The following is a 144,179-nucleotide window of genomic DNA, read 5'->3' on the forward strand; positions in this document are numbered from 1 at the left end:
GCCACAGCCAGTTGTACCGTAGTCCTGTTCTGCAGTCTGGCTGCGACGCTGAATACTGTCCGACAGCTTCAGGTCACACACAAATACACGTGCAAACACACACTGATATCTTATTTTTGCGTACATGTGTGCAAGGCTTACACTGCGGATGAAACCTAGCACAAATTATTTGTCCTCGCAGCCCACATTGTCCAGGGCAAACAGCATGTTATGCTGAGTCTTCTGTCATTTATGCTGGGGGAACTCCTACTGTGTGTGTATATTTTATTATATATATATATATATATATATATATATATATATATATATATATATATATATATATATATATATATATATATATATATTTCTGTGTGTGTCCAATTCCTCTCCTGGTCCAGCTGACTCTGCCACAGCTGAAAGGTCCAGATTCTGTCCTGAGCTACAGATTCTCAGCAATACTTCTGCAAAAACACAAAGCAGACAGAAAGTTACATAATGCAAACCCTCTGAGCAACAACTACACCACAAGCAAGACCTTTAAATTTTCTGTCTGTGACAGAATTAGCCACCTGATCAGGTCCCATTGGCATTCTGCCCATTCCCATAGAGTTCATGCCTATTTGGCCCTGCATCTGTCCTGGCATCTGGGCCATCTGTCCTGTGCCAGCCCCGCTGACCGGCCCAGGTCCCCCCATCGAGTTATTCATCATCATGGGTCCAAACTGGCCCTGGCTGCCCTGCTGGGGGAACTGCTGGGGATAGGACCTGGAAAAACAATCAAACAAACAAACAAAAAAAAACAGAAAAATTAGAAGTAGTAATTTACCTCTGAAACTTTACTTTTAGAAACACCATGCGGCGATGTTTCTGTATGTTGCTAAAAATAATACTTAAATAATCAATAATCAAGCCTGATGCAACATACATGTTACGTGGCATTCCACCCTGCGGCCAGCCTTTCAAGTCTCCGGATGGGTACGAGTGCCCTCCCTGTGGATTTCCCTGCATTCCTGGCATCATTGCATTCTGTGGAGGGCCTCCCATTCTACCTGGCATTATATTTCCTGGTGGGCTGCAACCTGGAGCCATGAAAGCTGGGTCCCCCTGCTGGTTCATCCCTGCAAATAGTGCAACAGTTGTTGAGTGTGAAACTCCAGGAGAATATGACACAGGATACAGATAGCTGACTGTCTCAGTCAACTCACCATAGTTACCTCCATAGTTGAAAGCCTGTTGTCCAGGCTGGTTCATGGGGGGGGTGCCCATGGGACCATCCATGCCAGTTGGTGCTGTGACATTAGGAGGAGGACTGAAGGTTCCTGCTGCCCCCTGACCCTGCTGCTGCTGCTGCATGATCATCATCCGCTGCCTTCTTATCAGCTCCCTGCGCTGAGCCATCATCGCAGCGTTCAGGAAACCAGGCTGCAGAAATATAATGTTTGTGTTAAAAACACAAGTGGTAACTTTGCTGCTGTGTTAAGTGAATGCACACTGCATTATATATTAAAGTGCTGACTGCATACCTGGCCGCCCATGCCGGGTTGCATGCCTGTACGTATGACAGGGTTTCCTCCAGGAGCATTTTCCATCTTGATGCCTTGTCGTGCCTGGTTCATAAACTGCCAGATGAGACAAGATAGAGAAAGCTTGTTATGCCTTTACATTTAGTTTTTAATGTCCATATTTAACCAAAACATCCAAGAAGACACACATTCCTAAGAAACAAGTATATCTGCTGTATTTTCAAAATCACAATATGGAAGAAAATTTTCTGTGTGCCAGAGAAAGATCACCTGCTGCCCTTGTAGTCTCTGCTGTAGTTGCAGTCTCAGAGGCTTAGTGGCAGTCATCATGCAAGGTCTTGTCATTTTTGCGCGGGGGTTGCCCATACCCCCCATGCCTGCCATGCCAGGGAAGCCCCCTGCCTGACCCATCTGGTTCATCATAGGGTTGAAGCTTCCAGGTGACTGGCCTTGCATCGTGTTGCCACCATATCCGGGCTGCATGCCCATCGATGGGGGCCCTGGGTAGCCTTGGCCATACATGGGTTTTTGGTCCATGCCTATGGTGGACTCTGGCCCTGGGAAAGGCCCTGATGGTGGAGGGCATGGGCCCTGGCTTTGATCCTGGCTGTGCGGAAGGCCCTCGGGTCCCTGAGCCTGGTGTACAAAGATGCTGCTTTGTTAATGGACTAAACTTTAATATAACTCCTATGTATGCTAGTGAGTACCTAATCAAGCTGGTACAACTGCAAGAGCTACAAACTTTTGGGACTATATTAACATTTGCAATATGCCAAAAGTGACATTGATATCAGCATGCCTCTTACCTGGCCCACTATTTCAGGGATGCCTAAAGCTCGGTCAATCTCCTGCAGAGTACTGACATCAGCAGCTTTGAGCAGAGAGTCCAACTGGTCTACAAGTTCATCACTTGGCCCTTCACTATTGGTCAGGGGCCCCAGCAGCTCTTCAAGGGGGTGTGCAAACTGGTCCCTAACCCCCCCCAAAAAAACCCATAAGTTGTTAAGGTGGCACCTTCAGATTCTAATGTTAGCTGCTGAATTTAGCTTGACGTCTATTACAATCAGATGTGATGAATGTGGGACCAGTGCAAAAGGTTCACCTGTTTGTGTTATTCTGTGGTCTCTCCATTACCATGGCAGGGTCTGGCCAGGAGGGTGACCGAGGCGGGGGCCCATGTCCAGAAAATGGGCTCATGCCCACATGAACTTCATTGGTACCTGCAGAGGTGACAGAAATACAAGTATAGTCAAAAAAAAAAAATCCATTCACAACATCCACAACCCACTCAACAGAAAGTTATTTTCATTTTATATAGTCATGTTAGTGTATTGCACACAAATGAAGCTAAAACATAATACAGGCACTTGTTTCAGGTTCAGATTCTACAACAGAGACATGCGACGTACCCATATCCATGAGCTGCTGGTGCAGCATCGACCTGGTGTTTCCAGGTGCACTGATGGAGCGGTTGATTAAGGGTCCTCCCACTGGGCCAGAGCGACCCATGCCAGGGTGTCCTGGTCCAGCCACGGGGCTGCCGCTGGACCTTGGCATCCCCCATTCCGCTGGCCCTGCCATGGGAGGGCGCTGATGAATACCCATGCCTCTACCCATGCCTCCTGAATAACACAGAAAAATATACCGTGTTTCATTACTAAGTGTTGTCATTCAGTGGGTACTGAAGCTTAAGCTTCTGTGCTTTAAAGGTAGTGGCTCTAACTAAAAATTTAAACTAACTAGAACTCAAAATGTTCACATGCAGTTTATTCTGTTGGACTCAAGTCTTCAGAAACAACCTGGTGATCTTAAAACATTTTAAGTAGTAAGTGCTTAAGTTACTTGTAGGATTGCCTCTTGGTGGACACACACCCATGCCTGCAGGATAGCCATTAGGCACAAGTCCTCGGATTGGAGCATCCATGTTCTCTTGTTTGACCAGTGAGGGGCAGGGAATATTTCTTCTCAAAACCAGACCACCTCCCACTCCTCCCTCTCCACCCATAGGCTTGGCATCCAAGGACAAGGTTCTCTGATAGGCAACACGCTGACTTGGAAGCATGGGGCCTCTCTCTCCCTCTGAAACAAATATAGGAGGTTTAGGGTTCCTTCACACTCTTCTCATCTGTGTATTTCTTCTCAGCATTAGATTTAAATTACATGATGCACTTGATTATACTGACTGACTTACCATGTAAACTGTCAGGAATATTTCCCTGTTTGTTTCCCGTTTCCTTTCCAGCTCTGGGATCTGAGTCAGGAAAGAAGCCAGAGTTGTTCCTGGGAACACCCAGAATAGTCTCCAGGGTCTCCGTCTGAACCATGAAAAAACAAGAATGATCAGAAACAATGTCTGAAACGGTGTCTTACACTACATCTGAGAGCATGCAAGCATGAGAGATTTTGAGCAAAATCCCTACCTCATCAGCTGGCTCTAGCTTGACCTTGCCATCCATATTATGGTGGTCAGAGCTGGTGACCCCTGTCCCCTGAGCACCTTTCCCATCCAAATCCTTTGGCTTTATATCCCCCCCTTCTTTAGAGTCATCTTTATTGAGGAGGTAGTGAAGGAGGGCATTGTTTTTCTCCTTCTTAGGGCTGTGCTGCTCCTGCTTTGATTCTGAGCCCCTAACCATTCCAGTGGTAGCAGGCCCTGGCTCTGGTGCCCCTGAATCCAAGCTGCTCTTGCCTGTGGCCTCAGCTGTGATGCGAGCCACTTCATCTGGAGTGTTCCCATTCTGCAGGAGCTTATGGAGGATCTTGTGTTTTTCCTGCAATGACTGATTATTTACATTGCCTGTGCCACCAGAGGAGGAAACGGCTGTGTGATTGCCACTTGTAGACGAGGACACGCCTGTTGAGGAGGAGGGACTGGTGACACCGGCGGTTCCATCTTTACCCTCGGGAGTGGAGCTGGGCCCGGAGCTCGCTGTGTGATTAGATGGCACCAGCTCATCGGTAGAAGAGGTGAGGAGCTGCAAAAGCTTCTTGGTGCACTTGGTGTCGGGGGCCCGTCTGTTGGATTCTCCCCCACCCAGACTTGCCTCTCTGCTGGCCTGGCTGTCTGGCTTATCAGGAGGGCCGTCGCTGGTAGGGGTGTGTGGGTGTTGCTGAGACTGCTGCTCTCCACCAGCCCCCAATGAGCTGCCTGGGCTCCTGGTGTCAGAGTAGGCCGGGAGGGAAGGTTTACAGGGTCCCCCTGCTGCCTGATTGGTAGAGTTGATGCTTGGGGAGCTGTCAGGCTTCTGAAGAGGAGACGTGAGCGGGGAAGGCATTGGATTGCCCACTCCCTCACTAATGGCTTGAAGGGCATTCAATGAGTTGCTGGAGAAGGTGGTAGCTCCCCCTCCACCTCCTGAGTTACCAGCATGAGTGGAGCTCATGGGAGAGTTCATACCTGCAAAGGACACAACCAGAGGCAATCCATTAAAAAACACGCAGATTATTTGATTATCTACAACTACAGTGCTGTGAAAACATAATTGCCCCCTAAAACTAATAACTGGTTGTATCATATCTGACAGTACAAACAGCAATCAAATGTTTGCATTAACTGGTAAGGACTTTTCACATCGCCGTGGGGGAATTCCGGCCCACTCTATTTTGCAGAATTGTTTTAATTTCAGCCATTTTCCAGGGTTTTCCAGCAGGAATGTTTAAGGTCATAACAAAGCATCTCAATTAGATTTCAGGCCGGACTTCGACGAGGCCACTCCAAAACCTTCAGGCCACAAACTGATGGCCGGACATTCTCCTTCAGGATCTTCTGGTAGAGAGCAGAATTCATGGTCCATCAATTTGACAAGTCGTCCAGGTCCTGAAGCAGCAAAGCAACCCCAGACCATCACACTACCACCACCATGTTTGACTGTTGCTATGACGTGTTCTTTTATGAAATGCTGTGTTAGTTTTATGCCAAAGGTAACGGGACTCAAACCTTCCAAAAAAAAAAGTTCAACTTTTGTCTCGTCAGTCCACAGAAAGTTTTCCCAAAAGTCTTGAAGATCATCGAGATGTTTTTGGCAAATGTGAGATGAGCCTTTGCGCTCTTTTTCGGTCAGCAGTGGTTTTCTCCTTGGAGCTCTCCTGTGGATGCCATTTTTGCCCAGTCTTATTGTCAAACCATGAACACAGAGGCCTGAGTTCTCTAGGTGGCATTCTGGGTTCTTTTGTGACCTCCTGGAAGGGGTCGCTGATGAGCTCTTGGAAGTAATTTTGGTAGGCCGGCCACTCCTTGGAAGGTTCACCAGTTTCAAGTTTTCTGTATTTGCGGATAATGGCTCTGACCGTGGTTCGCTCGAGTTCCAAACCCTTAGAAATGGCTTTGGAACTCTTTTCAGACTGAGATGTCCATGAATTTGTTTCTCAGCCTTTCTGGAGTGTCTTTAGATTGTGGTATAATGCGTTGCTTTTTGAGATCTTTTAGCCTGCTTCACTTTGTCAGACAGGTTCGATTTAAGTGATTTCTTGATTCAACTTGTCTGGCAGTAATCAGGCCTGGGTGTGGCTAATGAAACTGAACTCAGTTTTCAAAAAAAAAAAAAAAAAAAAAAGAAGAGTGGTTGATCGCAGTTAATTCATGATTTATGGGGAGGATTACTTTTTCCACATAGAGCCAGGCAGGTTTGGATAACTCTCTAACTTTCCCCTTAATAAATGCAATCATAAAACTGCATTTAGCATTTACTCTGGTTGTCTTTGTCCAATATTAAAATTAGTTTGATCATTTGAAACGTGACAAATATGTAAAAAAATAAATAAAATAAACTTAAAAAACAAAAATCAGGAAGGGGGCAAATACATTTTCACACAACTGTAATTCAACAGCTTATTACATTTTGCAGTATGGCTCATACCTCCAGGAGAGAAGGGGCTTCCTCGGACTCTGGGAGAACCCATGACATTGTGCGGAGGACCGTTAATCCCTGGACTGGCTTGGGGAGGGCTAGTCATTCCCATCCCGTACCCTGCACCTGCAGGTCCACCTCCAGCTCCATGGAACTGACCCATCTGCTGATGCTGGTGCTGGTGCTGCTGATGCATACCGTGATGGCCCATCTGATTCATGGACCCCATTTGGTTCATTGAGTTCATTGGGGAGTTCATTGGATGCATGGAATTCATCTGATTCATGTGACCCATGTTGTTCATCTGATGCACGGAATTCATTTGATGCATAGAATTCATCTGATGCATGGGATTCATTTGATTCATCTGGTTCATGGGATTCATACGGTTGCCCCCAGCATACGGAGGGACTCCTCTTTGTGGCATGTTGCCCTGTTCAGCCATACCATAGCCCCTGTTCATGGCCATCCCACCTCCTGGGCCCACGCTCATCTGTTGGTTGGAGTTGTTCATACCCATGTTTTGAGGCCTCATGCCACCACCCTGGTTCCCACGATAACCACTGTGCTCTCTATAAAAATACAAAAATACAGGTGAAAACAGAACAACGATTAACTTTTTAAAATTAGTGAGACAGATTATAAAATCATTGTTATTTAGACAATTTGCACCTTTGCAGAAGGTGTGTGGACAGGAAGGAGTGCGCTTCATTTGTGTTGGGATTCCTACAGAGGTCACTCCTTGTCTGAGCTGTGACTGGGGTTCCATCAGAGAGTGAGAAGCGGTAAAGCGGCGTCTCCGCATGGCCATTATGTAAAGCTGGAACAGAAAAAAAAAAAAAAGTATTAAAGCCAATGCTTCAAAACAGCTGACAAAAAAATTGAACATACTACAAATATTAAAAATGCATAGGTAATAAACCAACCACCATAGGGTGTGGCACTAAGACCAAACAGATCCAAACAGAACATGCTACTGTATACACACACTGTAATGCAAAATAAGATGTGCCTACACAAGGCCTGTTTAAAGGTACTGACTGGGTGATGGAGAGAAGGCTGAATGGCAAGACAGTGCAGAAATACATACCATCTTGGTAGTGGCGTTTGAAGGACCACGGCTGTCCATCACTTCGATGGAGAAACATCTGCAAGCAGCGTCTAACCAGGTCTTCCCAGCCTGGACGCATGGTTGTGTGAAGAGAGTTCTGCTGTTCAATTTCAATCAATTTACCTACAATAAGAAATCCCCAATTAGATAGTGGTGATGAAGAGAAAGTATATGCTTTAGGTGAAGTCTATATTTGTAATACACTCAGCACAGACAGCTCTAAGTAACATTGCTGAACAGGTCCTATTGTCATATCAATGAAGTGGGTGGACACAGTCTGTAGCATCACCTACATAATTTATAACTTAAGCTTGACTCACTAAGGTCTTTGGAAGCAGCTGTGCATGACAAAACAAAATAAAACCCCGGCCACTTCATTAGGTACAACTGTTCTTCAACTGTTCAGCCACTTAACATGTATATCTAAACAGCCAATCACATGGCAACAACTCAGTTCTTTTAAGCATGTAGACATGGTAAAGACAACATGCTGAAGTTCAAACTGAATTTGAGTGACTCTGAACGTGGTTGTTGGTGCCAGACGGGCTGGTCTGAATATTTCAGAAACTGCTGATCTACTGGGATTTTCCCACACAACCCTCTCCAGGGTTTCCAGAGAATGGCCTGAAATGGTCCATCCCTTTATGACCACAGTGTACCAGTCTTCTGATGGCTGCTTCCAGCAGGATCCCATGTCACAAAGCTCAAATTGTATCAAACTGGTTTCTTGAACATGACAATGAACTTATTGCACTCAAATGGCCTACACAGTCACAAGAGCTCAGTGCAACAGAGCACGTTTGGGATACGGTGTAATGGGAGATTCACATTATAGATGTGACAAAGCTTTAGCAAATATGTGATGTCATCATGTCTATATGAGCCAAAATCTGAGAAATGTTTCCAGCTTGAGGAATGTTTTAATATATGCCACAAAGCATTAAGACAGATCTGAAAGCAAAAGGAGGTCCAACCTGGTATTAGTAAAGTACTGCTAATGAAGTGGCTGGTGAGTATATACATAGTGACATTTGGGCAAATTGCATATTCTGTTTCATTTTAAAGATGTAAAGACCCTGGAGTATGACTTCCTTTTGATGGCTCTTCTTATGTAGACCCCATGTGTGTATCAACACTGAACACCAGAACAGTGCACAGGTGGTCTTTTGCTAGCTACACCCTCATGCTGATGCATACCGCGATGGCCGTCAGGCCTTTGCAAATGTAGAGAAATTTGCTGAGTTTATGTTCATATCAAGTGTTTGCCCAAAGTTTGAAGATTTATTTAGTGAACACTTCAAAGAACTGATCAGCTCAAAATTGATCATGAGATGACCAAGTATTCACCTGCCTTATAATGCAAAAAAAAAAAAAAAATCATGAAACAACACTAAAACAACAAACTCCATAAAATCTCATCAGATCACTTTGATCTCAGCTAACTGAAGCAGCAAAGTGTTGTGCGTGTTACACGGCTGTGACAGCCTCCTGCTGACTAAATCTGTCTACAGACAGACATATACTCAAAATTGCCATTGTGGTAATTCCCGCTACAGTATGGGTCTCCCTGGGCACATTTTGTCAAAATTACACTCGCACAGAGACAGACTCACTATGTGAAAACAACAAGTTTGCTTTGTTTTTAGCTGCACTCAAGCTTTGTGACTATAATGTGCATGTTTGCAATGCCATTGCACAAACGAGATCTGCCAAAGTGTTCAAACTGCCTTTGTGCTAGGTCTTGCTACAGTGAGTGCTCAATGATCACACAGACACAGACACTTACCAGACAGCTCGTGACGAGTGCTAAACCTCTCTGTCCTCTCTACTGCAGTGATGCGTCGTGCCACACATATCATACATGACTGCAAATCTGAGTAAAGAGACACCATGTTAAATCCTCATGTAACTTCAGTAGAGGCAGAACTGGACAGTCAATACTGTCTCTGTGTATATATCGCTGTTTGAAATATTTAAGCCCAACAAACTGCAATAAGCAGAAGACATATCTGCAGACTAAGAGGACAGCAAATAAGGCAACAGTTTAAACAGTTTAAAACCACAAATGCTAAACATAAATGTAAACAGTAGTTTGTGTGTTGTACTTTCACCTCAGTTTTTCTTTTTATTATTCAAGCACCATTCAAGCATGTCATTTTTTTTTGACAAAAAAAAAACCAAACAAACAAAAAAAACATTACATGCTTACAAATGACTTACCATCTCCCTCCTCCATCATGGCCCGGGGCTGAGTGAGAGCAAAACATTGCATGGTCTCATACCGTGGGCCCCCCGGTCTATTTTCTGACAGTCCATGAGCCTGACCATGAACATAGTTCACCAGCATGCGACAGTTGAATGTGTGGCTCTTCTGACGAGGTGCCTCTCCACCCCATGGTGCTCCATTTGGTGCTGTGATGCAAAGAAGGATGCAGGTAAACTTTAGCCATGTGTGCAAATGATCCATCATTTATATGTGTGTTAGTATGTGGTATGCATGATCCCAAATATGTTTGCACAAACATAATAAAACACTCGTGTCTCACCATTAGACTTGGGTAGATTCTTGTGAAACTCCTCTCGGTCCTCATCATGGATGATGTTGTACACACTGGTGTTGATCAGCTCCTCCTGCTTGTACTGCAGGTACTGTGTCACATTGTCTGACACAAATACAATGCTGCCTTCCCGGTTCACTACAAACAGAAAGCCATCCAAGGCCTAAAACAGCAGGGGCAGAAGAAAGGAGAGCTTGTCAATGCAAATAACATTAGTTTTTTGATTACTGCTTGGCCCCTTCTAAAAAGAAACCAGCTGAGACATTTTTTTTTTATCAACTACATGTGAGGAATGTCACCAAAGCACAGGTCCACCATATGGAGGAGGAGCTAATTGGGGTTACTCTTTTGCCCCCAAGTGATCGTCCTCAAGCTGACCTGTAGGAGCAGTGGCCCCAGATGGTCTTTGTCAATGACCCCTTGACCAGTGGAGGAAACGTCCGCCTTCTGAACATCGTCATCACTGCAAGAGCTCTTTCCTGAAAACAAATGAGAAGCATTGCACTGCTGATAAAGATAATTTTACAGTTTTATTGAAAATCATTTCCACTTTGTGATTCAACAAGATTAGTTTTCATTACTGGGACAACTTGGTGCATGAGCTGTGTATTTTCCACACACACAGTAAAATAGCCCCCCCCCCCCCCCCCCCCCCCCCCCCCCCCCCCCAAATCACACTGTGTCATAATTAAAAAATAAAAATAGAAAAATCAGCAACTGTGTAATTGCCCACTTCTACAATACAATAACATGTTTTCTGGCCACCAGATGTCAGCAGAGGTCATGACTGCATGGTTGACATGCCTTTCTATTTTTAAAACCAGCATGTGTCTGAGGCTTTGTTAGATACCACTCTATATAGCTGGGTCATTTCTGCCACTAGCAAGATGTGAAACTGTCTGACACTGGATTTAGTGCCATTTCAAACATCAGGAGCTGTACAGGAAGAGATGAAAAACACTGACCTGAATTGAAAACAAAACAGTTCTAAGAAACTGACAATAAAGATGGGGTGGGAAAAGGTGTGTTAGACAGAAAAGAGCAGAAAACACAGAGGCCCTCCATCACTCTAATCCTGTAACTATGGTAACCTGGCTGTACAATGCTAGGACCTGCAGTAGCCAGCTGTGACCCTCTGGGTACCTTCCAATATGATTGCTCGCTTTCTTCTTTACATCTCTTACAATAAGTGGGTAATCTCAACCAAGCTAAAAACAGGTGGAGGAAAATATCCACCTCTGTGTATTTAATCATGTCAAATCTACAAAATGATCGGAAAATAGCCTAGAGATAGGAGCGCCTCACTCACTCTGAATCTGAGTCTCCAGTGTCATTAGTCTCCCAGAGAGAAACAGCGTTTGGCACTAACAGATACACACTGTCACTTACAGCCTTGAGCCATGACCACCAAGGATTGGTCTCAATTACTGGTGTTCATTTACCCCCAGTGATACAAAACAGCCAAACTGGCTGTCAGTCTGAAGTGGCCTGGCCATGAACCAAACACACTACTTTATCACTGGCATCATCTGTCCTGCAGCAGGGTACTTGACAAGGCTCACTTTATCCAGTGCTTACTTTCCATATACAAATTTAAAAATAAAATAACACTTTAAAAAAATAAATGTGTGTGTATGCTCATGACTAAGGGGTACATGGATGTAATCTGAACATGGAGATGGTACCTTGCTCCTTGATTTGTCTGATCTGCCTCACGGTCTCCTTGAGGATGGCACATTTGTCGGGCTTGACGTTGAAGCTGTCAATGTTGGAGAGGTTGGCAGAGATGAGCTCAGCCAGTTCCTCGATGTACTTGCTCTCCTGTTCCCTCCGACGCTTGTCACACCTGCTGAGGCACCAAAGGGATTAGATATGTTGCCATGACAACCTCACCTCCCCATGCCCCATCCGTATGCAGGCCAGACGGCCATACAGGGCTCAGATGCTTCAGATATTCAGTTAGCAGCAGACATACGTTTGAACCAGACATGTGGCCAACATCACGCACACTCATGCATCATGCTGGCATTTACAATAGAAACAGCAATGGACAAAGTGGACTGATGCATAAACTACACTTAACCCAAGTTAGAGCACTCACCCTAAGCCTGGAGTGTCACAGGTGGACAGTTTACGTTTGCGGTCGGAGCACAGCGGCTCCAACGAGTTGTCTCCGATGCCACTCATATTCAGCACACATCAGCACCTGAAAGCACACATCAGTGCATTGCATATATACTCATAAAGGTAGAGTGGCATGGTGAGACAGAATAAACAGAGTGGTGTGTGTGCGTGTGTTACAATCTAATTAAAAGACAATAGTGGAGTGAGAAGATTTTTTTCTCTAGTTAGCTCAGAAATAAATGGGTACAGATGAAGAGACTTCCAGGGGAACAGAAGAATTTAGATTCCCATAGATTTATAAGGGCAGACTATCCAGTTATCTGAGCAGCCTTGGTTTCTGTGCTGTGTTTGATGGGAGTGAAATCTCATCTGTTCCACTGCAAGGAGCAACTGATGATGATGTAGTGATTTGGAGCCTCAGGGGAGATGGGTCATCCTGCGTTCAGCCAGCCTGCCCGCTAGAATAATACCCTTCTGCTAGCAGCGCCAACACACGTATACTATACAAACCATTTCCAGTACATTTGCATGCTCAGGCATGTCGAGGCACAGTGTTTAAGAATGCTAGAAGCTACTGTCCCAGAAAGGCGCATATTCACCAGCCTATTTGTTTAATTACCTGGGGCTGCACAAGCAAAAACAGAAAAAAGAAATGCACACACTGCCCAGGCTTGTGGAGCCATGAAATAATCTGAAACAGGCTCTACAGTGTATTTAAATAACAAAAAAGATATCTCTTTTGTGCATTTTCCTTACTCTGCAGGGTCCATACTAAGCTATGTCTTCTTTCTTCCAATAGATTTTAAGTTCAGTTTCCTCCGGATCATCCTCAGACAACCCCTCCCTTGTATTCCTCCCTCCCTTCTGTAGCAGTACTGAGCTGGGGACCGTGCCCTTGTTTTCTTGCTCTGGCACTGGCCTCTGTCTGACCCTTCAGAGTTCACGAGAGGAAACCCCTGTAGCCAGCATCTAAGGTCACTGCTCCTTCCTAGTCCCACCCAAAAATCTCTGGGCTGTGCAACCAGACTGTTTGACTACAATCCTATCCTGAACTTTGTGTACTTCTGTGCATGTGCCACATACACACACCACACGCGCACACACGCACTCAAAGTGAGCTCATTCCAAAGACGAAAAGTGTAAAATTGGATGGGAGTCATTATGCAACTCCTGTTCTGCAACTGCTTGTTAGGACATGCAGCCCAGTCACCCACCACCACGATTACTACTAGAAGAGTACCAGGTCTCAGACATGCACTTTGTGCAGTAAATCTGCATCGCATGCTTCTTGTCCATCTACCTTTCAGCACCCCTCTCTAAATCTGCCTGTTGTGCTCTGGCTGTGACTCCTGCTGCCCTCCCTTTTCTCTTTCTTCCTTCCTTTGTGATTTCTGTCCTAAGGCTCACCTCTGCAGCAGCGAAGAAAGATGACATCAGCCCTCAGTCAGCCTAACATCCTGAAACGGACAAACAGCAGAGCTGCAGGCTGCTGGAAATCTTTTTGAGGATTTGAGGGCATGCATAGCACGGCTGTACTACAGGGAAGCCTTACTGAAAACCAGAGTAAAAGTAAACACATTCAAACACAGTAACGCAATTTAAACAAAACAAAACAAAACAAAACAAAACACTATGCAGTCTTAAACAACTACGCTCTCATTCGATTTTGACAACTCAAAATTTACTGCAAGTTTTTAAGTTTGTGTGTTTTCGACATTTAAACCCGCTCAACGTTTGACGTGACTGAAATGGGAAAACAGATGCCTCGAGTAGACAGCAGCAGAACACACAGAGAAAGAGCCCACCACAACCACAGATGTGTCTCAACAGGCCTGGCAGTATGCCACTGACCTGAATCAGCTCAGCTTCATCTGACTATGTGAAACTTGCTCAGGAACAAGATGAGAGTTTACACCTACCATCAAGTACATGGGCACAGTGAATAAAACACCACCTCATAGATCAAATGAAAATGGTCCTAACTGTTATTCAATGGGGTGAATGTACAAATCAGTGTATTTATGAGTTTTGATTTTTTTGTGCAATTACTGCATGCTCACCTTAGCCAGTACAAACCCCAGTCAAACTCCATTCAGGGTCTAGTGTCACTTCAGTGTCTCAAACATGTCCTGGAAACAGAAAGAGAAAGGTCATGAACTGCAGTTCTCTATAAATGTCTGGATGTCTCAACATGACTTGCACTCTTCTGCACTCTAAAGCTTGTGCTCTATACATGTTTTTCTTTCACAGAATTTCATGGGAAAGAATCAATTCTAAAATTGCACAGGAAGTCACAGCAGTTTGCATCCTGTTTGCCCCCTCCCCCTCAGCCTGTTCCACTGCGTCATCACTTCCCTTTCCAGGAAACGTGGCCACTTATCCACCATATTTACATATTCTGTTTGCCGGTCTAGTTCCCTGCCGTCCTGGTTTTTACTCACACCTTGCATGATTGCTGTCTGCCATCAGAGGGTTTCCAAAACTGATCTAATTCAGCATTAAGAGAAAACACACACCATGGAAATTCCAGCAGCATTTACTAAAATGCTTAAAGACCTTTACTATTCATGGCAGCTGTGATGCTACAGTAAAGTCGCCTCTATCTGGTGTTTTTAGTTTTCTCATCAGGGAAACTGTTTACAGAAATTAATCTCTCTTCCTGTCTCATCACTAACTTGTGCATACAGGTTTTCCCATACTGGTTCCATTATTAGAGTCAGGCATGCTAAATTTTTTTTTTCTGGCCAAGGAGCCTTCTGGGCACAAATTTCTATCAAGGGATCTGTCAGACTCCCATCCAAATACTTGCAGTGTACAGTGTAAAGCTGGTCAGATGTTTTGTTTTTTGTTTTCTCAGCCACTTCATTAGTTACACCTGTTCAACTACTTGTTTATGTAAATTTATAATCAGCCAATAACATGGTAGTAACAGCACATTTAGGCATTTAAACCTGGGCATGGTGGTGTGCTGAACTTCAAACTGAGCATCATGGAGAAGAAAGGTGATTTACGTGACTTTGAACGTGGCATGGTTGTTGGTGCCAGATGGGCTGGTGTGAATATTTTAGAAACTGCTGATCTACTGGGATTTTCCCCACACAACCATCTCTAGGGCTTATGGAGAATGGTCTGAAAATGAAAAAAAATAAATAAATAAATACCCAGTGAGTGGCAGTCTGACCTCGGGAATCATCAAGGCATTTACTCCCAGAGGGGAATGGCCAGACTGCTTCAAACTGATACGAAGGCAACAGTAACTCAAATAACCACTTCTAACAACCAAGTTATGCAGAAGAGCAGCTCTGAATGACAATACATTGACCCTTGAAGCAGATGGGCTACAGCAGCAGAAGATCATACTGGGTGCCCCTGTGCTATCAGCTACAAACAGGAAACTGGTTCAATGGTTCAGGCTGATGGTGTTGTAATGATGTGGGGGATTGTTTTTGGCACACTTTGAACTCCTGATGAGCATTGTTTAAATCCTGCAGCCTACTTGAATATTGTTGGGGACCACGTCCATCATTTATAATCAGTGTACCCATCTTCTGATGGCTGCTTCCTGTAGGATGAGTTCAATTAAATGGTAGGGTGTCCCAAAGCTCAGATCATCTTAAACTGGTTTCTTGGACAGGACAGTAAGTTCACTGCACTTAAATGACCTCCACAGTCACTAGATCTCAGTCCAACATTGCACTTCTGGGATATGTTGGACATCACAGATGTGCAGCCAACAAATCTGCAGCAACTGTGTAACGATATATCAATATGGACCAAACTTTTTGAGGAATATTTCCAGCAACTTGTTGTAGCTCTGCCATGAAAATTAAGACAGTTCTGAAGGGAAAAGAGGCCCAACCCAGTACTTGCAAGGTGTACCTAATCAAGTGGCAGGTGAGTGTATATTAATATAATAGATTAAAAGGTACAGTCAGCAATTTTTTTGAAACCATTCAATAGAATGATGTTGTACTCATAAATATAAATTGATTAGTGTGTAATTACATCTTCCAACCAATTGATGTGTTCTCATAAACTTATAATTAATCCATAACCTGTTAACCCTTTCACTTAGGAAAAAAAAAACCTTGACTGAGGTTCTCATAATTCTTGCATGAAAGGATTAAAAATACATAGGAGCGGGTGCTGGTTTGTGGAAGATGCAATGCTCCCCAAACACATTTGAGTATAGTGCCCAAGAAGGACATCTCCCTTATGACTAATCACATTTTATCTATGTGGTTAGAGACTGTGCCAAAGGCGGTGGAGAAGAGAATTTATAGGCATTCACATTTGACCCTCCTCTCTCCAATCAGCTGACAACGAGCTGGCTAAAAAACGGCCTCAGAGTCCAATAATGTTACATCTATTTCAAAGACAGTTTCACTAATGCCAGCTAACAGTGGCAAAAACAGCAGTGCTCACCGGCAGAAAAGTTCGGGATATCCTCAACAATTCACCTCACTGCCACTGTCATCGGACAGAAGTGAGCTTCACTGACTCATTTTGGACAACTTTAAAAGAGTTTTACAGCCTCCTCCAGAGTATAGACAGACAATAGACATGGACGCTTCTCACCCGACATATCAACGGCTGAGATAAACAATAGGCTGACCGCCTAACCAGACGGGGAAAGACTCCGCGGTGGATCCGGTCGCTTGTCTTTGCTATCTGAGAATACTCAGTACAGACAAACAGTGACCTGAGTTTTTGATGTAACTCAGGAGTAAAAATGTAAAAAAAAACAGCAAAAATATTTATTTGGCATATGTCAGTTTTTTTTATTCCTGATTTATTGCAAAGTGTTGATATTATTCAAATATGTTTAAATATAGTGTGTACATTTTTTTTCTTCAAACACAAACAGTAGTAGAAACATGCCACAGCCATTACAGAGGCCAAAGTGATGTTACAGTAAAGTCCGTGAACAAGTGTGTGCAGTTTGATAGGTCCAGTTTGAACAGCATGTATCTATGGTGTGAACCTGAACATCCTAGGCCACATTGTTCAGGTTATCGCGTTCACAAGATTTTTCAGAAAACTTGACCTCTGACCTTTACATTCAGGTCAAGGTTGCCTAGATTCAAACTCGTACGAGATTTTTAGTAGATGGTTTGAATTTGAACATTCGAGGTTACATCGTTCCTGTTACGGCCAATGTTAAAGTTTTTGTGGAGCTGACGCCTCCACCGCCGCCAAGGCAATAGCTTGACTTATTCTTCGAAACAGCTGAGCTGAAAATGTATCATGACACATCTTTCTAATTGATAATCATCACTGCCACATGCAGGCAGTATGTGCCTGTGCAATTCTCCACCACAGGCCACTGATTACATCAGTCCTTAGTTGTAACAGAGCTACAACTAAGCTAATGCTGCAGTTGAATAATTTAAATTCAGAGAGAAAATCATTCCTCTTTTCCCTGTCTTTCAAAACTCCAGATACAGTTTAATAATTATGTGAAAGCTGTTAATAACACTCCACCAACAGATGAACAATTTAGAGAAATAACAAGCTTGTCTAACCCTAAACACTACAACATGGAGATTTTCAGGTCTTGGATAAACTTGGTTAATGCCCGTGTTTTCTCTCCTGGTTTACTGAAAGTACAAACTATTATAGACCTCAGGGACAGGCAGGCTGGGTAAAACATGAAAGGTAACAATGAAGTGAGATAAATGGCGTTGAATACAGAAAGAATTTGCCACCGTTATTGATGCTGATAATGTGCCGCAATTTTATTTCATTGCAAAAAGTCTTAAGTTATTATCAAAGTTTCACTAAAGAGGTGCAAAACAGCAAGTCTAATGTTGGCTGCTACAGTAATGCAGCAGTAGGAACCACAATTATAGATTGCTGTCAGGTTGCCAGGTTGGTTATGAAGAAGCACACAGAGCGAATTGCAAGATGGTTGGTGCCAGACTGAAAAAAATAAAACAAAAAGGGATGCACCAGTTTTCTCCAACAAATTTTAGAAGACCCATCACTGACGGAGATATCCTACCAGGATTAATGAAAATATAAAGTAAATATAGAAGTCAGGATGACATTACAGCCCTACTTCATAATATAAAGCAGAACCATTTTGCCTTAATTTGGAGGCCTTGCCCTAAACTTTTATGCAAATTTAGTCACCCCTGGGTTAGTAAATATATGATACATATCACAGCAAAATTATGTTTTCAATATTAACAATATTCATTAAATCAAAACAATTTTAAGCATGCTGTAAGAGACATTCTGTGATTATCTTTAACACTTCTACAAATATTTTTTGGTAACCACATCCCAGAAAAGACCAAAAAAAAAAAAACTTTCCATGGTAAACAAATTAGAGAAACTACATACTGCACTCTTGTACAAGGGTGTATAATGCCTTTCTATTCATATGCCAGATATAATGCATACTTACTAGTTATTCACATCATAGTATACTCATGTGTGTACAGGACTAATACTACATAATTCACCAATACTACATAATCAGTATCAATACATTATGTTTATATCACTATAATCATAAGGCAATCATGTACAAAATACAATGCAACCATGTGTTCACATTTGAGCAATATTGCTGAGCAGTAGGTATGGCTTTATTATTGCTCAATGATGAGTCACAGTCTGTACCATGAGTCATCCCTGACCAACATGTTAGACAATGTTCAGCCAATCAGAAGTTGGCATCACAGGCTAATCAATAAGGCTGCAGCCTAGAACTGATGTTACTATAAAAGAGGCTATCTAGCTACTAGTAGCTGCTGGATGGATGGGCAGATGGACATATAAATATTGCACTTCGAAGAGTAAAGAACACATATGCCAAATTTTATGCCTAAACTCCTTGTGGTTTTGGCATCTATAAACCAGCAAGGTAAGACCTAACGCACAGACGCTCAGACCAATGGACAGTATGACAACAATATTCTCCTGCTTTATTTTGCGCGAAAGGATAAACAGTGTCCTTTTAATTATTTTAAGCAGTATAGATTAGGCAAGCATATAATAAAGATAACAGCTGTATCCAGACCAGTAAGAACACAATTTTGTTTCCTCATATCTCCTAAACTACACAGCACCATTGCAACCACTACCATACCATTTATTATAATTTAAAGTGTCAGGTGTCGTAACTGTTGTCGCACTGACAAAAATACATATGATGAGAAGCTCCAAAATGCTCCTGACTTGTGTGAGCTGGTTTTTACACACACAATCACACGCACCTCAATTCCATAATTTTAGCAGCCTAAGAAATTGATGGAAATATTACATAAATGTACAGTTAGTGAGCAAAGTTGTGAGTCTATCAGGCACTTCAGTGTTCTGTTTGGAGAATAATGGCTTTGCTCACCTAGCTGTCTTTTCTAAAAGCTGAAATGAAACTGTGGTCCTAAAATGCTGACATTTCATCAATTTTAATATTTGAATGAACTTTATATGCAAATACTGGTGGGTGTGCAATAGAAAGCCAATAAAACCCTCTAGATTTCTAAAAGAACACGTTTATTTTACAGACTTATGCCGATGACAATGTTTAGGTACACTTAGTGAATAACCTTACATTTTCAGAATTCTTCACATCACTTTAGTTACGTGCATGATTTTGATTTACTGATATTTGGCTCAAGGCCAGAGCTGCAGCAGTGTCAGTCAGTCAGGACCCAGAATAGTGAGGACGACATTCCTGCTCAGCCTAAAATAAAGCCTGAAATCCGAGCTCCCCGAGACAAAGAGCGGCAGGCCCAACAATAACCACAGGCCGACCCTAAACAAAGATCAGACATACTGGGGTACACACACACACAAATTAGAGACACCCCCCAAAAGAAGAAGAAAAAAAAAAAAACATCCAAAGTGTAAGTATAGGAGGAAGTATTTGTCCCAATCAGCACATTTTAAAGCATGATAGATCTAGGCTACTAGAACCATTTAGCCTCATTGCGTCATTGCCCTCAAATTATATACACACAGACTCCACAGTGGCAAGGTAATAAAGTAACAAAAGGGGTCCACTTGAGTCTGGGACATCAAGTGCTAAAAGGAAACAAAAAGACACACCGATTTCCTGTTTTTCTTTCAAGGAATTTCTCCACCTCGTGATGGCCCAAAAAATTACCTATATACTGGGTTAAGTGCAACTGAAGATACCACCAACACAAGCCCCCACATTTTCTCTGTAATTCTGTAAGCCTTATTTTATTACAAGTGAGGAAAAAACACAAAAACAAACAAATAAACAAACAAACAAAAACACACAAACACCAATGTGCACCATGTGTCCCATATGCCAGCGGTGCTGACATAATTTCTTTGGTTCTTCTTGCCATTCAGAAGGACAACACCACAGGCTTCATCCATAAGAAATACACTTTGGCACCCACCAGAGAGGTTTTGGCTTTCCACCAAAGAAAAATTACCAGGACTTTAAAAAATATTTTTAACTTAAAACTATAATCTGTTTGAATGAATAAAAAATGAATATGAATAAAATGCTGTTGAAACGTCTTAGTGTTGTCAGTGATGTCAGTACACTTTTTTTTTTTTTTTAAATAAGTGGCCAGTCAGTCTTAGCAACTTTTAAACTCCAGGTTTTGACATTAGGACCAGACATTATAAAAGATGGACAGAGCCACTGAAGTCCTCAATGTTAGCATTTGAGACACGGCAATGTTGATTTTTTGATTTATTTTTGGACCAGAAGGCACCTTATATGAATGAAAGAGTGGAGTGCAGATTAATCAGCAAAGGCTAGCAAGTTGCCTTTAGTGTAACAAATTCATTTGCATTTCGGCCAAGTCACGGCCTAATAAACACTAGAAATTCAAATCACCAAAACTAAAGCACAGATTTCAACAGTCTGTAACACACAGGAAGCCATAATAGTCATTTTAATAACTCAAAATATTAGATGAGACCTAGTAGACTCCAATTGGCTACAACTGCCATTATTGGGACACCTATCAACTTGGCCACACCCCTAGCTCAATTATGCACACAGAGCCTGTCCCGAACTCTAGGATAGTCTGTGGATAGTTTCTCTGGAGGGAGAAACTATCCACAGAGGCGAAAGCTTTTTTTTTTTTTTGCATTGGGCTGTAAATATTCTTTTTAATACTGTAAATTTTGGCATTTTAACAATGGATTTGGATTTACTATCTTTTGGATCCACAGACAGTCTAAAACATGGACATCTTTCCTGAGTGAGAAAAATGAAGCCAACATGAAAGTGGCTTAATCCTGCATTTGATCTGAAGGCCTCCAGATGCTCAGTTATTATTGGGGCCGTACTGAATAAAAAGAAAGTCCATTTTGTAAATCTTGTTCATACTGTGTTTCAAAAAGGATTATCCAGGATGTGGTAGTGGTTTCAGTCAGACCCACATCAGCCATGGTAAAAATGCCAATTTCATGGCTTCAAAATGTGACTTCACAAACTAATGGATGACACCCCAGTAGCTACGTCCATCTTTTGTACTGCCCATGTATGGAGTCAGCCTCAAGGAACTGCAGTTTTTTGCTGGTTCCACATTGGTTTCACTTTTTTAGCTCTGAAGGTTGTCGCTTGATTATATAATTAAAAAAAAAAAAAGTTGTTTTTTTTTTTTCTTACTATAGCAGATGTGTGGACTTATCTTGCTGTGTTGGCTGTGGCACTTTTTACCACATTAAATAGCAGGAAATGTGAGTGAACCACAGCCAACGTTGCAGTTCTTGCTTTATTAAATTAATAACTGAACTTCACTTTGATTAGTAGCTATCATGTTGACATTTTAGCGATTTCCTCCTCAATTCTAGGAAAGCTCACATTCAGAAATATTTTTCAGAGTTGAACGCACTTGTGAACATTCCTTATTAGCCATTTCCTTACGAACATTTTCATTCCAGCATTACACATGATTTCAATGAAACCTGAGCTAATGGGGCTTAACTGGAGCCAAAGGTTTTCATGGCAAGAAGGAGAGTGCTGCCATGCAATGACATTTGGGAAAGGGGATGAGGAGGACATATGTGAAGCATGTGTGCACAAGTGTGGATTGTTTTTATTTTTCTTAAGAAAAGATGTAAATTGCTAAGAGAAAGCCTCCACGTAGATGAAGAGGTAGTGGTGAAGGCATAAAACAAAAACAAAACAGAAAAAAAAATTTTTTAAAAATGAGTAAAAAAACAAGCTGTGTCCTTTACCACCAGTCTCACAACAGATAAAGTAAGACGCTTGTATTCCTTTGTACACCCTTTAATGGGAGAGTGTCCACAGTTGTAATTCAAGACTGCCAATAAATTAACAAAATACATTTCTGCTTCAATAAATTCATTCTGATAGATCTTTGTGAAGCAAAAAGAAGCCTTTGGCTTTAAGGCATCAAACATCAAGTTCAATTTCACTGACCAATGAAGTCAAATGTGTGAAAATAAAGCTATGTTCTATACATCTGAAAAGTCAATCAAATATATATTTTGTACATGTATGGTCATCATAAACCATGTTTAATCATCTGCATTTTCCGCATTATAAATCTTTCAATAAAGAAATTCAGACGTACATGATGTCCACAGATGAACGTGGCGAGTAAGAGTGGGCAGCTCAAAGCAGAGGGAAAACTGCTTTTATAGGTTTGCTTGTTTCTCTAGGAAAGAAAAAAAAAAAAAAACCAAAAAAAAAAACCAAAACCCCCACCCTCGCCCAATGCACACAACGCACACAAGAGTTCGGGACAGGCTCTGTGTGCATCTCCCCATTTTTTCCCACACAAACTGCAACGTGGAGAAAAACCAGGGGAAATAAATGAAGGTAAAAACAAAGAGATGGCAGATTCCACTGTGTGTGTGTGTGTGTGAGACACTTGCATCTCCTACAACTATCCATCATCAACAGGGACAAAGAATAGAAAGGAAGAGGATAGGACCCACACAGGCATAGATTGAAGCAGCTAACTGGCCACATAGCACAACTGTTAATCCTATGTCTCCAGTCCAGTCCCCCCCACCTCCGTTTTCTATAAGCTTGATGTGTTTGTGCAAAAAGTGAGATGATAAGCGCAGCGTCGTCCAGAAGGGACCACAGTGACCAAACAGAATGCAGTCAGCTGTGATCACACAAGGCTAATATTATGGAAATTAGTTCATTAATCAATGGCTAAACAGCCTTTTATCTGGGGAGCCAGAACACCAGGGCATGATGAGCCTCCATGCTGTCCAGCCTGATAACACGCATTCACCAGCAACTGATGCAGTGAGCAGACAAATCTCTTGCAGCAGTTTAAATCAGTGTGAAGATATCTTAACCATTGTAATTACTGTTTGTGATATCTGTAAATGACCCGATGTCGATACAAAACTGCATTTCATTTTTAACTTTGCTGCTGAGAAGCAGAGGGCGTCCTTTTGTGTAAACGTTTCAACTGTGCCGCTCTCACAGTTTTCCCCTTTTCCCTTCCTCTCTTGCTCGCTCGCTCTTGCTCTCATGTCTTTTCTCTCCTCCCTGCCCCCTCCTCTTTCCTCCTCTTCTCCCCACTATCCCTGTTGGATTGGTGGAGTAAACACAGGAAGAGAGCGGGCTCTGTTCCACCACGCCAGAGCTGAGCCTGGGCGTTCCTGCAGCGCTCCTGTGCCGGGGTCAAAAGTTTACTGTGGTTTTCATTTCACCTTTCCGCAGCCAATCACAGCACCACACTGCAGTGCCTGAACTCTGACCCCTGCAAAGAATTCCACTCAAAACATGGTCTGACGCCAGTTTCACAACTTCGACCCCTCCTATCTCCCAGTATCCCTCTTACTACTTTTTCCTTTCTGTCAACTGGTCATCTTCAGGTGCTGACAGAGCCTAGGTAAAAAGGATTTTACAAACAGGAACAGAAGGAACTATCAATACGCATCATATTTGATCTTCCAGGGTGATGCTAACCATGGCTAAGAATCACGAGGATTTTATAGCCTATCAGTAAAGTTTCTTTTTGCCCCCCCCAAAAATGGACCTTATCCTTACATGCTTTTTAAGATGCTCTTTTTTTTTTAATTACATGTTTCTTCATGCTTTACATATGTGTTAAAATAACTGATGAAAACAGTAAGCACCAATTGTTTAAAGGGAGATAGACATGGAAAGTTGGGGAAAAGAAAAAAGGAACTCTGGTGGGTTTGTAGCACACCTGGGAATCAAGTCAAAGCTGCTCAGTCCAAGTGGACACACACACACACACACACACACACATACACACACACACACACACACACACATACACAATCCAACTGTGGGTTTGTTTTTGTCTTGGTGACACTGCACTCTGTCCCATCTGCTGAGTGATTAAGCCTGCACTGCTAATCAAGTCCTTTGCTCTTCAAGGGGGCAAGCAAAGGACAACACAGGCTGACTGAGTGGACATACACCAGTCTGTGCATTTTAGATTGACTGTCTGCTTTGAGTTTATTTCAAGTATAAAGCAACATAATTTGAATTTACTGTTTCTGCTGGTAGAAAAATAAACCAATACCTCACTTATTTTTATAGACAAAAATTGCTTGTGAAGCAGGAGCACCAAAAGTTTTGAGCTTCACATGACATTAGTTTTACCTGAAGCAAAGTGTGAGAATAAAGCTGACTCTCAAAGAAAGCTCTTTTTCCAGTACACATAAGACTGGGGAAAATCCCACAAATTCAATTCTTAGAATTTGAGATTTTTGTTCATAACAAGTCACAAGTTAAAAAGTCCTCAAATAGCCCAAAAAATCCATACTGTGCCGATACTAGGCCTGTACCTCATATTCAGCCATTCAACCTTTAGGTTAGATATGTAGAAATGTATGCCATCTCATCTTGTGTGTCTTATATCCATCTCACTCACAAGTGTGATGACCACGCTCCAGATTCTCTCTGTGTTGCCAAACTGGTGACTCTGTAAATAGACTTTAGTGACTTTTCAATCCAAAACACAAATTTAATTAAAACCTACAGACAGTACTGCTTCACAAACAATGGTCTTCATTTCCTACTGCAAGCACACTTCTATCTCTCCCCTCTTGCTGGGTTAAGCAAGTGAGACAGCAACACGTCTTCACTGAGTGACCAAACAGCAGCACAACATGTGAAAGGAGGAAAAGTATTGATTCGAATTTGCTCCAAGTGGATATTTGTACAGCTAGTTAAAATCACAGCACAGTGCTTTGCAGGGGGATTTTGTTAGGCCTTAGTGACACACACCTAGAGACCAGTCAGCAACCCCTGGCGACCTTTGGCCCCTAGGGAAATACATGTATTCCCCAATTGAGTGGAGACTGGTAGCTGGTTGTTGTTGGGTGACATCACTTGCAAAGAAGGTGCTGCACCAAAAACCTCCTTGTGATTGCTTTGGTCACTATTAGATTTCTGTGGTTGCTTGTAGTTTACAAGGAAGACGTCGACTTGTCTGTAAACTAGTCTCGCTAACTAACCATCAAGTGGTAGTGAAACTTGAAAAAGTGTGACAAACTGGAAACAGAGACTGTTTGCCTTACAAGTAAAAGTTGTCCCTTACCGCTGAAACCGATAGGTTTCAAAATGTACAACTTTTACTTTGAAGGCGCATTCTTCACAGTTTCATAATCACTTAGTCAGTAGTTGGCCATTGTTTGCAGACAAGTTGTCATCTTCCAAAGGCAATTGGGACAATTTGCTAGCAACTGGAACAATCGCAAGATTTTAGTCCAACACTGTATAACCAATTTCACCTAGCAACAGCGATCAACCTCGTGCAACCAGTCAGGGGATACTCATTTATCCCTAGCAACCAGCAGCTGCCTGATGGTCACCAACTTGTCTTTATGCCTATGTGACTGGGGCCTTAGATGATGTCGTCATTAAATTCTAAACCCGCGCCTGTCTGAATATTCAAATTTTCACTGTTGATTATGAATGAAGCTTCTGGCCTGCCACACTGGGTTTGTTTTTGGCCCTCACATCTTCTTAAAACCAAAGTCATAAACTGCTTTAAATACTATTAGAATGCTACTTCAAGCATGGCCACCATGAACGCAGGATTTGACTAGGACAGACTGGTGGTGCTAACTGAACGGGGCCCTTTACTTCTCCTATTTTTAATCATACCACAGTCATACAGAAACATTTGTCCCAGTATGGCAAGAACAGTCAGATAAGTATCTCTGAAGAAAAAATATAAGTTAAGGAGGCCAAATGGAAACATGGTGATTGCTTGCTAAAGTAAAGCCACTTCTATATGAAATAAAGAATCAGATTTAAGCTCAACTTTTTTAGAATGTTGCTTGGTATTTAAACCAAGGCTTCACTGCACAGCTTGATGTGATGTGGCAACATCAGGAGGCAAGTGTTAGTGCTGCTATTCTAGGGACAACAGTAAGCTTCAGAGCAACCTTTTGATTAGAGTGTTGCCTTAACGACAAGCCACGTAAACAGGGCTGACGTCAGTAGGCAGAGAAGAACAGTAATGGTGAAAAGAACACTTTTCTCTTCCAGTGAGGAGCTAAAAAAAAAAAAAGAAAAAGAAAAAATGAGCCCATATAAGAAATAAGTGTAGTAAATTATCTGACACATGCCTTGCCAGTGTTGACATGCTGCAATAAGTCTGGAGCCTTTAACGATGGCGTGGAAGTAAGTCATTCATGACTTTTCTTTGAACTCTGGGTTATAATAAAATAACATTTGCAGTGGAAAAATGAAAAAAAAAAAAAACAAGTGTTGAGCTCAGTGCTGTGTGCAAACATTTTCACAACGATTGCAATCTGTGCTAATTTACTAAATGAAAGAAGACTTTACATTGCAGATGAACTAGGAGATGGTGGCCATACAGTCCCTGCTTGCATGGTTGGATATCCTCTTACAGCTTGGGACTGCAGTGCCATGCATGCCAACAGCTGCTTTCCAATCCAGACAGACCCAGAAACTAGGGCTGGGCATCAAACATCAACCAAAAATCATATCTCAGTGGCAATAGAAAAATCTCTCTCTCTCACTTTTTTTGTTAAAATATAACCAAAGTGAGCTGAATGTTAAATTGGTAGTAAGTCAAAGCAACACGTGAGCCTCACATGTTTTTATTAAAACCCACTGAACAAAGTAAAGTGCAAATGGAGCCATGGCCAAGGAAACTTGGTATATTTGATTTTGTTGTTTAAAATAACATTTTGGGGTGGCTGTAGCTCAGTAGGTAGAGCAGGTCACCTACTGATCGGAAGGTCAGCGGTTCGAATCCTGGCTACTCCGGGCTACATGCCAATGTATCCTTGGGCAAGATACTTAACCCCAAGTTGCTCTCCGACCGTTCTGTCGGAGTATGAATGTGAGTGAATGTTAGTTAATTAAAAGCACTTAGCTTCATAAAAATGGAAGTGCTTGTATGAATGGGAGTGCATGGGTGAATGCAAACAGGTTGTATAAGCGCTTTGAGTGCTCATACTGAGTAGAAAAGCGCTATATAAGAACTAGTCCATTTACCATTTTCACTGGGTAAACAGATTTTACCCAGTTAGGGATCATTTGGTTTTTTTGAAGTGTTTTTTCTTTTTGAGGTACTTGTACATTGTCAGTGTGTTTTAAGTCAATGTAGACAGGAGTACTGACACAGAAAGTTAAGCAATGTACATGTATTGATGGGATAAGAAGTAAAATTATCTTAGCAACCAAAAGAGTGTCAACCCTAAAAGAAAAAAAAAAAAAAAAACATGGGGAAAAAAAAAGACACACACAAACACACAACCACACACAACCACACACACACACACACACACACACACACACACACACACACCACACACACACACACACACACACACACACACACACACACCAAGAATATCAATTTAACTAGTCAGGATATTGTGGAGCCACAAGTCTCAGTTATTTTATGTTGCAGCAAACAGGAGTTACTGGTCTACCACTACCCTGATTAGTACATTAGCACTATTGTGTGACTCTGGTGTTTTAACACATTATGTTTGAACCCAAACTAGCCCTTTAAAACACCAAAGTGCTTGAGAAGCAATTTCCATGTAAAATTACTTTTTTGTTCATTGACATCAAAGGACAATTACATTCTTAAGCTGTTTTCACATGTGCAGATAGATGACGCCCACTGCTGTGTGCTCCTTGCACACACTGTATGTGCTCTAATGTTGTGCTGACCTGTTGTGAGTCTTTTGTAAGTACAACACAGCCAGCCTGGTGGCATGATTGCGTCTCTACACGCAATTTTATGATACATGTATGCAGGAGACTAGGCACACCCAAATGCACTATTGAAGACTAGTGCAACAATCTGAAAAGATGTTTCACAAAACACAATGGGAAAAACCTCAGGGATCACTCCGTTTCCTGTTTGAACTTTTTGTATTCCCTGTTCCAGCAGTGAGCTGGGACACATGTCATTCAGGAAAAGACTACAGATATTGAAGCATGCCTCGAGTATAAATTGTTATGGGGCAGCGTTGACATTACAGTTCTGGTGAGTGATGACTAATGCATCATAACAACCAAGGAAATCAACTCCTGAAAATGTCAAGAAAAAATGTCAAAACAACCAGGGACACAGCATTGCTGTATATTGATCGCGTGACAGTTTGGTCCCGGAAATGGAATTCTACGTCATCACTTAACACAAAAGATGTAAGACGTCTCACTCCGTTAAAAAAAAAAAAAACAATTTTCGACAATTAAATTCATCATCAACTATTTTTGTCGATTATTGTCGACAATGTCGACTAATCATTGCAGCCCTACTTGCTAGCTGCCACACATGCCACTGTAATATGAAAATACAAGAACAAACGGCCCAGTGCTAGCTAGATAGCAGCGACTGAACCCTTTAAAGAGCAAGGGTATTGTCCAGTCACAGATGTCATCATTCTTTCAGAGAGAAAAAAATAAACTCTAAAAAGAGCCTCCAAATATACCTGGGCAGCCCACCTAAACAAAGTCTGTGTGTGGGGAAATACTAAGACATAATGGAAACTGCACCCACTGCCACATAAATTCAACATCAAACGGTTTCATTTTGAATATGTACATAGAGAGGAAGAAAGACAATGTTAAAAAAAATAAAATCTACCCTATTGACTGACACCTCTGGTTTAGGAGGACTGGAAGGCAAGCTTTGTGAAAATTTGGGACAGACAATCTTGCACACGTTGCAGTGGACAAAGGCCCCTGTTGTCTTTATAGCAAACCAATTCCACATTCAGACATCAAACATATGACACAAGCCCATTTAATGCACGTTTGGGTCAAACTGGACCCATTAATGAGACTCACTCCCATCTGCTGCATAGTTACATACACTTATAAACCTATCATAACTACACTGAATAATTCCCAGAAAAAAGTTACAATAGAGTCTCTATGGGTCTGATGGTGACTGTAAAGAGTGTATAACACTTTTTAAAATTCTCTTCTATTTGATTTTTTCTCTTTTTTTTGGGTGTGTGTGTGTGGGGGGGGGGGGGGGGGGGGGGGACTGATGGGAAAATAAAACTGGATTAACTATTACTGAATTAAGATGGAGAGTATCCATGCAGCAGTTGAAAAGTTCATTCAGAAATGACAGTATCTCTTATTCTCTTCTCCAGCCTTTCTTTCCAATCCTCTTTAGCCTGAATAACAGACAGAGAGAGCATCTGGTAGCAGTTATCTCACAAACCAAACTTTTTTCACCCTTGCTGTGTCTCCCAGAGCAGTTTTATAAAAGGGGGCCCTAAACAAAACACAAACAAGGTCTTGCTAACTTTTTACAATAGTAACAAAACTAGAGCGGGGTCCTACCCTCCCACTGGCTTGTTCAGGTGAACCCTTTTTACGAGCATTCTTGAGCTGGGGGAACGAAAGTTAAAGGGGGAGTTGAAGTTAAAGAGGAAGGGCAAGGAGAGGAGGGGGACAAAGCTCTTGGCACACCCTTCCCTAATAAACTCTTTCCTTCATCCAATCAATGAGGACTAGAGAGAGAGCTGTTCCAAATCCACACTGGTTATAAACTACAATTGGGTGCAATGATTGCTTCAGGCTGCCTGTTTGGCTTTTAGAAGTGTGCATGGCTCACATATGGTTCAGCTAGCCTAACACTTGGGTTTTACCTCAGAGTTGAACAAGAGGGGACTGAAGGGGATGAATGAGATGTGACTTCAAACAGACAGAGTGCAAACTGCACCACCTGACTTGGGTCTCAGTGAGGTGGCGATCTGACCTTCCCTGGTTTATCTGGTTTCGGCAGCTCTCATTTCATACTCTCGCTCTCACTTGTTTGAGCAAACTAACTAAATATTTCAGCAGTGGAAACATGACTGTCTTGTAGAGCAGAGATTTCTAAATTTAGCTCTACAGAGGAAGGCAGAAAAAGCAAACCTACCTGTTGAGTTTTGCCAGTTTGAGTGTGTGTGTGTGTGTGTGGTATGTACCCTTTTAACAAACAAATCCAGATCACTGTCATTGCAGGAGTGACCCTGAGATGTGGCGACTAAACAGGATGTTTTGCACAGCTCGAGCTGACCGCAGGAAACTTCTGAATTCGGCCTTGGATGACGAATCAAAGTGAGGTCCAGCTAGTGTGGGGTTACGTTTCAGGGAAACAAATACTATAAACACGACTTGAAAACAGACCTGGGTAAAGCTAGATACCATCAAAGACAAAAACAATTACTAAAAATGGAAAGTTGCTCCTTTTTCTAGATGATTAAAAACTGGTTGCAAGTTACATAAAAAGGGAGCAACTGCTTTCCTTGACTATCCCTGCACTCCCCGTACTGCTGTACTATGACCAAGGAGTCATATTTCAATTAGGGGAAACAATTAGGCTGTTCTCTCAGCTCCATGTCATCAAGAGTACTCTCAAAGCTACTGCTCATCCACATAGCTATTTATCATAAAATAAACACATACCACAGGAACGACTGTCAGTTTCTTGAAACTAAGCGTATTATCTCCGTCTCTCTGTCTCTCTTAAGGCACACACACTGACGAAACACTCAAAGAATGTCATCTATTCAGACATTAATGACACAAAAATGCTGCTTGACAAAGACAGATTAGGCAGTCATCAGAGAGTAGCAAGCTCACCACTGGCAGTAGGTCTGCATTTAGAAGTCTTAGATAACTTAAATATGGTATCCCATAACATCCCATAACAAGGTTAAAGCTTTAAAAATATTTTTAAATTGTTGCACTGACTTTTTTTTTTTTATTATCTAAACATTGTGTTTTGAACTGTTTAATTAAGGAACAAGTTTGTTGTCAATATAGTGTGCTGACTGAGAACTGCAGTTTGAACCTCAATCTATTGTAGGCTACATGCAGGAAGCGGCCGCTCACGTGTGCCCCAAATTTACTCACCTCACTCAATAAGTTTGAGAACTTCTAATGTAATTTATACAGCCATGCCCCCCTCCTCTGATTTCTTGCCAAAGTCTGTTTGGAAACTAAAAATTTTAGATTTTTATTATTTCAGGGACTGGATACAGCACTGAATATCACAAATAACCTCAATAAGAATGACCAAAATATCAGTAATGCTTCTAATTTATGCTCATTTTAACATCAGTCAAGTGTTGTATCCACAAAACATGTGACCAGAGAGCCTTCTCCCATGCCCATGAGAAAAAGTGATAAGTTAATGAATTATTGAGAGCCCACGCGGGGGCCAGCAGACAAAGAGCGAAAGCCGTGCATTGCAGTCACTTCTGCACCCCATCTGCAGTCAAAGAATGCCCCCAAAGATTGATTCATTGTTAACGCAGCCTGACACCCTGTGTGAAGGAGAAAGAAAGTGGTAGATAAAGGGACAGAATGGGGACAGGGGGCTCCATTTGCCAAGAATATGAGCAGAAGCAGCTCACAGGACAGGTTCCCACAGTGGTCATTCTACCACATACGTGGGCTTGAGTAATGGCAGTCTATCAGACTCAAAATAAAGACAAGTTAGCCCATCTGACAGCTTAAGACTGCTAGCAGAACCATCCTTACTCATCCATTCCCAGCTACCCACCATCTAATGCCCACAGAGCTGAGATATCAGTCTATTTTAATGCCATGCATGAAATCACTGTAAGCGGGGAAAACTCAACACCAACCTAAGAGGCATGACAAAAAAAATACCTGAACGGCTCCAGAGACATTGAGATGTAAATGCCTGCAAGTATCGGCAGGGATGGCCCCAGGCAAAGAGAGCGACATCGCACCTAGTCCTCAACCGTGTCAGAGAAATGACTAACCTACCCCCTCACTGTTTGCCTACACATGAGCACGTTCTCCAAGAATGCCCTCTTACAACCTCCAAAACAAAAAACAAAAAAAAACTGAGTGCTCAGCATAACACATGCACAGAGAAGGCGAACCAAGACCGGAACCCTCCGAGCGTTCACCATCCTCTGCACCGAAACACATCCATCTGCCTCCACCAGTCTGTCCGTCTCTCTCACGCTCACATATGCACCTACATGTGATTTATCAGCAGTCAACGCCAACATTTAATCATGAAGTGATAGTCCCAGTTATACCAGCCACTACAATCACGCGAACGCTATTTCGCTATAGTCATGCAAATAAATACCACATGCTGGGAATTCTTCAGAGCAGCCACGCTGAGCTGCTCGGTTCAAGTTGGGTTGCGAGCAGCAAGGGAGCATAATGTAGGCTACTGGAAAATACAATGTGGTTGCCCGCGACATGCAGCTGGCAAACTTTACTAATCTAACAACCACTCAGAAAGAAAAAGAAGACGTCCCATCTTAAAATGAAAAACCATTTTGTCATTTTTCATCCACTATTTTTTTTTTAAATGGGTGTTCGTTACATATTTGAAGTCTGTGTAAAGTGTAAGGAGAGAGAGCCCTGATTAACAAAACCAAAGCAGACACCTGTAATTAGGTGTGCTAATCTCTACTACACTCCGATGGAGGCTAGTCATCCGACCAGAGGATCATTCAATATTGTTATTATTGTTGTTATTTAGATTTCCTCACTAATAACAAAAAACTTCCGCGGGTGTATCAGTACACATTAGCCGTGAACACAGACGACTCCAGCAGCATAATGAAGCGAAACTGTAGAGCAAGGCGGGCTGTCAGGTAGAAAAATATAGTGCCAAAGCTATTCAGCTGTGCGTGTGTTGACAATGAACACAACCTAAGGGCGCCACAAACTTCACGTTAACGTTTTTCAAGCACAAAAGAGTTCACTCATAAGCAGTGCTGAGTGTTAACAGCTAAGGGTATTGCACCCCAGCGAATCAGAGCCCGGTCTCGTAAACTTTGTAGCTAGTGGACAATGGAAACGCAAAACCAAGAGGAATGGCAATCATCAAGTCAAGCTCGACGTTGGTTATCATATCACTTACAGCTAAGAGGCTAATAATATAACAGCAAATATCCCAACACTGGTAAGGTGAGTCGTTGTATCAGGGTAGCGTAAAAAAAAAAAGAAAAAAAAAAAAAAAGCACAGCCTGCTAGAAAGCGAAGCAACACCAACTGCCTCTGTAACAACCGTCCGCCTTCAAAAACACACTAGAGTCAGTGTTTAAAACTTGGTTATAACTGAATAACAAACACAACTGCAGGAAACTCACCGGCTTCGACGCTTTCATTGAGTACACCAGTTTGTTTTACGCCTCTAGAAACTCTCCGCCATCTTCGGCAAGACCGTTGTTTGTTTAAATGGGAAGCACTCCCAAAGCGGAGGGAGCCCAGCTTGTAGCAGGTCGACTGGACTTCTGGGTAATGTAGTTATTCCTCTTTACGAGTCTCATCGAAGTGTTCGGCACGTCCTGAAAATGAACTACACGTTCCTTTAATACCCTTAGGTAATATGAGCAGCAGTCACTGATATTATTAGGGAAGAGATCTAAATTTCATTTATAGCCTGCGTGCAGGCATAAAGCAGTTAATACAAATTACTTAGCCCACCATATCTATAGAGTGCCCCCATTTTATTTTTGTTCATTTCTTATTCCTCTTGTTTCTCTGCAATAACAAAATGTCAATAGCATTCAGCATAATTGTAAAATATGCATTTGAATTAAAGATGTTTGTATTCTGTACTGTGAAATCTATATATTACACCATTCATTGCTGCACACATTTATTACCTTATAGTAATCAGTTGCAAAGTGACTGTCAATCATATGTGCACAGCATGTACAGCCTGGTACTATACAGACTGCTGGCGCATTGTCATATTTGTTGAATTCAGTGTGGAATTTCTATGGCCATTAAGCAGTAACACAGATAATGGAAAAATAATCTCCACAGTGTTATCCCAGCCATACCAGTTTTGAATTTTTACAAGTTAAGAAGAGGCGCAGGCCAAAGATGGAGGGAGCGCAGCAGAATGGGGGTGCCTGGAGGGAACAAATTCAAAACAAAAACTTTCAGGTGTAAAAAAAAAAAGGGAAGTGTGTTTACACACAGCTAATTGCTTAGATGGACAGACTGTTGCAGTGCTTTGCTACCAGTACACAAGCTTCCCTCAGACTCTTCCTGTGAAGACAGTAAGTATGTCTGAGTGTCACACAGCTGATAAATGTGTCATTTGATAAGGTAGAGACATACTGTGATGCGATCATACCCTGCTGCCTGTGATCTGACGACATTTTAAACCATGATGCACCTCAGACTGACAAAGGAAATCATTCCTACTGTATCTGTGGCCATCAAACTTTACAACTCCCCTATATTCCCTGGGTACTATTGTCACTTGTTATATTTTTGTTTATGTTGTCCATAGTATTGTGTAACCTTGGAATATTTCATTATGAAAATTAAAATTTTAATATAGAGTATTTACACCCCCCCCCCCCCCCCCCCCCATTAATAAAGTATAAGTATAGATACTGATCTGATGAGAACTATTCAAACATGATCACATAAGGACCACACCCAAAACAGTTTTTCATGCAGGAAAAAAGTGCACTTTAGTTGTGTGTTTCTTTTGGTTTGTTTGTAGGCCTATAAAAGAGCCTTGGTTGCATTCCATGGAGACCCAAAGAGGGGCCCAGTGGCCCTCTGTTTGTCCCCCTTCCCCCACTAAACATGGAAAACTGACCTCCCCCCTCAGAACAAGACACATTGTCCCATCCCCCTCCCCTCTCCACTTTAAAAGGACAGGAGATAGCAGTTTGAAAGGGCAGGAGATAGCCCCACAATCATTAATGTATTCAGACCGGTTTACCTGCAAACAGTGAACCACATGCCTTTCTTTGCCCTGCACCCATTCCCATCCCCCCATTCTCAACACTGCCTAGCTCAAGATCACTGCACATTCCACGACTCAGTGTGTCAAAGAAAGGTTTTAAGTTAAAAAGCTTATTAATGCTATAGTGTCATTTTTAAAGTGCAAGAATGCAAGACAAACTAAAGTCTTTACGTCTAGTTTGCTGTATTTCAACATTAAGACAAATCAAAATAGTAAAACACATACATTTAAACACATAAATATGATATAAATAAAATTAATTATATTTTAATCAGCAAGAAGGTCCTAGTTTGAATTCACCTTGGCCGGGCCTTTCTGTGTGGAGTTTGCATGTTCTCCCCGTGTTTGCGTGGGGTTTTCTCCGGGTACTCCGGTTTCCTCCCACAGTCCAAAGACACGCACTTAGTGGGGTTAGGTTAATAGGTGATTCTAAATTGCCTATAGGTGTGAACGTGAGTGTGAATAGTTGTCTGTCTCTCTGTGTTAGCCCCGCGACAGACTGACAGCTGGTATAGGCTCAGCGCAGTTCAGATAGATGTCTTCCTGAAAAACAAGAAACGGTACTAAGAAAACAGGAAGATGTAATTTACCTGTAACAGTGACGTGCTTGGAGAGAGGAAAATAAAGTTGGGACGCGCCATCAAAGTCTAACAAGGGCGCCATCTTGGGGACTGCGGGGCCAGTTACCAGCTGTCCAGCTGTGAAGCTCCACCATAAAATATTAAGGTTACAGGTCACCGTCTGCAGGGTGGACAACAAACGATAGAGTGTGAATAGACAAGTATGGCGCAAGTATTACAAAGTTTTCATATGTGGGACTCCTTTTTTGTCTTTAAAACGTCAACGAAACGAAGTCGTTTTCTGACTTCGTCCTGTTTGGTTAACAAATTAGTTACCCTGACGATAACTATAGCTAACTAGCAGGCTAACTACTGACCTGTTATTACACTTGCAGTTTGCGTTTCTCGTGGGAAAAAAATCTTTATTATTTGATATTAGGACTAAAAACTTATGGCAGGTGGCAACCAAGAGACGTCACACACCAAACAAGTATGAACTTAATTTTTTAACTTCTTATTGTGCCGAGAACCTATATTGTATCTCGCAGAGGGGCCCTTAGATAAAAATCTAGTTTAGCACAGTTTTTTTGTTGTTTTTGTTTTTTTTTTTAATGTTTAGACATAGTGTTTACACAGGTATCTTTGTCAGTAAATTTATGTTTCATATATGGATCATAGATTACACACTCTTGGTACCATTCTAGCCAACGGTTACTGGTTTCAGGAGCATTTAGTGCTTTGAGAGGTTTTTAATTTTTGCATCAGGGCCTTTAGCAGGTTCTTCATCTAATCTGCATGTACTGCATTTGGCAGCACACGTGTTTGACTCATTAGATATAAGCCATCATTTGTCCTCCCTGGATAACTCATATTAATTTGTTAGTTTTTGACATCCTGTAAATCTCTGGGTTACTGAGCGGTATGCTATGATAAAGTTTCACCATTAGAGGTCAGTGTTGTCTGTCTTCCTGTGGATGAGGCCACAAACGAAGAAAGCAGCCAGGTGCTGCTCACAAAACAAATCTTATACGTTTTTTTTTTTTTTAAATAATCCTTTCCCGACAGAGGAACAATAATCTGGTTTCCCCTTATTTAGCACATTGCTCTATGCCAAGATGCATGCCCTAAATTTAGAACATGAAACAAGATCAGTGGGTAGTTTATTAACTGCAGTTTATTGTTCTGTTGATGGCTTTGTGTCACCAGTGCCAATTTTATTTTGGCAGTGAGCACTGAGCCTATAAGTGTATATATCTTCACTAAACAAGCCAGATCTGTGGGGAGTTTGTCTGCATTATTTAAGCCATAGGTCTTTATTCACCACTTCTCAGAGAAATAAAAGTTAAGTGCAATTTGGCTTGCTACATTTATATTCACTCAGTTATAAGCAGAACATTTTTTCCTGAATGAGAAAGTTATGGATATAAATTTCAGATGATACCTCTGTGATTGGTCCTCCACACTACATTTCATTCCTTTTTAAATATACAAAAACCGAAGTGTTCAAAGTGTTTCCACGGCAGTAACAACCATTAGTAAAATAAATAAATAAAAAGTGACACTCAGGCTGAAATAGCGTGAGTGCTGAATATCATTTCCTCTGAGACACTCACTGTGGCTCAAGTAAAAAAAAAAAAGTTGATATGAAAATACCAACAGACTACAAGAAAAAGAAGAAAACAGGTGGAGGACAGTGATCAGACACGTAAAATAAAAAGTCAAAACATGACTTTAGGCAATTATGCTATGAGGCTAACAATATGATATGTATTTTTTTTAAATTTAATTGTGATTCTGAGCATTTGTGGCTTACACAAACAAACTTTACATAATGATCAAACGGCACTAATAAGAAAAAATATTATTATTGTTATTATCAGTATCAGCAGTAGTAGTATTCATTTTAAGGACTTGTGTTTAAATTTCCCAAGGAATCCAGGCTGTCATTTGTTTGTACACATGGTCAAAGTACAAACAAATTCAGCAACAAAAATACTGATCACAGATTCGTGCGTGAAACGTTTGTACACACAATTTACGCACAGATTTGTGCGTAAGTACTGTTAGTAAATGAGGCCCAATGAGCCCAAACACAGCAGCAAATCCTGTGGCAGGGCCTTTAGAGAGCTGTACATAAACAAATGCCCATGGGCCAAAATTCCTCCACAGTGATGTAAAAGACTGAAAAAATCATAATACAGTTACTTCAAGTTATTGCTATTGAATTATGGGGCATACTTAGTTTTTTTTCACAGGACTGCAGTGAAAACTTTCTTTTTCATTTTTTTGCACATCGCTGATGCCTGAAAAGTCCCAAGATATCAGTTAAAAGTTGGTAAAAATTAGGCAATCATTTATTTATTTATTTTTGATAGGTTATAAGGTGATACGTTTAATGAAATGCTAGAAGTTAAAATCAAGCTGAGGTTAGTGTAAATGAATGCATGTGAAGCCTTCACAATGAAATAAGCAGTAAAATATAGATTCTTGTAATAATTGAGAATCTCACTGAATTATCTGCACATTTGAAAGTGATAATGGAAACTGAAACAGTGGAACCACATTGTTAACAACAAACAACAGCAGTTCAAAGGCCCAGATTTGACTGAAACACATGATAGTGTTCGGGTTGAACCTTTATAGGTCAAACACAGTGCATTTCATTTAGTGTCTGCCTACCCACTATTATTTACATAGGACTTTCTTTATGATGTGAGTTTACTTTCAGGGTGGAAACTTGTGAGACAAATTCCTTCCTAAGACCACACAGGCCTATTCGTTATGCATGTGACTGCTGACTGCTGTTCACAGCTGCACTAAAGAGCTCCTTCATAGCACGTTGTCTGCAGGCTTCTTGTTATGTGTGGGTTGTCAGTGGCTGATTATTTTTGATCTTGGCCTGGAAGTGCTTGCTTGCTCTGAGTACTGTGTTTCAGCTTGCCTGTGCTAAACAAAAGACAAGCAGCCAGGAAATGCACCAGCCAATCAGCAGCTGCCTTATATTCAGTCAGCACATGGAGCCAGTCCTAGCGTGGCTTTTAACCGAACAGTTGAGTCGGACAGCTTGGAGAGCCGTGGCTGTGCTCTGAGCAGGGTGAGGGCTGACAGGGCTGTCCTCCATGTTTTAATAAGCATTGACATATCACACAGAGTATTTAGCCATGCATCCACAGAGGTAAGCCGTATTTTCATCTTTTTCCACATGTACTACTTTGTCTATGAGGCACCAGCCACTGTACGTGATCTGTGCCTGAGTAATAATACAGGTTTATCTGACAGAATGGGGGAGGGGAAGAATATTTATCACCCACAGCATAGGAGTGGAGCCTGGTAGGAGAGCAAGAGACAGCCTCTGCTAGCTGGGTGGCTCTGTGGATATGCATAGTAGAGGGCCATAGGTCACATGCAAGGTCATTGTATGGTCTGACTGAGAAAATCTGCTTCCTTTTGTAAAGTTCAAAAGAGAGCTGCCTTTCTGTGACTGTCCCTGGCCTTTGACAGGCCCAGTGAGGGAGCCAGGCTGGATGGGAGAGCAGTTCAGAGAGGAGATCCCAGAGGAATTAACAGATGGTAAACTGATAGCACAGCAAGTTTAATTTAGGCCTCAAACAAGAATGAGAGCAAGGCACCGGGCTGCTGTTGTTTAATTGTTTGCCCGACTAACATGGCAATGAAGAACAGACTATAAATGACCAAACTGTATTTTATTTTATTTTTTTTAATCTGAAAGCCAGTTTACTCCAGAATGGGGAATTTAAAAACAAAACAAAACATGCCATTAAACGGCCTGCAAGCTGTTCGACATTATTCTAAAATACCAGCTCTTCACAGACTAAATATGTTGTAGCTGCATATTTATCACAAGCTTGGAAGAAGTGCCTGAGCTCAATGGTGTGCACTGCCTCCCAGTGTTGTTCTCTGCTGCCGAGTGTCAGCCATTTTAGAGAGCTTCCCCTTTCTGTCCCTCTGCTCCAAGCACACTGTGTATTTGTATGTAAGAGAGAAGGCAAGAAGAAGGGAAGGACTTCCTCTCAAAAGGCTCTGCACACAAACCTCATCCAGAGAGGCTTTCACAACCTTTTTGAAGTCGACCAGGTTAGATTGAATTCTGTTTAATCATAATGGTGTTAGTGTTTTGTGTGCATGGATCAGATGAGGATCTTAAATCTAGTGTTATTTTTTTTTTTTTTTGTCAGTTCAGCAACATTATTTATTCCTCTGATGTATTTCAGGTGGGATGTGTGACATTACTGATATTGATTATATTGGACAGAGTGTGTCAAATGTAACCAGTGGAGCTACGGCCTGGATATAATGAGGTGTGCATAATTTTGCTTGACCAGGGTTCAGGAGGGGTCTTTATGGACTGAAACAGCAAACCCAACACTCAGTATTTTGTGAATGGAGTCTGGTAATGTGTTTAATCCCTCACCCCCCCCCCCCCTCCCCCCACCCCCATTCCACTAAATTTTTTGAGGATTTGTGCAGATGCACTTACACCTTATTCCTCATGCGCTCCCTTTTCACAAGGAGTATCCGAGAACAGTTTCCTAGTGTCAAACTCTTGAATGTGTGTCTGTTTTAGGACCGTTTGTATTTATATTTGATGGGAACTCTATTTAAATTGTGTACTTTATTGATATTCATGCCTTTAAGGTATATATATTTGCCCTTAAAAAAATGTATACCTTTGCTTTAACAGTCAGCTTACGTCATACTGTGTATGCTCAGATTTCCAGGCACACAGTAGATGGAGAAAGGAGGCTGTGCAGTCCGTACCGTCTTGCAGGCCTGTGACATTTTTCAGCCCCATCTTTGTGTCCACTTTGAGGGCCCTTGCTATCTAACAACATGCTGGGGCACATCATAAGCTGCATGTGGTCCTGTGCAGCAGATTTGACTGGTGCCGTGTGTACGTGCTATGTGTGCAGTGTGCACAGTGGCCAGACAGAGAGAGGGAGAGGGAGAAAGAGAGAGAGTGTCTTCAAAATGGATGCCATACACACATACTGGCTGAGAGCACAGAGAGAGAAGGAATCTTATCCTCTCCCTGTCAAGCCCGTAGGGCTGCATCTTACATGTCTGATGAGAGGAGCACAGCCAGTGTATGTCCGGATGGAGTTTTAAGGCAGTGAGGGACTTGGTTTTCACGAGTGTTTTTGTGACATCGAGGATCAGTCCTCTCTGCATTGCAGCATTGTGGTTGAGGAGAGCGGGGAGAAGAGAGCCTGTGTGGCACACCGAGCTGAGCACCCAATCAGGGACCTCCGTGTGGTGCTTGAGCCAATCGGCAGCTTGCAGCCGAGGTTAAAGATTGTCAATTGCAGGAGAGACCAGCAGGGAGAGAAGGCCTTCTGGGAAACCTGGACCCATCTTTTCCCTCATCCCCCCAACGTCCTCAATTGATAAAGATAAAGATTAAAGAATAGGCTGAAGAATCTGTGTGTGAGTAAGGAAAAAGGTATGCTGTTAATTTCCTACATTGAGGCATGATTGTTATGACAGTGGTGGGTGTGGAAAGGGATGTGTCAGTAGGTTACAGGGTTACAGTATGCTGAACTGAATGTGCTGTGCTCTCTCATTTATAAAGTGGTTTTGTCAGGAGGGACAGCATTGATTTCCCTCTTGTTCCTGTGTCTCTCTTTCCATTTGTGTGCTGTTGTTGTTGTATTTCCTGGCCTGGACAGGACAGGATGTTGCAGGGGTATGCTGTCTGAGGCTGTCCAGAAAGGCTGGATGAGGAGGCCAGTAAAGCAGTTTCACTGCACTCTTGTTTGGGTTTGTGTATGTGCTGTATTTCTGTGTACCATTTCATCTCACTGTAGTGATTGAGGAGATTGAAGGGTGTGGGGGTTGGGGAACAGGATAATCGAAATGGAAGCAGTATTCTAGTTGGATGAAAACAATGCATTTAAAAGGTGCTTTTACTCAAGTGTAAGAGAAATGAATATGGTAGAAACTGAGTTCATCTGAGCACAGAGGCCACTGCATCTGCTGTGGCGTCAGAGAAGATGGCAATAACAATAGAATCGACAACAGGGCACCTGTAAACCAAGGTGACTCGTGAGAAAAACCTGTTGGGCAGATTTTTTTGAAAAAGGCGGTTGACAGCTCATTTTGGACTGCGTTTGAAGATTTTTTATTTATTTTTTCCCTCCAACAGAACTGTGGCTGTGATTATGCTTTCCATTATGATATGCTGTCTGGCAGTAGGTAACTTGATCAATGAATATTACTTTTTGTTTAGCCTATTTACAGAACATGCTGCTAACTTGTTGGATCTCAGAAGGTGCAGAAATTTCTGTCCTGTGTTTTCATGTTTACTATATGTTAGGTCAGTGGTGAAAGGTGTCTGCTGTGCTGCGGTTGTCACAGTACTGGATAATTTTAGCTTTACATTTTGTCTTTAAGCTGTTGATATATGGTTTCTCAGATATACCTTGCCATATTGGTCCGTATTGATATGAATCATTGTTTTCAGGTTTTGCTGTGTTGTGTTGTACTGTTGAAGTTTTGTTGACTGTACTTTCTAAAGCCATTCTTATTTTTTTACCTTCCAAGATAAACGGAACGTGACGTGAAAAGCACGACCATTGTTGGACTTCCTGTTGGGAATCCTTCACATTGAGGCTTTAAAACCTTTGGTTCTTTTGCTCAGCCCTTTTCTTGAAATACTGATTCAAATATGTGTTTTTCATTTTACACTTCTTCCCAACTCTCATCACAATTCTGTACCAGTTTGTTCTCTAGAATAACCTTTTGTCACAGGGTAGGAGGCGCTCCAGACTGCTATATAACAAACTGAAGAAAAACTGACCACTTGCATACTGACTAATGTACCGCACAACTGGAAGTCATTAATGAGAGAAGTTACTTTGTCTCAACCAGTCAGTTTTATTCATTCTGGTCCTGTTTCTTGCCTTTTTAAATGTATTTTTCTTTTACTTTGAGTAAAATATTGGGAAAATCACTGCATCATTTCTATCAAGCTTATTGGGCTAATAGAGTAATTATGATCTTAAATACACTAAGAATGTAATGTTCCTCATACACCATACTGTATCTTTTTTCCTAAACTTTTTTAAACTTAGTGATGTGACACATGTTCAGTTATATGTTACATTTGACTGACACACCTGTGGCACTGCTCTTTCATGCATCAGTTTGGAAGAAGAAGAGGGAAAAACAGAAGAGCAGACTGTTTCTGAAGAAATGGAGATCTCAACACGGTCCAAAGGTAACGACATAGCTCGTGAGACATTTAAATGGCAAAGCGCACTTTCTCTACTTGCAGTATTTCTATACTTTTGCTCTGATTTTTGTCTGCAGTTTCAGAGGCTGGTTCAACAGAGAGGATGGCGCCAAAAAGAAAGATGCCCAGTCCTTCTCAGTCATCCAATGGCCACTCCTCTGCTGAAACCTCACCCTGCCCAGTGAAAAGGAAGAAAAAACCAGGTGCTGTTAGCAGCAGCAAAGATCAGGTACCAGTCAGTTCACAGCCGAGGATACTTATAAAAAACTATTTTTGTGCTCCCCATCATAAGACAAAAAAAAAAAAAAAATAGCATAGAACATAGCACAACTTAAAAATATAGATACTGCATCATTATATGATTTTAAATAATTTGATAGTCAGTGATTTTACCCAGAGGTATACTCAAGATATCAGATTTGATTACAAAGTGCAGTGAACACTGGCTTATCTCAGTTTGAAAGGCACAAACCTACAAAATCCAGGTCAAAATCAGTTGATATCAACATGCTTTGTATTAAAATTCAGTGATACATTCATTCATTCATTAATATAGCTGCAATATTCATTAATACATTTTTAAATAGCACAAGATAATTTGATTGTGTAGCATTGCATCAGTGGAGATTCTTGTATCGTTAGCCTAATAGCATAATTGCCCAAGTCATATTTTGGCATATTTTGAGATACCTACCTAATTCTAGTCTGCTAACAGTGTAGATTCATTTAGATAGATATCTCAATTTTGGCCAAAATGTGACTTAGGCCATTATGCTATTAGGCTAACGATATGGCTTATAAACGTACATTACCAGTAAGATTTAGAAACTGTGCCCAATACTTATGAAGACATAAAGCTAATAAGAAGTGCTTGATTGTTCTCAACAGTTATTTTTCTGTCAGTATGTATTAGGCCTGTATTTCTTTTATGATAGTATACTTACTTTAATATGCTCCACTGAAAACAATTAAGGTTTTGAGACATGGTATTTCTTAGCATGCTGTGCTGCTGTTTTTACTGTTCAGGATTGCCTGTCTGATGACTATACATCTTCGTATACACTTTTTATAAGTTGTTCAGTCATATTTTGTACCAAATAATAACCACAGTCTAATCAGCATTGTTTGTCTCCAAGTTTTGACCTTTTGCTGATTAATATTCTTAATGCCTGAGTACTGAGTTTTGGAAAAATGAGCTCTGTGCGCTTGTTATTTTAACAAATGATTTTATAGTTCAGTAAAAGTCTGTCTTATAATTATTACATGATTACTTGTGGCTTATGATTTAGCTTGCATTTCCATGTGCATGTTTTGCTTGCTTTCTGCTTAAAGCAGATCACAAATGCACATTAGGTAAATGATTGCTAGAAATTCACTTGGCACATTATGTTGTTCTTTGTAAATAATTAGCAGTCCTTAAAACCTTGATTACCATTTAATCAAGGCTGTACACATTGTTTGCCCTTTTACACATTGTTCATGGTTTATGTTATAAAACAGGCTAAAATCAGAGAATGAAGCAAGTTACATTACCTAGAAAAAGCTGACTAGTTGTTCTTTTATGGCACACTCCTCAAGCAGTTAGTTAGCGTGTAACAGGCTGCGCTCAGACTCAGTCTGTGTTTCAGATGGTAACTTTTGTGTGCTTTTTGTCGATGCGTTGCATGTCTGCTTGGCTTCTCTAATCTCTGGCCTGATTTTGATCTCCCCCAACTTTGTGTTTCTTTTGCCCGCATTCCAGTCAGAACTAAGACATGGTCCCTTTTACTATGTGAAGCAGCCAGCACTCACCACAGACCCTGTTGATGTTGTACCGCAGGACGGCAGGAATGACTTCTACTGCTGGTTGTGCCACCGCGAGGGCCAGGTGCTCTGCTGTGAGCTCTGCCCCAGGGTGTACCACGCCAAGTGTCTCAAACTACCAGCCGAGCCCGAGGGCGACTGGTTCTGTCCGGAGTGTGAGGTACTCGCTCAGGAATGTGAATAGTATATTAGTGCTGTAAGCCATAGTTTAATCTTGTAGTTATATTGGTTTAATAATATGAGACCAAACAGTAAGTATGGAATGTAAATGACAAAGATAGGCTGTCAAGCTTTCGTAAGTTCAGTGCAGATATAACAGTGTTCATTTCCTCTTGATGTCTTTTAGAAAATAACAGTTGCAGAGTGTATAGAGACTCAGAGCAAAGCCATGATGATGCTTACTATAGACCAGCTGTCTTACCTACTAAAGTTTGCCCTGCAGAAGATGAAACAACCAGGTGTAAGTATTCTGTTACCTCAGTCTTTCCACGGATTTCATGCTGCCAAACTGCTAACAGTGTGGCAGCATGCATTTCTTTTTCCTTTGTACACTCACATGCAGTATATCACTGGGATTTAGGCATGAGCTCTTTGCTGGACAGTGGTGATTTTTAGACTCCTTATGCAACCAAAAGATACTGAATTACCATCTGCATCCTGAGGTACAACCTGTTCACAAACTGTACCGGTCCAGCATGGTATAATATTAATTTGCATGTGTTAATAATTTCTAATAACATAACTAACATAACAGCCATTTGATAATGATGGGCCTGTCATGGCTGGAAACCATGAAAGTAAATATTGTAGCTGGTGGTGAGGATACAGCTGCCCCTCTCACTCTCTTTCAGGATCATCCCCGCTTGTCATCTCGCTCCCCCCATGCAGCTTCCACGCAGAGAAAGACTTTTAATTGGGTAATCAATTACACCACTAACAAGACCCCGTCATGATTTCTTCCTCCACTAGTTTTCCTCCTTCTGTTTGAAGCGGCTTGTAGAGCTTTTAGTAGTAGCATGGTGGTAGCATGTTGATTTGTGGCAGAGGGGACAGGTGTGTAAAAAAAAAAGCTCAGGTTTAGTTTAGTTTATTCACCTTGACTCTCTTCTGTTTACATGACTCTAGACCGAACCCTTCCAGAAACCCGTGTCTCTCGAACAGCACCCTGATTATGCGGAGTACATTTTTCATCCTATGGATCTTTGCACACTTGAGAAGGTAAAAGGCTGAGCAGCCGCAGTCATTTGACAGTCTAAGTGTGGAAAAGTTGAACGATTTGACAGTTGAGCATCATTTTGTTTGTCATAGAATATCAAAAAGAAAATGTATGGCTGCACAGAGGCCTTTTTGGCAGACGCAAAATGGATCTTGCACAATTGTATTATATACAATGGAGGTACGCTGCTTGTTGTGTGAACTGTAATAAAGTTATGTACAGTTATGGCATATTCAAAAATTAGTCGTAAGATAATTTAAACAGAAGTTAAAAGCAATTACATGATGCATGATTATGTTAGTAGCAGATAATTACACTTTGCTCAGATTAGTTGAGTTGGGTCACACGATGTGTTATTACAGTGCACGTCCACATTAAAAAAAAAAGACATGTAACAGTAATTCTGAATTATATTGAAAAAATTATATAACTGAAAGATCAAGTTGTGGCTGAATTTAAACACTTTAATGTTAAATTATGTCCTTATTTCAGGCAACCACAAACTCACAGCTACGGCTAAAGTGATTGTAAAAATCTGTGAACATGAGGTAAGTGTGTCATTTGAACTGAAACGATTTACTTTACTTTTCATTATGGGTAAGACAATGACAGTTGAAACTTTAATTATCTTTTTATGATCATTTATTTGCTTTTTTTTTGTGTGTGTTTTCAGATGAATGAGATTGAAGTTTGCCCTGAGTGTTATTTATCTGCGTGTCAAAAGAGAGACAACTGGTTCTGTGAACCTTGTGTAAGTTAACTGAGTTACTGCTGAAGTTCCTGCTGATCATGCTATCAGAACCTATTCAAAAGTACCAATCTCTGTAGTTCCAGTGTTTTACTGTATGTCTGCAGAGTAACCCGCACCCTCTAGTGTGGGCCAAACTGAAAGGGTTTCCATTCTGGCCTGCTAAAGCTCTGCGGGACAAAGATGGGCAGGTGGACGCTCGCTTTTTTGGGCAGCATGACAGGTATCGGCCCTTTGCTCTTTAGTTACTTGGATTTGGTGGTGTATTATAGTCTTTGTGTTAACACCAGAGACATTATGCTGTTATCTTCTTCTTTCAGGGCCTGGGTTCCTTTAAACAATTGTTACCTCATGTCCAAGGAAATTCCTTTTTCTGTGAAGAAAACCAAAAGCATTTTCAACAGTGCCATGCAAGAGATGGAGGTCTATGTAGAGAATATGAGAAAGAAGTTTGGAGTGTTTAATTATGCCCCCTTCAGGACGCCGTACACTCCGGAAAATAATTTTCAGATGCTACTGGATCCCTCCAACCCCTCGTCAGCTCCCATCAAACCTGAGAAACAGGAGAAGATCAAGCTGAGCTTTGATATGACTGCGTCACCTAAAATTGCGTTGACCAGGACCTTGTTGCCTGGTGCTGGGGTGGGCGGGAGCGCAGCAGGACGGCGGCTCCCCCTCACTGACATGCCTCGCTCCCCCATGAGCACCAACTCCTCTGCCCATACAGGCTCAGATGGGGAACAGGAAACAGCAGACAAGTCCCAGACAAAAGCATCAAACAGCCAGTTCAGTACAGGAGAAGAGTCCATGGACTGCACAGGTATTCAGCCAGGTGCATTTAAGTGTGTGAGTGCCACTTTAAGTCCTCCCCTGTGTCCTCTATGAGCAGATGTATTTATATATATATTTATCAACTGCCCCCTATTGTCACCTTTAAAGTGGAACTGGTGTATCTACAGATATTAGGTGACAATGTAAACAGCTGTGATAATATAATTTCAATAATAGTAATAATAATAAAGACTTCAAAGGTCCTTATGTCTGCTTATATCGGCATTGTGTATAATCACAGCAGAGCTTATTTACTTACAAGCAAATATTCATCTACAGTCTCACCAACTCATCCTCGACCTGGTGGTGCAGGTGGCTCCTTGGATAGCCCCAAATCCTTACACTCTCAGGGTCCTGGGGTCCCCAAACAGGAGAAGACCCCACAGACAGGAAGCATTCTGAACCTTAATCTAGGTGAATCTTTTATGTACTTTGTAATACAAACTCCAACACACATTAATGTGTTTAAAAATGCCTCCTTTCTGTTAGTAAATACAAGTCATTACTACTACACACACTACGATTGTGAAGTAAGACGGTTCCCTGTTGCTGATGTGTGTTTTCTCTAGATCGAAGTAAAGCAGATATGGACCTGAAAGAGCTAAGTGAAACAGTTCAGCAGAAACAAGGAGCCACACCAGTCCTCACCTCCCCAAAAAGACAGATCAAGAGCCGCTTCCAGCTGAACTTGGACAAAACTATTGAGAGCTGCAAGGCACAGCTGGGTTAGTGGCGATACTATTATAGCCATTTTAAGTATTCCTGTGTGTTAATAATCTGTGTTGCCAGTGCCATCATTGAAATTTTGTGGTTTTGCCTTTTAATATTATGCATTTTCTACTCTGTTATTTTGGGCTTACTTTATAGATAATGTCCCATGATGCATTTTGTGGCATGACAGCCTCTTTCGTTACTTCGTAGGTATTGACGAGATCTCTGTGGATGTGTACAAAGGCGTTGAACACAGTGACTCAGAAGACACCGATAAATCTGACTCCAGTGACAGTGAGTATGCCAGCGATGAGGAGCAGAAGACCAAGAATGGACAAGACACAGCACCCAGTGAGGAGACCCATAAGGACCCTACCAAAACTAAAGTCAAAGACCAACCTTCCCCCGGCAATGAAGAGGAGGGCAGAGCTGATTTACTTGTAGCGACTGAATCGGCAGCGGGTGATGCCAGTGCAACAGTGTCTGATGCTCAAACTAAAGAGAAGATGAGCAGCGAATTAGAAAAAGAGAGCCCAGAGAAGAGCAAAGCACCTCCAGAATCTCCTGTTCCCAGAGAAAAGTCTCAGTCTCAGAAACTAGAGACAAAGCAGACTGTGCCAGTGGAGGACTCTGACTCAGAGAGGGAGCTGGTAATTGATCTTGGAGAGGAACAGGGTGGCAAGGAAAGGAAGAGGAGCAAAAAAGACAGCACTACTGTTAAGGATTCAAATACTGGTAAAGTTGAAAGTGACATTAATACTTTCTCTCTGTGTTTGACTAGAAATTATCTAACACTTAATGTTAGATTTTTTGTTTTGCTAAAATTTTAGCAACTATATACAGGCAAAATTGGTAAATAAGACATTATGTTTCCCTGTAGGTAAAGCTCCGATAACGTCAGCACCCCCATCTCAAAACAGCACAGCGCCTTCCACACCCTCTAGTGTTTCCATGCAGTCCCCTGTGGCCATTCCTGTCACTGTGGTCTCCTTCACTGCCCCCTCTCCTGCAACCATTAGCCTTGCATCTGTGTCCAGTGCCACTGCAGCACCCCCTCCTTCCACTTCTGTCTCCACCACACCGACTTTGAAGAAGCAGCGCCCTCTGCTGCCTAGAGAGACAGTGCCAGTGGTACAGAGGGCTGTAGTGTGGAATCCCACCGCTAAATTTCAGACCTCCTCTCAGAAATGGCACTTGCAGAAGGTGCAACGACAGCAGCAAAACCAGCAGCCTGCGGCAACCGCGCAGATGCAGGCGTCATCTCCCAGGCAAGGCCAGGCGCAAGTGCTAACCCAGACCCCGGCAGCTACAAATGGCTCTACAGCAGTCTCCTCCTCTTCAGCACAGCAGTCCTCACAAAACACACGCTATCAGACCAGACAGGCAGTTAAAGGTAAAAAAAAAACAAGCTTCACAATATCCAAGCATGACCCAAGACTGTGTGACTCAGTACATGCCAAGATTCCTTCATGTAAGAGTGATTAGACAATGTATAATGCTGAATAGCAAATTAGTTATGATTAACATCTACAGTAAAAATGGTCTAGCTGCATGTTTCCACCCTCTGAATAATAGTGTTTCTTATTCTAGCTGTTCAACAAAAAGGACACTCTACTCAGCACATCCACATCGGCAGTCACGCTGGTATCCAGTAGTCCAGCTTCTGTTGCCATGATGGCAGCATCAAGTTTAGGCACAGCTGCCTGCACCTTCACCAGTGGCAACAGACCTGTATATCCCCACCTGCCTCAGCAGATGTGGCTGCAGACATCGCCAAATACACAAATAAGTTAGTGCATATTTCTTAGACGACTCCTGTCAATAATTTGTTTTATGTTTTCACTGGAAACACTGCTGGGGTAGTATTAATATACAAGATACATGAATACTTGCCGGCTTTTTTGATGACACATCTTAATCAAATTGCCTTTTTTCTTTCAGATATGGATGCAATTAAAGGCACAATGACTGAAATCTATAATGACCTTTCAAAAAATACTTCAGGGAGTACAGTAGCAGAGGTAGGTGGTCACTCTTGGTTGTGTATAGACTTAAATGATTCAGCTCACAACACTGGCTTGCTTATAGACATTTTTTTTTTTTTTTATCTTTTTGTTACAGATAAGGAGACTGAGGATTGAAATAGAGAAATTGCAGTGGCTGCACCAACAAGAGTTGTCGGAAATGAAGCACAATCTTGGTGTGAACTTTATCAATCAGCTACTAACCGTGCACTCTTCTTTCCCTCAAGCTGTACAATTAGTTCTAGTTGCGTTTGGTCACGCTTGTGTTCTTCAAACCAGAGCTGACGATGGCAGAGATGCGGCAAAGTCTGGGCAGGAGAGGAGAGGTTGGTGAGTGAGGTGAAGAAGCAGACGGAGCTGGAGAAACAGCAGGCGGTGGATGAGACAAAGAAGAAGAAACAGTGGTGTGCTAACTGCAGGAAAGAGGCCATCTTCTACTGCTGCTGGAACACCAGCTACTGTGATTACCCTGTCAGCAAGCCCACTGGCCAGAAACACATGAAGTCTTGCACTCAGTCAGGTAACAGTGTGTGTCAACACTAACATGCTGATGATCACATTGACAAAAGCAAAGACTGTTTTTCTTACGGCCTCCATTTGCATGCCTGTATAACCGCCCATCATTCATAGTTTCAATTTTAATTTTTGTTTTATTTGTAGCCACAGCTCCACAGCAAGAAGCGAGGCTGAGCCTACAGCAACGACCTCCCAAAACAAAGGTTTAGGGCGAATACGGTGGCCCAAACGCTCTCAGAGACACGCAGTCTCTGCTTCATCAGACAAAGACTGTGACATGGAAGAAGAGCGCAGACAGTGTTGCTGTCACTTTGTCATAACCACGCTTACCGTACTTGAAATGTAAATGTATACAGTTTTTTTTTTCTCACTACAATAATATGTCCGTGTAATTTGTTCTGTTCAACTGCCTTTTCCAGATTGATAATGAAAAAAAAAATACAAGTTATTTTTTATTTATATTATTTGTTTGCCTTTTAGGCCTCACATGCTTCTCTCACTGCAGAATGGTGTTAAACAAGACTGGTGGCAGAGAGTGTGGCATTTAAAAAAAAAAAGCTTATTGTGTGTTCTTTGCACTCTCTTGCTGGTCTTTATAGAGAGTTGTCCGTAAAAAGATCCTAAGAGCATGCTTGAGTGTCATAAAACATATCAGTCGTGTAATGGACAACACTTAAATAGTTTATGACTACAGAAATGTAACCCATTTTAATGGACCACCTCAGTTGTAGATTAGAAGACTGCTGACAGAAGTGTCTGTAAATGACTTATTTTGTATTTTCTGTTAATTTATTTGTTATTCTATTGTTGCCTGTTGTATACTGCAAAGAAAGTAACAAATACACACATTTTAAACGAGCTGTTTTCTATGATTACAAAGACGGTGCTCACATTTTATCATTTAGCTTTTTTGGGTTTTTTTAAGTGAGAGGAACTTTAGGGTTTGGGGTGAATGTAACTGTTATAAGACTGTAGTAATATTGTAACAGCTGGCGGCACCATTTTGATATTTGAGAAATTCATAACCTGCAACAAATGTCCTGAAGTAGAAGTCTATAGGCCTATCAAAAACAGACTTGTGAGTGGTCAAAATTGTGTAGTCCTGTCTCAAACCACAAGCTCTTTCAGCAAACAGGCATATCCTGGGACAAATATTAAGTGTACTGCATGCAAAATCCCCTAAGTTTAGGTCAGATCACACTTCGGTTTCCAGTAAAATAAAAATGCATACTTTTTGCTGCCTTTCAAGACAGTTGTGTATTGACTGAGCGTTGTTGAGCATGGACTTTTCAGCATGTGGCTGTGCAGGTTCACAGTCAAGGTAATCAATGGAGCTTGAAAAAAAAGTGACTGGATTTATTTAAGTTTCTTGAAAACGTTTTACCTAGTGGGGGTGGAACACCTTGAGTGAAAAAAGACCCACACTTTTTTTCACACCTTGGCGCATGTGATTATGCACATGAACAATAGTGGGTCAACAGCCACTTCCAGGGAATTAACCCCCACTAGGGTTTTAAATACCTGGGACTCTGCACCATTTGGTTTAAACTGAGGAAGCCTTTCGGTTGAAAGATGAAATGTTTTCAAGAAAACTTCCAGAACTCCAGTCGCCTTTTTTCCAAGCTTCAGAGACGACTTACTAGCACTGTTTTCTGCTTAGTTCCCTCCTGGCCAGTGATGGGGCGCTGTAAGTACGAAGCGTTTAGTGTAAACCGTCAGCCATCTGCTGCAGTCAGTTAGCTCCAAAGGGAATGGAAAATGGAGGACTGACCCAAGAAAGAGCGAGCGCGCATCGTCGGTATTTATAACTTATGGGTGGGTAGAATACAGCCATTTTATTTATTTTTAGTTGCGTTATATTGATTTTTTGAGGTATACATTCGTATTTTTGTGTTTTAATGCTGCTAAGGATGTGTAGCTGCAGGTATCGGAGACGAGGAGATTGAACACAATTCTCTTGACATTAGCTTGCTACAACTACGCTTTTAAATTAGACTTCAGTTTTTTTTTACATGCTTTTAAACGTTGCCTTTGCTACAAAATACACGTCTCAAATGGTTTGTTTGTGCTGTATGTTGATTTGTATTTTTAAGGGTTGCCCAAATGCTAATGGTTTCAGGTTGAGTTTGCCGTTAGCTTGCCCATGCTCGTTGCGGCCAGCAGCGCTAGCTAACCTTGCTGGCTAAAAGTGCACGTTTTGCAACACGCAGTTTTCGCGATGGGAAACGAAACAGAAATGACTGGAAGAGCCTAATGATATTAAGGTGGGTTCTGAGTTATATATAGAAAGGGTTTGCGTACCGTTCCCCAGCGAATATTTCAGCGCCAGTTGTTCCGCTGTGTTTGGAGTTTACGTTAGCTAAGTGGCTTAGTGGTTTGGCGGAGTGTTGCATGTTTTGCGGCCATCGTTGGGAGTGAAGGAGGGATCTGCTATAATAGCATGCTGACTTCCCAATATCGTCTCGCTAGCATGCATGTATGTGTAGCATTTTTTCTATAGTATGCATGTGACTGTGTGGTACGCTTTATTGTAACGGGGAAATTAGATTATATCATGCGCCCTTACGGCCGTGTGAAGCCTCCCTTAAGTGTAGCGCAGCAAGTACTGGACACCAGCGTGTCTGTTTTGAGACTGTTATCAGATTATACCTTAATGCAAACCTTCCGCAAATGTCAGAAAAAAACGTTTTTTCTGCAGAAGTGTATGAAATATTAGGTATAATGTTAAATTTGATATTCGTCATGGCCCCTCCCACCTCCCTTGGTAACAGTAGTCCTGCCATTCACGTGGCGAGGGTTCGTGACCACAGGCACGCCATTGGACAAAATTCCGTTCAATCACTCGCAGTCTTTGGGTGGATTTTTTTCCACCCCGTTGATGGCGGTTCAGTGTGTAAGGTTTCATACCAGGCTAATTTCTGTGAATTCAGGATTCCGTTTCATAAGAATATTACTGACAAAAGCGTAATTCTTTAAGGTTTCTGGCTTGGGGTGAGTTGTCGGAAAATTATAGACAGATGACTTGTGTGTTTGCAAAGTGGCCCACTTATGCGTTCAGATTAGGTTCTTCCATCCATTTGCCCTTGAAAAACACATCACTTTTTTTTTTTGGAAAAAAATAAAGCCAAAAACAACATTTTATTATCATCATCTCGCTGTAGTACAGCTGTTTTTCTGGCAAGTCTGAAGTTCTTTTATCCTAACTTGTGCTTTCCTCTGTCTTTCAGGTTCTCTAACCTCATATCAAGTCTGATGATTACTGATGCGAAAGCCTTTGTTTTATTTGAAGAAGTGCTTTGTTAGACATCTACTGAACTGCAGGTACAGATGTTGGCTCTTTTTCATTATTTCTCCTTTATTTAGAATAGCAGTGCCAGCTTTGGAGAATTTATATAGTTAAAAAAAATCATCTTAATTCTTGTGAGCAGAACTGCTCAAACTACCATGAACACAGAAGAAAAAAGAGAGGAAAAAAAATATATGGGGACAATTTTGTTTTAGGCTTGTAAATATCTGAAGCTGACAATTAAACAGGATTTGGTTTCTTATCCTGCTCTTAAGGTCTTTACACACCGGACGTGTTGTGAAGAAACGTCATGAAATTTAGAATCTTTTGGATGCAAACTTGTTGTGTGACCTATACACACCTGATGCATGCGTTTTTACGAATGATTTGTCCTCATAAACGCACTGTGATTAAACATGCAAGCGATGATGTGATGAGGTCCTGATGTTTCTAACAAGAGAAGGAAGAAACAGAGATTCTGGGTTCATCCAACTGTCACGAGAAAGCAGCAGCAGGGAGCATTTTATGGTCTGATCCTGGAGTTGAAGCTGCATCAAGGGTGCTTTCGCACATATTTCAGGATGTCAGTGTGTGTCTGAGGAAAAACAGTGTTATTTAACTGTTCCCGTACCATGTATTCAGTGTATCGGTGAGTGTTTTGAGCTATGACCTCACATGTTGCTAAACGCAGTGCTCCGATTGGTCTAGATCAATTCATTCGCTTGCGAAAGTCGAAAAAATCTAACTTGATCCGAAAAACTAAATGCCACAAATTTGTCCTGTGAAACGATGCGTTCCGTGTGAACGGCTGCATTAAGAACAGGAGAGTCCGAAATATAAAGCTTAAATTATTTCTGTAGAAGAATTTGGGTTTTTTCTTTTCTTTTTTTTTTTTAAGTATGGCGTAGCAGAACTAGAAGGATCACAGAGCAATAACTGTTTATCCTGATGGCTCTTATAATATTAAGATGTCTGTGTTATTGCACCTGTCTCCATGTGTAGCATCTGTAGGGAGTTGTTGGGCTACCAATGATGGCATTAGTTCACATGAAAAAGTTCATTACATACCTTCTGAAGAGCTGTACACATACACAAAAAAACAAAAAACCCTTGAATTATACTAGATGGTTTCAAGTAAACTATCATATTTTTGTGATATTATTTGGGAGTGTAAATGAAACAGAATATAACACACGTCTAAGAATGTGTAAGTCATTAAACAGTCCTAGCTACCTATCTTAACCCTGGCAGCCCCCAGTAATTTTCATATTGTATACTGAAAAGAGTGATTCATAGTCGGTCTCTTGTGCTTTTCTCTTAACTGTAGACATTCATTTTGAAAATAGTGACTCCATCATCTATGGATGGGAATGTGAGCCCTGAGCTCTCTCTAGCTCCTGAGCCAGAGCAGAGCCAGGAGTGCATGGATAGCTGCTCTCAAGGTATCTTGAATGAGCCTTTGTTTCTCTCACAATGCCTTGCTTTAAAAGTAAAAGTGGGCACAGTTGTTGGGTTCTTTAATTTTAAAAGTGTGTAAGCACAGGGTAAGTATGGGCCATATCAAAATGGAACAGTATTTTTGTTTGTTTTGCTTTACGTATGCATGCTTGCAGAACAGTCAGTTTTCTCGCAGTGTTGTGCTGCACTCGGGTGATTTGATGCCATTATTGTTTATTCACAGGCGTTGCAGAAGGGGATAGCGAGAAGAAAGAACAGCTTCACCCTGAAAGTGAGAATGTGGTTAAAGAGTTGGTAGAGGAGCCAGATAAATCTTCAAAGGCCAAGAGCGAGCTAAAGAAAACTTGGCGTTTTCCGTCGGTCCACCGTTGCAAAGAGAGAGATGCCAGTGGAGGCAGCAACCGACAGCCCTGAGACCCGCTGTCCTGTGCGCCGTAGTGGCAGACAGCCTAAAGTACTGACAAACTAGAGGACTTCCTCTTGAATGCCAAGAGAGGGTCAAGAAAGAGCGCCCCTCCCAGTTTAGAAAGTGGAGATCCTCCTTCACAAACCCCAACTGATGCAGAGACCCGCCTCAGAGGCCGCTTTGATGGTAATGCTGAGTCCAGGACTGTTGAGGACAAAGCAGAGACTTCTGAGAGGAGGACAAGGAGTGGCGCCAGGAAGCAGACTCAAAAGAAAACTACGAGGTGGTGGCAGACAGATCCGAGGAGGTGGTGAGCGACAGCCAAAGATGAGGGAAGTTTGAGAATGAAGAAGATAGTAAAGATGCTGTCTCAAACGAACAAGATAACAGTGAGGAGCAAAAGAAGCAAAGAGTGATTCCACTTCTGAAGCTGTAGGGATTGTCAGTGCAACACAGACTCAGCCCGAGCATGAGTCTGAGAAGAACGAGTTGGCTGAGGAGAACGACGATGATAAAAATGACGAACTGAGAAGACCAGTGATGACAGTGCTGACAAGGCTGCAGCAGTGCCTGTAAAACGTGGACCAATAAGAACTTATGTCAATAAAAAGAAGGCAGCTAATAGAAACACTACACCAGTTAAAGCCCCCACCTCTGCGCCCGACAACAAGAACACTGCTCCCGTAAAGAAGGAAACAAAGCCTAAAGTTACCCAAAGTGTTGGCAAAACACGGAAGACCCAGACACAAGAGGAGGAGGAGGAAGAAGAGGAAGAAGAAGAAGAGGGGGGAGGATGAGAATGACTTATCCACGTCGTCATCATCAGTTGAGTCTGATGATGGAGGCTATGACCCCAATGCACTTTATTGCATTTGTCGTCAGAAACACAACAAAAGGTTTGTTTTATTCGGTATTAAACCTGTTGTGTAAAAGCTTTCTTGTTGTTCCCCTTTACTGTCACTTTGTTGCCACTGATGGAGTCAGTTCATACACAAGTACGAAAAGCCAGCATTTTTAATCACTATAATTTGAATGTTTGATGCTCACCAGGTTTATGATCTGCTGTGACCGCTGTGAGGAGTGGTTCCACGGGGACTGTGTAGGAATCACCGAGGCCCGTGGACGGCTGATGGAAAGAAATGGGGAAGACTACATCTGCCCAAACTGCACCGCTAAGAAAACCAGGTGGTCAGGCCTGCCACATCTATCCTCTCTGCAAATACAGAGATTGGGAAGTCCAAAGCTGATTTTGCTTCTCTGATCAATGCTGCCGCTCCTCCTGTTGTTACCTCATCTGCAACTGCTGTTAAAGCCATTAACACTGGAGCAGACTTCAGTTTCTCGGCTGTTCGGGCTGTGGCAGCATCGCCATCTGCATCAACTACTGGAACCGATGAGAAGGCAGCAGAGGACCTTGGTATCAAAGGCAGGATAGAGAAAGCTACTAATCCAACTGGAAAAAAGAAGATAAAAATCTTTCAGCCGGTAGGTCTTTGCAACTGATATAAACTTTTTTTTTTTTTTTTTTAAACCAGTAAATTATTTTCTGCACATATTATTCAGTAATTAACAGTTCATTTCAAGTGCTATTCTTAAATTAATTTGATGCCATGCTTAATGATTTAATTTCCAATTTGATGCCATAGACCAACTACACCAACTGTTAGTGGTTTTTTCTTTTTGTTTTTTTTTTAGTGCTTAAATGTTGGTTATTTATAAAGGAAACCTATTGGGCTTTTCATTTTTGTCACATGTCCTGTTACCATGGTGCATGCTCTTTTTAAGTATGGTGACATTTTAAAATAATGAGCTCAGCATATGTACATTCAATCCCTATGTCAAAGAGGGAGGAGCCAAAATGACTTGTTTCATATAGTGGAAGAAACTGGGAGGGGGCGGGCATTAAGGCTCACTTTAAGATAAATAAGCATGGTTTTGAATTATAAATCATGCAAAGCTGCAAAAAAGTCCAAGAATCAAATTATTGTGTCAAAATGACCATAATTGTCATCCTTTGAAGAAAGTTTATTAGGATGAAATAATTGGATTTGCAGGTTTTTCACATGTAACTCTCTACGGACCAGTTATTAAAGCATGGCAAAAAGAAGCCTACCTACAGCAGCTTGAAGCTCAAAATGCTGTACACATTTTTACAAATCCCTATCAATAAAATGAATAGTAAATTGTTTGAAATTCTGACAGTATTACAGTGACATGCAGAATATCAGTAGCTGTTAATTTTATTTTGTACTGGCTTGGAGCAGGCAGTACAGCAACCAGCTGAACCTAAGGCAGAGGAGAAGGCCGCAATACCTGTTGAAAAGAAGGCAACAGAAGGCGCACCAGAAGTGAGAGCCCCACCAGATACAGAACAGAAAGTTGCGTCACATGTCGAGGTGAAAACAACACCAACAGTGGAGGTGCCCGAGGGCAAGATTGAGCAGAAGGGTGAGGAGTCTTCCCTCTCAAAATGTATTGGACCTGGCTGTGAAAATGATGCCCAACCAGACTCTGTGTATTGTGGAAATGACTGTATCCTGAGACATGCTGCTGCTGCGATGAAGTCCATCACTGATGTCAAAGAGCCCAAGCAGAAGGACAAGGCCAAGGCTCAGAAAACAAGTCCTCTCTCAAGGTAACTTGGTTGGTCTGAAATTATGACATTTGCCTTTCCTTAAAGCAGAAATGTTAATTCAGCAGGAATGTTAATTCCCTTCATATAATTAAAAAAAGTTGTAGAGGATAGTCCTCAAAATGTCCAACTAAATGATTTTATAGGGAAAAAAACTTAATCACTCTTAGAAGTGTATGACTCCTGATGTGTGTCATAGTCATTCATTGAGTTTTCATCATGTCTCGACTAAGGCTGCAACGATCCGTCGACATAATCGATGACGTCGACTACAAAAATTAGTCGACGTGGAATTTTAATGTCGACATGTCATTTTCTAAAACCACGTACATGATTTTGTAACTGCTATACACTACAGGAAGATATGGGGGCAGTATTGCTTCCATTGTCTGCCAATAACTACTAACAAAGAAGAAAGTAACAGAACAGCATAACGATGGTGGAACAGAGAGGAGGGTGGAGAAAATGAAAGAAAATGGAGACAGACTGTAGGTGTGGGAGCATTTGACAGAAACAAAAATAAAGCTGAATGCAGACTGTACAAAGCAGAGCTTTCCTTCCACGGCAGCATCGCTGCAGTGCTGAGCGTTTAAAACGCCGGCACCCTGGAGGTGTGACGTCAGCTCTGGATGAGTAGGTTTTAGAGTTAGTGTGTCGCGTTGATGCCACGTTAATGTTTGTACAGTAATGCTTCTGTTAGTTTACCTGTCGGAAAAAGGCTCTCATGGATGATGTTTGCTAAGTGGCACCATTTCAGTTATGTTAGCTAACGAGTGAAGGATAATAGGAGCAGCTATGTGGTCTCCTTTTTTTTTTTTTTTTTTTTTTTTTTTTTTTTTTTTTTTCTCGCATTAATATTAGCGTTCATTCTAAACCTCTTCATGAACTGAATCGTCTGTAAACTTTTCCGTTGTTTTGGATGGTAAAAATCTTCTTGCTTTAATTTGAAGCCTTATTTGAACTTATTTGAGGCCATTTTTATTTACTTAATTGCACTTATATTTTAATTTAAAAATAAAAATTGCATTCACTTTAATATGCATTGTTTATTCAACATTTGTTGTGGTGGTCATATTAATGTTAAAAATAGATTTGCAGGGTTTCCGCGGGGTAGTAAAAGGTAGTAAATTAAATGAGGTCAAATTAAGGCTAGCAAAAGGTAGTAAACAGAATTTGACTTGGTAGTAAAGCCGATTTTAGATGACGTAGCATCGGGACGCTGCTGCCATGAATCGAAAATGCAGACTTCAAACTATGTACCAGTTTTTAAATTACGTTGATAGGCTAAGTAAAACCAGAGTTATGCCCAATAATTTACGCCATGCTTTTTCCTGTATATTGTCCTCACCTTCGATGCGCGTTTTGTGCAGAAATAAACGGCGAAAATGTGAGTTTCACTAACAGGAAGTGCTTGCTAATAAAAACAACAAAACAAAATAATTCCTGACAACCCCTTTCCTATTGGTGGAAAAATCAACCAATCAGAAAATTATGTGATAACACGATGCATTTGGGTGCATTTGACTGCTGCGGAGCAGGTGAAAAAGTGGTAACAGAGACAACATTACTGGCAAGATTTGCGTGTGATGGGCCCCTCAGTCTTGTGGAGGACAAACTATTTTTGAGGTGGCATAAATAATTTGTCTAGCATCTTAATGTGAGTACTGATTGCTCTGCCAATAGTTGTACACAAAAACACCTGAGACCTTTCCTGCATTTTAATGTGAATAGTTGTATTTAACTTTATTTACTATATTTTTACACAAGTTTTGCAAATTTACAACTTATATTTGCATTTTAATTGTAAAAATAATTTAAGCATGTTTGTGATTTTTAACTTTTTTCTACTCTGATTTTATGTTTTTATGTGATTGTAAGTCCAATGTCTTAATACAGTATGTGAAAATGAAAGAATAACTATACAGTCTCACACATGAGGTCGTACTGAAAAAAAAAATTATACCAAACAAGGCAGGGTAAACAGTTTCTATGGTCAACTATGAAGCTAAAAACAAAAATAGTCAAAAATGGCCAAATATACCCCAGACCCCAGAGGTTAAGCCGGTCATGGGGAATGATCGAGAGGTGTTTTCTAAAGTGTGCAGAAAAAATATAAATTTGACCTGAAACGGTGTGACGGCGATCAAATCACACAGAGCATCCATCATTCACCAGCAGCAGATTCATGCGCGTGTTGAGCAGATCCCTATTTGGTTTTTTGGTGCTTCACAAAGCGCTGCGACTGCAACCTCAAGGTCAGCTATGAGCACAAGTATTGCCGTCACACCTCAGCAGTAAACCAGTATTCCAATATTTTATTGGAAAATAAATAATCAGCTTGTGATACTTGAATTTCGTTGCATTTTGTTTATATTCTTAAAAAAACAAATTTAGATAGATTCAACTTATTGTCATTGTGCGCACAAGGCACACAACGAAATGATTGTTCCAGATCACTCATCCAGAGACGAGCATCTGCGGTCATGCAGCCAGAGACCGGCACTACTGTTAGGCAATGTGGTTTAAGTGTCTTGCCCAAGGACACAACGCAGCACAGGGACAGGGACTCAAACCGGCAACCCACCGGCTACAAGACAGGCGCCTACCTACTGCGCCACTTTTTGAAATGTGTTTGGAATATTAATGTGTATGAGGTCTTAGTCAAGACAAAGTCACAGTTACACCTTCAAGTAAGTGGGATAAAGTTTTATCTTTGGTGAGAGATGGGCGATCATCTTACATGGCTTAGTGCTGTGAATCCACCGCTACCCCAAAAAAGGCTGCTGCTCGATTTCGTCCTGGTAGTAAAAATATTTCAGAGGTAGTAAAAATAGGTAGTAAAAGGTAGTAAATTTAACTCTAGGATTCCTGTATAAACCCTGATTTGATTAGTTTCAAAGTCATATTTTTATGGGTTATTTGTAATTTTGAGAAGTGACAACAAGTTGATATTCACAGGTGGGCAGGCATGAACAGGTCAGGTAAGATTGAAATCATGGTTGACTAATCAAAAAAATAATTGACGGATTGGTCGACTACCAAACGAATCTTTAGTTGCAGCCCTAGTCTTTACATGTTTGAGATATTACTTAAATGCTTTTTATTGTTTGCTGAAATCCCTGAAATTAACCAAACCAAATGTTATTACTGTCATATTTGGGAGTTTGGGAAGAAAAATAGAAGAATCCCATTTTATTATTTGTCTTGACAATTTCAAGTTTCTTTTTTTTTTTTTTTTTGCTTTGTTGCACCCTATGCATTTGAATCTCACAAGAAGGCAAAGTAGAATATCTTCAGGTGGAAACTGCTAAATTCTGATTTCAGAATATTTTGTTGTTTAAGCAGTGGCCTAAATAAGCAGTTGTAGTGGGTTGGCACACACATTTGGTCTTAACTGAGGCTTTTTTTGCAGTACAAAACAGGCAGTTAGTTGTTCATATAAGAAGTGGCACAGACATCCATACAGCAGGCCATTCAGGGCATAAAATTGGTGCAATTTGCAGAAAATGGTCAACACAGGCATTCATTCTGTCCACTGTCAGAAAGGTGATGCTAGCTGACCTTTGAACAGCTTCTGCATGCAGATTAGGTTTTTAAGACACCCACAATTTATTAGCCTTAAGAAATTAATATAAATGTTCATTATAATTTTCAATCCATAAGGGCTGCTAATGTTCCCTCGCCCTGTTGAATATGTGGTGATTTTATTCAGGAAAAATTGTAGAGCACTGAAAATCATGTTTGGAATATATGAATGCTGTACATGACAGACATGCAGACATCTGACCTACACGTTATCAGTTTACACAATTTACATTTGTCATATTTAGTATAATTTATTTTTGTTATTAGTAATATATTGGGCAAAATCTCCTAAAAGCTAAAATGGTGCAGAATTGGCTGTGTGGTAAGTGGTCTGTATTCCTGCTATTGCTTTTTTCTGTAGATTAAACTATGTGGTTGCATTCTGTGTGTGCTTTAGCTCAGTGTTAATACACTTTAGTCTCTTTAATAAGCAAAAGCAGTCAGTAATCCTATATATTGCTTTTTGAAGTGACTATTACAAAGTCTTTAAAAAACAAAAACAAAGGCCTTTATTTCTTCAGGAACTCCAGTGGACTTTGGCGGTCTTAAACATTCAGCGGCTTGGGGAGCAAGTGATGTGCACTAAAGTGGCTTAACTCCATGTCTGAATGTGTTTTGTTTTCTTCATAATTTCAAGTGATCTATGTTCAGGATTTAAACTGGAGAGTGTCCACATGATGACAACCTGACAATTTTGCACTTACGTTGGTGTGCTAGGCCCAAAGGCTAAAATGAACTTTTAGGCTTTAGATTAGTAAAGCATTTCAGGAGAGAGAGGTTCAATACATTAATCATAGAAATGCGTCCAGGTTCAGACAACTTAGATGCTTCATGCAGAGCAATGTTAGAGGCTTCCAGTCCCAACCATGGAGTATACAGAAATGCCATTAATGTGTTTTTAAATTATTAACTGCAAGCTAAGAGTAGGATGCTGAAAGAGGAGAGTAGATCGAAGACTTAAAGAGGTATTGATCTAGTTTATCAATGACAGCTTTTGCTGTCATCTTGGGCAAGTTTTTCTATAAAAATCTATTTTTAAAATAACACAATTCAACATTTTTTTAATACATTTTCATGTGTTAAAGGGACTGTTCACCACCACAAAAATCAAAATTGTGTGCGTTTCCGCTGGTGTGTAGAGCTGTTTTTCTATCTGGATTGTTTTGGTGTGAGTTGCCCAGTTATTGAGATTTTGGCTGGAGAAATATCAGAATGCCCTTTATTACAATGGAGCAAGATGGCACTTGCCTTATGTTGCCTCAGAATGCCCATAAATATATATATATTTTTAACTCAGCTATAGCATGTTTCCAGCAAGCCAAGATCTGGGTACTCCAAAACTAAATTACTCCACAAACCTTGTTCTGAGCACTTTCATGTAGGAACTGTTTTCTTTCTGCTGCTTAAACTCGACCAATAAAAAGATTGCAGTTAGAAAACATTGCAGTTTAGCCGAGGAGCGCTGCCATAGCTGTTTAAAAGCTGCACAGATCTCCTTGGGTAGATCACGAGTGTATTTTTTTTTTAAGTGTAAAAAGCACTGCAGGCCAGGATAAAAATATGTAGAATTAGCATTTGGGGTGAACTGTCACTTTAAATCACTCTGTGAGTGGCTAAAACATCTGAATGTGTTTCTTCTCGTCCACCCAGAGGAGTGGTGCTGGTGGGAAGAAGGTGCAGAAGAAGAGCCGGGAGGAGTCCGATAGCGAAGACCACAGTCCTGATCCAGATGAGGATGACGAAGATGAACATGCTGAGGAACACCCGCCTCCGCCAGCCACTGCATCCTGGTCCAGCGACCATAATTACATTGCAGTAACACCAGAAAAGACTACACCCATTTCACCAACAGTGTTAAACAAAAAGTGTATGTATCTCTTTGAAGGTTTTGAGCTGTTGTTGAAACCACACTGTTGCTCTTCAGTTATAAATGTGGCTGCTGTCATGCTAACATCCTTTAAAACTGGTCTGAATATTTGGCAAAGAACATGAACTCATCTGTATACCAGACTACTTAATCATTTATAAGGTTTTGTGATTTATTTATTTTTTTAATAATGTAAAGATTTTGTTGCCTAATGAAAAGTTGGCAGCTCTGAAACAGGTAAGTGTCCTGTGTGACTTTTGGTAAGTATTTCTCATTTGGCAAATATTTAATTGGAAAAGGGGTACTTCACTCCATACATTGCACACTTTTAAGATGACTTCATGAAGCTGCGTAATGGTGGCTCTAGAGCAGCTTTGTAAAGCACAAAACAACTGACATCAGTGTTACCCTGGCTTCAAATTGGAGACTTAAAATTCCTAACAGAAAGCCTGTGCTATAAATCAGAGTCAGCACTTTTTAAGTTGCCAGACATTACAGACTCTGATGCTGATGTATTATGGGAAAAGCAGTTTTTTGGGACTTGGACTGTGTACTAATGCCTCTGCTGCATTGATTTTTAATCCCTTCATTTCTGAGACATCTCCTGGGAGTACCTCATTCTTTGGAAATGCAGTACTGGTTTGCTGGAGTACCCCTTTAAAATACCTTAGATTGCAGGTATTTTTATAAAAAATCAAACAAACCTATAAAGGCCAGTGTGGTAGACACAAAAAAGGAGGGCATTGTCTGAGATTGATATGATGAAGAGTGTGTGTGTGTGTGTGTGTGTGTGTGTGTGTGTGTGTGTATTTTCAAATTACCTGCTTGATTTGATTATACAAGTCTCTTCACTTCCTGGGTTCATCTCCTCAGATGTTGGTCTCATAAAAAGTCCTTCCCTCCCATTCTCCAGCAGGTAGGTGTCTCATCTGTCCCCTGTGCTCATGTGAACCCATGAAGTCTGGTCTCATTGAGCTGATTAAAAACCCAACCTTGTTGTTTCTGGCCCTTAATTTTCTGAGTAATGGGCTATTTTCTTCAAAGTTTTTGATGCATGTTGAATATGATTCATCACTGCTCGTGGGAAACTGGTTTTAAAATAAAAGGTGATAAACTGATTTTTGGATGCCTCGATTGATTATGTGAGGGTTGTTGGCTTGCTGTAGGATATCCTGACCAGTTCAGCTTAAACAGACACATACAACTGTTAAGTCTACACACACTGAAGATGTGATGCTTGAGAGCCTCTCAGATGGTGAACGGCTGGATAAGGCAGAACCTCTACCATAAAGACCGGCACACCGGGGGAGATGCAGTGAAGTTCAGGAAGGCCACAGCTGAAGATGAAGTCTGAAGACCTGGGCCGAGCACAAAGACCTGAAAGAAGTGCCATCTTGAATTTTTTTTAAAACACATTTTTGCACCTGATATGTAATGAGGGAACATCTGTGAAATGTGGACATTTTCTATAAAAAAAAAAAAAAAGGCTGCAGAAAGTTTGAGGGTATTACCTGATAAGATAGCAAGTGTTAATTAGAGACAAATGCATTCTTAAAGTTTAGGAAGTCCATATGGCAACTGCTGGTTGTTTAACAGGAGGAAATTATAGCTCAGTGATTTGATTATATCCCTTTTGCTGAATGATGATTTTTGACTTGTGTGACTCTTCTGTAGAGAAGAGCTGATTTTTGGTTGCTCTGGTTCTCAATATTGTATCATTGCACAAAATTATTGTGGTTTATACATTTAGTGGCTGTACAGTGTGTAAAGCTAGGTGAGCGCTAATGCACTTTTAACAACTTACATGATGCAAGCATCTGCACAACAGTCTGAAAGAGGTTTGACAGGTGGCAGGTCTATTGGCTCAGTAGTATTTTCATCAATTGAGCGATATTTGATATTTTAGTGTGAATGTTGAAGATTTTGATCAAATGGACTATTGTGTTCCTATAGACTTAATTTGAAGAATTGGCTTTGATGGTTTTATGGGTCAGAGTTCAACTGTCCACTCTTGATGGTGCTTACAGTTGACCTTGTGATACTAATAAACATTTACATTTATTAGTAGTGCATTTATTATTAGTAGATTATCGTAATTGCAAATGACATTTAGATTTCCGTTCAGGATATTTTCATGCAGTGTGAGACTGGTAGCACACTAATATATCCAGCAGATACCTGGTTGAGGTTGCTTGCATCTTAAATTAATTTGAGAGAAGCTAGTAGTTGTAGTTCTTTTCAGGCATGATGCTATTTAGTTCATTCTGGGTGCTGGCACATAGTTTCTATTATTACTTGAAACTGTCCATCTTCTATATGGGTATATGAAAATGAAGGGAGAATCAGCCCATCATATGGGGAGGTACTCATTTTCTCTTTTCTTGAGAATCATTTCCTCCACATAGTTGGAAGAAGATCTACCCACCCCCAAAAGGACCTGTCCCAACAGCTCAGTGTATCTGCTGTCACTGCTACAAATAAAAAAAAAAGGGGGGGACTTAATCTGCTCTGTTAACTTTTTTATTTCAATGTTTTTTGCTGTGTCTGAAACCAATTTGTGAATGTCATGACTTTTTTTTAATGTCCTGATATGATTCATATTTTGTGATGAATTTATTGTTAATTTGATTGGCATATTTAAAATGTGTAATTGCCACTCAGCATTGTGGTCCAGTTTGTGATGTTGACTGCCTATAGTTAAGCAAAAATATTGCCACACTGCATATTACATCATCTTATGCTGAACAAGATGGCATATTTTAAAATACTGGATCTTGTTCTTGGTTTCCAGCCCCTACGAAAGAAGAGAAGGACCATAAGGAAAAGGAACCGACTGCAACTCCTGAGAAAGTCTCTTCAGCCTCTGCAACAGCTGGAAAAGGAAACAAGAAGTCCACAACAACAAAACCAACCAAGATTTCCCCGAAGGGAAAGAAACCTTCAGTTCAAGCTTCCAGCTCCAAGGGATCCAAGAAGCCTGTAACACCCCCACCTAAAAGTGCAGTGAAGTCCAAAAAAGCAGGCCAGCCACCTGTCCAGTCCCCATCTCCCTTTCCTCCAGGCCCTATCCATGTCACAGGAGCGCTCAGGGTCACCAAGTCCAACTTCACCATTCCTAAGAAGCAGCCTCAGCAAAAAGACCCTAGTCCCCACAGGCAGTCGCCCTCGTCCTCTAGAGTCCCATCATCTCCAGTTTCCTCCTCTCCCTCCAGCCACTCTTCATCCTCCAGATCTTCACATTCAGCTGCTTCGACACCTGTTTCCATGCCGCCTCCACCCAACAACCAGATGAGACAGAACATCCGGCGCTCTTTGACAGACATCATCTATAAAAGGTGAGTGACACCCCCCCCCCAAAAAAAGCCCAGTGTGGGGTATTTTTATTTCTAAAATACAACCTGGCTCCAATGATTTAATTCTTTTGTTCATTTCTGCCAGGGTGAGCGACAGTGATGATCTGAAAATGACAGAGAGCGAGGTGGGACGACTGGCATTTGCCATTGAAAAGGAGATGTTTAACCTCTGTCTTAGCACTGACAGCAAATACAAAAACAAATACAGGTCCCTCATGTTCAATCTCAAGGATCCTAAAAACAAAGTGAGTCAAACCGAGTTAACTTGTATGCAGTTTTCAGTCAAGTACGTGTTTATATAGCTGTGAATGGAAAGACCCAAATACAGCTTGAAAAGCATACCCTCATGTTGCACTGTATGCTGTGTTTGTCTCAGGGCTTGTTCTACAGAGTGGTGGGAGGTGAGGTCAGTCCCTTTAGACTGGTCAGACTAAGTGCTGAAGAGCTGGTTTCAAAAGAGATATCTGAATGGAGGAAGCCCGAGCCTACTGAGGTAAAGGACACTTCCTTTTAATTAAAAACCAGGCGTAGATCAGCTTGAGAGTCATAAATCTTGTTGGGATTTGCATTTTTGAAAAACCTATCTCCATAAAGTTACAGCTGTTTTTTTTTCTTCTTCTTCTGCATCCTCAGTCTCCTGGTGCAAGGACCCATTCAGGGCAGTCCAAACTAGGCAGCAGGCATGATGGTGGCTCCCATAGCGTCGATGTGGAGGATGTGCCACCAACATCTGATGCAGATGTATGTATCTCTACCACCGCTTCATCTTCTCGCATGGCTTCTTCTACAGTAAGTGGTGGCAAGCTGCTGCTTTCGCCCTTTCTTCTTGCATGAGACTCCTGGTAAAAAAAAAACTAGCAGAATACATACACTAGCCAAAGTATTGGCTGGTACCTCCTGTCCTGTCACAATTTCTTTCTAGCTTAAGCTTTATCTGCCATTCACAAAATGCATGGGTGCACAAAACTGTATTTGAGCCTTTTGGAAGTTACAAGAATGATTAACATCTGTGCCAGAGATTCCAGTTGGTCTGAAGTTTGACTGAGATCTTCTTTTGTGTATCCTCAGGATCAAGAGGAGTCTGGCTCCATGGCTTCAGCTTCAGCTCAGGCATCTGCTGCTGAGGGGAGCAGTGGTAGCAGTGTGCCAGACATTTTTAGTAGCATGCTCAAAGATACTACTTCTGAACACAGGGCTCATCTGTTTGACCTCAACTGCAAAATATGTACAGGTAAATAAGAGGCTGAGAAGAAATGCCATCATTTTTCAGTAGAATCGATTACTCTATGCATGATTTTTTTTTTTTTTTAATCTGCTAGGACAAAAGACAGAAGATGAGCCTGCTGCTAAAAAAGCCAGACTCAGCAAGAAGCCTGAAACAAAGCCACCCAGACAAGAGTCAGTCTCATCCAGGTCAGGGGACGTCTCACCTGTCAGCCAGTCACAGACCACCACCGCCTACCAAGACCCTTCATTGTACCAACACCCGGTCTCTTCGTCCTACCAGTCCACCATAGAGCCAGCTGTTCCAGAACCACAGCCACAGCCCTATCAGGAGGATGTCACCATGATGGCACCTTCAGCCCAGGCCCCTGTACCTGTCACCCCCACTGTCTCCTCTGTCAGTATCACCCGCAGAGACCCTCGCATGGCCAGGCACAGCTCCGGGGTGACTGTCACCTACACGGCCCAAGAAAAGCCCACCAGCAATGCAGCAGAGCCACTCCCAGCACCTGTTACTGCTTCAGTGGAGGTTTTACCTAAGGCACCGCTACCAATGCCCCCTGCACCACCGGCTTCAGTGGCTGCACCCAAGTCGTCAAAAACAAGGTGCTCCATCTCACCAAAGCTCTTAAAACTAACTGATACCAGAGGGCTCCTTTTTCAATTAGCTTTAGTGTTTTGCACATATATTTGATGTTTTTAGCTAAAAGTATACCAGAATGAAGTACTGTCTTGTAATCGCAACTGTAGTACTGGTGATACTGAGGCGCTTTTTTGTTGAAGAGAAGCTTTGAGATAAACTGTGTACTTTTTAAGGGTTTTGTGTAGTATGTTATAACAGATAGCATGCAGTCTGCCTAAAAGATAGATGGTTTTGATTTTACAGTGCATCTGAGCCGCCTCCTGAGGGGGAAACTGCAATATTTCTCCATGGTCAAGAGAAGATTTGGAAAGGATTTATCAACATGCAGTCAGTAGCAAAGTTTGTAACCAAGGCTTACCTGGTCTCGGGATCATTTGAACACCTGAAAGAGGTACAGTTCCAAAGCATGACTATTTTGGTTATGTCATAGAAATTACATTTACAGTATCAGGTTGATTTGTAAAGGTAACCTGTTAAGCTTTTCCTTATTTATTTTAAACACTGTTAGTGCTCATATTAAACATAGCCAGCGTCTCAAATAATGAGGTAAGCAAATATATATAAAAACTCAAAAGTTAGGCTTTAGGCTGCACTTTTGTACTCTTGTCAACACAGAAGGCCCACCCACAACCAACTTGTTTGAGGCAGTGGATGAACTGAGGGGCCACATAAATGCCCCAGGATGAACAAAGACATATAGTTGTAAAGGAGCACAATAGGTCCACTTTAAAATCAGATCCTTTTGAATCCTTTTAAATCCTTTTAAATGTAAAACCGTTTGACGTACATACAGGCCAACACCTTTGGTTTTGTTCATGTGCAGGATTTGCCAGACACCATTCATGTTGGAGGCCGGATTTCTCCAAACACGGTTTGGGACTATGTTGGAAAGCTAAAAACCTCCCTGTCCAAGGTTTGTTGGCACAAAAACTAACTTGTTTATAAAACTGTTTTAATTTTAAAGCCTTATATTCATCTATTTTCCTTTTTTTTTTTTTAAACTCACAGGAGCTGTGCCTGATCCGTTTCCATCCAGCCACAGAGGAGGAAGAGGTGGCATATGTCTCTCTGTTCTCTTATTTTAGCAGCAGAAAACGATTTGGTGTGGTGGCGAACAACAACCGCCGCATCAAAGACCTCTATCTCATCCCACTGGGCTCAAAGGACCCATTACCCTCCAAACTATTACCATTTGATGGGCCAGGTAAGCATTTAGAGAGGTACATGAATAATCTTTGTGGTTCCTTGAGTGTAAATTTATAAATGTTAATGTTTTCGTGGTAAATTTCTCTGTTGTTTTCTTTGTCTCTATGTATGTTGTATGTTTAATCCATTTGTTTTTTACTGAGGTTGGACTGAGAGGTGGTTTAATTTATTGGTTTGTACTGTAGATGGTGCTAACGTTCCTTGATGATATCCTGGAAAATATCTGTGCATGTAACAGTTACTGTGTCTCTTCTGTGTATTTGACTTAATAAAGGAAGTTTGCATCGCAGGTTGGTGCCATTTTAGTCTCAGCCTGTTGTTTCTTAAGACACGGATCAGTATAAGCATAACTGAATACATGTTACCAAGTACCCTGTTACCAGTTCTATTAGCTGTGTGGTCAGTCACATTACAATGTGTTGTTCATTCAGTAACATGCCGCACCGCTGGAATAAAGCCACCATTTTTTTTTTTTTTAAACAGCTGATGAATCGTCACTCGACATAAAGTTTGCAACCAGTCAGTTACAGCAACATAAATTCAGCTATGGCAAGTAAAAGGCTGTCCATCTGAGTCTCTCATATTAGCAAAACTTCTTTTCAAATTTTGCAGCACAAACTATTAGTTGTTGGTATTTTCTTTTGTGTTAAATTTTCCAGAAAATAAAATTACACATATCACGTGTATATTTTTCTTAAAGCATATTGCCAAAGAGCACAAATCAAATTTCAGTGAGAAACTCAATGTACGTGACTGTGGGAATGACATAGTTATTAGATCCACTGTCAGAGTTGTGGTTGCTGTTTTTGTTTGCCAATCACAGTAAATTATCGAGAAATTCATCCTCGGCACATTCCACAGCTGACAGATGTCAGCAAGTTTAACAACTAGTCCGGGAAAATTGCGGCATCTTTATATATAAAGTTTATATAAAGCCACATGTGGAACATTTTCTTTCTGTTTGAACCTTGGAAACCTTTCATCAGCTTTTTATGGCTTTATCTCTTTTGCACAAGTGTTGGTTGCTGATAGCTTGATACAACCTTTTTGTTTTTTCAGTTTTAATGAAAGAATGACATAAGATTTTTGTTTTTCTTTTTTAATTTCACAGGTCTTGAACCAGCTCGTCCCAACCTCCTGCTGGGCCTGCTGATCTGCCAGAAGGACAGAAAGCGTCCTGGTGGTCCGTTAGAAACTGAGGAGAAACGGTCCAAGACTCAAACCAAAGATGCAGAAGAAATCGTGCTTCCAAAACCACCTCCCACAGTCAAAGCAGAAAAAACCACACGACAGAGTCTTGAACTCCCCTTCAGTACAACTCCTCCAGGATCGCCTCCATCTAGCTTCTCCGACACCGCCAGCAGCACTGTGGCCACCACCTCTGTTCTGTCCTTATTGTCCTCTGTCAAAGCTCCAGCTACATCTGCTACCACTGACAAAGATTCCCTTTCTTCATCCAACTCTGTTTCTGCATCTGCTGCAGCTGCCAGTCCTCTTGAGACCATTTTCAAGGCTCTCTTTGGGAAGAAAAAGCATGACTCTGAAGCTTCCAACTCACCATCTGATCAGGGTGGAGAATTCTCTGCCCCAACAGGAACAATTTTAGACCCCATAGTGCAGAAATATGCACAGATTCCTAAAGAAAAACCAGTAGAGGAGGATGAAGATGACCGACCTTATGACCCAGAAGAAGAATATGACCCCAGTAGGGGCTACAATGTGCCTAAGAAGCCTATGGAGGTTGTAAGCAAACCTGAACTCTCCAAGCAGCCTAAGACGGAAACAAGTGAAGCTGATGACGTGGCATATGACCCAGAGGATGACTCTATTTTGAAGAGGTTAAAACTTTAGTTCCAGGTCAAGCTAAGCCTGCAACTGAGTGTACGACCGATCCCCAAAAGATCCTGGAGAGCCTTAAACAGATTGGTGATCAAGCATTGCAGAAACAAGGAGCGCAGCAAATCTCCTCTACGAGCGCTCCTGCCACCTCGGTGACAGTTCCAAACTCGCTCTTAACTCAACCTACAAAATCTCTTTTGGCCAGTACTCAGTTGCTACAGCTTGGCAAAAAGGTCGAAGAAACTTGTGAAATCTTCATCGGTTGCTCCTTTGATCAATCAGAAGAGAGATCCCAGACAGAGCAGGGATCCTCGCCAGGCTACAGGCAGCAGAAAACTGTCTGATGAGCCTGAAGACACAGAGGAGACGCCTGCGTCAGTGACCGAGCCTGCTCCTCCAGCCTCGCAGCCTGAGGTGCAAGAGCCACAGTCGCCTAAAACAGCCGAACTTGCAGACACCTCACAAGATTCAGACCCCTCATTGCATCAAGAGGAAGTGAAAAATGAGGTGCTAGTCTTCATGGAGTCGGACAAGACAGAGGTGTCAATTCCTTTATTAGGCGAAAAGGTGGAACCTGATATGGAAATCAACTACATGGATGAGAAAGAAGAGACAAGTGAGGAAACTGAGCCCGTAAAGGCTGAAACGGAGATGGACAAGTTCAGTATTTGGCCAAATGCTGCCAGTATCTTAAAAGCTGACGAGGACTCAGAGTATGAGGAGAATAGCCAAGAAGCATCGAGCTATTATAGTGAGCCTGCAAACACATCTGCGATAACTTCCACAATCCCAGTACTTACACAGAGCACAACATTAGCTGACACTCAGTCACATCACATGCTTCATCGCATACCAGGGTCAGGCTTTGACAGCGACTACAAATCTCCAGCTGACATTCCTCCACAGTCCAACTTCCCTCCTCCCCATTCCATGCATGGACAAACTCTACTAATGAGGCCTCCCCCAGTGTCTGTTGCTACCACCCATACAGGGTCCTCCTCCAATGTCAGGCACCCTTCCTATACAGGGACCCCCTCCTCCAATCCACGTTCCTCCCCTGTGCACGGTCCCTCTCCCCATGCAAGGTGATAGCAATCAGCAATATGGCCCGCCACCATCTTCGTACTCGCCCATATCAAAACCAGTGGTCAGGCACGCAGCCGCCACCACTGCAACAACCACTACCTGGTCCACCACCTCAGAATATCATGCCACCCAGAGGACCACTACCATTCCCTCCAGTAGCCCAGAGGGGTCCACCTCCTCAGATATTTGATCCCTCCATCCCCCTCAGCACATTGGACAACAAGGTCCACTCCAGGACTTCCCCCTCCCCCCCACTTTGATGGACAGAACAGCTTAGCTCCACCCAGATTCACTGGTCCACCACCACCTTTTAATTTCCCTGGAAACAGAGGTCCTCCTCTGCCTTTCGCCACACCACCACCTGTTCACTTGATAACAGGCTTCCTCTTCCAAACCTCTTTCCAGGGCACAGGGGTCCCCCACCACCTCAGTATGGCGACCACGGAGCTCAGCCTCCAATAGTAGACCAGTCTCGAGTACCTGCAGAACAGTATAACAAAGACACTGCTAATAATCCAGTCAAGGGCCCTCCACCAGGACCAGGCTATCGGGGACCTCCACATAACCAATATGAGGATAGAAGAGGTCCACCTCCCAGTGGGGAGCTCTTCAATCCACAAAACCAGTATGGTGGCTCCAGACCACCATCCTCACCACCACACCGAGGATTTTTTGATGAGCACAGAGGTCCTCCACTTCAGGAGAACAGACCTCAGCCTTTTGCAGGCTCTGACCGGTACCCCGCTTTGACAGGTACACTGATGAGGCTAGACCTGTTCGCCACAGCGGGCCATTACTGCCAACTCCTCCGGACGCTCCCTTAGGTCCACCAGACCTACACCGGGATGACCACTGGCGCCGCCATTCTCCTGAAATGAGGAGGAGGAGCATTGCCTGCGAGGACTCAGAGCCTCGCAGTGGAAGATCGCTTCAGCCGCTTTGAAGGACATAGAGAGCTTGCTCATGGTTCCTCACAGGCCTCTGAAGAGAGACCGAGGGACCTGTCTGAGGACCGCCGGAGGGAGAAGAGAGGGAAGTCCCTCATGCTGGCAGGTCCTCGTGGGACAAGGGGCAGGGAAAGCGGTGGAGGCCGAGAAAGAGAGTGGGACAGAGGCAGAGAAAGGGACCCGGGATCGCGAGCGTAGCCGAGAAAGAGACCGCAGCAGAGGGAGGGAGGGTGAGAGGCACAGGGATCAAGATTCAGACAAGGATGAGATAGGGAAAAGGAAAAGAGACAGAGAGAGGGACAGGGACAGGGACAGGGAAAGAGACAGAGGACAGAGGTAGGGATTCTGACAGGAAGGACTATGACCGTGACAGGGGGAGAAACCGTGACAGAGAACGAGAGCGTGAGAGAGACAGGAAGCAGCGGGACCGATCCAGAAGCAGAGAGAGAGACCGTGATAGGGATCGTGGGGAAAGACCGGGGTAGAGAGAGGAAAGAGACAGAGACAGGGAGAGAGACAGGGAGAGGGAGCGAGAGAAGGAGAGAGAGAAAGGAGAGAGATCGCGATAGAGGCAGAGATCGACGGGAAAGAAGCCGAGAAAAAAAAGAAGAGAAAAAGGACAGTAAGCACGATACGTCCAAGGAGAGTGATAAAACCACAGAAAATGGCAAGAACGTTCCTAGTCTCTGTTCTATGGACATTATGGTTCTAAGACACTTGTCTTTCACCCAGTTTAAAAAAATCACTGTAAATGTAGATGAGCAGTATTTCATCAGATTTCCACAGTTGTGTTTCCCACCAGACAAAAATATTTGAAATGTTTGTATTCTCTTTGTCCACTTAAGGTTTCTAAGTTTCTTTATTACATTTGAAAACAAAAAACCCTGAATCCAGTCTAAACTGCTTGTGTTACAAGACGTGTTCATTTAGACCTCTCGGTCCTATTACGTGTAACTTTTTCTTGTCAAACCATTTTTTTTTTTTTTTTTTAGAAAAAACAGTAATGTAACTGGTTCACACCCATTTGCAATATGTAAATATGAATGTATTTGTGTATATACGGATGTTTTAATCATACTTTCTAAGTAGAGACGATAAAAGCCATATATCTGAGATGGATAATGTGAAGGCTAAAGATACACTGAGACATAAGTGTGTGTTTATATGTTCAGCCAGCTTTGAATAAATGACTTCACATCTACAGTATACACCACGTAAATGGTTGTTAATGAACTGTCACTTTTTTTTGTTTCAGCTCAGCCAATTAAACCTGTTTGATGACATTTGTTTGAGATGTAACAGTTATTCTTTCAAATATGAATGAAACAGCTATCTTAAAAGTGGTGTGGAGTTTTTTTTTTTTTTTTGTGTTCACATTGTTGTTTTGCTATTCTTTTTTCAGCTATATTAATATACATAACTATAAAAGTTCAAGCTCCCAGCTATGCTTGTAGTAGGAAATAAGCAAACAAAACAATCGTACACACCCCACACCCCGTAACCTAGACAGATCCAACTGCGGTGTGGTGGTTAATTTTGCCCCATCCAGTGTCCCACAAGTGAATCCACTTAAAAAGACACCAACTAAAATGAAAGAATTACTCAAAATAAAAGGATTTTATTTAAATAGAACGTTTATATGCTGCAAGAAAGAACAATAAAAAACAAAACACGAGGAGCTGAAAGGATAACGTAAATACCTGAATGGAGAAAAAACGGTTTTAGTGTGTGAACAACCCCCTTTCAAGTGTGGATCCTGCATAAACTGCTACTACACCAAACACATAACGTCTTTTAATGACCCCAATACATGGAAACCTGGTTTATACTGAGGGGTTTTATCACCTGTAACACAAAGTGTGACTTTTATGATACAATATCCACATAGTAGGATATATATATATACACTACTCCCTACTAGTATTCTGGTCCAGTGGCATTAGTGGAGGGTGGGACATGCTGCTGATGTAGGTGTTTTTTTTTGTGTTGTTTTGTTTTTAAATAAGAAATTTAAATACTTTCATTCTGGGCTTTGTGGAGCCTGAAATGGAGTGATCTCACAGTCTGATGAAACAGAGGCTATGTGAACAGTCATGACCACAGCCCTTCTTAAAATCCAGCTGAATTACACACGAATAATTCCACTACACTGTCAAAAGTATTCACTCGTCTGCCTTCACACACATATGAACTTGAGTGACATCCCATTCTTAATCCACAGGGTTTAATATGATGTTGGCCCACCCTTTGCAGCTATAACAGCTTCAACTCTTCTGGGATGGCTTTCCACAAGGTTTAGTAGTGTTTATGGGAATTTTTGATCATTCTTCCAGAAGTGCATTTATGAGGTCAGACACTGATGTTGGATGAGAAGGTCTGGCTCACAGTCTCCGCTCTAATTCATCCCAAGGTGTTCTATTGGGTTGAGGTCAGGACTCTGTGCAGGCCAGTCAAGTTCTTCCACTCCAAACTCACTCATCCATGTCTTTATGGACCTGCTTTGTGCACTGGTGTGCAGTCATGTTGGAACAGGAAGGGGCCATCCCCAAACTGTTCCCACAGAGTTGAAGCATGAAATTGTCCAAAATGTCTTGATATGCTGAAGCATTAAGAGTTCCTTTCACTGGAACTAGGGGCCGAGTCCAACTCCTGAAAAACAGCCATGAAAACACATTCCATGTAAGCTCTCTGTGCACTGTTCTTGAGCTAATCTGAAGGCCACATGAAGTTTGGAGTTCTGTAGCGATTGACCTCTGCAGAAAGTTGGTGACCTCTGTGCACTATGTGCCTCAGCATCTGCTGACCCCCTGTTGGGTTTTAGTTTTTACTCAATGAATAAATAGTGGCTGAAGCAAATAATAGATAATTAAATAAATGCATTAGATAGAAAGCAGACAGATAGTGGACCAGTAGTGGCCAGACTAACTTCACTGCCTTTTGGAGATATGTGTATCTTATTTATGGCCTTCCTGGTCTCAGAGAAAAATATGTTTATCCTATCCTTGAAGGTTTTCTGAAAACATGTACATTTGTGTCAAAGGAGGGTGTGTATAGGTCACGGCACCCTGTTGCTAGGTAGAATAAAACTGCCATATCGTGATTAGGGACATGTGAGGGCAGGAAGGCATGTGTTTCCTTTACAGAGCTTTTATTGCTGATTGGAAGAAGCTGTGCCATGAGGCCGGAACCAGCCACTGGATGAACCAGTCTGAGAAGGCCAAGTCTAAACCACAGCTCTCTCCATCTGTTTTGAACTGATAGTGTTCGTAGATATTGGTAGTATAAAGTGTTATGTTTAGCCTAGAATCGGCACCTTCTCAGGAAGGGAGTCACAGCTGCTTGGATGGCCTGTGATTTCCTGAACCAAGTGTGCCTGTGTACATGTGATATCTTCTGATTCTTTAATATATTAAATGTTTTAATTTGAAACTAAAAACTAAACACAAATAAAAAACACAACTCAACACCCTGCTCTGTCGTTTTATGTGGCCTACCACTTTGTGGCTGAGTTGCTGCCGTTCCCAATCACTTCCACTTTGTTGTATCCCACTAACAGTTGACTGTGGAATATTTAGTAGTGGGAGAAATTTCCTGACTGGACTGTTGCACATAAAATTTTCTTCAGTTGTAAACATTCTTTTTTGTTTTGTTTTTATTTTGTGAAAACCTTTCTCCTGTCAGTCCGTATGGAGCCATTATCTAATATTATTTTGGCCATAACGTGCACTAAGTGCTATGTGAATATGTGGTGAATATGGGGTGGCTGTAGCTTAGGAGGTAGAGCAGGTCACCTACTTGTCGGCAGGGCGGCGGTTCGATTCCTGACTGCTCCAGGCTGCATGCCAGAGTATCGTTGGCAAGATGCGAAACCCCAAGTTGCTCTCCGACGCAAGCGTTGGAGTGTGAATGTGTGATGTTAGTTAATCGTGGAAGTGCTGGTGTGAATGGGGTGAATGTAAACATGTTGTATAAGCACTTTGAGTGCTCCAGAGTAGAAAAGTGCTATATAAGAACTAGTCTGTTTACCTTTATCATACGCATAACTTCTAAGGAAAGCAGATATCAAATAAGTTGTGAACATGCTAAATGAGAATACATTTATTTTAGACATGAGATCTGGAAAACAGTTGAAAACACATTCATCTCTGAACAATTACAGTACTTCATATGACCCACATATCCACACAACAACATTAGCACTTACAGTTTGTGGAAAACATCCACCCAGATCTGAATGCTTCAGAGTTAATTATGAATAAAACCTCACACTATGAATACTGAAATAAACAACATTTCCATAAAGATGATGCCATTTAGCTCAGTGTGTTATCAGTGTGTAAAGCACAATAATCTACTAGTAATGTAAAAACTAAATCATTGGATACTTTCCATACAAGGTGCAGCATTATCAGCATTATTTGCAGACTTGGAGAAGTTCTTCATTGTCATCAGTCTCCATTATCGCTGCCACTTGAAGTCTGCATATCTTCATTCATATTAAACTCACAATTTTGTGTTGTTACACAAATCCTCTTCTTGTGCTACACTGTCAGGAGTGAGACTCTCCTTCTGTGACTCTGAAGAGTCACGAGCCTCCTCCTTTCTCAGTTTGGACAGCCCTGACCACAACATCTGGATTTTCTTTGGGCACCACACAAACTCATTTTTAGGTTCATAGTTCATATAAGCGTACTTGATGAGATTTCTGCGCTGACTCTTATGAAGTACAGCAAACATGAAGTAGCTGAGGACGCTGTCCCTGATGCTCGGAAGGTGTCCATTGACCAGAGTCTCCTCCAGGAAGAAGTGGACCAGCGGGGCTTGGTAGTGAGGGTAGCCCAGGTTTCCCAGGCACTTCAGGATGCGAGTGATGCGGCAGGCTGTTGTGTGTGTGGCTGTCAAACAGTGATAAGTCCCAAAGTTAGATCGCTTACAGCTTCATGACACTTGTAGTGCTCACTGTTTTATCTTTTTAATTCAGAGGTAGTTTACCTGTTAAGGTTGTTGAATCTGTCTTGCCAGTGCTGTGCTCTCCTGACTTCTCCTGTTTCTCCATCGCACAACTCGATGCCATAAAAGTCCAACATGAGCTTGTATGATTCTAGCAGGTGTTTCTTTGCAGTGCTGTTATTAACGAAAATCCTGAAGGAATCACAGAACCTCTATCAGAGTGTATGAAACACTTTCTTTTCAAACTTTAAGTTGGTAACATTTCAAAGTTTTACCTCAATTTCTTCCTTTGTCAGCGTGCTGGCCTCATAGTTCCACCCCTGGTTCTTGCAGTGGGAACAACCTTTGAGAGAAAATGTTTTACAAACTGGAAATGAACTTCTGGCATTATATGTATGAACAGAGAGTAACTTACCACGGAATAAAGGTGTGCACATGCTCAAGTCTGTCATAGTCGCCACGCCAGACATTGTGGAAATCAGTTATGTAGACAACCTGGTAACAAATACAAGTCACTGCAAATCAGCCTGTTTCTAAAATGAAGCTGCACAGATTAGGATTCATCCAGTGAGCATAATGGTGGGCTCAGACTGATTTTTCTATAACACAAATGATATTTTTCCTGACTTCTTTGTGATCATAGCTGTCACCTTGTGAAACACTGCTACTCCTTTACTAAACTTATTAAACTTATTTTGAATGAAAACATATATATTATGTTCACTTTATGGATATATTGTACAGTGTGCTGTAAAAGGCCTACCATCTGGCACTGATGCTGTGCTTCCAAGGTAGAAATTCAGGTTAGGCCTTGTCATCCTACAAGAGAAAAGAATGTGACTCAGACTGATTTTTAAAAAATAAAGCAGTAAAAGTAACAACAAATGTGTGTGCTTACATTTTGTGCGCTGTTTCCGGTGTTGCGTCTTGATTGGTTCTGTGGGGACACACACACAAAAAAAAAAAACGAGCATGTGCATGGCTTTGCCCTTAAACATGTGTGTGCACGTGTGTGTGTGTGTATGTGTGTGTGTGTGTGTGTGTTCTGCATGTCTCGCACAGTGAGCTCAAATCTATTGAATTTGCACTGGAATACAGAAAATTCTGGGGTAAATGCTGCGCCGTCAAAGCAGAGATTCAGTACCCCAAAAAAAACACCCTTGCAGTTGTGGATGGATTATGAACCAAAAGCCTCCTGGGGACAGACTTGTAAAAATGTGCCCGCCAATCATGCACGTACATAAGAGTCGCAAAACAATAAATAACATGCATGTGCTTTGCTGTTTCTTTGCAGTTGCATCTATATGTGGTCAGTGTGCAACTTTGTCCTTCTGTTCTCCTGTGCTGTCACAGTCATTTTGCATTTCTTGTGGGATTACACCCTGACTACTGATTTTTGTCTTTTTTTTTTGGGACATTTTAAATCTCTTTGTAAATGTCTCTGTGTAACTCTGGTATATATTTGAGTCTCTTTGTCACCTTCTTGTGATTATTCATACAAATGCCCTTCTACCAAGAAATTCTAACTATTTACTTCAAAGAACAAAGTTGCTGATCCTGTGGCCACCTGACACTTGGGCCCATTGGTGTGCGTGTGCATGTGTGTGTGACTTACAGGGTAGTTTTTCCTGTAATTCTGCATGTCTTGCGCAGCAATGTTCAAATCTGCTGAACTTGTACTGGAACACAGAAAATAAGACATTAATGGGTAACACTGCACAATTAATAGAGACAATGAGCAATGCAAAAAGAACACCTGCAGCCGTGGATGGATGATGAGCCCACAGGCCTCTGGAGACACACTTTTTATTTTTTCAACTAATCTTTTGGCTCTTTGTTGACTTTTTGAGTCTCTTTGTGATTATTTCTGTGAATAAATTTACAACAATAAATGTTAACAGAACTATTACATCAATAAGGGGCCCTGGGCCCTGGGCCTGTGCATATGCCCCGAGCTGTAAATGGTTTTTGGTGTGCTCACATATTTGGATCTTTTTAGCCCTCTGGTCCTCCTGGATGGGCGCTTCTCTTTCGGGTCGGTCTCCCAGGTTGAGTCATACTCGCAGTACAATTCATCCGTGGTCTCCACTCGATACTCTTTACTGTCAAAATCTTCGCCTTTGACGGCCTCATGCCGACCCTCCCTGGCGTACCCCTCTGCAGCTTTAGGTGAACTTTTGACTGGATGTGTGTTTTCCGTTGCTCGTTTCACGCTCGTTTCCCGTGTATCCTGTTCACAACGAAGTAATTAACTTCTCTCCAACCCACGGCATTATGTTGATAATGCCAATTATCCAGTCACGAGTTAGTCGCTTTCACTTTCACTTTTTCCATTCACAGACAGCCAAACGTTGCAGGCAAAATACGGCCATCTCACGTCCCCAGCTAATTATCTGAAAGCAGCACAAACACGAACAGCTACCTTTATTATCACGGTGCTTATATCATTTCTATTATTTACACAAGTGCATACAGTGGTTCACCAACTGCTGCATATACTTTACACACAAAAACAAACAGCGCCTGAAAGAGAAAGAAAAAAAGAAAGAAAGAAAAAAGCCACAGATACACAAACAAGCTTGTTGTGTTGTGTTGTAGTGTGTGTGCTTGTCTTTGTCATGATATCTACTTATTAATGAGGGTGAGAAGCTGCAACACCGTCCCCCAGGAGCCAGAGAGCCCTAGGGCACTTCGGCTGTCCGCAGCCCGCGTGGAGCACTGCGGTCAAGTGAGCCCTCATTTTCGAAGTCACGGTCGAGCTAGCCGCACGCAGAATTCTGATGCACTATTATACCACATTATACGGTACGGGTGCCGTTTCACTTGACCGCAGTCCAGGAGCTCAGAAGGCCCGAGGTGACACATCCCGATGGCAACCGCGCATGCCCACCCCAGACGAGGATGAAGGGAGGCCCTGAGACGGAGCCCTCAAGATCAAAGGGCAAGAGCCCCAGAGAGCCAGAGGCCACTAGCAGCCCACCCTGCCAAGGCCAGACACCCCAGCGAGACCCCATGCGCCCGAGAACCGCTTGACTCCCAGCAGAGGGAGCCGACCACCAACCACGCCAAAATATCCGGGCCGTGCACCCAGAACCAACAGGTACCAGACAGCAACAACCAGTGGGGAGACTTTGAATAGAATTCTGTGTGGGATAACTGTTTAGTAAAATAAATAATAATAAAGTATTTAGACTTTTGAGTCAAGTAAAACGTATAATCCTACTTAAGTAGCTTAATAGTGCAGAGGTTTATCTCAAAAATATATTTAGAGTACCTAAAATAAGCATCCTCATTATGTAGATGTCACTTTTCATAATCATATACATAGTGGATCATAATTGTTGATCTGCTTAGAGATATTTATTTAGCTGTTCATGATTTTAGTTTCTCATAATGCAATTTATCTGCAAAATAGTAATAATAAGAAACTAAAGCTTTAAAATAAATCATATGGAGAACAAATAGAATATTTGCATTTAAAACATAGAGAAGTAAAGCAGAAAGTAGCACAACATATACATTCTTAAATAAAGTAGAAAAATATTAAAGCTTTACTTCAGCAATTTAATCAGTTACACTCCTACTGGTCACATCCATGTGGTAATCCAGCAGTCCTGGGGATTGACAGTATTCTGGTCCAGTGGCATTAGTGGAGGGGTGGGACATGCTGCTGATTTAGGAGTTTTTTTTTTTGTTTGTTGTTTTTTTAAATAAGAAATTTAAATACTTTCATTCTGGCTTTGTGGAGCCTGAAATGGAGTGATCCCTCACAGTCTGATGGAAACAGAGGCTATGTGAACAGTCATGACCACAGCCATATGAACTCCTCTTAATCCACAGGGTTAATATGATGTTGGCCACCCTTGCAGCTTTAACAGCTTCAACTCTTCTGGGGAAGGCTTTTGATAAGATTTAGGAGTGTTTATGGGAATTTTTGACCATTCTTCCAGAAGTGCATTTATGAAGTCAGACACTGATGTTGCCTGAGAAGGCCTGGCTCACAGTTCCACTCTAATTCAATGCCAAAGCAGTGGCGTGCGGTCAGGGGAGGCAGGTGAAGCAGTGCGTCTCCTGTCATTTTGACAAGTAAAATACTAACAATGATAAGAGAAAATACATTTGTTCTATAAAACTGTTTTATAAAACTGTTTTCGGAATTATTTCAACACTTTAATGGTCCAAATCGCGGAATTTATGCGTGTGTTCAAACGCATGGAAGAATGCGGGGTGAGGCAGTGCAGTGCTGTGGCTCACCTCTGGTGGCGCTGTGTCACATACAATAATGAAGCAGGCGGTTAGCGCATTGCTGTCTCTCTTTATATCGCCACTATAACTGTTTGATTACACATGCTGCTCTTCCACAGTCTGTCTAATATACTGAATGAATGTGTGTGACATGTTTATTCTTTGTGATCGGTCATAAATGCACGGTGAAAATACACAGGGTGAGGCCGAAAGTACCGTGCCGCACCGATAGGGGGCAGTGCTGCAATAGTGCTGCCCCGTAGGGAGAAGGATAGGCGCATGGACTTAAAGGTCAGATAATACATGTTTTATGCTATTATTTAAAAAGAGAGACCCCCCCCCCCCCCCCCCCCAAAAAAAAAAAAAAGTTTGACCTTAGATTACTTAGTTTTGTTTTTCTTGCCATCATTGTTGAACAGTATGGAGTTGATTAAAGCATAATTAATCATTAGCATAATTAAAATTGAAATTTAAGCTTCTATTTATGGTTCTTATATGTGAACAACCGGACTCCAGATGAGTCAGTGCCTCACCTGTCACAAACCTCAACCGCACATCACTGTGCCAAGGTGTTCTATTGGGTTGAGAAAGTCATGTTCTTCTACACCAAACTTCCTCATCCATGTCTTTATGGACCTGCTTTGTGCACTGGTGTGCAAGCCATGTTGGAACAGGAAGGGGCCATCCCAAACTGTTCCCACAAAGCTGGGAACATGAAATTGTCCAAAATGTCTTGGTATGCTGAAGCATTAAGAGTTCCTTTCACTGGAACTAAGGGGAGCCGAGTCCAACTCCTGAAAAAACAATCCCACAGCATAAATCTTCCCTCCACCAAACTTTACACTTGCACAATGCAGACAGACAAGTACCGTTTCTGTGGTAACCACCAAAAAACCAGACTCATCGATCAGATTGCCAGACAGAAGTGCGATTCATCATGCAAGAGAAGCACGTCTCCACTGCCCTAGAGTTCAGTGGAGGCGTGTTTTACACCTTTTTTGCATTGTGCCTGGTGATGTAAGGCTTGGATGGCAGCTGCTCTGCCATGGAAACCCATTCCATGAAGCTCTCTTCCGCTGTTTCTTGAGCTGATCTGAAGTCTGGAGGTCTGTAGTGACTGACTCTGCAGAAAGTTATTGACCTCTGCGCACTATGCAACCTCAGCATCCACTGACCCCCCTCTGTGATTTTACGTGGTCTACCAACTTCATTGCTGAGCTGCTGTCATTCCAATTGCTTCCACTTTGTTACAATAACCACTTGTTGCACAGGTAGCATCCTATCACAGGTCCTACACTGGAATTCACTGAGCTTCCTGAGAGCGACCCATTCTTTGTTTGTAGAAGCAGTCTGCATGCCTAGGTGCTTGGTTTATTCAACCTGTGGCCATGGAAGTGATTGGAACACCTGAATTCAATGATTTTGATGGTCAGTGAATACTATTGGCAACATAGAGTATGTTTTAGTGTTAAGGTAGGTTAATGAGACTTAACTGTATAACCAATGACTAAACCCATATTTAGATTTATTTTATTAATTATCCAAATGGTTTAAGAGCATGACCAACTTAATCTATACATTCAGCAGCTTTGAACTAAAATGACTTCAGCAGTCTACAGTACACACCACATAAACAATAATGAACTGTCACTTTTTGTTTTCAGCTCACTGATTAAAACCTGTTTAATAAATTTTCCTCAGTTGTAAACATTTTTTAAAATTTTTATTTTGTGAAAACCTTTCTCCTCTCAGTCCATGTTGAGCCACCATCTAATATTATTTTGGCCATAACCTGCACTAAAGAGCTATGTGAATATGCATAATTCTAAAGGAAAGCAGATATCAAATAAGTTGTGAACATGCTAAATGAGAATACATTTATTTTAGACATGAGATCTGGAAAACAGTTGAAAACACATTCATCTCTGAACAATTACAGTACTTCATATGACCCACAATATCCACACAACAACATTAGCACTTACAGTTTGTGGAAAACATCCACACAGATCTGAATGCTTCAGAGTAATTATGAATAAAACCTCACACTATGAATACTGAAATAACATTTCCATAAAGAATGATGCCATTTAGCTCAGTGTGTTATCAGTGTGTAAAGCACAATAATCTACTAGTAATGTAAAAACTAAATCATTGGATACTTTCCATACAAGGTGCAGCATTATCAGCATTATTTGGCAGACTTGCAGAAGTTCTTCATTGTCATCAGTCTCCATTATCGCTGCCACTTGAAGTCTGCATATCTTCATTCATATTAAACTTACATTCTGCATCGTGATACAAATCCTCTTCTTGTGCTACACTGTCAGGAGTGAGACTCTCCTTCTTTGACTCTGAAGAGTCACGAGCCTCCTCCTTTCTCAGTTTGGACAGCCCTGGACCACAACATCTGGATTTTCTTTGGGCACCACACAAACTCATCTTTAGGTTCATAGTTCATATAAGCGTACTTGATGAGATTTCTGCGCTGACTCTTGTCAAGTACAGCAAATATGAAGTAGCTGAGGACGCTGTCCCTGATGCTCGGAAGGTGTCCATTGACCAGAGTCTCCTCCAGGAAGAAGTGGACCAGCGGGGCTTGGTAGTGAGGGTAGCCCAGGTTTCCCAGGCACTTCAGGATGCGAGTGATGCGCAGGCTGTTGTGTGTGTGGCTGTCAAACAGTGATAAGTCCCCAAAGTTAGATCGCTTACAGTTCTTGATGCTTTTAGTGCTCACTGTTTTAATCTTTTTAATCAGAGGTAGTTTACCTGTTAAGGTTGTTGAATCTGTCTTGCCAGTGCTGTGCTCTCCTGACTTCTCCTGTTTCTCCATCGCACAACTCGATGCCATAAAAGTCCAACATGAGCTTGTATGATTCTAGCAGGTGTTTCTTTGCAGTGCTGTTATTACGAAAATCCTGAAGGAATCACAGAACCTCTGTCAGAGTGTATGAACACTTCTTTTCAAACTTTAAGTTGGTAACATTCAAAGTTTTACCTCAATTTTCTTCCTTTGTCAGCGTGCTGGCCTCATGGTTCACCCCTGGTTCTTGCAGTGGAACAACCTTTGAGAGAAAATGTTGTTACAAACTGGAAATGAACTTCTGGCATTATATGTATGAACAGAGAGTAACTTACCACTGAATAAAGGTGTGCACATACTCAAGTCTGTCCATAGTCGCCCACGCCAGACATTGTGGAAATCAGTTATGTAGACACCTGGTAACAAATACAAGTCACTGCAAATCAGCCTGTTTCTAAATGAAGCTGCACAGATTAGGATTTATCCAGTGAGCATAATGGTGGCTCAGACTGATTTTTCTATAACACAAATGATATTTTTCTGACTTCTTTATCATCATAGCTGTTATCTTATGAAATAACTACTGTTTAAGGCCGATGAGATAAAAATATTTTAAAAGCTTAGATAAATTTTAAAAAAAGATTTACAAAACTCATATTCTAGAAATCAAAAAAAAATTATTTCATGTTCACTTTAATGGCTATACTAGACTCTAGTGTTCTGGCAAAAAGGCCTACCATCTGGCTCTGATGGTATGTTTCCAAGGTAGAAGTTCAGGTTAGGCTTGTCATCCTGCTCAAGACAAAAGAATATGACTCAGATTGATTTTTTTTTCTCTATGAAATAAGTTGAACAACAAACGTGTGTACTTACATCTTCTTGCTGTTTCCATTGTCGTGTGTTGATTTGGTTCTGTGGGAACACAAGAAAAGAATAATATGGGCTTGGGTTATGGTTAACAAAAGAGGGTCTGTGTTGTAGTGTGTGTGTGTGTGTGTGTGTGTGTGTGGTGTGTGTGTGTGTGTGTGTGTGTGTGTGTGTGGTGAGAGAGACACTTACAGGGTAGTCTTTCCTGTAGTTTTGCATATCTCGTGCAGCATGTTCGAATCTGCTGAACTTGTACTGGAACACAGAAAATAAATGAAGAACTTCAGGGTTATGCTGCACAGTTAAAGCACACCTGCAGAATAAAGAGCCAAAAGGCACATTGGCAGAGACAAAAAAAGTTCCCAGTGCTTGAAATAAGACTCACAAAAAAGCATGTAACATGTTCATGTGTGACACACAGCAAGACACACAAACAATGATTTCTGAGCAGTAAAGTTTGTATGACAGGAGCTGTAAATGGTCCTTAGTGTACTTACATATTTGGGGCTTTTAAGCTCTCTGTTACTCCAGGTTGATCTCTCCTCATTCGGGTCGGTCTCCAGGTTGAATCGTAGTCGCAGTACAACTCATCTGTGGTCTCCACTCGATACTCTTCGCTGGTCAAAATCTTCTTCTTCATGCCGACCCTTTCTGGTGTCCTCTGCATCTTCAGATGAACTTCTCGTTTCGTGTTCGTTTTTGTACACCTTTCAGTCCCAAAAGGAATAAAAACCTTGCTTACAAACCACAAATTCACTGCCTTTTTTTAATGGTAAATGGACTGGTTCTTATGTACCGTAATGCTTTTCTTCTCTAATTTGAGCTCTCAGAACACTTTATACAACATGCCTCATTCACCCATTCATACAAGCACTTCTTTCTACACCTAAGTGCTTTCTATCTACCACTCATGCATGTTCATACTCCACATCGCAGAGCAACCTGGGTTCAGTATCTTGCCCAAGCATAGGCGTAGGAACGGGGGGGGGGGGGGGGGGGGGGGGGGGGGGGGGGGGGGGGGGGGGGGGGGGGGGGGGGGGGGGGGGGGGGGGGGGGGGGGGGGGGGGGGGGGGGGGGGGGGGGGGGGGGGGGGGGGGGGGGGGGGGGGGGGGGGGGGGGGGGGGGGGGGGGGGGGGGGGGGGGGGGGGGGGGGGTGGGGGGGGGGGGGGGGGGGGGGGGGGGGGGGGGGGGGGGGTGGTGGGGGGGGGGGGTGTTGGGGGGGTGTGGTGGGGGGGGGGGGGGGTGGGTGGGTGTGGGGGGGGGGGGGGGGGGGGGGGGGGGGGGGGGGGGGGGGGGTGGGGGGTGGGGGGGGGTGGGGGCGCGTGCCCCCCCCCAATATTGGAGACAGGGGCATTTGTCCCACCCAAAAAGTACACCATGGAGGAGAAAAATACTTGATTTTTGAAATCGCCTGCTTTTATTTTGAAGGCGCAACATAGCGTCATGTCACTAGGCTGCGCAGGGCTGTAAAGTGCAACAGTACACTTGTTGTCAGTAAGGCATACAGCTTGTTGATTAAATTTGAGAGGTATCACTTTTATTTAGTTTCTTTGGTTATTATTTTTATGGATATTTATTTTTTTCTATTACATTTGATTTATTTTTTGGCCAAACAACGGAGTTTCAGACTGAATAGCACATTTTAATAGCTGTTTTTTTTTCTTTTTCTTTTTTTTTTTTTACTTAAGGTTGATATTAAAAAGTGAATAATTTGTTCGTTGTCTATGAGGGTTCTTTCATGTCAGAGCATTGTTTAATGAAAGAACCGATTCTATTGACAGTCAACCTACATAAATGCATTTTTGACCAGTATTAAATATTTTCGACCAATAAAACATGTCAAACTTTGCACTTGTGTGCGCTACTAAATTATTTTTGTGCTACTGAAATATTTAGCTTGCTAGTACCAGTGCGGCCACCTGATAAAGTAAGCGTGCAGCCCTGGAATGACAAGGTCATTATGCTTGATAAAAGACTCAAGCCATTTTGTTTGGTGGATAAACTACGTCTTATGATTATAAAACATATAAATGCAATAATATAGGTGTACACAACACTATTTTCCAAAAAGCATTTGAGAAAGAAGAAAGTAACAGATCAAATAGCATTTTTTATGCTTTGCTCGGATCTGTCAGGTTCCGATATGTGTCTCCCCCAATAGTAAACTCATTCCTACGCCTTTGTGCCCAAGGATACTTTGGCATATTATCCACCAACTTTCCGATTAGTAGATGACCTGTTCTACCTCCCGAGTCAAGCCAATCATTTATGAAGTAATCTGCGTGAAAGCCTAACTTGAACTTGTGACAGGTACCGTAAACGGCCCTTTGCTTACTTACATATTCGGAGTTTGTTGGAGATCCGGTCCTCCTGGGTGAGCTCTCCTTCGGGGACTCACAGGTTGAATTATCATCTTCGATGAAAAACTGATCTTGTTTAGTTTTTACCCGCTTGCTCCCGGACTCCCCGCTTTCTTCCGAGGGCCTCTTTCAGTCCGGCACTAACACCCCTCTCTGCGGCGTCAAGTGAATCATCTTCAGGCTCATTTCCGTCTTTCTTTCGCCAGAGTAGTCTTAACGCAAACACCGGAATTAAAGCAAGACTACAAAAACTCCCTTGCGCACATATCGCTCCCAAAACGAGTAAAGTCCATTGTTTCTAGCCCAGAACATTGTATTTCTGCAGAAGTGATACAACACCGACACAACCCTCATGTGGAGATTATTGTGCTGTGTATCTCGTCCAAAGTTTGTTTCACTTTCAGTTCTCTTTACGGAAAACCGAAACTTTAATGTGAAACACACAACGCCCACATATCATAACATGTTAATTATCTCTAATGTATTTGTTCGCAGATCAAACGTAGGCTGGCTTTTTATTTAGGCAATATTTGTTGAAGTGTAAATGTTAACGCGGATACAGCTGTTTAAATGGTGTTTACAATACCGTCTATGTGTGAAGGCTGATATTACTGTGGAGTGACAATAACTGCAGTCTCATGCAGTCATTACAAAAACAAGACGATAGGATCTAGACTAATGAAGTCAGCTTTCACTTCAGCTCAGTTTAATTCAGTTTTATTTATGTAGCGCCAAATCACAACAACAGTCACCTTTATATTTTAAGGTAGCGACCCCACAGTACAGAGAAAACTCCAACAATCAAAACAACCCTATGAGCAGCACTGAGAGACAGTGGGGAGGAAAAACTCCCTTTTAACAGGAAGAAACCTCCAACAGAGCCAGACTCAGGGAGGGGCAGCCGGTTGGGGCTGTGGAAGAGAGCCAGAGATTAATAATAACTAATGATTAAATGCAGAGTGGTGTATAAACACATGGAGAGTGAAAAGAGGTGAATGAAAAAGAAACACTCAGTGCATCATGGGAACCCCCCCAGCAGCCTAGGCCTATTGCAAGCATAACTAAGGCATGGCTCAGGTCACCTGATCCAGCCCTAACTATAAGCTTTATCAAAAAGGAAAGTTTTAAGCCTAATCTTAAAAATAGCGAGGGTGTCTGTCTCTCGAATCCAGACTGGGAGCTGGTTCCACCTGAAAGCTGAATGCTCTGCCTCCTGTTCTACTTTAAATACCCTAGGAACCACACATAAGCCAGCAGTCTGAGAGCGACGTGCTCTGTTGGGGTGATACGGTACTATGAGGTCTTTAAGATAAGATGGGGCCTGATTATTCAATGCCTTAAATGTGAGGAGAAGGATTTCAAATTCAGTTCTGGATTTAAAAGTAAGCCAGTGAAAAGAAGCCAATATGGGAGAAATATGCTCTTGATTTCTAGTCCCTGTCAGTGCTCTCGCTGCAGCATTTTGGATCCTACAGTCAGCTAATAAAAACCGTGACTGCAGCCTCTTCTGTTTAATCTCGCTGATTTACACATGGGTGACTGAGTCATTTCAGTATTAACATATTGTAATGAGGCTTAGCTGTATAACAATTAATAAACCTATATTTATTCATTTTATTAATTATCAAGGTTTAAGTGTAATGCCAATATACCTTTAATACCTATAATTGCATAGATAGTCAAATCATCCTCTTTACACATATAACCGATAAATGTAGTCACAGGCTCACCCAAATAAGGAAGTACACCCAGTAAATATCATTCCTGCCTGGGGCAGACCAACGCCCCAGTAAAACCCACCTTGATATTATATGAAGTTGTGAAAGTTTTTCTGTTACATTAAACTCATCACTTCAACATGATTAATGGCGTCACAATATTAAATTTCAGGTGTCTCTCTTTATTTTGTAAATTAATTGTAAATTAGAACAGAACTTTCTTCAGTCGCATTCATCCTCACTCCGGGCGTCTCAATCAGGAGTCCTTTCTGAATGTGACCCACATGACTTACAGACCATGTCTGTGCCCTTTTGGCTAATAAGGCTCAAAGGACTGTTCAGATTAGCTGCAAAGTTCAAGCCTGTTTCCGTCTGTGACACTGATGCCTTGCCACCGGAGACATATTTGTCTGCAAGTGTGTGTAAAGCTTTTAGCTATTTTTAAAAAGAGGTGGCATTTTTATATTGTACTATATGATCATCACAAAGGCTGTCCTTATCTCTGCTGCGGCTGTTATCAGTGCAAAGATAGCATCATGTTTGCAGTAGATTTCCATGGCTCATTTTCTACAGGAATGGCACTTGGACAGATGAGTGTCTGGACCTGAGCCGGTGGACATCCTGCTCTTAATGTCTTCCTGTGAGAGATAAAGGGATGCATGGATTGTCCTGCTGAGCAGAGAGATATGGGACAAGTACATCAGATAATGGAGCGTCATTATTTCATGAATAGAGTTGTTAAACCAGCACAGGTACCCTTAGAATAAACTCAGTTGCTCTTTGGGGTGATTACGTGCTACACTAATCTGTGTATTTATGACTGAATAACATTGTTTTGTAAACATTTGCTTCCTATGATGTGAAATTTACAGAAGGAATTGATCTATGCTTGTTTAAGCACTGCGTGCATTCATTTAGTGGTCTGTGATGAGGCTGTTATCTTACATACTCATTTCAAAAGAACTGTTCTTACTGCCATTGGAGGAAATAAAGACTTGTCAGAATGCTATACTGTTAATCTATGGCAGTAGATTCCTTTGTGCTTACTAGAGCAGGTTGAAGTCCTCTACTGGCTGCAGAAGATAAAAACACAGCAACGAGATAGCCATATGTTCTGTGGGGAATGGAGGCAGCAACTGTGGATTTTAATGACAGATCTTAGGCTCTTTATGGTCTGCTTCAGTGCATGAATGGTTTCCACAAATTGGATTGCCCTCCTGAAATAGATGGGAACTTCATGCAAGAGTATGAAAGTGAAATAAGTTGCACCACGAAGCCAAGGCAGTCAGCCTGTTTTCTGATTGCACTGCCGTGAACCCAATTAGCACGGGCGAAAATCCAGCAGATGCCACAGGAAAGCTCAGTGAGGCCCCTCGAATGATGGCCCTGTGCAGTTGCGCTGATACATACACACAAACCACCTCTAGAGTGTACCTCTCTCGGCCAGCGTGCTGAACTTAGTTAATGACGACAGCTCGGTGGTAGATGGCTCACTGGCTAAGTGTGCTTGATAAAGGTCAGCACTGCCACCAGCTAATGCGGCAGTACTCAGAGTAATACTTTGGCTGAGTGTAGTGTGATTACTCTGCAAAATATATAATAGATTAGAGTCCAGAAAGGCTAGCTGTTTCTGCTGTGCTTCTCTGAGGCAGCCACAGACACAACACAGGGAGAAAACCTCATGCTTGTGCATCCCAAACCTCTCCAAACACTATTAACAGCAGGATGAGTTGACCTGAGAAAGGCTGCGGTGTAAGTACTTTACAAAATTGGATGAAGTTTCAAAAACTGTACGACAAAGATGCAAGAAAAAAAAGAGGATCTGCCTAATGGAGACCCATATAAGTCCCCTTGCACTGCACTCATTGTTCCTTAAGCGCTAATTTCAGGTCTTCTTTAAGACAGCATGATGATTATTTTCATAAATTAGGATTCAGTTTGAGTGAAATGGAGGTTAAAGCAGGATGTGCTTTAAGATATGATTCATATGGAGCTTGTGCATGAACGTGTCAGATCCCCTCCTCATTATGATCTGTTTAAAAAAAAAAAAAGTGCTCAAGTTCACTGTAAAATGTAAAAAGTCCACAGACCAGTGGATGATGTCATGGTGGCTACAGCCATCTTTTATATACAGTGATGCATCACATTTAAAATACTATATATAAAGTGTTTAATCTAATCACCACAGCAGTGTGTGACCAAGCTGGTGATCAGCATGCGGAGGAGCTGCCGGGCTGTTGTGGCTGTAAATGGCTCTTCCACATGCTACCGAGCCCCCCCCCGTAAATGAATAAATTGTTACATTGCTAATATGTCTTGTTTATTCAGACTTCAATCATCCACTCCAATAAAAGACATCAAACAAGAGTCAACAGCAGAATGAGCTGTTTGGCACTGGCAGAGAGGAAGCCAACTCAACTCTGGTGCTCAACCCACCTGGCGCCATTTGGTCCTTGTGCACTTGTTAGAAGTCCTCACACTCTTAAAGTTCAGTAAATAAGGCTGTGGGAGCATATTTGCGCAGTCTAGACAAACGTTACGCTGCTGATGTCAGATAACTTGTAGACGCGTTTGGGGCCACCTCACCTGACCACACGCTTAGACTTCAGACTAGAATTTCAACCCATTTAGACTTCTGCTGTAATATTAACAGGCCAAAGAGGCTCTTTACTCTGAATCCTCTGCACCTGTCCCGCAGCAGCAGCAGCAGCAACACCCTCCCTGCCTCCCGCGCGCACTCTGGATTTGAGGATGAGGACGCAGAACATCAGGACCCTCTCTCTCGTCCTCTCAATTATTTTTACCTGCTCATAGGAGCCGCAGTCTTTGACTCATTAGAGTCAGAAAGCGAGAGTTCAAGAAAAAAGGCGCTGGAGCAGAAGCTGAGCGAACTGAAGAAAAAGTACGGCTTCATCGAGGACGATTTCAGCGAGCTTCAAAGAGTGGTCCTTCAGTCGGAGCCACATCGCGCTGGGAGGCAGTGGAAGTTCGCCGGCTCTTTTTATTTTGCCATCACCGTTATCACCACAATTGGCAAGTATATAATAGTAGTGATAATAGTGTCATGCAAATGTGTCCGTGCGCGGAAGCTCCTTCTCGCTTAAACGGGCAACTCTGAAGATAAACGGGAGAAACTGTAACGGGGTCATTGTGTGTAAAGGAGAGGCAAGACGAGGTGTTGTGACTGCACTGTATTGGGTGATTTTGCAGTAGGAGAAAGTTTTTTTTTTGTTTTTTTTTTTTTCATTTAACCCTGAACAGCAACTCAAGTAAAAGTAACTACCTGCATGGTGACATATAAAGCAGGCCTACCTAAATGTATATTCCACTAGAATTATTTTTGATTGTGAAACATTAGGCCCTGGTTAGAAAGGAGCTTAATAAAGTTTTTAATTGGCTTATTCACAGAAAACAAATCCTGCTGTCAGGATACACTGTTACTATTCTATAACCATATTCATGAATTAAGAGAGATATAGTTTGGCGTTTTCAGCAATATTTTGGTAAAATGATTATGTAGGTAACTGCAAATGTAGCAAACAAGTGTGCGATTTTTCTTTAGAAGCTTTTTAGAACTTTTTTACATGATAAAAAAAAAAACAACTCTTCAATACTTAAACCCCTTTTATGTGACAAAGTAAGATCAGAGGACATGCCTTAATCTTTTATGGCCGTTTTGGAGCCTATCCCAGTTGGCACTGGCTGAGAGGCGGGTACACTGGATAGGTTGCCAGTCCTAAGCAATTATCAGACCTAAAACAATTAAATAATGAAGCCTTTCAGTTACAACTTGTCATGTGCTGTTTTATCAGTCTGATATAGCTCCAGCATTCTTGCTCAGCCTGAAGAGCAAAAGTCTATGTGAAACCACCCTTGTGGGAGTGCACGTCCTGTAATGCTGAGAAGCTGAAGTGTCACTGTGTTTTCTTACAGCTTGGTAGTGTCTTATATATTATGTAGGAAGTATGTACGTCTGTGGGTAACCATCTATACCCAATGTACCATTTTCCACAAAGTCGGACTAATTGCATAAAGATTAGCAGGTTAAAAAGCTGTTATGGCTGCAGGGTTAGAGGACAATGACCTAATTTAATGTGTAAACACCTTTTGTGTTAAACACTCTGACATGAATGTTGTTCACTACTCGCCATGATTTCAGCCTGTTCTGCCAACCTTCTCTTTAGCTGCCCCTCCCAGCTTTGTTAGTTTGCCATTAAGTGCTGGGGAGGTGGCATAAACTGGCATTAACAGAACCTTTACACTGGAAACAACTTTCAGCTGCTCCTGGAAATGAGGTTAATGAGAGCAGCATGAGTGGCCCAAACCAGTTAAGCTGCAGTTGTAAAGATAGATAACTAAAAGATTCCTGGCACAGCAGGAGCAAGCAGCTTTCATGAGACATATGTTACTCACATTTAAAGACTTGACTTTAACCTGCACTGAGTTATGTTTGGATATTGCTGCCTTGCGTTGTGTAAAGCAGCAATACTTTGAGTGTGGAACTTTATGATTATAAAACAGTAGTACTCAATCTTTGACCTGCAATATCCTGTGAGTTTGTAGGTTACGGCCACGCTGTTCCACGCACTGATGCTGGCAAGGCCTTCTGCATGTTTTACGCACTCTTGGGCATCCCGCTGACACTGGTCATGTTCCAGAGCCTGGGCGAGAGGATCAACACTTTTGTCAGACACCTCCTGAGCAGAGCCAAGCAGGGCCTGGGCTTACAGAAGACGGAGGTGTCCATGGGAAACATGGTCCTGGTGGGTTTGCTGTCTTGCGTGAGCACCCTGTTTTTAGGAGCTGCAGCCTTCTCCCATTTTGAGGGCTGGAGCTTTTTTAATGCCTCTTACTACTGCTTCATCACACTTACCACCATTGGTTTTGGAGATTTTGTAGCCTTGCAAAGAAAAGATGCCCTCCAAAAGCAACCCACCTATGTGGTATTCAGCTTCATGTACATTCTAGTTGGGCTGACAGTCATTGGCGCTTTTCTCAACCTGGTGGTGTTGAGGTTTCTCACTGTAAGCTCAGATGAGCCTCGTGGGAGCTCCACAGCAGGGGAAAAAGAGCAGGGATCACACGACCCACAGGAGGATGGGGAGGCAGTGGGCGCTGGAAAAGAAATTGAAGAGGACAGATATAAGGATGATGAAGATGGACACAGCAGGCTCGCCCTTCCCATGGAGGGGTGCAGCAGCTGTGTCAGCCTCCTCTCTTCTACAGCAGAGGAACACAGCCCCATTATACCTGAGCGCTCAAACCTGCCTGAACCCAGCAGACTCCAGGCTGTGTTCTCGTGCATGTGCTGTGGCATGGATGTTTATGGCAGTGCCTCTCAGTCTCACCATGACCAGTCAAGTGGCCATAGCAACCCTGTCTTTTACAGTACCATCTCCTACAGGGTGGACCAGACCCCTTGCAGTTACTATACTGTGTCATCACAGGCCTCCCCCGGCAGCGTGGCACTCTATCTGGGCAAGAATAATTCTCACAGTAGGCGGAAATCACTCTGACTGAGAACTTTGAAGACTTGAAGTTAAAGCGGCCTTTGTTTTGGACCTTTGCCCACACAACAGAGAGCCGATAAAACCATCTGACTTTCTGTTTGGTGGAACAAGCTGCCTCATGCTTTTTGTTGTCCGATAAAATGTAGCCTATTAAAACGGTGCAGTTTATATTGTATTTTTCTACACTGAAGATTACAAATAATCTAAAAACTTTAAAAGTATATCAGTAAAGTAGAGTTTATCCAACTGTATGGTTTTACTACACTGCATCATCATCATCATCAACTGAAAAAAAAAAAAAAAAAACCCCACACAGTCACATGTGACCTTCACTTATTTCCACTCACTAACCATTGCTGTTTCCTGTTAGTAGTGTTCACTCCATTGCTCTGGCTCATTCCCAAGGCACATTTTTTTCATCTTAATCGCTCAGTTTTGGGTGACCTGGAGACAGACTCATCCATTATACAGTACATGGTGATTGTATGAAGGCATGCTATCTGTCAGAAAATGAGTAGTGGCACAGATGTGGCCTCCAAACATTTCATTGTCTTTTTAGATGAGTGGTTAAATGACACATTACTGTCTTAATGGAAGAAGTTAAGGCCTTTACTAAGATTAACTCCCCTGATTATTTACACACGAAGTCCATTTTATTCACACTAATAATCAACCTGGGAAACAGTTGGATAATGTCTCCAGTGGATCTGAAGGAGCTTTCCACCCCAATTAAACCCCAGTGATGTCAGGTTGTGACAGGGGTTGAAAAAGGTGGACATTTACCTTAAAGGAAGAGTAAAGCAAAACAGTGCTATTAGTTACATTAGAGGTAGTGGTAGAATAAATAAGTACATTTACTTAAATACTGTGCAAACACACATTATGATATTTGTATTGTAATCATTTCCATTCATGCAAGTGTGGCAGGGGCCAGTTACAAAAAAAAAAAGTAAGGAAGAAGGATGGAAAGAAGAAGACCAGCACCGCCAGCTGGGGAACTGTACCCCAGGAAAAATTAATCATTACTGGCAAGTCAGAGGTGTGACAGATAAATTCCAATTGTTTACCAGTATCAGACTATAACAGAGAAAGAGTCACTAAATCTGCAGTGTTAGTCTAAACACATTACATCCATTTTCCAGAGACCTGCGACCAGAAAGTCAAGAGAGACTGAGCAAAGGACTGCAGCTGCCCCTTATAAACAATATAATCAAGCTCTGATTGGAGAGCTAGAGGAGGAGTCAGGGTTAATGTTGCGTTCAAAAGCACTACTTAGGTGAGGAACATTTTTTCACTGGGAATTCCCCACTACACAAATGTTGTTCTTTTGTACTTCACCCCATTTATTAACAGCTATAATTACTTGCTGGTCTTCTCAGTGTTTCTTCCTTTAGTTCTGCTTTGGATCTTCTGAGTCCCCCAGCTACATGGTGCAACGCTAAATGACTAAGCAACTTCTGATTTCACTGATACATTTATTCAATAAAGAGATGCAATGAAAAAAGAAAATGTTGGCCATAGTTTGCTGTCAGATCTGTGAAACATGCTGTCCAGCCATCCCCTCCTGCAGCTTCATACAGACCAACTCAGCATTGTTTAAACACCACAGCCTTCCTGAGTATTGTTGCTGACCTTGTCCATGATCGCTCAAGTGTATCCATCTTCTGATGGCTGCTTCCAGCAGGATGATGCGCCATGTCGCAAAGCTCAGATCATCTCAAACTGGTTTCTCGCACATGACAGTGAGTTCTCTGTACTCAGTTGGACTCAAAAGTCACAAGATCTCAATTCAGCAGAGCACCTTTGGAATCTGCAGGAAGGTTTCCAGCACAATCTATGCCATGAAAAGTTAAGGCAGTTCTGAAGGCAAAACGTGGTCCAACCCGGTATTAGCACGGTGCACCTAATTTAGTGGCTGGTGAGTGTAGTAATCATGGCAAATGTCCGCCCTGTTAAATACTCCTGAAAAAAAGACACCAAAGCCCCACATTAGTGTGGTGCCATTTTAATTTACAAACATACATCTGCTCCTATTAATTCACTAAACTGTAACTGGCCTGTGCTCTGACCTCCATGTTGAGGGTCAGCTTGATGATCACTCAAGTCTAACACTGCAGTATTTCAGGAGATGGAAATGGACTGGCAGTTATATTGCAGTTTTGTAGTCTTAATGACCTCTCTAATCGCCTCAGACTACAAGGCACATTTTAACCACACATCCATATCATTTAGAATCAAAAATAACCTGAAATGCATGTCTTAGGCCTGCGGCAGCTACTTAGGCTCAGTGAAAACACCCAAACTCCTTACAGACTGTTAGGCTGCCTGGCAGGAGCCCATTAACAAGGGCCCACCAGCAGTGACTTGCATTTAATCCATAGACAACATATTTCCTCCTTGTTGCCATTACCTACACTAGGGAGCAGCATTGGTCTACATATAACACAGGCTGATTTCTCACAGATCCGCAGCACTGATACTTCTGTTTACTGAAATGTTTACATATAAATATTTTATTTTCTAATTTGCGAAGCCAAAAATGGCACTAATGTAAATACTGCTATTATACCCATCTTGTCTGCGTTACGCCTTCCAGGGAGAAAACGCCACAGAAAGAAAACATTACTTCTGTGTGCTATCACCATTTTATAGGGAATTAAAGCATGACAGCAGAGATTTGTTTTCATCTGCCAGCATGAGCTATGACACAGATTGCTGTTGTGGGAATAGATGTTTGGGCTCTTGATAAGTGAGCGCAGGCTTTTCGGTCAAGCGCGCAGCCATGTATCAGCAGCAGGCTGTATCAGCTCTGATTTAGAAAGATATTTGTGAACCAGCAGAAAGTAGCGGTGTGAACAATGGGCTTTGTGACATAAAGCTCACTGTTTTGCGAGTGATGAAAGCTGGTATCTAATTTGCATCATTGCTCCATTAATGTTGCAAATGGTGTTTCCCTTTATTCTCGTTATGATGCCTCAGATGCACTCTCACATCTATGACTGTCCCTGCTTCACTTCCCGGAACCTAAAAGGGTTCAAAAGCATCCAAGTAGATGAGAGAAGAGGCAAATGATGGTGCACAATGACTGGGACATACAGGGGAAGAAGAAGCTTCTTTCAAAACAGCAGTGTTTGTATGAAGATTTTCAGCTTTTATGCTACCTCATGCATGACTGTGAAGAAAAGCGATAACACGATTGCCCCCCCCCCCCCCCCCCCCCCAACCTTCTTTTATGGATCAGTTGAGGTGTTTTTAAATGGCAGTGCTAAGAAATATGATGTAGTTCTTCATGTGCACATAATGGGTTTTACAGATAGTGAGCTGAAGGTGGTGGTAGTGATCCTTTTAAAATACCCTTTTTTTTCCACCTAACTGCAGAATACTACAGGTGAGTCTAGTTTCAATGCGCATTCAAGCATGCTCGCCCCTAGTCTGCTCACATTTATGAAAATGCAGTTCTATAGGAAGTCCATTCATTTTGGTTTCATGCTCTGTGTGATGACACATCCCTATAAGCTCTGCCTAGAGCTGAAATGTTTGCACAGCAATACTAAAGTTGATAAAAGAAAAAAAAAAACTAATTCAAAACAGTAATAACTTTCTATTAACATCACCATCGATTGACTACAGTATTGAATTCCACCATCAAAGCTGTGCTTTGCTGTAATGTTGTGGTTCAAGGCCGGATGGAGTGGGTGAATTATTCATTAGATTGTTAGATATTTAAGTCATTTCTGTATCATGTTGTAAGGTCTTTCATGTGTAGTTGCATGGTAGGAGATACAAGATTAAATCAGAAATGAGCCACTGGTTCAAGCAGAGTGCAACCCGACCTTTTCGAAAGGGTAAATATGGCTTTAATATGGCAGAAATATTGGCTGTAGGTTCATAATAGAAGCAGTATGCAAATAAAGTATTTATGAATATACAAATAGGCTGAGCCAACAGTGGCTGCTGTGCGCTGTATTCAGTCTTTCAGGAGGAGCTGAGAGATTATGAGTTATTTTCTTGGATGCGCATCTGAATGCAAAATGCATTCTCTCTGACTCACAGTGAGCACAATGAAAGATTAAGGAAGTAAAGACATGTGTCATATTTATTCAGATTAATTAAATAAGTAGAAATTGGGATTCAGTTGGAGAGCACTGAGAAAACAGACATAATAGAAGTTCATTGGTAGGGTAATTGCTCATTAGTTTTAATTTCCAGCCAATTTGCTGCTTGTGTTGAACAGGGTGAAAAGGCTGTTTTTACTCAGTGGTTGTCTCCTCCAATCAGACACTATGTTTGACACACTGTGTCTCTTTGACATTCTGTGTCAAAGAGACCACACTGCTTGATTAATTGCAGTTTAATTTAGGCCTTAAAGGAGAGCGTTTGAGTCACCCCTTAATTATCAGGGATGCATATCTGCAATAATGACATCCAAATTCATGACAAACATCACAACCAAGTAAGGAAGTTGAACTGAATAACACCACGCTGGGTTCAGCATGTAAAAGCTAAACGGCCTATACAGGTAGCCTCACTGGTGCACTGTGTTTCACTTTTATTGGTCAGACAACAAGCTGTCAAACATTCACTCTTCTTCCTGTTTTGACGTAAAATGATCCTTGTTGCTCATGTCCTCATTTCCTGCTGCAACACAAACCGAGACATTTTCACAGATATGTGTGTCAAACTTTTGTGAGTCAGGTGCACCGATTTAACCACACTAACTCCCAGCTTTAACAAAGCTGGAGTGGCCAGTTAATACCCAGGTTGATGATCTCCAGAGGATGATCCCCTGACTTTTGCTCTCACGGCACTCTGAAGCTGTTTAAGGTCACAAGAAGATAAATTTTAATGACTTTGATGGTTTAACTATCTGTCTTTTTGCTCTTTTTAACAGCAGATATCGGTTAGATCAGCATCCTTCCCATCAGCATCATTGCTTGGTGTTTCATATAAGCTAGTAAATATTGCTAATGCATACTTAGACATGGTAAAATTAAAGAAAGACCTGCTTATAAGCATTGCCACTGTACAGATATTGTTCAGGCTTACCTTAGCGTTCAGCACAAAGCACCATCAGGGCTTCAGAGCATGACTTTCAGGTTTGTTTATGACCAAAAACTTGTGTAATGCTTATTCTGTAAGAGGCCTGGCAACATAAAATGAAAGCATCTTTTGAAAGCAAAAAAATTCCCAGTGATTCACTCTTTTGTTTGAAGAACAGGATGTAAAATTATCAAGGTTGGCAGTTATCCATTTCCTCCTCACTCCTACCATTAAACAAGACAACAGCGTCTCCGAGCACAGGGCTTCCTGCCTGAACAGTGGCTTGGAGATGGAGCGAGAGATGGGAGATAGAGGGAGAGTAATAGATGGCAAAGAGGTGCTCAATACGTCTGCAGCCATGAAGCAAGGCTCTGCCCTGTGTTAGATTAATGCCTATGTATAAATGTCTTCAATGGTTTGGAGTGCTCTAGATGTGAACATGTGAAGGAAGTGAGAGAATCTCGGCAATTTATATCAACATAGCTGCAGTGAGACGAGGACGTTTGTTTGTTCTAAAAAAATCTATGGCTGGTGGACTCTCAGTGTTGTACAGGTCACACTTATCTCCTGTCCAGCAGTGCTGCATTATTCTCATTATGTGCAGCTCTACATAAAACTTGCACAAATGTGCTCCTGTAACTAAGACCGATTCAGAAGTTGCAGTCGGAGCAGAATTTGAATGTGGGAGATAAGGCAACAGAGGAAAATGCAACACAATGGCCCTCAGTGCCGCTAGATAACAAATGTATCCCTTTAAAAAAAAAAATTTTTTTTTAGTCACACTGTGGAGGGAAGAAAGGAAAAGAGGTCCCTCATAAAGAATAGTTCCCAGTGGAGATATGAAAGCCAATTTATTTGCAGTTCTTTAGTTCAGCAGATTGACAACAGAGTGATTTGCCACATCTGTTAATCTTCCTAAATGAGCAAGTTGTCAGATCTTTGCTATGGCCATTGCACTAAATAATTTACAACACTGCACTTCAGCTTTATTCCATTTTCGTCTATTTTTCCCTCCTGTCAGCTGTGAGGAGCCCAAATCACTGTTACTGCATCATGAGGCACTTCTGTATTTTCCTTCATATAGAGAAATGCTCATTAAAAAGTGGCCTTTTGGGGGAACAAACAGCAGAACAAATAGAAACAATAATAAGAAAAGGTTTTGTTTTGCCATTTAGGCCATTGTCCAAATGGTGCATTAAAAGTGATGCATTTAGCTGTACTGTAATAGCTCTACCAGTATATGCATTCATTCCTCTTTTAAGACCTTTTTGAGCCTCCCAGCCAATTAAAGCCATCATCTAACTCTGTGGAGCATTTCATTGTCCACCATACACAGACATTTTACCTGCACTGGGAATGCGACTGATGACGGCAGCAGCAGCCGTCTGGTGAAATGGTTTCTTTTGAATTATCACGGCTGTTTATCGCAACACCATTTCCTGCTTCCAACGCTCACATTTTTTTTTTCCATTCCCAGATATAATGATTTTAATATTCCATTGACTGTGTCTTTGCTGGTCTGCTGAGCAGGAAGCAGACGTTTCCATCAGCAGAGCTGCGCCTGGCATTCATCATCAAAGGTCTGCCCAGGAAAAAGACAGCTCTATACTCATCTGCATCTGCTTGGTATGCCAACTGGGTGAACATCCACATCATCCTACCCACACTGTTATTTCTGATTAGCATATAATGCATCAATTACTTCACTTTCACTAAACCGAAAAGCTACGACAAGTTTTGTTTCCAAGGCAACTATGAAAAGTGCTGGCGGCAGGAGTAAATTAGTTTGGCAGGGGAAGTTGTATTGTGATGGCACGCGCCAACTACGGGCCAACAACTGTTGTCCGTCACAGCTGATCCTAACATATGGAATGTGATAAGGGTATGTGCTCAGGACAGAACAGTTTAGCTTAACAAAATGAGGGAGATAAGCACGCATAAAGGCAAACACAGAGGGACTTCACTGCTTATGACAATCCAATGACTTCAATAAACGTCTGGGAAAAGACACACAATCACACTTAAGATCGATTACATGACATTACAGCATCCCAGTGTAACGACTTAACAGTGGAAGTGTAACACTATACGGCTGTTTGCTGCAGTTGTCTCGTCACATATGGACATGCTGTGCACACAGTGTAAAATGAAGCTTCTGGATCAGAGAAATTAAGCCAGTGTGGAAGTGCCTTAAACCTGCATTCTATCTGAAGGCCACTAGATGGCGATAGCTGTGGTTCCAAGAAGACTTCCGGTCCTGTAGAAGTCTTTGGAAAAATGGCTCTCTGTCTGGATCTCTGTAAACACCTTCCTGCTGAGTTTATGCTGAATAAAAAGTCTATTTTGAAAATCCTGGGTATATGCACGCTCACTGGCTGACGACTTGCGCCAATGAACGTGCTGTTTCGTCATCAGACCTGCCCCTCCTGGTCACGTCTGTGATTTTTTTTGTTTTATTATTTTTAATTTGCTTTTTGTTTGCAACCAAAATGACAACAGCTGAACCTCTCACGAGTCTTCAAAAAGGAATTTCAGAAAACAGTGGGCGAGGACATGGTAGCTACGTCGATCTTCTATACTGTCTATAATTGTGTACAATTACTTTGTGTATTTGTTTCTCATATGGCACACCATGTGTGGTATTTGAATCCATTAACTGTGAGACATTCATGTAATTAATGCTGATGGCTTACATATTAATTATCCTTATGTTGTCCTTATAAATATGCATTTATTTGAACAAATATTTCTAGTTCATTTTAAATGCAATTTTATTTGATTTTTAAGTACGTCGGGCTTTTGTCTCTGACTCAATAGCAGCAGGCAAATTGGTTTTGCAGAATAAAAATCGAAGAATAGGGGAGTGTTGATATGGTGACTGAACAAAGAAAAGAGCACTAAAAAAAAAAAGAAAATTAAACTAATCAAAAGGCCTTTGCAATATCTGTGATAACCAAACTGAGGGAAAAAGAAATGCAAAAAAAAAAAAGAGCAGTCATACAGCAATTAAAGCAGGTAGGTTGGTGCTTTTAAAATTCCTAAAATCAATTTTTTGCCTACAATTAATTTGCCTGTAAAATGTTTGCTTCTCAGTGTGAGTGTGTTTTCAAATCCGATGCAAGCAGAAATACAACAGGCAAACATTTCAGTACTAAATGCTCTTCCTTTGCCTTTGATTCTCACAGGTACGCCGTCTCTGGGGTAGCACCGCTGCTGTGCATTCAATTAATTCAAGCACCTGTAGTCTCATTCTTTTCATAACCCCCCCCCCCCTACCCTTACACACACACACACACACACACATACACGCATACACATACTCCATCCTCCCTGGGATGCAGTCATTCTGACTGTTTATTTAGGAGGATACCTGATGACAGCCACACTTGGTTGCAACTTCCCACAAACTGTCCTTGAGCAAGACATTGAATTTCTATGAGCTCCCGAGGTGCCACTCATGGCATGAAAAATGCAAGAAAACAAAGCTTGTGTTACAGCCGTGCACTGCTGTTTCTGAACGACTGTAAGATTTTCATAAATGTAAGGTTTTCTTAAGGGCCTGGACACATTCAGTTGGGGGATATTGCTGTGTTAGCAGCTAAGACATTTCTAATGGCTGTTCAAAGTGCTCAGGAGATGATTTTTTTTTTTGTTTTGTTTTGTTTTGTTTTTTGGGTAAATTACCCTTTTTCCCAGAACTAGTAATTCACTACCATTCTTGTATGAATACCTGCAGCACAACGACAAACCTGTTTATCCCTGACCTTTACACTGAGGCCGGCAGGTAGAGGGAAGTTTTAATAATATGTGCACCATTCAGTAAGTTGTTATTGCACTCTAAAAGCTCTCCTGAGACCTCTGCTTGCTTTGTTTTATGGAGATGTTAAGAGAAGGGTAAGAACTTGGTGTCGGGTGCCTAAAAATTCCTTCATTTTTATACCACTAACTTATACCCTTCATTACACACATCTTTAACCATGGATGCTATTTTTATATTAGTGTCAGAATTTGTTTCAGCAGCTTTGTAAGGCTTTGGCTGACTGATATTATTTGCACATTTTCAACTAAGTAGACTGTTGTAGAGCAAAATCAAGGTGGGCTTTTATCAGACTGTGGGTGCTCTACTTAAAAGAGACACGTTTTGTCAAACTGACAGAAAACAAGTGCAGAAAAATTTCCATCAAAGAAGTACTGGTTGGCTCATCTGTAGGTCTAATATGATGTATTAACTATATATATATATATATATATATATATATATATATATATATATATATATATATATATATATATATATATATATGTGTGTGTTTGTGTGTGTGTGTGTATATATATATGTATATATGTATATATATATATATATATATATATATATATATATATATATATATATATATATATATATATATATATATATATATATATATATATATATATATATATGTATCAAGTCTTTAAAGGTGATGAAGTGCACTGAAAAAGAGTGCTAGCTAGGGATCACAGTTCATTATCACCCTTGGCCCCCAAGTGGAGCTTTCTGTTTAATCAGTCTTGAATGTGTTCTTCACACTGTTTTTTCTATTTAACCCTGATTTCAGATGCAATTGCTGTAAATATCTCAGCAGTAATTCAGTACATCAACATCCAGGAAATAACAGCAGCAGATAGGATTAATGTATAAAATCGAACTGCCTAATAAATAGATATGTCATGACATATGAACTGCAAATCTACCGCGTGTTTTGTTGCATCATGTCTTATCCGTGTGACTCACACCGGTTGTGCACTCCTCCCAGTCGAGCATCAATCTCGACTCTGAAGTCTCTTGTTTTCTCTCCATCAGAGAAGAATGAGGCACCTGAATTAAAGATGGGCTTAAGACACACCATCGCTCATCGCCCTTAAGTAGCTTTGCCACCTGCAGAGACTCTCTAACTCATTCACTCTCCCTGACAAAAATATGGACGAACAGACAAGAAGCACAAGACAGGAGTTCTGGCAACTGCGGCACAGGAATGCTGACTTTGTGTATTTTTTTTTTTTTTAATTTGTGGTGATGTGACTTGAATTTAATACTTAAACATGCGGTCTAGTGTAGAAGGCCAGCGTAATAATAAAAACGTGATCTTTGTCCAATGGTGAGTGTGAATATGTCAGGGGAGCACAATAAACAAACCTTGACAGCAATGGGAAAATCCCTATTATAAAATTGCTCCCTTGACATAACAACTGCTCACCAGGTGCAGCTTATTAGTGATGTCCCATTTTGTGTGTATTGTGTTTCATAAGACGGACTCCTTTCACATTTTACTAACACACTGCAATATTTATCTAATTAATATTTCTTATATTTATGTTATATGAGGAAAAGATGCCTATGAGCCATGTAAGTCTTATACATTCACTTACTTTATTAGGTACACCAATCTCATTGTACATCCTGTATAATGACAATAAAGGCATTCTATTCTATTCTTAGTATCGGGTCCCCTTTTGCCTTCAGCACTGCCTTAATTCGTGGCACAGATTCAGCAAGGTGCTGGAAGCATTCCTCAAAGATTTTGGTCCATATTGACATGATAGTATCATAGAGGAGATTTGTTGGCTGCACAGCCAGGATGTCCAGTACATCCCAAAGCTGCTCTGCTGGACTGAGATTTGGTGACTGTGGAGGCCATACAAGGACAGTGAACTCACTGTCATCTTCAAGAAACCACTTTAAGATGATTTGAGCTTTCTGGGATGGTATATTATCCTGCTGGAAGCAATCATCAGCAGATGGGTACACTGTGGTCATAAAGGGCTGGACATGGTCAGCAGCAATATTCAGGTAGGCTGTGATGTGTTGTGTTATCAAAAAGGAAGGCTTAAGCCTAATCTTAAAAATAGAGAGGGTGTCTGTCTCCCAAATCCAAACTGGGAGCTGAAGATGAAGGCTCTGCCTCCCATTCTAGTCTTTAGTATCTTAGGAACCACAAGTAAGCCAGCAGTCTGAGTGTGAAGTGCTCTGTTGGGGTGATATGGGACTATGAGGTCTTTAAGAAAAGATGGGGCCTGATTATTCAAGACCTTGTATATGAGAAGAAGAATTTTAAATTCTATTCTGGATTTAACAGGGAGCCAATGAAGAGAAGCCAATATGGGAGAAATATGCTCTCTCTTTCCTGTCAGTACTCTAGCTACAACATTTTGGATCAGCTGAAGGCTTTTCAGGGAGCTTTTTGGACAGCCTGATAGTAATGAATTACAGCTAGATCCAGCCTAGGAGTAATAAATGCATGAATTAGTTTTTCAGCATCACTCTGAGACAGGATGCTTCTAATTTTAGAAATATTGCACAAATGCAAGAAAGCAGTCCTACATATTTGTTTAATATGTGCATTGATGCTGTTTGAACTTCAGCAGGCCATCTTGGCCATGTTTACATGCCTAAAATGATTGAGTTGCTTCGTTGTGATTTGATAATTGAACATTTGCATTAACGAGCAGCTGAACTGGTGTTCTTAATAGTGTCATGGCGTGTGTGTGTGGCAGGCAGAATTGGACCCCAGGATGCAGACTCAAAAAAACAGGATTTATTGGAAAAATACAAAACAAACCTATACTGGGAAGGGACTAAACCAAAACCTGAGGAGGAGCAGGGAGACACACAGCGAGGGAACACTGAAGACGACGCGACAGAGAACAAAACAAAACTGAGGGCTTAAGTACACACTGGGTAATCAGGGCAAGAGGAAACAGCAGGGAACAACAGGTGAAGCAAATGAAACTAACAACATGGGAAGCAAAACTAAACACAAAGCACAGGGAACATACGACTGTCAAAATAATACAGGAAGTGACTAACCAAGGCGCACGCAGACTACATACGGGGGACTGGCACACAGACACGGGGCAGAGACACAGACTAGTCACAACACTAGGAATAACTCAACATGAAAACACAGGAGGTCAGGGACAAGACATCATGACAAGAACATGGAGCAGGGGAGACAGGGACGAGGGGAACAAACGTATCAAAACAACTGAAAAACAACAAAACTCAGGGAAGACAGAACTAAACACAAAATGCTGGGCAGACGGCCCAGGACCATGACAAATAGTGTCCGATGAGTGTATATGAAACAAACATTTATTACTGGAGTGATTATTGGAGAGTATTCTTCAGTTGCTTTTCCATATATTTGATTTTACTCTCTGAAACAACAAAAAAGTTACATTTATGAGTGTAACAGCACAGTGAAGCTGACTGCCTGCATAACTTGCAGGCTTTCATCTATTTATGTGAATCACTGTTTCATTTGTTTCACACATTCCTGTCTACATATTTAGATGACTTCACCCTGGGGCTGGTGTACAATATTCACTATTTACTTTAGAAGCATATCAAGTGCTAAAGCTTCTGTGAATCACAGCCATATGGAAATGTTGAATGCCATAAGGAACATTACAGGTATTGGCAATGTGACTTTTATTTGCCTCCCACAGTAATGTGACATCAGTAGAGGCCTGGCATGCATTTTACAGTAAACATAAAGGGACAGAGAGATAGATCACGATGCTCAATATTTACAGTGAGTAATCAGTCTCCTATGTTCAACCTGTGGCCAAAATATGCTGTGATGCTGAAAAGCTAATTAATGCATTTAATACTTCTAGGCTGGATCTAGCTGTAATTCATTATTATCAAGTTGTTCTAAAAGCTCCCTGAAAAGCCATCAGCTGATCCAAAATGCTGCAGCTAGAGTACTGACAGGGACTAGAAAGAGAGAGCAGATTTCTCCCATACTGGCTTCTCTTCAGTGGCTCCCTGTTAAAGTCAGAATTGGATTTAAAATCCTTCTCCTCACATACAAGGTCTTGAATAATCAGGCCCCATCTTATCTTAAAGACCTCATAGTCCCATATCACCCCAACAGAGCACTTCGTTCTCAGACTGCTGGCTTACTTGTGGTTCCTAGGATACTTAAGGGTAGAATGGGAGGCAGAGCCTTCAGCTTTCAGGTCCCTCTTCTGTGGAACCAGCTCCCAGCTTGGATTCAGGAGACAGACACCCTGTCTATTTTTAAGATTAGGCTTAAAACTTTCCTTTACGATAAAGCTTATTGTTAGGGCTGGATCAGGTGACCCTGAACCTTCCCTTAGTTATGCTGTAATAGGCCTAGTCTGCTGGGGGGTTTATATTTGATTTATTATACAGGACTCTTGCAAGACTTTCACTTTCATTTGTACTATTACAAATAAAACATTCCACTATTACAGAAAAGCATATGTATATGGAACAAATAACACAGATGGACCAAATCTGTAAAAGTCAATGAACAAATCAAAGTCAAATTGAGTTTGTTTCTGATGTTGATTTGTTTGCATGTGTGTGTCTGTGTGCGTGCATATGTGTGTGATGCCAGCAGCTAACCTGACTCAGAGCTGTGGATCCCTTGGAGAGGTGATTAAACAAAGAGCTGAGAGCCAGAGGTCTGCCTCTGTTAGAATCCAGCACAATACGTACGTCACTGTTGTGATTAATACCAGCTACATGTCCTACATGCTGGCTCAATTTGGGTGCTAAAATACCATGTTCATTAGCAGCAGCACAGCCAAATATAATTGGTTTCATTTTGGTCATTATTCCTTCAACTGAGAAGAAGACGACTCATACTAATATTCCGTTCTGCTTAGGCTATTAGTTTCACTTCACCCAGCTGTAAATCTCATGATAGTTCACAGGTAATGGGCTGCCTGAAGCCTTCAAATAGGATTTACAAAAGTAAGCAGTGCTTATAATAAAGAAAAAAGTTGGGACACTGTGTAAAAATGACCCCCCCCCCCCCCCCCCCCCCCCCCAAGGAAAAAAAACAAAACTGAATGTAAATATCTGCAAATCTCATAAACTCATTTTATTCACAATAGAATGTAGAAAATATCAAATATTCAAATTGAGACACCCCCCCCCCCTCCGCCCCCATTTGAATTCGATGGCAGCAACATGTCTCAAAAAATTTGAGATGGGGTCAACAATAGGCTGGAAAAATAAGTGGGATTAAGAAAAACAGCTGGAGGAACATTTAGCAACTAATTAAGTTAATGGGCAACAGGTCAGTAACATGATGGAGTTTAAAGAGCATTTTGGAGAGAGGCAGAGCAAAGATGGGCAGAGGTTCACCAATCTGCAAAAAAACATGTCTTAAAATTGTGGAACAATTTTAATAAAATGTTCCACAATAGAAAATATCACAGACATCATCATCTACAGTATGTCATGCCATCAACAGATTCAGAGAATCTGGGGAGATCTGTTAAAATATCATCACAGTGCTCCTTTTTTGTACTTTACCTCATACAGTTATTGTTCATTCTTTTCTCTTGTAAGATACTATGAAAATATTTTCTCACTTACTAGGGTCCAAAGTTGGGGAAAAAAAAAAAAACTCCTTCTCACTAAAACGCAACTAGTTTTTGTTTATTTCAGTGGTGTTGTGAGGCTGTCCTGTGTAATTTAAGGGGATGTAGAGTGTCTGTAATTTTTCCTATTTTTTGGACAGCTGTCAGATGCTGGCCCTGTAAGTACTTGAACTTCTGAGTAGATGTAATCAAATCTGAAGCTGCAGTAAAATGAAATGCCATATGAAATGAAATTGTAAATGAAAATGTGCCATAAAAGTTTTATCTGCAGCTCTGCAGTATAGTTTGTCATTGAACTTGAATGCTAAGACAAACAGCCACTGATTACTTCTACTTATATGCATGTATTTGTATTTTCCAGAGTGTGGAAGAAAAGAACATTAATTTCAAGTAAATTATGGATATGTAAAATTGCAACCAAATGACAGGCTACTGAATGGCCATAAATGACCTTTGTGACCTTAAGTCCACAAGACTCCTGTAGTGTCATCTCAGATTTCCCATCACATTTATAGCAAACAACAATGAACTGCACATTTTTATTTTTGGGTTAAAGCAAACTTTAAAAGAACCAGTGACATTCTTAAAATTAGACAGGTCACATTCATTTAGGTTTAGCTGTAAAAAAGTTATTTACAGGCAGTTTAATGGCCCTTCTCCATTCTGGTTGTTTTTCATCAGGGATATATCGTGTTTTTTTTTTTTTTTTTGCTGGAAATCTGATAAAAGGAGCCCTTTTAATGGAAAGAGATGCTCAAAACCACTTATGGCCTCTGATCAAATGCTTCCTGTGTACCAGTGCCAGCTGAGCCCTGAGCTGAAGCCTTTTGAAAAATTCTCATTGGATTTTGTCTTATAGATTTTCACTTAGTTTGTGAATTAATGCACATAATTATCCGAGCTATGACAACCAGCAGTGTACTACTTGAGGTAATTAGACTATCCATTTTCCATGTAATGTTTGGTCTGGCATGTCAAAATTATGATTTTATTATCTGTATGCCATTACAGAAAATCTCCTGTCCTGTCATGATATTGTTCTTTTACTTTATTCTGTTTTTTTCTACCAGAGCTGGCATATTCAAAAGCAGAGTGGTGGATAAAGGAGTTTGAAAGTTTTATTTACAAGAACACAAGGAAACGTAAAAGAGCAATGATCAAGGAAGACTGTGGGGGATATGGAGGGAAGTGGTGGAGAGACAGCAGGCAGGTATCTTGACAAATGAGGACTCTGAAGCCCTAATAACCCTTTTCCATGGGTGCAAGTTTGGTTTCCAATCTAGAACCAGTTCCAGTTGAATTTTTTTTTTTTTACCAGAATAGACTGGTGTAAGCATCACATAACTGCTAAACTCAAAGTTGGACCCACTGATATCAGTGGCTATCAGAGCGGCTATGGCAATGCAGTCAGTTGAATATGCAATCAGCTGAATATGCAGCCCACTGATTCTACCACTGTGACTCTCTTTTCACAGAAATTAGCTCAACTTCTTTTCACAATTCTACTCAACAATCGGCACTCAAACCTGGTGAAATGTGGGCTAATTCTCAAGCTGAACCAAGGAAGAACTGCATTTGGGGAAAAATTTTAAAAGAAACTGAGTTGTAACACAGGGAATCATGACAAGATCTGAAGGAGCCTGAATGTTTCCACCATGACTGCTGCTGGAACATTATAATACAGGCTGGTGACAAGATAAACAAGCTCAAGTGTGCTAGTTAGAGATCCAGTGGAGACCAGCAAGTAGTCACATTTCTGAGACCTCACAAGACTGTAAGCGCAAATACTCAGCAGACAGAGAGACAGAAGGTTCTGGGTTTGAACCTGGTAGTAGATTTGTAGATTTGGAAGTGCTTAGTGTGAATGGCAGTCTGCAGAAGATGGATGGATGAATGTATGTATGTATGTATGTTGAAAAAGAAGGTTATTGCAAACAGCACTGTGTCAGTGAATGTGCTGGCTAGGATCAGGCCTTTTTGAAGTGATGTGTTCAGGATAAGATAGAGCTGTTTGTTGCAAACCAAAGACTAATTTCCACAAGAAGAATCTCAAACTACCTCTCATGTGGAAAATGTAATTGTTTGGGGTTGCCATTGTGTGCCTTAGCCACTGATTCCACTACTTCAACAAAGAGTGCTTGAAGATGATATGAGGCCATCTGTCTGGAAATTAAAGGTAAACTTAAGTGAACCTTTCAGCAGGAAATATGATCATAAATACATTAGAAAAAAAGAACAAATGGAAGATTGTAGACTTTTCTAGTTAAGAATTTGTTTCTAGTTAAGTGTTTCTTCTTCACTCACCTCGTTTCACTCTCTCTGTGTATACACCACTCTGCATTTAATCATTAGTTATTATTAAAATCTGGCTCTCTTCCACGGCATGTCTGTTGTCCTGTCTCCCTCCCCTCACCCCAACCGGTCACAGCAGATGGCCACTCGGACCTGAGCCTGGTTCTGCTGGAGGGTTTTTTTCCTGTTGAAAGGGAGCTTTTCCTTCCCACTGTTGCCAAGTGCTTGCTCATAGAGGGTCTTCTGATGTTTGGGGTTTTCTCAGGTCTTTATCCTAGGGTTGAGTCTATCCCAGCTGTCACAGGGCAAGAGGCAGGGTACAACCTGGACAGGTTGCCCATCTGTCAACAGGCCTATTGCAATGTTGTGGGGTTAAAACAGCACATCTTAACAAATCCTCAAACATCTTGCAACTAAGTGTTACAAAAAAATTGCATGAAGAAGAGATTTCTTCTTCTTCTTTTGGTTGCTCCCATGTCACCCTATCCCTGCGCTTACAGCAATATTTCAGTGGCCACAGGTGGTAAAATTTTTTGTGGGGCAAACAAACTGAAAATCACACCACTGGTATTGTGCTAACACACCAGTAATATATGTAATTATAAAAAAACATTTAGTAGACAATATCAGCAAATAATACCAGCAGCAGTCCCGCATGGTTCAGCAACAGTACACAACTGAATGCCGTTAAAGCAACGAAGAAGGTACCATTACATTTTATATGGGTGCAGTATCAACCATTTTAAGTTTGTAAAAATAAATTCATTTGTTGCTAGAGACTCCAGCTTGACATTGGGGGATCTCAATGACCAAATTAAGTCTTCTGTACCATTGCATACTATTACAGACACTAAAAGGCATGCTCTGTTTCCTCCAAAAGCTATAGCTGTGTATACACAGCAGGTAGAAACCTGCAGTGCAGCAGCTATACTTTGGAGTCCATCAAATTCAGAGACAATAACACTGTGGTGAAAAGTCACTTAAAAATGTTTTCAGAAACCCGAGTTCAGAGAAATGCTGAGCTTAGCTTTGCCCTTTACCCGGTGGGCAAGGTTTCTCAGTGGCAGCAGATCCAGAGTCAGCCTTAAATTAACTGCTAACAACAGTTTGCTCCCTGTGCCTACAGTTTCTTCTCCAGCACACACACACACACACACACACACACACACACACACACACACACACACACACACACACACACACACACACACACACACACACACACACACACACAGTCACAGCCTGAAGAGTTGACAGGTGTGGATTTCAGATGTGCTGCGCAAAGGGAGACCTGCAAAAGTTAAGCACAAACAAAATGTCTCAAACAGCTAACAGCAGGCGTCAATAGGAAGGAAACCTTTTTAATTTGCTACGTTGAAATTGGATTGCACAGATTTGCATATTATTTGGCATATATTCATATGACTATGAAAACAAAACCCAGCAACAACATTAAAACAGCAAGATGCTGTGAAAGATCTTTAAGTCCCAGTTTTTGTGTGGATGATACATTGCTGTTGCACTGTCCCCCCCCCCCCCCCCCCCCCCCAAGAGAAACTTCTGCTGTGAATCTTTTAATACGAGATAGATGTGGGGTGGCAGTACTTCTAAAATAGATTCTAAAATAACTGCTATACTGTGCTTCAGTCGTTTCAGATGTATGTGAAACGCTATCTCAGTGGCCCAGTGCAAAGCACAGCGTCGTGAGGTTGCAGACAGCAATTCTCCCTGTAACCCCATTGTGACTGGCAAACATGGGGACGCTGCCGCTCCCCACTGGCAGTGCGGCAGATGATGAATGATGCCGTGCTGAACTAGTTTAAGAGGAGCATCACACAATCGTTCATTTCTAAAGGCACTGCTTCGCACGGAGGACTGGGGAACGGCACGGAAAGTAATATCCATCAACAGCCAGCCAAGCAGTAGCGCTATCAGCAAACACAATTTAGAGCTCAGAAACATTATTGTTTTTCTCCCCCTCCTCTGTTCATCTCGCCACAACGATGAACTGGCTGAGTGATGCTCATTTGATGAATATGATACTGCTGTCATGATAATATAAACTTAGTCATTATTGGGAGGAATTGAGTTTGAATGAAAAGACTTTCTGTAAAAACAGAAAAGTTCATGTATGTGTAAGCCTCGCAGACAATAATCTGTCTGACTTAAACCTAGGATGAAAGTTGCTGTGATGTTATTATAGCCAGAAAAAAAAAAGGCTCTGCAGTGAATATGAAATATATCAAAAATCCTATTCATAAAAGAAATTGCTATTTTCAAATCACTACACGGTAAACTTCAAAATATAAATCAACAAAATAAATCAGCAAAATTAGCAAGCAATTACATTTATATATATAATTATATTATTATATGTATAATTATATAATCAAATTGAAAGAACAGATAAAGAAGTTTGCATGCATGGTGCCACGATAATCCAGAAATCAGTTATGAAACGTTCTGTTCATTAATAGTTAATGCTGATTGTGTAAGAGCTTTGAATCTGAACAAATGTTCTCTCTGTGCTGTCAGAGATCGGTGCCTCTTTTTGCATCAGAGCGGCCCTCGCAAATGTTGTAGTTTAAAAAAAAATAAAAAAGCACAGTAGGAATGACATAAATCTTTGTGTGACTTTACTTTCTGTTTCAGGGAGGCAATAAAGCTTTTTAGTATCCATTTAGCTTATGCTACAACAAAGACTGGAGCCAATTTAACAACATTTGCCCGACACCCAGGATTCTATTGCCAAACAAGACAGACATATCTTTAAATAATGAGATTTAGAGGTACTCTTTTCCAAAGTGGCTTCAGGGTGTAGTGGGTAACACATTTGCCCAACATGCAAAAGCTCCCTGGTTTGAGACCAGGAGGATATGCACATCCCTAGCAAGGTTGTGTCAGGAACGTCATCTGACATGAAAATCTATCAAAACGAACATGCAGCTCTGTCAACCTCCCTGTGAATGAAAGAGCTGCTGGCAGAGGTTTTAGAAGTCCTCCTGGGCAGATTCTACCTTTGGACAGAACGAGGTTAGCTGTTTGCACCTCCAGTTTTCCCCCTTCAGCTAACTGGGTGCTGGCCTTATATTTAGAGCACAGACACAAAGGTGGCATTAATCTCTTCCAACTCATCCAACAGGCAAAGTGCATTTCCCAAAATGTCGACTTTTAACATCTGCAAAGCACAGTGAAGCACATGATGTAACATGTTCCTTTTTTTTGTGTGTGTGTGTGTTTGTTTTCACTATAATATGTTATATATTTCACTTTCAAGTAAGCTGAGACTGTGTGGGCCACTATAATAATATAGCTCAGTCTGTAGAGTGGTATTAGGCTCAGAGTGAAACTATAAAGATGTTCAATACTTCATATGTATTGTGATAATCAGACATTTTACTGTTCTACTTCACACAGAGATTTGGCTCAAATGGGGCTCTTTAGACTTCACTTATCTCCATATTTCTGCTGAAAATTTGCATCTATATGCTCGCTTTAATCAGGTTGAGTCCATTTTGCTCTATATCATTTCCCATCCACTTCTTAAGTAATGATGTGATCTGATGGATGACCGGTCGATCCTTTGCTCTAATGAGACAAAAAAAACCCTCCTCTGAACTCACCCCTCACATGGAGAGGAAAGAGCCGAGTCTGCCTCTAACTCAAGTGCGCTGCATCTGTGGAAAAGAGCAGAATGATGACATCTTCTGTCCAAGGAATGATGATGAGAGCAGTGCATGTTCTCACATATGTTCTCAGGAAGTGGCATGCTGGAGGTTACTGTCACCACTATGAGGAACATTTATTTAATATTTCATAGGTTGGTTAAAGCAACACTAACCTAATGTGAATTGTAGACATGCTGACAGATAAGGTCAGGCAGGAGGACTATGATGTATGATGGAGATGACATTGTGATCTGTAGTGATAGTAGGGAGCAGGTAGAAGAGAACCTGGAGAGGAAGTATGGAAGTATGCACCGGAGAAAAGAGGGATGAAAGTCAGTAGAAGTAAATAAGAGGGATGCAGGTGAACTGGTAAAGAAGTAGTAAAGGTGGATGAGTGTAAAGACCTGGGGTCAAACATCCAAAGCAATGGACAGTGCACAAGAGAGGTGAAGAAGAGAGTGAAGGCAGGGTGGAGCAAATAGAAATGAGTGTTAGGGGTGATTTGTGACAGAAGGAGAGCAGCAAGAGTGAAAAGGAAGGTTTAGCGAGAGCTGCTATGATGTATGTTTTTTTTTTTTGGAGACAGTGGTGCTAACAAAAAAGGCAGGAGGCCGAGCTGGAGGTGGCTGAGCTGAAGATGCTGAGATTTTCACTGGATTAGAAATGAGTCTATCAGAGTGACGGCACAGTTTGAGCACACCGGAGACCAAGTTAGAGAAAGGTCTGGACATGTGCAGAGGAGGGATAGTGTGTACATCGCACAAAGGATGTTAACGATGGAGCTGCCAGGCAGGAGAAAAAGAGGAAAACCACAGAGAAAAACATGTAAGTTAACTATGTAACTATCTTGGTGGTTTGTGGTTGAATAACGAAACATCTCATGTGTGAATAATTAAACTGTGTAATTTGTAAATGTAAATTCAGACGCTTGAAAGAAAAAAGGAAATTAATTCTGTTTAACAAAGGCAGTAACAAGGAACCTTTTTTTTCTGCCTAAAACAAGACAGATGTACTCTTCCACAGTATCTCATGCTGGAGTATTGCAACAAATACACTTGCACTTGTTTGCAAATGAGTGTCTTACTCTTGCAGTCGGATTCATTATAGCATGCGGCTTCCATTAATTACCACTTAAACATCAGATTAATTTGCAGCATAATAGTTTAAGCCTAAATAATTTTCTCACACCACTACCTCGTTCTCAAACAACTCACTCACCTCTGCCGAGTCAGGTTTTTTTTTTTGCTTTGAACTAAAACTACCCGGAAATGTGACTCATGCCATTTCACAGTTGTTTGTGATTTTGCCCTCTAATGACACAGACACACAGGAAGAACTCAAATGACTCCGTCAGAGCCAAGTCAACAGGTTGCTGCTCACAGATCAGTTCCTCATATTCTGATAATGGGAACTCTGAGAGGCAAAGGGCTTTTGGGGGGTTTATTCATTAGCTGTCAGCATTACTCATAGCCACAGTTACAACGAGGGTATGCTCAATATTTTTTAATTAAGTGCATCTTAATTAATGCTGCTCTCTCTCCAATTTAAAGGCGCTCAAACGACGTTCACTCGGCTTCATAATGGCTTATTTTCTTATGGTATGTACATTTTGGGACTGTTTTTAATGCACTGCATGGTGCAGCTGACAGGTACAGCAAACAACTACACGTGCAGAGAAACATAGACTACATTATGCTTTCTCACAGTTCAATACACGTACAGTATATTGATGGGGTTCGTGTTAATAACATATTTGCCCCGGAGCAAAAAATATAATAACTGCACATGTTGCTGCGGTGATTCTGATTATTAGCTCTCTGAGTTGGAGAGCTGTTAATTTCAGCTATGCATTAATCAGATGCTGATGTCCTAGATGTGACCGAGAGCAGGATGAGGACAGGACAAAAAAAAGAAAAAAAAAAAAAAAAGACTCGAAGCCGTGCATGAGCTGAACGACGCATAACTTCACGACCTCAGATGCTCGTCATTGAGTTGCTGAAACTGTTTGGTGAAAATTTCCCTTTCCTGTCCCCTCTCACTGCAGCATTAATCACAAAATCCACCCACTCCCAGCACCCCGGGCACTTGAAGAGTTGTTTTAGATAGAATTTTGTGTTTCAGTATTCACCCTCGGCGCATCTCATCTACGTTTGTGGGCAGAAAACAGTCCATAAAAACTTTCATTAAATGTTTTAATTGTGTTTGTTTTTTTTTAAATTTCATTTACATATGTTGTGTTTATAGCAGATGCCGGCAGTTTAAATGCACCAGCATGTTTTCCTACCTGAGTGTCTTATTAAAACACTTTTCCAGACCTTTCAGGAATTTAATACTGGTGCAGAGATATTAAACTGCTTTATACCTGGCCTGTCCTACAGGTAATGATAAAAAATAAAAAATACAAAAACAACCAGTAGACATGACCAAGAATCCCATGAAAGGCCCAACTAAAGTAAACTCAACTGTGCTGACCTTGCAGATAAAGGAGACACATTTGTACCTGTAAGCTTTATCCAGTGAGAAAAGAAACCCTCTAAAACATTCTAATCTAATAAAAATAATAACTTAAGCTTGGTTCACCATGCTTAACAACACAGACAGTATATGCTTTGGGTTTCATTTTTTTTCCCATATAGGCGCTATACATGGATTTTGCCAACTTACTCACAGTTTTCTCTATCTGTCTCATTTAGATGGTGCAGATGTCTGAAAACATAATTTCACAGCTCATGGGGTTTTATTTGAGTTCTGCACTCCTGTTACCTCGTTCGTCAGGGTTCTCACTGATTTCATTTTTCAGAATGACATCAAAATAAGTGTTTTCGGCTCTGTACTCGTAATCAGATCTCCAGGTGTTTGTATTGCTTTATACACTCGACAAAATGGGCATACCGTGATTGTATGTGATGAGTGTGTGTATGAGCAGCATTGTTCATCATGAGATCAGAAAAAAAAAGTAATATCTGTGTGATGATTTGTTGTACTGCTACTGGATTTTTTTCTTTTGCTTTTCAGACCTTCTCACAAAATGGGATGCTTTCGTGTGCTTGTGTTTTTTTTTTTTTTAAATGCAGTGATATGAAGGAGATTAAGAGAGATAGATGGAGCGGGAGCATGAAAGAGCGGGAGATGGAGCGAGACTAGAACGAGCGAGCGAACGCTCGCGCTGTAATCCTTCTCGTCTTGGTGGGGAAGTTCTGTGTTTGAACAGAGAGTGACGAGGTAGGGCACAAACCTCCAGGATGGATCTCTGAGATTAAAGTGCCCCGATCGCTGCACTCACATCACATCCCCTAGCATCAGGGGGGAATTCATTTACTCACACAGAAAGACGGGGCAACTGGGAGTGTGGAGAACTGACAGAAAATGGAAAGCAAAGCCTGTCTGGAGGCTTTGTAGGAATTGAAAGCAGTTGAACTCTCAGAGGGCCTGTGGTTCAGCTTAGAGACGACACACCGAAGGGAGACACACGGCACTGTATGTAACTTGACTTATGAGTATGTTTTCTTACCCCTATAGAAAAAACGACAGCACTATAACCCTAAAACTTTTGGAGAAAATAAAACAAGCAAATATACAAGGCACAAAAGCGGACCTTTTTATAAAGAGTGCTTTTACAAATTCACTGGCTATTTGGTGGCTATTTTTTATTACCCAAATCCTCCTGCCACTCCAAATCCTGTCTTATTTCCAGGCTTACCCTGTGCTGTATAGTGCTTCATATTCACTGATGGACTTTGATTCATTTCTTCGAATGTATATGGTACCCTCAGAAAAGCCCCACTGTGAGTTGATAAAAATAGTCTGCATACATATTGGATTCAAGCAAATATCAATAATTAGCAAGTGTCAGAAATATCAACATACAGCTCAATACCAAGTGTCAATTATCCCAATAACGATGGAGTGAGTGAACGAGGAAGCGATTTCAGCGCTGGTTTTTTACACACCCACTCATGCCAACTTCATGCCATGCCATTTAAACCATTATAAGTAGCCTCCTATGAAAAGAAAAATGTCACTCAGCTTCTGACTTGCAACTCAAAGAGGGACCTGTGAGGAATCTATGACAGCGATGAGATCTCCCACTTGGTGACAAGAACTGCATACGTGTCAACAAAGTCTTGGCAGAATGTCTGCAAATGTACCACTGCTTGCACTTACATTAAAACAAAACCTAATATTACACTGATATACTCCATCTGATCCATTTGATTGTAACTGTATATAATAACTACTGATTAATAGTAAATTAAGCTCTTATTAGCCCTTATTTTTTACATATTAATAAACTGTATGTCTTAATCATAGTATTAGAAACACATCAGTTGTTTAGAAGATATTAAATAACCACTGCAGAAGCCGTGATAACTGAGAAATAAATCCATTAAGCAGTGCACTGATAATGATGCATGTCAATGATCACAATCAACGAAGTGCTTGTACAGTTATATCTGCCGACAGGGCTGCCTGCAACCATTGCTTAATAGAAAGAAAAGCACCTACTGCTCTACTGGGGTAAATAAAACAAACTCACTCCTACTTGTTTACATGATCCATTAATAAAATGAAATTATTTCTAGCCCCAACTCTAATTTATGTTTAGCATTAAATTGGGAGTTAGTAGCAGTCCTGTTTTACATTTTAGTTTCATTATTTTAACCGAGGGGGAGAAACTCGAATCCCATTGCCCACTGTGTGGTCTCGTTCAGGGGCTTCTCTCTCTCTACTTCTTCTTCTTTTTTTTTTTTTGGCCGGGACACTCGTCTTCCCTTTGTGTTCGGTCCTGTGAGTAATAGATTTTGTATTATTAAACTTGCTTTGGACTGCAGCAGCTTTGTGGCATCTCATATGTCATAGGTGCACCATGGTTAGATTTAGGGAACATAAAAAGCCGCATTAATAAGAACACGTAATGCACCACATTGAAAATAAAAAGCAGAAATATCCAAAAACAGTGACTCTCTAATCCATATCTGTTTCCTGTAACAAGACCCCGAAAGCAAAGACGTTAAATGCAAAGCAGCCATTCTTGTTTTTGTATGTTTTTAAAATTATTTTATGCTTCCTGTACTGTGACATGTTGAAATGTCTTCTGTGTAGAAATATTTAAGCACAGTCTGCGCATGCTCACACAGGTCTGAGAAGAGATCTAATCAGGCCTACTGAGCATCAGCCACCATCAGGGTGCTGTGGGTTTTAAATATTTAAGTTTATATACAGCTTAGTCAGTATGATGCAGTAACTTTCATGGTACATTTGTGATGAAAACACAAACAGATACTTGGACTGTATTTTAAAGTCTTCATGAGAAAGTGTTATCCCTACTGTACATTTTAAATATCACATACCTGTTACAAAATAAGACAAGTGGAATAAATACATGCTTTTAATAATCAATATTTTGACATTTTTAGAAGACAAAAACAAACAATATAAGACAGCAATATGCTAGGTATTAGATTGTTTTATATTCATAAACATAAATGAGCAAATTCATACTGTAATTTGTGTGTTTCCTGTTTTCTGATCATCAGATAGTTTTGTAATCTCAGATTATGATGAAGTTTGTGTGTAACTTCAATAAGGAAGCTCTGTATTCACTCATCTGCTTGCTTTCCTGAGTGTTCAGGCTGCTAGTCTATTCTTTACATCACTTCCTCTTTCCAGTGTTGTAGTCAAGACCGCCTAACCCGAGACCAAGACCAGAGGGTATCGAGTCCGAGTCAAGACCAAGACCGAGGGAGGGCGAGACCGAGACAAGACCAAGACCAATCCCTGATGCTATATGACATAATATAATGTGAAAAATGATAAAAATCACTTCTCAAATTGATCTGAAAGATCCACATTCCCATAAAATCACCCTGATATTAAACACTCACAGCTCAAATAAATGTAACCATCTTTATTTAATACTCCTGGGTGACTTCCATCATTTATCACAGAATGCAAAACAATTATTTCATCACAATACTCTTAACTGTTCTCTGCCTTTCATAAACAATACATAAAGTTATATTGTTTTTAAACCAACAACAACCTTTACAAAAATGTGCGCTATTTCAAAACCACATAGCCAAATGTGTAAAAATGGCAAAACAATCATTGACAGTAAGAACTAAAGCTACAGGTTTCTCTCATATACAGATTAAAGCTGCAGTATGTATCTTTTATAAAAAAAAAACAAAAAAAAAAAACAGTTTTTTTTACATATTAGTTAAAACTGACACCATGTCAGGACAGTATGCGACTGATAATCTGTGGAAAAAATCGAGTTCCTCCATCTCCTCCCTGAACCGCTCCCAGTCAAGACCAACCAATCAGAGCCAGGAGGAGGGTCTTAGCACTGTCAATCAATCCTCTTGCATGTACTGCTCAGCCCTAACGCTAATACTAATTAGTAAGCTAATGCTAAGCACTAAATGCCGCTTCCACTTGTTAAGTGAGTGACGGGGCCTACGATGTAACTGGAAACCACCTCTGAAGCCTAGGCAGTAATCACAGTCTTTGTGGACGTGTAGTTACATTTCTCTAGGTGCGTGTCAGGTTAGGGTCAGAGAGGATTTTCAGTTATGTACAAAGGACCAATACAGAACTCTAAATCAGGACTTATTAGATTGATAGAGTGATACATTTTGCATATAATCCAGAAAAGTTACATTCATGTCATGCATTTAATGTGTCCCAGAGTGCCGTCTCCTTCCACTGTGTTTGCAGAAATCACATAAAAAGCATACACAACAAAAACATAATCCAGATTTTTTAACGATCAGCTGCTCAAAGCATTTCCTACATTCGAATATCAGCCACCATGTTGTGAGCATAAACTATCACGTTTTTAATGCAACAATAAGAAGTGACATCATCTTGCTGGGAACTGTAGTTTTTATTCTTGAAGGCCTTTCATAGCTCCACTGGTGCTGAAAACTAATGTTTGATTATGGCTTTCTGAATACAAGTAGGGCTGCAACTATCAATTATTTTAGTAATCAAATATTCAATTTAATACTCTGTCAATTAATCAAGTAATTGGATAAGAAATAAGTTTTCATTTTAACAGTTCAACATATTTTAACTTCCGTACTGCAGATGTTTCTCTGTGTGAAACAAACAGGGTGGATGGAGCAGCTACAAAGTTCTCTTTTCTTCATGTTGCTGATCAGGTGGTTGATGAAGGACCTCCAGCTGTAAAGATTTTAAGGTGGTTACAGGAACAAGAGCCCCTTTCGCTCCACCTGAGCTCACGGTCTCTGCCTCTTTGCAGTTGCTGTGCCTGTGCAGTCTGACTGCACATAAAACAGCTGCTGTTGTGTTTTTGTTGTAAAACTGGGGGCTGTATGAGCTTAAAAATTTAAATACTTAAAATATCAAAAGGTTTTAAAAATAAGGAACTACAAAACAGAAAAATTAACTTAACACCACAGTCACAGTCTCACACTGGGTCGAAGGCCAGGGAGTAAAAATGTCCTTTTAAGCGAGATTTAAAAACATCAAGTGATCGAGCCTCTCTTACATTTAATGGCAACTCGTTCCATCATTGTGGAGCTGCAAAAGCTCTATCTCCTCTGAGTTTGCGTTGTGACTTTGGAACACATAGCAGCATCTGGTCTGTTGACCTAAGGGAATGAGCTGGAGCATAAGGGAGCAGCAGTTCAGACAAATACAAAGGGGCATGACCCTTTAAGGATTTAAAAACAAACAAAAGAATTTTAAACTGGATTCAAAATCGAACTGGAAACCACTGAAGAGAAGCCAAGATTGGGGTGATGTGCTCCTGCTTTTTTGCCCCAAATAAAAATCGGGCAGCAGCATTTTGCACCCTCTGTAGGCGAGCAATAGAGGCCTGGCTGATTCCAAACAAAAGCGCATTACAGTAGTCAAGGCGAGACGTTATAAAAGCACGTATCACTATCTCAAGGTTACCTTTGGAAAGAAAAGGCTTGATTTTTGACAGCTGTCTCAGCTGAAAAAAGCAGGATTTCACTGCTGCATTTACCTGAGCGTCAAGCTTTTATGTCGGGTCCATTTTCACACCTAAATTTGTGATAATGGCCTTCTCATATAGGGCCAGGGAAGAAAGGTCAACACACGGGATGCTGCCAGTGCCACTGGGCCTAAACAACATAATTTCAGTCTTTTTGTCATTCAAACTTAAAAAATTCATTGACAAACAACCCCCTGATGTCAGAAGGCCAATCCAGGAGGGGTTGGATAGAGCATACACCGGAGTGCCTCAGTGGGAAATAGACTTGCAATCATCGGCATAGCAGTGAAAAGACATTTCATGTTTCCGAAAGATAGTGCCAAGCGGCAACAGGTACAACAAGAAAAGGAGAGGCCCCAAAATGGAGCCTTGTGGAACCCCCCAGGGGAGATCAGCAGAGGCCGACTTATAGTCATCAATGCTGACACAGAAACTTCTGTCGGCGAGGTAGGACCTAAACCACTGGAGGGCTGCACCTGTGATGCCCACACACTGCTCCAGCCTCGATATGAGTATCTCATGGTCCACAGTATCAAACGCAGCAGATAAATCTAATAGCACAAGCAGAACACAGTCACCAGAGTCAGTTGCCAAGACAATATCATTAAAAATCCTAACAAAGCAGACTCAGTGCTGTGATGGGATTTAAACCCAGACTGGAATACTTCCAGAATTGCATGCTCATCCAGGAAGGTCTTTATTTGAGTCAAGACAACTTTCTCCTGGATTTTAGAAAGAAATGTTAATTGGAGACAGGCCTAAAATTTGCCAACACCGACGAGTCTAGGCCAGCGTTCTTCAGTAAGGGCTGCACAACAGCATGCTTTAGATATTTTGGCACCACACTGGAAGCCAGACTACTATTTATAATGGTGCAAATGAATGGACCAAGAACAGAAAAAGCTTCTTTAACAAGCCATGCAGGAATAACATCAAAAGAGGAACCTGATGGCTTCAAGCTGAAAACCAGGTGCTCTAAAAAGGAGAGTGAGACAGGTTCAAAGTGGTCAAACACTGCTGAGGGTAATAGTGTAGCTGGATCGTGAGAATCTCACTGCTCTTCTGTCATTCTGCCTTTCCAACTCTTTTTTTTGTGCATCCCGCCTCCTCCCCATCTCCTCCTCACCCTGGTCACTCAGAGCCCCATCCAAGCCTCCATCTTTGTCTTCACCACCACCACTGTCTAGACGCTTACACTACAACAGTTCATTGGAGTTTAATTGCCAAATAGCTTATTAATCAAATTCTGCATCTCATTGAATCATGTTCAGTTCTTCGAAATGATCTCTCCTTATTGTAGCAAGACTGCCACTATAAAGCCCCCAGCACCACGGCCATCTTCATACTGTGCTTTTTATTTTATTTTTTTTCAACACTTCTATGCATGTTATTTGTTGTGTCTTTGTTGTTTATCTGCAAGGCCAGCTTCAGTCTCCTTCTCCTGCTCCTCCATCCCAGTGCGCTGCTGTGCATATATAAGGGGAGACGGTATTAGTTGATGCTGGCTAGCTGAGTCAGCCAGCCTCCCAGCCTCCCAGCCTCCCTGCCACCGGCCCCCTGAACCCACTGCACCACCCTGTCCCCTGCAGCTGTGCTGCCAACCACACCCCGCCACCACAAACTGATTCTTGAAACTTTCAGAAGAATTCAAGGCAAGGATTCAGTGGATAAATGCAACACTGAGGAGATCTGAAGTCATTTATACTGCATGTATTGGGTCAAAAATGATGAATACAGTTCAGTATGACAGAATCAGTAACGTCATTTTGCAGCTTGTGACATTGCAAAATTGAATATGACCTCTTGGCATGAGCCCATGAAAAGCCGTGAGACACCGTTCCCTGGAGGGCCACAGTGCCACAGCGGCATCGGTCATTGCTGCAAATAAATTGTGCCTTCACACATTAAGAATAAGCAGATACAAGATGCGGTTTAATGGTATTATCACGACTGACAAAATAACTTATCTAGATCAACTATCCTGGTGCACTAATGTATAGTGGTGGAAATTTATTGCAGGAGCTCAAATGGCACTAAATTATCTTGAGCTCTACCTTTCATGCTGCAACTTCCTGCAATCTACTGACCTTTCATCTCAAACCCCCCCAGTTTTGGCACACAATAAGCTCTTCACACTACAAATCCCTTTGGGCCAGTTTCTGAAGTGTAGAGGGAGTAGACTCCCATGCTTTCTCAGACATGGTTTTGAGTTTCAGCTGAAGCACATGGCAGTGGCATTTCAATGTGCAAGCAGAGCTCTCTGGATACACGAAAAATATCTCCTATCAATTTTTTTTCTGAATAACTGTTTGTTTTTGAAAGCAGTGTGTAAGTTCATTAAGACTCACATAAAAAAAGATCATCAGACTCTTGCAGGAATTATGGTTATTATTATTATGTTCTGTTATTTATGTGACAAATGGTTTTTATTCTATACATCATTCATTTAATGACTGGGTGAAGTGAAAGCTGATGAATGCTTATATACATTTTCTTGGCAAAGCAGGGAAAAACAACACAAAAGGCATTGCCTACCCTGCATCATTTCCTCTACGCAGAGATAAGAGAGTGAATCACTCTGAGCTCCCCGCCTCAGCCCTTGTGTCTGTGCTTTATGAAAGCAGCCTAAAGCACTTTTAGGCGGCAAATGCATACTTTAATGTTTCAACTTTGCATTTTTCACATACATCATCTATTAGCCTTCGTCGCAGCAGGCAGTGCTGGTTAAATTTAATAATGGAAGACATGCAGGCATTTGAGTGTGCAGTAAGACATAACAAAAACTGCAAAAACACCCACTCACCACTATACATGACTCATCCTTTGCTGAAACGTAACACAATGCCATTCTGTGGCAATGAAAGTGTTCGTTCCATCTAGACATGCTATATGAATGTCAGTGCTCTGTTAACTTGTAAAAACCTGTCTCACAGTGTTTCTACTGCACTCCATGAAGCAGTTGAACTTACCTATGCACTGCCATTAAGTGCCCTCGTGCTGCCTGCCACCTTGCAGGGTTACCTGCATATATTGTTCAACAACCAACCGCATCTGCCATGTGCACTAACGCAGCTTCATAGTAATAATGAACTAGATGCTCTCTCTGATGTGGCCTCAATGATTTAAAAAAAAAAAAAAAAACCCAAAGAATTTTTGATCGATCAGATTAGAGGGCAGTTTTCCACTTGTTCCACATTAAATAAGCACAGAGAATGTTTGTTTATATGCATATATTAATTATATGCACATAAAAAAGTTTTAACTTGTATTGGGTGATGTGGTGAACAATTCTCTTCACCAACAATGGTTTTCAGAGGAGTCCCTGAGCTCAGGTAATGATTTCCACCACAGCATTATGTCTATTTTTCATGTGGTGCTGCTTGGAGGCGTGGGGATCACAAACATTAACTATTGGTTTGCAGCCTTGTCCCTTGTGGTTAGAGATTTCCCTGGCTTCTCTGAATCTTTAAATGGCATCATATATTGTATATTCTTTTTAATTTAGTGTTGAGAAATGTTATTCTTACTTATCTAAACTCTTGCTGACTTTTTGGCCCAAGCAGTCACTCACATATCTTTACTTCTGAAAGACTCTCTGAGCTGCTCTTTTTTTTTTTTTAATACTTTATCGTGTTACCTCATTAGATGCTCCAGCAGTACTTTTCCAGTCATTCCTTGCACTGTCACAACTTTCTTTTAGAGAGTTTTGCTCACATTAAATGCACAACAAGCTTATATATATATATATATATTTTTAAAAATCCCATGCTTAACATTTGAGATGTTCTCTTTCTATTATTTATTGTATTTGTATTTTAAATTAAATATAGTCTTTGAATAGTTTGCAGATCACATATTTTACACAGCATCCTTACTTTTTTTGGTTATGGGGTTGTAATGCCCTAAACTTAGCTGATAAAAAAAACACAGATTGACAAAAACCACTCTGAATCATAATTATTCCAACCCAAGTTTCAATTCAACAGCTTTACCAATTTTGATCAAAACATACTTGTATCTGTGTAGCAGGAACTGGCAGGCAGTAAGAGAGCACTCGCCGGCATTTTGAGTAGCGCATTTACGAGTTTAAATACTTCAGATTCCAAAAATGCAGCACAATGGGAAACACGATGAGACTAAGTCATCAGAGCAAAAACATTTTGATGGAAATTCTAGATGTCTTGCACATATTTGATTGGTAAGGCTTTGTGCTATTTAAACTACCTATCAAGAAACAGTGAGCTTGAGTTTAGTAGGAGTCTATTAAACCTGACAGCGCCACCTACAGGCTGTGTAAACAATGGGGAACGTGGGGCCACGTAGCTCTAATACTACAAAGCAGATGGTGAACAACACATTGGGCTTTAATATTTCTTACAACCATACCTAATAACCCAAACCACAATCTTTCTATTAGTTTTTTTGTGCCTAAATATTCAATTTATGAACATTTATTCTCCTTAAATTATTCTGATGCGTGACTGCTCTGTTTCTGTTAGATATGCTTGGCATAAATCTCTATCTTAGGCACATAAATCACTGCCAGAGAGGGCGCCTATTGATGACACGCTCTCTTAATTAGTCAAAGCCACTGCTCCCAATTTTCTGTCTGCTTAAGCAGTGAATGAAGCACACACCCAGATACGCAGAAAAGTTGGACAGGACACAGTCAGTGTAGTCAGCCTACACCTGATGTGTGGCACCACTGCAGGATCTTCCTCTGCTCAACAGCAGATGAAAAAAGGCTATCACGCATCTTGTTCCAGTGCCTGGGCAGAAAGACATGATAGAAAGTTGGCAGCTCCATCTTCTAATTTTCATGCTTTTGCATCACCTCAGATGCAGTGTTTTGTTTAGACTAAAGAAGCAGCAGTTGTTAAGGATAAAAATGCAATAATGAGCCACGGTTGCATCTAAAACTAAAACTATTTTTAGTTGAGAGTTTGTGTTCTTGCTGGAGATGAAACTGAAGCATATCACACAAAAAGGCAGTCTAACGATATACATCTCCACTGCAACTTAATGCCCCCAGAACCATAAATAATTGCCCCCACTCATTGTTTATGTTTATTATACTCAGCTATCTCTTTAGGGGATATAAGTAAATTAGTGTGTGAGCCTGGCCTCCTCTCATAATAAGCTGTAAGTAGTTCAGTAGGCAGATGAGCTGAGTCCTAATGCAGGAAATTTCTCAAACCTGTAGTCACATTACAGAGTCCCATTTCCCAAACTAGGAAAATTGTTCTGCAGTTGAGTACATTAAACCGTGCTCTTTCCCAGCTCCATATTCCTATTCTTGGACTTTGCATGAGTCACAGTTCATAATAATCCTTCTTTATCTCATACTGGGCCTTGGTGCAGCCCTCAGTTCATCTATCTGAAAAAAAAAAAAAAGTTTGATTCCACCCCTTTAAGTCAACTTTCTGTCTTTCACAAGCAGAAGTTTTAAACAGCAGAGCCAGATCACAGCAAACATTGAGGACAGTCTGAAGCTTTTAGCTCAAATGGATTACTTCTACAGATGTAACCTCATTATTTGAAACTCTGGCCATAGTTAATGTGACCCTCCTCCATTGTAACAGTAGGATAGAAAAGAATCAAAAGAATGATAGGTCTCAATTTTTTTTTTCAGTTCAATTCAGGGGAGGAGGAGGAGGAGGAAGTATAAACTGGTCATTGATCACAACGTCTCCCAGGCTGCTCTATTTGTATTTATTTATTTATTTTGCGGTTAACATGCTGGAATTTTCCTGCCAGTTTTTTATTGAAGGCCTGTTCAACTGCCTTTTATAAACACACCACATATTTTGCTTGTAGTATGCCTCTAAGAAAATGGAGTGTTGTAGCTCCCGCTCTGCCTTATTGACTTACAGTTTTTGGATTATGTCCATGCCATAGCGCTGAAAGGCCTGCCTGCCTGCCTGCTTAACCGATCTTTCGTACATTTTCTTTTGAACTTAACTGACTGATTTTCTCGAGACATTCAGTTCTGGGAGAGATGAGGGTACAGTTTCACACTGCCATTCACCGGTCCTCACAAATCACAGTCTATTGATCATACTTCTGCTCGGGGGAGCGAAATGTGGGGCAGCTGCTTTGTCAGCAGCCGCTCTGTTGATTCTTAGATGGGAAAAACACTTATGGGAATGCAACTAAAAAACATACAGATAAAAAGCAAGTGGAATTTTACTTTAAATGTCCATTTCACTCTTCATCTCTGTACGTGAGCAATTGGATTTTGTGCATTTTGCTCTCTGTATGTATCACGAGTGTGTGTGAAACAACTGCTGATTGAAGTGCTGCTTATCTTTTTCTTGGGAGCAGCATTTAAACTTAAGAGTCACATTTTCCTAAAGTGAGATTAAATAAACATAAATATAATTTTTTACTTATCTGAAGGTGCAAATGCAGTTACTAAATGGCATTTTCATCAATATTGTAAAGTGTTTATTGAGCTTGTGAGGTAATTAACCGGTCTGTGTTTGTGAAAGAAAGTATTCAGTGGATAATAGGTGTGTGTTGTGATAATGTGTTTCCTGGTCGATACAATTAAAGGCTCGCTTAATCGCGCGCTGTAGAATGTCGAACCGTCACCACAGCCATTCTGAAATCATGCAATTATTAACAGTCCTTTGCAGTTTATTGGTTGTAAGTCTCACTTCAGTGGTTAGGTAATTATATCATATTTATCTGAAATCTCACAAATCTGTCAATGCAAGAACTGTGTGAAAGCTGAGTGCAAAAGAGGCAACCCACTTGCATCATACCAGTTATCATTTTTGCTGATATGCGTGTTTATAAAAAAAAAGAAGTTGCTTTTATGTTTGATTGATGATGCTTCAGAAACAGCAGCGGCCGAAGGAGTAAATAAACTAAATATGTGGTCAATATACATAAAGCGGCTCATAACACATGAGCTGTTTGAAGAAAATCAGTCATTTTTGTGTGTTTTTCTGTGTGTGTGTGTGTGTGTTTACTCCTCATGGGTGCATGTGCTGATGACAGCTACATTTTTCTCACTTGAAATCATTACTGCCGTCTCTGGAGATGCTAACTCAATCTGCAGTCTTCCTCAATAGAAGATTAATGATAATGATTTATTGAGGTAACAACAAAAACTCATGTAAGAAGATTTCTGACTTAAAATTTAATATTTCACTAACATTAAAATGTAATGACATACAGTGCATAAAGAAGAGACACTAGAGGCACTTTCTTAGAGAGCAGAATGGTTTAGCATCCACACTCGAGTGTGTGGATGATTACTTAACGTGTTCAGATTATCAGGCATCAAAGACATAAAAGTAAGCTGTTTTTATCATCACGGCCTTCTGTCCTTTTAAACTTCAAGTTTATATTTACGACATGTTCATCCACTCATTCTGAATACCGTCTGTGGCATTAGCACTTGTCAACATGGATGAGGACAAATTATCCTGTTTGTATTGTGCCTGGTGCAATCAAAGGACTGAGCACTGCTGTGATTCACGTCTGATTAACTGAGGGCACAGTTTTTGTGAGTCATTTCTAAATAAAGTTTTTTAAATGTTCTTTTTTTCTTTTAAGTACACAGTATACACATGGGCGAAGAAGAACAAATACATTCTTTAAAAAAGTACAATGAATGTTGAATAATCAATCTATAAATAGAGGAGCTCAAGTGCTATATGTCCAGTAGCTTATATTTTATAAAGTATATACTTCTTCCTCTAATTCCTTTTGCTGATGGTTACCCTTTAATTCTCCAGCTGGACTCAAACGTGGACCTACAAAGTCCAAACAGCTGACCAGGCAAGTCAGCAAAGCCACAAGTTTAGGCTCACTGCGGCACAAGCCAAGTAAAGATCCCGAGGCCACACGCTAGGCAGCAACAACAGCACCTCAGTCTATGATTCTAGCTTCACCATCTGCTGTGGCTAACAAGACGACCAGCACAGGGCCTCATCCCGAGGACCTGTGACCAGAACAAGGTTCTTGGCAGTGGGGATGGATGTGCGTTTATGGACCTGTCCTCGTAAGAGTCGGCAACACACGTCCGTGTGTCCCGTAAGAGCTGAAGTTGATCAGGACACAGACATTCTGGACCATGGAGCTCACCTTAGATGGCGACCACAATTCTCTCATATTCTCCCTGTCAACTGTTAGACCACGATTTACTGCCACATTCCTCCACCACCTACATCTGAACCAGAACTGAGAACCAGCAACATCAGAGAAACTTCCCATTAAGAGCACCTCACCCAGGAGTGACAGCATGAGCTGATTGTTACAGCAAAGGGCTGGAATACATGTGTAGTGGGGGAGCTGTAATTCGTGTCTGGACTGCAGTGATCTCCTCTGCTGTCAGCTTTGGCACCGGTGGTCATTTCACCCTGCAAGTCAAGGAATTCAAATGCCAGTACCCCGCTTGGAAGTTGAAAAGCTTGATAGCTAATTAGAATGCAAGCATGATGAAATATGCAAACACACACACCCTCTTGCTTTGGCAGAGCGGTCAGTGCAAAAGACAAGAGAGAGGCCTTCCGGGGACTTTCACGGCTGCCTTCTTTGTTGCCATCGGACTGCTGTGGTATGTACAGACAGGCTCTGTGAATTCCTGTTGCTGCTCAATAACCCCAGGGGTAGTAAGCTTGCAAGCGATGAGGCGCAGATAAAACGTTCTCTTCCTCTTTTCCTTGACATGTTTGTAGACACTGTAGGATACCTCAGGGTGGGAGATCTTTGTTCTATGCTGTTGATACATCTTCCAGAGCAGCGGTGTTAGTGCAGTGCTGGTACTGAGAAGTGCATGCCCAGTACTTTTATTTAGGGGACTTTTCAGACCTACCTGAATGTGCAGAATGTGCAAAGATCTTTCTTGAGGTGCTGAAGTAAAACCTTGGGGGGATTAACCAAGATCAAAGCCCAGAAGACGGTGTGGAGGTTTGAAAAAGGAGGGTCCCAGTTAGTCATTACACTGTAGCAGCATGAGCAACAGTAGGATGTCCACTAAGTGTAATAAATGCATCATTAATAGACTTGTGCTTTCCAAGCTCTTCCAGTTCAGTGAAACATATGCATTTAGCTCGGTTTTTGACTGCCATAGATGATTTCAAGTGGAATATTTGGATTGTTTACTACCTGCTTACCACCTGCTGTATGTTACCTTGTACAGCTGTACTGGATGCACATGTAAGTCTATGTGTTGGCTCCTTTAAATCATAGCCTCCCTTTTATTCTGCCACTTTTGAGCACAGCCAAACAATTTAATTTGGGTTCGTATTGGACTGAACTTGATAAAAGCTTCTCTGTAGCATTTCCAAATGAGGTCAGTAAGACCATGTATAGCTCAAATATACTGCTCACGACTCTGACGGAGCCATGTTTGCATAAGCTATTTGGATTTGTTGCTGTTTGTGGCCTCAAGGTAGGCTGCATTATGTCTGTGGTCTTCTTTGATTTGATTTGCATAAGAATTGCACACCCACACTGTCCTAGCATCTAGATTTTCACAATAAACACTGCTTTTTTAAAAAAAAAAAAATCTTTGATGCATACCGTTATATAGATATGGAAACCACGCAAATACATTTCCGGTGCTTTTAATATCTTTTCTTACATGTATTTTTAATAACTTCTTCCTTCTGGAGCCTGTGTACATTAGGATGCTCAAAGTTTTTTTTGATGTTGAGATCAGTTTCCATTTCAGCTTTGTAAACCAGCGGTCTGACAGTGACTTTCCCTGGCCTGACGCAAGGAAACAAATCTGCTGCACTGTCAGCTTGACAGCAGCCTATGCCAGAAAAGGCAAAGTGAAAGGTCTGTCAGGGCCAGTCAAATTATTTCTCTTGCCCTGATGCACTTGCAGACAGATAAGCTGTCCTTACACACTTCCCCTCCTCAACTCACCTCTGTCCTCCCCAGGCTCCGTGAAAACACTCAAAACCCATGATTGATAGAAAAGTGCAGGCACAAGAATATTGTCAGCACTTGTTGCCTGACAGTGGTCTCCATCAGTGGCATAGTTAACACAGGTCCTCCATCCATCGTGGAAAGACTCCAGACATCACACAGGTCTCCAAACAAATGTCACAAGATTCAGTCTTCCCTGTATTTTCATTGTGTGTGCTATTATGGAGTTCTGCCAAGTGCTGACAGACAAACAGTGTGAACGGGAAGACACTGTGAATATAGAGGAGTTAAGCCTCAGTGTTGACATTTTGAAAATGCTTGTTTTGTTGTTGGCCCGTAGTCTGAAATTGTGGCTCATCCAGCCTTTAAGACCCCTGCGTTGAGTCTGCAGAGATGTCAGCATGGTTAACAATGTGTCAAGCTCACAGACTGGAGCTAAAGAAAGCACATCCACCTTCATTAGGCATGCTGAGTGGGAATATGATTAGCAATTTTTAGTAAGGAACTTCCTAGGTCTGATTGCTAGTGCTCAGGCTTCAACTGGGTCATAAATGTAATCAGTGTTTACAGTTTTGTGGTAAAGGTGCTCCTCCAGGATCCATTTGCTCTGAGTGAAGTTAACATGCCGCTGTTACTTTAAAACCATAATTCACATTTACCAGGGCTATGGAAAGGAGACTCATTTGTCATTTATTTATCATATGACACGCATGTAAATGGATTACGTAGCTGAGGTATAGAGTCCATTCTCTCCTAGTGCTCCTCCGCAATCCCTCATCCCTCACTCCCACCGTCTTCCCTCCTGTCACCAGAGCTGTGCTCATATCCATTACACGACTCCACTCCTGTGATAAATCTGTCTGTCAGCAAGACATCATAATCAAATTGTTCCAGAGGTCATTTAACATTGCAGAGGAGGGACTTCACTTTAGCCCTTGGAAGATCCGGCTTCAAATACAATTTATGTGTCAGAGATGAATTGTGGAATGAAGCATTTGCAGAGAAAATGAACTGTCTTGCCGACTGAAATAGCCTTGTTATGGCCAACTGTGTCACTTTATCTGCTAACTTCCGTCTCTGGTATTTAGTTGCTATTCCTGCTCTCACACTATATGTTATTTAAATAATAATAAATGATAAGACAGTTCATAATGACAGATGTGAGCTGGCTGTCAGAGATACTACATCAAATTCCTTTCATACTGACACCAATATAGAATTTTATTGATACACTCACATAATAAGAGAAAAGCTGCACATTGATTTCTGTAACAATGCACAAGCTGGGCTCTGTAAACACAGGTGGAGGCTTCTAATGAGGCCTCTGCATATGTATTTAGTTTATCTTTAGAATTAGTCTGAGTTCTCCCTGTTGTACCAACCCTGCAGGTTGTTTGGTACCTCAAACACAAAGACAACAGTGGAGTTGTGCTCATAGCAGGAATTATTCTTCAACTAACTGAATATGAAGGCAATCGGCAGACCTACTTTTCACTTTTGTTTCTTGCTGTTTGCTTTTTTGTTCTTTTCTCCCCTTTCAGCATACCTGCATTATCTTTACTGAGGTTTTTTAACATGAGAACGTTCCACAGTGTTACACTGGACTAATAATATTAATAATACTCACATACACAATTGATACAGAATTAAAAGAAAACCATGGAGATGTGTGCAGATGTAAATATGACTGACCTAAATTATCTGGCCAATTAACTGCTTGGCCAATCAGCAGAGAACTGATCACCCTCATTAGTTTAAGTCACATTCAAACATTTCCTGTTTCTCACATGTGAAGATGTGGAGTTTCCTTATTTTTTTAATACATTTATGCTTTGAACTGTTTGGGTTTTCCTTGCTGCTCTGTTCTTTGTGTCACGTCTGCTTTCCCATGTTGTCCATCTATCCATCCGTTCGCCTCTGCCTATTCAGTTCAGGGTTGCGGGGGGCTGGAGCCTATCCCAACTGTTGTAGTGTGAGAGGCAGGGTACACGCCGGGCAGGTCGCCAGTCTATCTTAAAAAAGGGAGACAAACAACCATTCATGCTTACAATCACACCTACAGCCAATTTACAACTGCCAGTTAACCGAACACACACGTCTTTGGACTATGGGAGGAAGCCAGAGTATCCAGAGAGAACCTATGCAGGCACAGGGACATCATGGAAACTCCACACAGAAAGGTCCCATGTGGCCGGTGGATTCAAACCCAGGGCTTTCAAACTGTGAGGCACCACCCTATCCTCTGTTTCCCAGTCTGCAACCCCATCTCCACCTTATCCTGGATCTTCTCTGCTGGTCCTGTCCTGTTTTGACACTGTTCTGCTAAGTTGCTTCATCTAATTCTAATCACCAAAATACCTTCATTACTTAAATTCTTGACATGAATACACAGAATAAAGTGTATTATTTGCTTCTCACTTCTCACTGAACACAGATTAAGCACTATTGCCAGCATTAGCTGCTAATCATTAGCTGCAGCCTTCCCCTGACTTTACAGTGCAGACCTGTTTCTTGTATTTCACAGGGCTTTGCCTTCTACCAGGTTACACAGGTTTAGGGAACTGAAGCCGAACAAATACATTCTCTATGACACAAACACAGTGTAGACTGTGCAGACAGTCTCTGTGTTGACTGGCTGACCCGTGTTCATTCAGTTACTCGGGGTGGGGGTGGGGGGTTATTTGGGCCAGAATAGACACACGGAGTGCGTAAGTGGAACCACACATATATACAGGTGAAAAAAATGTGGGTAGATACTTGGCTAGGCAGCTAACTACAGAACACAGTGATAATGTTATGTACATTGTATACTGATTATGCAACCTATTCTCTATCTAAATAACTAAGCTTATTCTTCTTCTTGAGTGGAGACGCATCCAGTGTAATCTGGATCAAACTGCATCATGAGGTTCAGCTGTGGAACTGCCTTCTCTCAAGTGCTGAAAATTACAAATTAAAAAGCTGAGTAATCAGTAAGGTGTACAGTGCCAAGAGCATCTACAGTAATGAAAGTGTAGCTCCAGACAGCATCAGAGCTTTGAATCACACATAAACTTTAATTTATCTGCGCAGACCATTAGGATCTCATCAGCAAATTTATTGTATGATATTGTTAAATAAATCAGCACAGTGGTCCCAAAGCAGAAGTTCGAAAGTTCACCTGATGATTATCAAGTTTGGTTTACAAAATTAACAATTACAAGGTTTGGAATTTAATAGTTCAAAGCATTTGATATTTCTTTGAGCTCTCCAGCTCTACCAACAGTTCAGAGTGAAGGGTCTGTTTGGATGGATGCCCAAAGATCAAGTCTCCCAGTGAAATGGTTACCCCGTCATGGGCAGGGGTTAAAGAGGGCCTGAATGATCCAGCACCTTCAGTTACTGAGTAATTAAATCTGATAGGCAGGTTAATGTATTACTATTGTATGAGTTATATTTTTGTGTGCTGCAGCCTGGCTTTGCCTCCAGTGATGGCATGGAGATACTTGTTCAGTAATGACGATATAATTCCATCCATAGCCTGCTAACAGGTTCAATACAACTCTTTTTAGTTTCCTCCCGGGCAACATAAAGCAGGAGGATATTGTCATCATACCATTTGTCTGTTCATCCGTCCGTCCGTCTGTCTGTGAGGTTTAATCTTTTCTGTTTATAGACTCCAAAACTACAAGGAGTTGTTAAGTCACAATGTTTTGTGACTTTGGCTGTATTTATCTGAAGTGGAGAGTAAACAACATGGATGATTTCAGGCTGCTGATGCTATGATAATATGTGCTAATGAGATACAGCCTCTTTCACATGCCTTATTTGCTTAGCACAGTCATGTGACAATATTGTGCTGTGTGATTGGCTACAGCTAGTTGATCATTATTGACTGAAATGAAGAAATTCAGGATTTTGTTTTTATGTAACTCTATATATTGCTCTCAGTTTTGGCCAGGACTCCCTTTTAAAAGAGATTTTAAATCTCAATGGGATTTTCCTGGTAAAATAAAGGTAAAACAAATAAAATAAAAATAAATTCCCCATATTTAGCAACTGACCTAGGTCGCTGAACAGCTGGCACTAGCAAGATAGTGAGAAACTGGGGAATCACAAATTTCTAGGTAAAGAGCGAGTCTATTTATAGTAACATCAGTTCTAGGCTGCAGCCTTATAACGTAGCTTGTGATGCCAACTTCTGATTGGCTGAGCATTGTCTAACATGTTGGTCAGGGATGACTCATGGCCATAAATTGTTTGGACTATGACTGTTCATTGAGCGAACACCCTTTTACAGAGTGCAGTATGCGCTTTCTCTAATTTGTTTACCATGGAATTTTTTTTTGTGTCTTTTCTCGGATGTGGTTACCAAAAAGTATTTGTAGAAATGTTAAAGATAATCAAAGAATGTCTTATACAGCATGCTTAAAATTGTTTTGATTTAATGAGTATTAATATTGAAAACACATTTTTGCTGGAATATGTATTATATCTTTACTAACCCAGGGGTGACAAAGTATTGGTATGAAGGTTTAATGAAAGGATATCCCCATCGGTGATGGGTCTTGTCATCCCTGTGATGCGTTTGTGGTGCAGAAATAAAGTTGTGGTCGCAGTACGTAAACATCTAACCAGCTACACAAGAGGAGCAGGCATAAACAGAAGTGGCAGGTAATTTTAAATGCAACTTTTCAAACAGCGCAACAAAAATCAGCAAACACACAAACTATTTTTGTGCAGATTGTCACAACATGTGTCTGTGAGCTGAATGTACAACTAAATTTCCCTTGGAGAGAGAGAAAAAAAAGATGTAAGAAAAACAGGCGAGGAGAGGAAGATGAGATTTTATCAAAGGTAAGACTGCACAGCAAGAGAAATTTTGTAGACTGGAAATTTTAATCTTACATGTAATGTCCCCCTGTTATTTTACAGTTTTTAAATTAGATATTAGATCTAATGTGATGTTTTGCTGAATTATGTTATTGTGAAATGTCTTGCAAAACAAACTGAAGTATTCTAATTTTGTGTTACTCAGAGGTCGAATGAAAGTATCAGGCAGTTTAGTGCAGGCTGAACTGGTTAATTTGCAGCATTTTGATGAAATTTGCAGTGATCTACTATGTTGCACAGACAGACGGCAGGTGCTGACTAGATTCATTCATTGAATTCTACCATTTATACTAATAAGAGAGAGGCTGAGGCGCAGAGCGCACCAAACGCCACTGCCGAGCATCCTGTTGGCTAATGTCCAGTCACTGGATAACAAGCTGGACGAACTCAGGGCCAGGATACAGTTTCAGAGGGACATAAGGGACTGCAACATCATCTGTCTCACGGAGACATGGCTGACCCCCCTCATACCGGACCACGCCGTACAGCCGTCGGAGTTCTTCAGTGTTCATCGCACGGACAGAACGAGTGAGTCTGGAAAATCAAGAGGAGGAGGTGTGTGCCTAATGATTAATAACAACTGGTGTGACAGTAGGAATGTTGTCCCTCTGAAACAATCATGTTCACCTAACCTGGAGCTCCTAACCCTGAAATGCCGCCCCCACTACCTGCCCCGCGAGTTCACTTCGGTCATCTTCAGCGCCGTCTATATTCCACCTCAGGCGGACACAAACACTGCACTATCCGAGCTACATGAGGCGATTTCCACCTATCAGGCTAACCAGCGTGATGCGGCTCTCATCGTAGCCGGGGACTTTAACAGTGCAAACTTGAAAAAGGTGATACCGGAATTGATTCAACACATCGACTGCCCCACCAGAGGAGAGAGGACCCTAGACCACTGCTACTCTGCATTCAAAGAGGGCTACAAAGCAAAGCCTCTTCCGCCTTTTGGGAAGTCTGACCACACCGCTGTCCTTCTCATGCCGAAATACAAACAACGGCTCAGGCAGGAACCCCCTGCTGTGAGAGAAGTGACACGGTGGTCTGATCAAACAGAGGCCGCTCTGCAGGGTGCGTTGGATTCAACCGACTAGGACATGTTTCGCAGCAGCGCGGGCGGAGACATCGAGGAGTTTACGGAAACTGTCGTGGGATTTATTGGGAAAGTTGTTGATGACACCTCACTTAGGAGGACCATCAGGACTTTTCCCAACCAGAAGCCGTGGGTGGATAAATCTGTCCGCGACGCCCTGAGGTCCCGCACCGTTGCCTACAACTCCGGCCTCGCCTCTGGGAACATGGAGGACTACAAGGCTGCATCATACAACGTCCGCAGAGCGGTGAAAGAGGCTAAACATCGCTACGGCCGCAGACTGGAACAGCAACAACAACAGTCTGACCCCAGGGAACTGTGGCAGGGACTACGCACCATCACGGACTACAAAGCACCACACACACACCCGGTGAGTGCCGACGCTTCTCTGGCTGATGAACTCAACATCTTCTTTGCGCGCTTTGAGTCGGGAAGCCGACAGCCCGCTGCGCTCCCGGCCGGAGGGGCGGAGACACTCACTGTGACGGAGCGCGACGTGAGGAGGGCGTTTAGACGTGTAAACACCAGGAAAGCGGCTGGACCAGACGGTATTAGTGGACGTGTCCTTAAGACCTGCGCTGACCAGCTGGCACCTGTGTTTACACTGATATTCAACCTCTCACTGAAACTGTGTGTGATTCCCACCTGCTTTAAAAAGTCCATCATAGTCCCTGTCCCAAAGAAACCACACCCCAGCAGCCCCAATGACTTCAGGCCCATAGCACTCACCTCTGTGGTGATGAAATGCTTTGAGAGACTCATCAAGACATTCATCACCTCCTCACTGCCCACCACCCTCGACCCACTACAGTTTGCATACCGGCCAGACAGATCCACAGATGACGCCATATCCTTCCTCCTCCACAAGACCCTTTCACACATAGACACTGGTAAGGGGAACTATGTGAGAGTGCTGTTTGTAGATTACAGCTCAGCATTCAACACCATAGTTCCCTCCAGGCTGGTCTCTAAGCTGCTGGACCTGGGCCTGGGCCCATCCCTGTGCAGGTGGGTTCACAGCTTCCTGACCAGCAGACCACAGGTGGTACGAGTGGGTCACCTCACCTCATCCTCCCTCACCCTCAACACTGGATCCCCCCAAGGCTGTGTGCTCAGCCCTCTGCTGTACTCACTGTACACCCATGACTGCGAGGCCACGTCAGAGTCCAACGTCATCATCAAGTTTGCTGACGACACTGCTGTTGTGGGACTAATCTCTCACAATGAGGAGACAGCCTACAGGAGAGAGGTCTCCCGCCTGGAGAACTGGTGCCAGGAGAACCACCTCCTGCTCAACGTCAGCAAAACAAAGGAACTGATCGTGGACTTCAGCAGGAAGCAGCAGAGGGACTACCATCCACTTGTCATCAGTGGTGCTGAGGTGGAAAGAGTGGACACTTTCAAATACCTGGGAGTGACCATCTCACAGGACCTGTCCTGGACTCATCACATAAACATCACTGTGAAGAAGGCCAGACAGCGTCTCTACCTCCTCAGGCGGCTGAGAGACTTCAAGCTCCCACTCAAGGTGCTCGGGAACTTTTACACCTGCACCATCGAGAGCATCATGCGTGGGAGCATCACCACCTGGATGGGAAACTGCACCAAGCAGGACTTCATGGCCCTAAAAAGGGTGGTTCGTTCAGCTGAACGGACCATCAGAACCACCCTCCCCAACCTGCAGGACATTTACACCAAGCAGTGCAGGCTGAGGGCCATGAAGATCCTAAAACAGCCCAGCCACCCCGGACACTCTCTCTTCTCCCTGCTCCCATCAGGCCGCCGTTACCGCTGCCTGAGGACTAAGACTGAAAGGTTGAAGAAGAGTTTTTACCCACAAGCCATCCGTCTGCTCAACTCTGAGCCCTAACTGGACCATTATTGCACAATGTAAATAATATAATTTATAAAAGTGTGTATAGTATATAGAGTATAGTGTATAGTGTGAATTACTTTTTTTTATTTTTATTCTTCTTATTTATATGTGTGTGTATATATGGTTGCAGGTACAAAATACATTTCACTGTGCATTGTACTGTGTATAACTGTGCATGTGACAAATAAACACTATCTTAATCTTAAATCTTATAAATTAAAGGAGTTGGAAATCAGGCATACAGCTCATGTAACATCTGCTTATATCTTGTTGAACTTAGCTGAGAAACTACAGAAAACAGTGAATACCAGAATAGCTGCGCAGGTCAGCTGATCACAGTCTGTACACGAAGAAAAATCTACTGAGGCCCACATAACAAATCATTATGTGACTTATTTCTAAGTAATTATTTACTTAATTACTTGGAAATAAGTAATTAAGTCCCTCTTTAAACCATGCTCATGGCTATTTGCAGCTATATTTAAGCTTTGCATCTGTTCACTACCTTCACTACCTACCTATATATATATATATATATATATATATATATATATATATATATATATATATATATATATATATATATATATATATATATATATATATATATATATATAAGAGAGGCAAATTCATGCTGAGATATTGTTACAAAACATTCAAGTTCTTACTTTTTTCACAAGGTCCCCCACTGTCCCTTTTAGGATCAGTTACCGCTCTGCACAAACATGTTGGTTGGATAGCATCCACACTTTTTATAACATGGACTGACAGCATGCATTTTTTGGTAATTGCTGTTTATTTGTTTCCCACTGTAGGACAGTTCAGTGTAACTTCAAAACAGAAGTAGAAACTTCCAATGGGGACATTGTGGGTGTGGGTTACTGCAGGAACAGTTTTTCTAACATCAAGGCCCATGTCATGCTTGTTTTGAAGTGAAATAAATATTTACAAATGAATAATTGATTATATCTGTATTATTTGGGGGGAAGGAGTAAGGAAATGTGCATGTTTTGGGTTCTTCAAAGACATACCTAATGCATAAGTAATGCTTTCTACTTTCAAGTGTAAAGTCCCACTTTTGCCT

The 144,179-nt window shown here is 41.5% G+C and overlaps 4 protein-coding genes and 2 pseudogenes across 6 annotated transcripts; 3 read left to right on the plus strand and 3 right to left on the minus strand.

Annotated features, from left to right (window-relative positions):
• Positions 1-318: 318 nt before the first annotated feature.
• ncoa3 (nuclear receptor coactivator 3) lies at positions 319-33,836 on the minus strand. Of its 3 annotated transcripts, none has more exons than XM_030730296.1 (23): positions 33,701-33,836; positions 14,206-14,274; positions 12,123-12,227; positions 11,707-11,867; positions 10,400-10,500; positions 10,010-10,184; positions 9,684-9,875; positions 9,250-9,336; positions 7,443-7,586; positions 7,025-7,172; positions 6,362-6,924; positions 3,926-4,902; positions 3,697-3,820; positions 3,378-3,584; positions 2,915-3,127; positions 2,608-2,725; positions 2,312-2,477; positions 1,776-2,141; positions 1,506-1,601; positions 1,188-1,404; positions 908-1,100; positions 552-747; positions 319-443 (listed from the first exon to the last, which is right to left on the minus strand). In XM_030730296.1, exons 3-23 carry the CDS (start codon positions 12,206-12,208, stop codon positions 432-434), a joined length of 4,542 nt encoding a protein of 1,513 aa, XP_030586156.1. In that variant the 5' UTR covers positions 12,209-12,227; positions 14,206-14,274; positions 33,701-33,836; the 3' UTR covers positions 319-431. The 3 variants fall into 3 exon arrangements, with proteins under 3 accessions (XP_030586156.1, XP_030586155.1, XP_030586154.1); XM_030730295.1 differs by having other exon boundaries at positions 1,197-1,404; positions 3,348-3,584; XM_030730294.1 differs by having other exon boundaries at positions 3,348-3,584.
• A 5,111-nt stretch (positions 33,837-38,947) lies between these two features.
• On the plus strand, positions 38,948-51,844 carry zmynd8 (zinc finger, MYND-type containing 8). The gene is given in 27 exon segments (XM_030729568.1): positions 38,948-39,060; positions 43,049-43,122; positions 43,215-43,366; positions 44,879-45,100; positions 45,287-45,400; positions 45,792-45,857; positions 46,066-46,158; positions 46,249-46,336; positions 46,649-46,704; positions 46,830-46,907; positions 47,012-47,127; positions 47,225-47,724; positions 48,015-48,149; positions 48,305-48,460; positions 48,657-49,181; positions 49,327-49,839; positions 50,037-50,047; positions 50,049-50,150; positions 50,152-50,190; positions 50,192-50,239; positions 50,390-50,467; positions 50,568-50,646; positions 50,750-50,786; positions 50,788-50,990; positions 51,131-51,148; positions 51,151-51,269; positions 51,271-51,844. Coding segments are annotated over 27 exon segments (3,672 nt in total). The 5' UTR covers positions 38,948-39,046; the 3' UTR covers positions 51,307-51,844.
• A 764-nt stretch (positions 51,845-52,608) lies between these two features.
• On the plus strand, positions 52,609-75,806 carry dido1 (death inducer-obliterator 1). The gene is given in 40 exon segments (XM_030728579.1): positions 52,609-52,801; positions 54,214-54,307; positions 55,600-55,714; positions 55,954-56,081; positions 56,083-56,182; positions 56,185-56,414; positions 56,416-56,448; positions 56,451-56,472; positions 56,475-56,531; positions 56,534-56,659; positions 56,662-56,920; positions 56,922-57,032; positions 57,187-57,311; positions 57,314-57,621; positions 58,401-58,771; positions 64,006-64,220; positions 67,012-67,555; positions 67,659-67,818; positions 67,950-68,066; positions 68,207-68,362; positions 68,642-68,804; positions 68,893-69,403; positions 69,684-69,831; positions 70,264-70,353; positions 70,449-70,644; positions 71,758-72,471; positions 72,474-72,727; positions 72,729-73,460; positions 73,462-73,614; positions 73,616-73,766; positions 73,769-73,798; positions 73,801-73,938; positions 73,941-74,311; positions 74,314-74,493; positions 74,495-74,594; positions 74,597-74,658; positions 74,660-74,698; positions 74,700-74,846; positions 74,848-75,066; positions 75,068-75,806. Coding segments are annotated over 38 exon segments (7,809 nt in total). The 5' UTR covers positions 52,609-52,801; positions 54,214-54,307; positions 55,600-55,632; the 3' UTR covers positions 75,335-75,806.
• A 3,096-nt stretch (positions 75,807-78,902) lies between these two features.
• On the minus strand, positions 78,903-79,938 carry LOC115779901 (opioid growth factor receptor-like; annotated as a pseudogene).
• A 5,741-nt stretch (positions 79,939-85,679) lies between these two features.
• LOC115779903 (opioid growth factor receptor-like) lies at positions 85,680-86,908 on the minus strand. Its single transcript, XM_030728793.1, has 3 exons — positions 86,900-86,908; positions 86,483-86,631; positions 85,680-86,385 (listed from the first exon to the last, which is right to left on the minus strand). Exons 1-3 carry the CDS (start codon positions 86,906-86,908, stop codon positions 86,076-86,078), a joined length of 468 nt encoding a protein of 155 aa, XP_030584653.1. The 3' UTR covers positions 85,680-86,075.
• A 7,304-nt stretch (positions 86,909-94,212) lies between these two features.
• On the plus strand, positions 94,213-96,977 carry LOC115780809 (potassium channel subfamily K member 15-like; annotated as a pseudogene).
• Positions 96,978-144,179: the final 47,202 nt, after the last annotated feature.

Source organism: Archocentrus centrarchus, chromosome 5 (assembly GCF_007364275.1).
Source record: "Archocentrus centrarchus isolate MPI-CPG fArcCen1 chromosome 5, fArcCen1, whole genome shotgun sequence".
NCBI classification, from domain to species: domain Eukaryota; kingdom Metazoa; phylum Chordata; class Actinopteri; order Cichliformes; family Cichlidae; genus Archocentrus; species Archocentrus centrarchus.

Excerpts from the sequence above, each read along its gene's own strand:
- LOC115779903 (XM_030728793.1), bottom strand. Across the intron at positions 86,386-86,482 it reads AGATTCAACAACCTTAACAG|CCACACACACAACAGCCTGC; the intron begins GTAAACTACCTC and ends ACTGTTTGACAG.
- ncoa3 (XM_030730294.1), bottom strand. The coding sequence starts at position 12,208 with ATGAGTGGCATCGGAGACAACTCGTTGGAGCCGCTGTGCTCCGACCGC. Across the intron at positions 4,903-6,361 it reads AAGCCCCTTCTCTCCTGGAG|GTATGAACTCTCCCATGAGC; the intron begins GTATGAGCCATA and ends TGTCCTTTGCAG. Across the intron at positions 1,405-1,505 it reads AACCCGGCATGGGCGGCCAG|CCTGGTTTCCTGAACGCTGC; the intron begins GTATGCAGTCAG and ends ATATTTCTGCAG.